This window comes from Melanotaenia boesemani, chromosome 22, assembly GCF_017639745.1.
Source record: "Melanotaenia boesemani isolate fMelBoe1 chromosome 22, fMelBoe1.pri, whole genome shotgun sequence".
NCBI lineage: Eukaryota > Metazoa > Chordata > Actinopteri > Atheriniformes > Melanotaeniidae > Melanotaenia > Melanotaenia boesemani.
The window spans coordinates 5,413,379-5,549,920 of NC_055703.1; the positions used below are offsets into that span (position 1 = coordinate 5,413,379).

The following is a 136,542-nucleotide window of genomic DNA, read 5'->3' on the forward strand; positions in this document are numbered from 1 at the left end:
TCAGAGGGTCTCACAGTTTTGTGTGTAGATGGGACGTTTACGTGCTGATGGAGAGCTGGATCATTGCAATCTTATTTTTATTCCTTTATTATTAAGATTTGTTAAACATCTGAAGAATGCATGTTTAAAGTTCCAGCATGAAAAAGACCAACAGAGCGTGTTAAAATTCTTAATTCTTGTTGTTTTCACATTAGGAGATAGTGTCGCTTGAACTGTTGGAACAGAGCCAAACTGTAAGCCGTGTTCCAGTAAACTGCTCCACAAACCGGTGCTGTCAGTTGTAAGGAATGCAATCACTGTTTTGTGCAGACTTTTTCCTGAAAGGCCTTTTGTTGCGACACTTTGTTGCTCTCCAACGTCATTAAGCTGAGTCTCTGACATAAGAGTTGGGTTTCACATGAAAACAAAAACCTTGCAACCTTCACACCCTGGCATGGGAAACTTAGTGTTACATCAGTATGAAGTACAGATACTACACTGTCCCGCCTGCTGTCCAGAGTTGCCACATACTGTAAAACATAGATACATAGATACAAAAGTAAAACCCATATATATATATATATATATATATATATATATATATATATATATATATATATATATATATATAATTTCTAATCAGATGTTTGATCAGAAGTTTTGATTGACATGGTTCTGCAATGAATTAATTTTATTTTTATAAAAAATAGGGACAGCACACATTAATAAACTCTGACATGTAAATGTGTCAGATTTTAGTCATTGGCTATTTTCCATCTCTTGTCTCTTGGCAGGTTTATGTCATTTGCAACAATAAAAAAGGAAAACATAAATACATAAAATTACACAATGTAAATTTTCTCCCCACTATTGCGCATTCTCCATTATTGTATACTTTATACAGGTAAAATAAATAAATAAAAATTATGAAGTAATCATTATAGTTTATACCTACACAGTTACATTTTCTGCATAATTACACAGACCTAAAGAAAAAATTCAGGTTCCTCTTGAATACAGACAGACTGGAACTTTCTCTGTCTGAAGATGGTGAACTATTCCAAAACAACAGGCTCCCAACACAAAGCGTGTTTGTATTTTCTGAACCACACAGTCGACTCTACTGACTGCTCTTGTAGTATGTGTGGAATGGACTGTAGTTTACTGCCTATTGTACTAGTTAAATAGTGGCTTAATCTGGTATTCTACAGCAGAAAAAGAACTACAAAGGAGTTTCATTATTTTAATTGCTAAAGATATGGTTTTAATTATTTAGAACAAAAAATAACATAAGTATATTGTTAAAGATGAGGAAGATTTATGCAATTAACAGTTATATAAGGCTTTTTCTTTCTTTCTTTTTTTATGCGGTGAAACCGTTTTTACATCTTAATTGCTAGTTGGTTTTCTAATGTTGTTCTACACAGTTTTATCCCAGTCTAAGTAAGAAAGTTTTTACTTTTGTTAATGTTTCTCTATTTTTTCTCCAACTTTTAGTCTTGTCATTAGTGAAGGCAGTACTGTAAATGTCACAAGTGTAATTTGAACAGATTGATTTTATATAGTCAGGTTTTAAAAGATGGCTTCAATATTGTACAATAATCTACCAAATCATTTAATGTTGCTGAAATAAACATTTTATAAATAAAATAAATAAAGCCTGGTGAAATAGCATTATATGATGCCAACAGAGTGACAACAGGTTTATCTGAGTAGGCTGGACCACCTTTTAAGAAACATAAAAACAGGAATAGAAAAAAACAAATAGAAAAATATAAACAGATTTCCAATGTGAGTTGCATGTGCCCCGCGACCCTGAATTGTAATAAGTGGTTTAGAAAATAAATGAATGAGTTTCAAGTGTTTGTGCAGCTCACCAACATCTATAATTAATCTAAATGAAAATCCCATTGAGGACCACTTGGAATGTAGATGTAGCATCACAGCTATCAGTGACTGAACCCTGGTTAGTTTTCAGTTAGAAAGTCCAGAGACAGAGGTATGCCAATGGAATGAACTCAAACAGGAATGGCAAGAGCAACTCATCATACCACTAACCAGGAAGTTAGAATTTCTTTTATCTTTAACTTCTTGGTTGCATTTTCAACATAAACATTGAACCAACACAGTCTTACATAACACCTTCAGTATCAACACTGTTTTTTTTTGTTATTGTACTCTGTACACAGTGTACACTGCACACCTACAATAGTAAATGCGTCATCTAATGTTTTTTATGATGTTTACTCTATTCTCTCTGTAGTCCAGATGGCATTACCAAAGGCAGTGCAGTTTGCTGTTATCATCCTGGTTGTTTGCTACAGTCTGGAGAAGCAGGGATGCAGACAGTCTCTGACGGCCTTCTTTGAGGTAAAAATGAGAATTTAAATTTCATGACATGATTTTGACATTTTTTCCCCATGTTTAATAAACAAAAATGTCATTCCTGATGATCTAAACAAGTTACAAGTGCTTCTGCATAAAATAGTTAGAACCATGAAACCACTGCCATTCGGGCAAATTTGACCAGACTGTGGTGATCAGTGGCAGTCACTTTGTGACATCAGCTCAAGAACACCTGCCAGCTGTGTTGACAGGAAGCAGCTTTGTAGCAGACAGTTTCTAAGTTTCATATAAGATTTACAGATGAACGGTTGTGGTTATGCAGATTGAACTCTCCGGGTTGGAGTTCTTTTCATGGTTCACTTCAGTTCCCGTACGTATTTTCTGTCTTGAAACAACAATTGCATCCAGTATGGTTCTATGTCTTTATTAGCATGTAGAAGAAAATGAAGAAATTATTTGATCAGCCTCTCATCAACTTGATCCATTGGGTGTCGTTTTTAAAAATGGCTACTACTCAAATTCAGTGAGAAGATCCAGAAATCCAACAATGCGTAATCCCAAACTGACCAATCACAAGGGAGTACTTCAGGGTAGCCGTCTGCGTGGCAGGTGTGCACGTCAGGGGCCTCATTTATCAAACTGTGCATAGCAAAGCAGACTACAGGTGGCGTATGTAGGGGGAAAGGAAATGTCGCGCACAAAAACTTTCAGATCTATAAAAGTGTGCGCAAGCACGTCCCACACCTGTTTCTGTTCATAAATCGGAATCAACCCTAAAGTGGGCGCACATGAGGGAGGCATCTTCCCCCGCCCTTGTGGTGGCCATAAAAGGTATAATAAATATTCATCATATAATTTCCATGATGGCTCGGGAGAGGAAATAAAGGAAGAAGAGGATATTTTCAGAATGTGACACTGAGATTCTGATGGGCCCTGCTGAAAAACATAAAAAAGGTTTTATTTGGTGGGCACGGAGTGGTCATCACCAGTGCCAGAAAGGCAGAGAAGAGCAGCAGGTGGCAGATGCTGCCAACACTGTGTCAGAAGGCAAGACAAGCCAGAAGCATTGGACGGTGTGGTTGGATATCTCAGTTGGCAGGGCATCTGTCTGCCATGCGGGAGCCCAAAGTTCAAATCCCACAGGGGTGAATCACTTTGGAGAAAAGCATCTGCTAAATGAGAGTACTGATGCTGGTAATGTAGTCATTGTTTTAATTTATAAGATAAAAATGTACAGATACATCTGAGATTGGTAGAAGTTTATTTCGTGTTACATAATATATAAACTCAGAGGAAGTCCTGCAGGTACAGAGGGAAACAATCACCGCTATTAACCAGTGGCCAAAGAGTTGCGGGAAATAAAGACCGTCTGGACAGAAATTAGGACAACAATAAAAAAGCATTGTGTAAGAATAAATAAAAGGAAATCCATCTCTTGCTTGTTTCATAAATGGTATATCACTTTTAGATCCAGCCTCCAGTCTGCGTCCCGCTCTGCTGGAATGAAGAACTAAAGCTACTTCTGGCATTTTCTTTTACTGACTGGTTCATGTTGGCAGCAGACTGTCCACCTTATTTAGCTGAATGTATTATATAAGATGTCATTTTGTTTCATAACGACAGAACATATTTTAGTGGTTGAGGTTCTTATTAATAGGCAAGGCAAGGCAGTTTATTTGTACAGCACATTTCATGTACAGGACAATTCAAAGTGCTTTACATAAAATAAAGGCATTACAGATATTAAGAAATAGTGAAAGGAATCACAATAAAATAATAAATTACATTAAAATGATTAAAAGCAAGATAAGTTATAAAATTTCTGTGCAGATTTCATGCATAGGCGCATGAGAAAAGAAATGTTTTTAACCTGGATTTAAAAATGTCTACATTTAGTGAAAGATTAATCTCCACTGGCAGTTTGTTCCACTTGTTTGCAGCATAACAGCTAAATGCTGCTTCTCCATGTTTAGTCTGGACTCTGGTCTGGACTAGTTGACCAGAGTCTTTGGATCTAAGAGCTCTGCTAGGTTTATATTCTCTGAACATATCACAGATGGATTCTGGGCCTGAACCATTTTGGGATTTGTAAACAAATAATAATATTATCTCCCTTTTTCTTGAAAATCCAGTTTTTTTCTGAGCATGGACTCTTAGGAGTATTAATATTGAATGTGCCTCTTTATTCATTTCTGCAAACAGCTTTAATATCTAACGTGTGGTGTAAAAGGTAATGTTTAATTTTGCACAAATGACATTTCACATAATTTCCTTGATTTTATTCTGTACCATTGGTGTCGCCATTTCCAGTTTTTCTAGATTTTGTACGTACCGGAGGGTCAGAGTTGCCGTGAAGGAACATTTTCCCATCAAGCTTGTTCTTTATAAATCCCAAACTATGACTATGATTGGTGTACACCGGTTTCCGTTCCTACGCCAGTTTAATAAATCAGGCCCCAGGTCTCGAAGAGGTGCGCGTCGGGCCTCCGTGGAGCTACGCAGCGCTTACGGCGGTAACGCAGACGTCACGCGAGTATGAATCTGCCTTAAGAGTGAAGCTAGATGATACTGTCATGGCAATCTACACTATTTACTGAGACTAAAACAACTATTAGAAAGTCACAGCAGCTCAGCTCATGTCTCTGCTCCTGCAGCAGCATCACTGCACGGCTTTGCCTGCTGACGGTGTCTGAGTTTGAGTTTTTGTCGCTTCCTCCTTTCAGAAGTCTGCAGCTTTGGATAATGCTGTAGTCCTCATTGTTCCACCTGCCTTGCTGGCTGTTTCCCTTCATGAACTCCATTAGATGTTCCTCTGCCATCTGCTGCAGAAACCCTCTGAACTGTTTGGGTTTCAGTGCACTTCTTGATGATAATGTGTACATTTATTCCTACAAGGACCAGTATGATGTAAAACACAGCATGGATCCATCTCTGCATACACCCTTTACAGAAATCTTCCACATAATCTGATCCAGAAGGTCAGGAATCTGAAAATAGAAAGTGCAAAGTGTGTCTAAATCATCACCTTTCGCCGAGACAGGTTTACATACTAAATATTAAAAACAGTTTTAATGAAAAGCCATATGGTTTTGGGAAAAGTCAGGGACCAGAAAGGCTTTATCATTTTATTTGACAATTATTTAATATGCCAATTTCAGAATAGTGAAAATGTCCACCTTGGTCATTCTAGTGTTGAAAATTCTGGTCAGGTTACCAGCAAATGTAGTCACTTAATGTCTATATTATAACAATTAGGCTACAGTAATCTCTTTTTTCATTATTTAGCATTATACCCTTGTCACAGTCTCAGGATAAATATTTGAATTTTAATATAAATACACTACGGGGGTTACCAGCCACTGGTGTGGTGTCCTTTTCAGTGCTGGATATTCATGTGAAAACAAGCAGAACCACCCATATCATCATGTTGTCGTATTGCAAAATTACATAAAGTCTAAATCGTTTCATGAGCACTTCAAACATCAGAAGTTGTGCCACATGATTGTAAAAGTACTGGTGTTTTTGATGTACATAACTGTCTAGTTTTTGGTGGTTACAGTCAGTCTTGTTTAAATAACCTGCACAAATGCACTGATACTACTGTGTTCTGCACTTTCCAGGAACTGATGGGGACAAAAACATCCAGTCACCATATAGGAAAGAGAGCAGGTGAGTCACTGCAAAAGAACTTTGCCTATTCTATACTAAATCTGTCCTGTCATTGTCACTGAAGAAGGAATCGTCAGTTCAACAGTGATGCATTATCTAATAATCTTTGTTTCAATTCCAGCTGCCACAAATGCCACTGATTATGAGCTCCAAGTTGTTGTAAACATCTCAGACCTGGAAAGTCTCCAGATGATTTTGAACACACTCAGCTTCCCCATAGTGATCAACACAACTGGTGAATTAACAAGCGTAAACATCACAACAGGTATTACATTTTTAAATTTTAATAGTGGATATTGAAACTACTTGTGGGCATGTCACTAAACCTTGATAACTGTGTGGTGTTCTTTTTTTTTCTCCATAGTGTGTTCATCAAATATGTCTAGATACCAGTGCAGATGTGAGGAGAACTTTGCTTGGTCTTATAACAGCTGCATTAGCTATGGAGCCTGCGATGCCATTTCTGGTAACACATGTGGATGCATCAATGACCTTCCTGCAGACGACCAGTACTGCCAGCCAAACTCCAGCCAAACAGGTCGGCTGCATTTTATCACATGTGATGCTGAGTACATTTATCCAGATGTTATACCTAAGGTCCATGAAATGAAGGCCCTTAAGTGAACTATTTTAGTTTTGGTTATATGGAGATGATAATGCCAGGATTCACAGGGCTCAGATTGTGAAAGAATGGTTCAGGGAGCATCAGACATCATTTTCACACCACAGAGCTGAAACCCAATGAGAATGGATGGGATGTGCTTAGGAAGGCTTTGTGGTGTGGTCAGACTCTCTCATCATCAATACAAGATGTTGGTGAAAAAATTTATTTAATTTTGGATGGAAATAAATCTTGTGACAAGCAGAAGCCTAATGAATTAAGCCACAGGGAATGCCTTCTTTTAGAGAAGCTCAGTTATGAGATTGGCGACAAGTTCTCAACCAAACGTAGTCTGTTTAATTTTGTGTAACTTACTTCAGCTCTGTAAAACATGAAGGAAACATCCACAGAAGAAAATAACCTAACATACTAAAATACAGTCTGTTAACATGTAATTGTGACTTCGTCCACTTTAAGGACGGCTCAGAGTCGGACTGAGTTTATTACAGCTGCATATGAGAACGAGGAGGAGGGATACATGTACCTGTGGTTGCTGCAGCGTTGCTATCTTATTAGGTCTTGTCACATTGTGGATCATCAGAGCAGCTGGAAGGGGTTGATCCGTGCAGCGTGACATGTGACAAGTTTTTTTCTTCAGCTGTTGTTTTACCACTTTCTGAAATCCATTGTCGAAAAGGATCAGATATACCAGTGTTTCTCAATCCAGGTCCTCAGGACTGACTGCCCTCCATATGGTAGATGTGTTCCTAATCCAACACACCTGATTCAGATTAATAAACTTCCTCATCAAGTTCTTTACAAGTCTGTTAATGAGCCACTCATTTAATTTAGGTGTTTTAAAGTAGAGTTACCTCTAAAATATGTTGGCAGCGGGTCCAGGATTGAAAAACACTGGTCTATAGTAATACTTAACTGAAGCTAGCTGATAACTAAGTGGCAAATCTCATGATAACTTAAAGAACATGAACACAAACTCCCAACTTGCTAATACTGTATGTTGTGAGGCAAGTTTTCTAAAAGCTCACAAAGGAACTTATTCTGATTATGATCATTTAATACCAGGGTAGAAATGTTTTAAAACAAAAAGGCTACTGGAAGGGAAGGTCTTGTGAATGAGTAGACCTTACCTCCTGGATAAGTCCGTAACTTGGGTCTGATTTAGGATGTGAAAGCAAGCAAGCAGTTCTGCAGATGCACCCTACTCAATCATGGTGGATGGTTCTTACACTTTAAAACAGAGAAACAGACAGAAAAATCTAACAAATTCAGAAAAATCAAAAAGAAAATCTGTTTTTTGTTTGTTTGTTTTTGTAAAATGATCTTAAGACAGAAAAGCAGCTTCTCTTTTCTTGTTATTTTAGAAAGAAAAACTACTTTCAAAGACCTGACTAACTTAATGTCCAGAAATCAAGCTTTCAGGACACATCCTGTCATTCTTAAACTGTTACAGCTTTTCCTGATGCTAACATTGCTGTCTTTTTATTTGCAGTGATATTAACGACACCTGCAGCCACAACAAGCATAACCCAACGTCCTACAACAGCAGCTGGTATGAACCATTATATTTTCAGGATAACAGTTTGTGTTTGAGCTCCTAAAGATTGGCATTTGCACAGTAAAATCTAGAGCATAATCTGAAGCAAGATTTTGGATATTTAAGACATCTTTGGAGTTTTTCTTGAGATTTTTCATTGGTCTGAAAATGTATTTACCTCATGGCTCCTGCAACTAACAATAAACCTGTCAAGGCACATAACGTGATGGACATACAGCACATGCCAACCTGTAACCTCGCTGTTAAAGGTTCTGTGAATGTTGTTTTGCACAGACATGAAACAGTTTTAACTAGAGGCACTCATAAAGTGTGTTTCCGTTACCCCTAGAATTGCGCAAAGCCTAAATGTCACAATAACAAACTGGTAATGGAAACACCAAGATTTCGGAAAACCTCTCAAATATCACTGAAAAGTTTTTACACACTCATGAGGTGGTTTTTCAGATGTGTCGATATAGAAATATATCACAAAAGGGTAATAGAAACATTATTTTCATATTTACACTTCCCCGGACATGACGTAGGGGGTCACATGACCGTAAAAGATGGCAAGATATGAGTAGCCACAGGAGGAGATGGAATTTTTTTTACAAATAATTAAAGAAAAAAAAATGACCGCCATCCTTGATAGCAAACAACAGCAAAATTAAACAATTTTCACAAAGAATTAGAAATCTCGTTCCTCCTCAAAGTTGAGTCTCATGAGTTGAGATTTCACGAGAATAACAGCTAATGCGCTAAACACCATTCAATAGAAATGCCTGCAAATCGCAATTGCAGTCTTCATCTCAAGCTGCAACTAGAAGATGGTCTGTTGTGGTGTTAATGAGGTTTTGGACATGGCTGCACTGAATGCAGGGTCCTCTACTGGAGCTGCATCGATGCCAGAATGATGCAGCGTTCGTTCATTACTGAGCCTGCCGCGTGCGATACAATAAATCAATATCAGCTGACATCCAGCGCTCTGTTTCCTTGCTTTAGCTCTATATGATGTTTTTTTCTAATTGTTCCCCTCAAATAACTGATAAAAATGTAAATACATTTTAAGAAAAGCAATTAAATATTTCATATTATCCAATCAATCCTGAAAATTTAATCAAAATGAAGCAGCATGAACCAGTTTAAGAGCAGTACAAACATGGTTTTTACACGATATAGGGAAGAAGAAGGGTGCTGATAGTTATTGCTATATGTTTAAGCTTTGTTTTATGTATATTATGTAAAAATTATCAGTCTGTAAACATGTTAAAACACAGGTGAACTGGTATATCTGCAGACTTTTGATGTAAAATGATCTTAAGTCAGAAAAGCAGCTTCTCTTTTCTTGTTATTTCAGAAAGAAAAACTACTTTCAAAGACCTGACTAACTCAATGTCCAGAAATCAAGCTTTCAGGACACATCCTGTCATTCTTAAACTGTTACAGCTTTTCCTGATGCTAACATTGCTGTCTTTTTATTTGCAGTGATATCAACGACACCTGCAGCCACAACAAGCACAACCCAACGTCCTACAACAGCAGCTGGTATGAACCATTATATTTTCAGGATAACAGTTTGTGTTTGAGCTCCTAAAGATTTGGCATTTGCACAGTAAAATCTAGAGCATAATCTGAAGCAAGATTTTGGACATTTTAGACATCGTTGGAGTTTTTCTTGAGCTTTTTCATTGGTCTCAAAATGTATTTACCTCATGGCTCCTGCAACTAACAATAAACCTGTCAAGGCGCATAACGTGATGGACATACAGCACATGCCAACCTGTAACCTCGCTGTTAAAGGTTCTGTGAATGTTGTTTTGCACAGACATGAAACAGTTTTAACTAGAGGCACTCATAAAGTGTGTTTCCGTTACCCCTAGAATTGCGCAAAGCCTAAATGTCACAATAACAAACTGGTAATGGAAACACCAAGATTTCGAAAAACCTCTCAAATATCACTGAAAAGTTTTTACACACTCATGAGGTGGTTTTTCAGATGTGTCGATATAGAAATATATCACAAAAGTGTAATAGAAACATTATTTTCATATTTACACATCCCCGGACATGACGTAGGGGGTCACATGACCGTAAAAGATGGCAAGATATGAGTAGCCACAGGAGGAGATGGAATTTTTTTTACAAATAATTAAAGAAAAAAAATGACCGCCATCCTTGATAGCAAACAACAGCAAAATTAAACAATTTTCACAAAGAATTAGAAATCTCATTCCTCCTCAAAGTTGAGTCTCATGAGTTGAGATTTCATGAGAATAACGGCTAATGCGCTAAACACCATTCAATAGAAATGCCTGCAAATCGCAATTGCAGCAATTATCTCTAGCTGCAACTAGAAGATGGTCTGTTGTGGTGTTAATGAGGTTTTGGACATGGCTGCACTGAATGCAGGGTCCTCAACTGGAGCTGCATTGATGCCAGAATGATGCAGCGTTCGTTCATTACTGAGCTGTCCACGTGCTGTACAATAAATCAATATCAGCTGACATCCAGCGCTCTGTTTCCTTGCTTTAGCTCTATATGTTTTTTTCTAATTGTTCCCCTCAAATCACTGATGAAAATATAAAAACATTTAAAAAATTATTACATTTTTTCATCTGATAAAATGAATGTTGTAAGCTATTAAGTATTTCACATTATCCAATCAATGCTGAAAACTGAATAAAAATGAAGCAGCATGAACCAGTTCAAGAGCAGTACAAACGTGGCTTTCACACGGTACAGAGAAGAAGAAGGGTGCTGACAGTTATTGCTGTATGCTTAAGCTTTGTTTTATGTATATTATGTAAAAATTATCAGTCTGTAAACATGTTAAAACAGAGGTGAACTGGTATATCTGCAGACTTTTGATGTAAAATGATCTTAAGTCAGAAAAGCAGCTTCTCTTTTCTTGTCATTTCAGAAAGAAAAACTACTTTCAAAGACCTGACTAACTCAATGTCCAGAAATCAAGCTTTCAGGACACATCCTGTCATTCTTAAACTGTTACAGCTTTTCCTGATGCTAACATTGCTGTCTTTTTATTTGCAGTGACATCAACGACACCTGCAGCCACAACAAACACAACCCAACGTCCTACAACAGCAGCTGGTATGAACCATTATATTTTCAGGATGGCAGTTTGTGTTTGAGCTCCTAAAGAATCTCGTTCCTCCTCAAAGTTGAGTCTCACGAGTTGAGATTTCACGAGAATAACGGCTAATGCGCTAAACACCATTCAATAGAAATGTCTGCAAATCGCAATTGCAGCAATTATCTCTAGGTGCAACTAGAAGATGGTCTGTTGTGGTGTTTTATGAGGTTTTGGACATGGCTGCACTGAATGCAGGGTCCTCAACTGGAGCTGCATCGCTGCCAGAATGATGCAGCGTTCGTTCATTACTGAGCTGTCCACGTGCGATACAATTAATCAAAATCAGCTGACATCCAGCGCTCTGTTTCCTTGCTTTAGCTCTATATGATGTTTTTTTCTAATTGTTCCCCTCAAATAACTGATAAAAATGTAAATACATTTTAAGAAAAGCAATTAAATATTTCATATTATCCAATCAATCCTGAAAATTTAATCAAAATGAAGCAGCATGAACCAGTTTAAGAGCAGTACAAACATGGTTTTTACACGATATAGGGAAGAAGAAGGGTGCTGATAGTTATTGCTATATGTTTAAGCTTTGTTTTATGTATATTATGTAAAAATTATCAGTCTGTAAACATGTTAAAACACAGGTGAACTGGTATATCTGCAGACTTTTGATGTAAAATGATCTTAAGTCAGAAAAGCAGCTTCTCTTTTCTTGTTATTTCAGAAAGAAAAACTACTTTCAAAGACCTGACTAACTCAATGTCCAGAAATCAAGCTTTCAGGACACATCCTGTCATTCTTAAACTGTTACAGCTTTTCCTGATGCTAACATTGCTGTCTTTTTATTTGCAGTGATATCAACGACACCTGCAGCCACAACAAGCACAACCCAACGTCCTACAACAGCAGCTGGTATGAACCATTATATTTTCAGGATAACAGTTTGTGTTTGAGCTCCTAAAGATTTGGCATTTGCACAGTAAAATCTAGAGCATAATCTGAAGCAAGATTTTGGACATTTTAGACATCGTTGGAGTTTTTCTTGAGCTTTTTCATTGGTCTCAAAATGTATTTACCTCATGGCTCCTGCAACTAACAATAAACCTGTCAAGGCGCATAACGTGATGGACATACAGCACATGCCAACCTGTAACCTCGCTGTTAAAGGTTCTGTGAATGTTGTTTTGCACAGACATGAAACAGTTTTAACTAGAGGCACTCATAAAGTGTGTTTCCGTTACCCCTAGAATTGCGCAAAGCCTAAATGTCACAATAACAAACTGGTAATGGAAACACCAAGATTTCGAAAAAACCTCTCAAATATCACTGAAAAGTTTTTACACACTCATGAGGTGGTTTTTCAGATGTGTCGATATAGAAATATATCACAAAAGTGTAATAGAAACATTATTTTCATATTTACACATCCCCGGACATGACGTAGGGGGTCACATGACCGTAAAAGATGGCAAGATATGAGTAGCCACAGGAGGAGATGGAATTTTTTTTACAAATAATTAAAGAAAAAAAATGACCGCCATCCTTGATAGCAAACAACAGCAAAATTAAACAATTTTCACAAAGAATTAGAAATCTCATTCCTCCTCAAAGTTGAGTCTCATGAGTTGAGATTTCATGAGAATAACGGCTAATGCGCTAAACACCATTCAATAGAAATGCCTGCAAATCGCAATTGCAGCAATTATCTCTAGCTGCAACTAGAAGATGGTCTGTTGTGGTGTTAATGAGGTTTTGGACATGGCTGCACTGAATGCAGGGTCCTCAACTGGAGCTGCATTGATGCCAGAATGATGCAGCGTTCGTTCATTACTGAGCTGTCCACGTGCTGTACAATAAATCAATATCAGCTGACATCCAGCGCTCTGTTTCCTTGCTTTAGCTCTATATGTTTTTTTCTAATTGTTCCCCTCAAATCACTGATGAAAATATAAAAACATTTAAAAAATTATTACATTTTTTCATCTGATAAAATGAATGTTGTAAGCTATTAAGTATTTCACATTATCCAATCAATGCTGAAAACTGAATAAAAATGAAGCAGCATGAACCAGTTCAAGAGCAGTACAAACGTGGCTTTCACACGGTACAGAGAAGAAGAAGGGTGCTGACAGTTATTGCTGTATGCTTAAGCTTTGTTTTATGTATATTATGTAAAAATTATCAGTCTGTAAACATGTTAAAACAGAGGTGAACTGGTATATCTGCAGACTTTTGATGTAAAATGATCTTAAGTCAGAAAAGCAGCTTCTCTTTTCTTGTCATTTCAGAAAGAAAAACTACTTTCAAAGACCTGACTAACTCAATGTCCAGAAATCAAGCTTTCAGGACACATCCTGTCATTCTTAAACTGTTACAGCTTTTCCTGATGCTAACATTGCTGTCTTTTTATTTGCAGTGACATCAACGACACCTGCAGCCACAACAAACACAACCCAACGTCCTACAACAGCAGCTGGTATGAACCATTATATTTTCAGGATGGCAGTTTGTGTTTGAGCTCCTAAAGAATCTCGTTCCTCCTCAAAGTTGAGTCTCACGAGTTGAGATTTCACGAGAATAACGGCTAATGCGCTAAACACCATTCAATAGAAATGTCTGCAAATCGCAATTGCAGCAATTATCTCTAGGTGCAACTAGAAGATGGTCTGTTGTGGTGTTTTATGAGGTTTTGGACATGGCTGCACTGAATGCAGGGTCCTCAACTGGAGCTGCATCGCTGCCAGAATGATGCAGCGTGCGTTCATTACTGAGCTGTCCACGTGCGATACAATTAATCAAAATCAGCTGACATCCAGCGCTCTGTTTCCTTGCTTTAGCTCTATATGATGATATAACTGTTCCCCTCAAATAACTGATAAAAATGTAAATACATTTTTAAAATTATTTAAGTTTTTTTTTATTATTTATTTTAGCTGATTAAGCAATTTTGTAAGGTATTACGTATTTCACATTTTCTAATCAATCCCACATGCAAATCAGTTATTTATTTATTTATTGACGCTTTGTATACTTCAGAATGATAAAGAAGATTCAAAGAGGGGAAAAAATCCTCTACATTAAATGTAAATGTAAAAAAAAACTTTCCTTGATCCAGATCACCCCCAAAATCTAATCAGATGTTTCTTTATTCTATTTCTGAGATTTCCTGAAAATTAAGTCAAAATGAAGCAGCATGAACCAGTTCAAGGGCAGTACAAACGTGGCTTTCACACGGTACAGAGAAGAAGAAGGGGTTGACAGTTATTGCTATTTGTTTAACCCATTGTTTCATGTTTATTATGTAAATCTTATCATTATGTAAACATGTTAAAACAGAGATTAACTGCAGATTTTTGATGTAAAATGGAATAAGGGGTAGTATTAAGCTCATGCTTCTTCTTTCCTTTTCGAATGTATTGGTTTGGAATATTCCTTGTAATATTTAATAACATGTAATAACACATGTTATAAAACATGTAATATTATAACATGTTTGAAATGAAAGTTCATTCATTCAAAATCTGTCCATTACTTTTTGAGTTATGTTGCAGATAGACAGACAGACACCACTGAAAACATAACCTCTGCCTTAGTGGAGGTAATTAAATCTTTCCTGTTCACCTCCACAGACCCAGTTGAGACTGATTTAATCCTGGACTTGCACATCCCAGTTATCAGTGTGCCATCCAACTTCTTTGAAATGTTCAGAAACACTTTGACAAATGTCCAGTTCCCCGTAACTGTCACATCATCTTTAACAGTTATAGATGTGAACTTCACCACAGGTAAGAACTTTAGTTTAAATATTAACTTTTTTTTTCCTTCAGATTAAATTGATGATTATAAACAATACATCATGTTCTTTTTATTTTTAAAATGTCTTTAAAAGGATGCTATCCAAACTCCTCCACTGGAGGACTGCAGTGTCAGTGTGAAGCTGAGTTTCTGTGGTCATGTGACATGTGTCTCACCTACGGTGAATGCAGTAATGCAAGCAGACAAACCTGTGAGTGTATAAATGGACTTCCTCCTGGTTTACAGTTCTGCCAACCAGTCACAAGTAAGTACTCTCGTGTAGCTGTGGCAATTCACACAAATTAATTTTTCAACAAACAGTATAATCGTATAAAATTGGATAAAAAACATTCTCTGTTCTTTTTATTTCTCCTCAGGTGTACCTCCATGTCCAACTCCAACAACAACAATAACAACAACACCAGACTTAACAACCATAGCAAACACAACAACACCAGAAATTATAAGTACTGCTACACCAACAACAACCACATCAACTACAACAACTACAGCGACCACAACAACTACAGCTACTACAGCAGCCACAACCACAACGACCACAACAACTACAGCAACTACAGCAGCCACAACCACAACAACTACAGCAACTACAGCAGCCACAACCACAACGGCTACAACAACCACAGCAACAGTCATTTCTCGTAGTGCACAATTTACCATGGACATGACTTACCAAAACTTATTCAACAACCCAGATAATGAAGTTTACAAAAATGTGTATAAATCTGTAAGTATTGGTGCATAATAAATGCAGTTTAATAATAATACTGATGCGCTTAATATACCATAATATTCATTTCAACTCAATGTCTCAAACAGATTGAAACAACATGTAAGAGCAGCATCTCCAGTTGTTCAGTAAGAACACTTTCCTTCAAGTGAGTCAAGTTTTAACTTCTTGATTATTCTCTCCCAATTAAGTCTGTTTTGGGGATTTTCTTCTATTCTGGGTCATTTAAACTTTTCATCTGTACCTAGTATTTCCAGCGGCATTAGATGTAGGTAACTGATCCATCCCCCATGCAAATGATTGTGGCTCAGTTGCTGCTTTATGTTGGACCTCAAAGCATTTTAATGAGCAGTATAGTTGAATATCATCAGCATACAGATGATAGGAAACGGCACTATTGGGTCTATTGCTCCTGGTGGTAAGATTTCACGAAGTCTAAATTTGTATTGCAGGAGTGGAAGCACCATCGCTGTGTATACTGTCAGTGCTCCTTCTCTTAGTGACCCAGACATGACCCAAGTACAAAATGGGGTATTTAAGGACCTGGCATCAAAATACCCAATGGTGTTTGACAGTAAGTCAGTCCTTTAAATTTGTGTTTGATTTAACCCATTAAGGCCCGGTCCATGAAAAAAAATGGTAAGAAAAGTCAAATTTTTTAAATATGAGATCTTTATTTGGCCCTTTAACAAAATGTAACAAAAAAATTTACATTTTTGGGGGGCTATCTATTAACATTTGATATATTTAAAATATTATAATGTGGTTTTCGGCTTCTGGGTATCTATTAGTGGACAGAAGACGACTATCAGATTGTGTTCAACAGGATTTTTTATACCATGAATTGAAGCAAAATGTCTCAGAAACTGTATGTGACAAATATGGCACGTCGGGCTCTTATGGGTTAAATTATCAAATTTGTGTTGTTACATTTAGAAATATTTCATCTATATATGGAGATGACTAAACATTATTTGTTTAATCCTGTGAAGATGGACCAAATTTGGTGTTTGAACCAAAAACAATATTTATTGGGAATAGTGTGACTGTGAGATGTGGTCCCCCACCACTGGACATCGTGTTTGGTAGCAACTGGGATGCAGTGTGGACTGTTAATGGCGCAAACATTACAGAAGACGCACAACACAAGTTCACCAAAACTCCGGATGGAGCATCAAAATTGTTTGTGTCAACATTTTTCCGAACTGATGATGGTAAGAAATATTTCCAGTTTTTCACCTTGCATGTGAATTCAAAAAGTTCTTTGTGTTCTGTTTGGTTTAAATGCTGAATCTTGATGGGACTGAGAAAATTTTCTACTCAAAGTGCAAAACTAAATATTCTATAGAAAAAAAAATATATTTAAGTGTAAATGAAAAATTCTGCACATTCTCTGTATCACAAAAATGGACAGATTTATAAATCAGCCATTTTATTTTGTATAATGGAAACAGCATTTTATAAACACGCCACAGAGTTAGGGTGCATTCACCCCAGCCTTTTTAAACTGTATACTATAGTGCTGTCAATAGATTAAAAAAATTGAGAGATTAATTATTTATGATCTGTAATTAATTAATCTAATTAATCTCCTTCTTTAATCTCACCTAAAAATTCCTGAGTAAAGCCCTCACCTTGAGATATTTTCATTAAATTCATTATTCTGGCTAGATCGAAAGATTGATATAACAAAAAAGTGTCTTTATAAAGTCATTTATTGTTTTTATTAGACTTGAACAGATGCAGTCCTAGCAATTTACATTTTGCTGTACTTAACACTAGTCCCAAGTGCTGCCTGCAACCTTTAGTTTCAAACATATTACTGTTTTGTCAATCTCCAAATAACTAGAAAATGAAAATAAAACTAAACATCAGGTCCATATGAAGTGCTGTAGTTAACACATCAAAAAACAAAAATACTTTCTCAGCTATACAAGTATTGAACACTGAATTTTTTTTTTGTTTTCCTTCAGCTTCAGATAAAAATTAAAGACCCATTATTCACAGTGCTGTAAGTTAGCACATCAAAAATAACATTGTTCATCATCCCAAATTAAATTACTCTATTCTATTCTATTTTATTCTACAGTCATTTAACAATATGATAAATATAAGATATAATGTGGAATAATCTGTATTAATCTGGAAAATATCAAAACAAAACCACATCATCACCAGAAGCTACGACATCATTAGGACATCTGATAGGCTACCATAGTCATGTGACACAGAAGACATACACTGTTGCAGGGCTTCACACACAATTTATAAACTCTCAGAAGTGAAAACAAATGTCATGTTTTGTATCAGCAGAGTGGAATCTCAATACTCAGTAACGTACTGAACTTGAGTTTTTGAACTTGAGTATGGACTCCAGAGTATTGATCCACTCATCCCTACCATCATTCTCTCATCTTGCATGTCCTCTTCCATGCTGGATGTTGTGTTTTCTGGTTTCTGCTTCTTCGTTTTTGTTAGATCTCATTTAAATGTGTGAGATTTCTGGCTCGGAGGATTAGTTTCTACATCGGCTGTGGGACAGAGTCGTTATGTGTGTGGTGTTCTGTGTTGATACTGTCGGTACACACCACACAGTGTGTCAAAAAAGTTCAATGCCTGACTTTTTATCTTCATGTGTGGGGTCTCTAACAGATAAAAACTGTCTTCAGATTTAGAAAACCCTTATGTGTGTTCCCTGCTGTAGATAAGTGTGCCAGTTTTTAACACAAATTAAAGTTACAAGATTTCAGGATCCATTTCTGGTTGCAGTATTAGACTACAAATGACTTTTCTAAAGTACTCTGAAGCCCATGTGGCTATACTGATTGTGATGGCATGACAGGTCCTCATCCTGCCTGAGGACAAAAAGATCACAGACATTTAGTAATGACTTCCATCCTTGACATTTACACACCTTTAATCTTGTCACTATATGGCCTGTTTGTTTTAAGTCATATGAATGTCTGTAAATAGAGTTTAACTTGCATTCAAAATGAAATCTTCCATCTTCATGGAGGGAAAACTGACATTATTTTAATAAGCAGATCCAATGCTCTCCTCCTGTCACAACTTATTCTTTATTTATTCTTTTATATCTGTTAAATAACACTGATTACCTTTCATTTCAGGGAATTATGAATGTAGGCTGAAGCAGACAAATGGTTCAATTTTCCGACAGAAAGGATCCTTCACAGCCCAACCACAACCCCTGATCCAAGTGAAACCAGTCTCAGAAATTGTGACTTGTGATGTTAAATCTACAACGCTAAGCTGTAGTGTCAGTGATAACAACATTGTTGAGTTTAAGGAGTTCAATAAAACAGGTAAACATGACACAAACTACAGCAACAGGATGGAAGGATGAAGGAGTTTTATGTAGATTTATTTATGTAGGTTTTAAAGGGATTTTTCCCTCCACATAAAGTTGTGAGATTTTATCTATTTTTTTCATATATGAATTTTTACACTATTAATTTAAATTAAGTTCTGTTCTATAGGCCCAAGTATCACCTATGATTATCCAACCCCTGCCATCTGTCCAAATAAGCCTCCACCAGTCACTTGTCAAACAAAAACAGATCCAGTGTTTAAAAGAAACATCATACTGGAGTTTGTCTCCTTACTAGGTGAGTATTGATCTAGAAATGAAGAGAGCTTTTTTTTATTTTATATAAATACTCAAAGTGTTTTTTTTTAAATCATTAACTCAGACAAAAAAATCTTCTTTTTCTCCAGCTATTAAATGTAAGAGTGACAGATTTGGTGATGGAACTTTAGGTTTTGTGGCCGTAGTGGCTTGCACAGGGAACAAGGTGGGGGAAATAACAGCAGTTTGTCAGGACAATGGTGAATATGGAGATGTCCAAGACAACTGCATCCTACAAGTGGTCAAGGAGCTGCTTGATCAGTCTGAGGTGACCTTGTTCTACATTTTCTAACATAACATTTTAAGATTTAATCATTGTGTTAGTTTTTCCCCATTTTAAATGAGGTTTTGGTCATATTGTATCAGTGTAAATCCTTTTACAGCATTTTACAGCATCAACAGGTTTATGCATGGCCCTGTAAGGTTACCATGGCTGGTAATGAGGAAATACTTTAACGTTCTATAGCTACTGTACAGACTGTCTCATTCTCTTCGGATAACTAGCTGAGTAGCGTGCATCCTTTCAAGAAGACCCAGTAGCCTTGTTTATCAACTTGCACCATCTTCTGTTAGGAGTATTGTATAGCTTACTTCAACAGGTTCAACTGAGTGCCAAGTTTGGCCAGAACAGTTAAGGTCATTACCACGTAACTGCAATATCTCGTAAAGTTTAAACATCAAAAACCACTGGCAGTAAGAAAATAACTTTTTATTGTCAAAGTTTTACATGGAAAAACATGGTCTTAAAAGCAGATATATACAAACACAGAAGAACATCAGTACATTAACACTGCACACAGTGTCATTATTTATCTAACAAAAGTCGAGATGCTGAGGCAGTGTCTGGAAAATCACCAAAAATCAATTATGATTCACCAGTTTGTAGAACCATCATTAGTAGCAATATTTTAGAAGTTATCTTTTTCTGGTTTATGTTATCAGTCTCACATTCTTGTGGAGAAATGTATGACTTCTTTACCATGTGGTTTTAGGTCATTCAGCTATTTTTGGCCTTTCTTACACACAGCTTGCTTAAAGGATTCACTACAACATTACAGTTGGTCTGAGGCCTGGACTTTGATTGGGCTATCAGGCTTCTAGAATCACACATGCGACTGAATAATTTGTTGAGTGTTACTAACTTTTGTTCTTGGTTACCCAGGTCTTTTGCCCAATAGGCAGGGCTTAAAGTATTCCGGTACCGTGCCAGATCTCTGGCTTTTCACTATGATTCAAGAAAAAAAAAAAAAGACTGTTAACTATGGATATAGTGGTTGAGACTCTGAACTGAAAATGTTTTTTATTCTCTGATGTAATTTTTTTTTTCTTTAAATATAAACTGATGAAGACCATTTACAAAATATTGAAAGTGTGTTAAATGTAAATAATTCCTGCTTAAATTTAATTTGATCCTGGAGATAACGCCTAACTAAACTTTTCTCTCTTTATTTTTACAGATCCTGACTGCACAAACTCTTCCGGTATTCTTGGCGCAGCTCAGTAATGTTTCTGTGAACAACAGTAATGAAATAACTGGATCTCCTGCCACCATTAAAGCCATTGTTAATATACTTACAAATGTAGCCAATACATCTTCATCATTGTCTGTCTTAATAAATAGAAATGTAATGACGGTGAGTGAATTAGTCTTGTGAGGTTTACTTATTCTAATCAATATGTTATCTTAGATCTAATTTCTTTTTTCCCTCATTCAGGATGTCCTGATAACTGCAGATGTCCTCACCAGTAATGATGCAATTGATTCATGGAGAACTTTGAACAAAAATGATACTAAAAACATCACGTCATCAAGAAGCAACAACCCTGATGCAAAAAGTTCCAGCTCATCATTTTTACAGTCTCTTGAGACTATAACATCCCATCTTACCAATGACTCTTTCAACATCAGCACATCGCGTATTCTCTTGGACAAAACCACATTCACAGATACTTTTAGCAGTGACTTTAATTCCTCGGTGGTGGTAGACATACCAGAGTCTGATGGAAGAAACAAGTCAATCACTGTGATAACATTTGCCTCCATGAACAACGTCCTTCCTCCAAGAGATAAAGTCAATTCATCAGTTAATGTTATCAATGGAAAGGTTGCACTTATCCAGTCCAATGGTACAAAAAACATTTCTATAACATTTGATACTCTAAATGACACTCTGGGGAATCCGCAGTGTGTTTTTTGGAACTTCAGCCTCTACGATGGTCTGGGAGGATGGGACACTGAGGGCTGCTTCTTGGTGTTCAATGTAAACGAAACTGTCAGCTGTAACTGCAACCATCTCACCTCGTTCTCTATCCTAATGTCACCCAACAGCCCTAAAAACCTCATCTTGGACTACATAACCTACATTGGAGTTGGCATATCCATGGGTTCCTTGGTGATATGTCTCATCATAGAAGGTGTCATATGGAAAAAAATAAGAAGGAACACTACGTCTTACTTGCGCCACGTTTCCATTGTGAACATCGCCGTTTCTCTCCTGATTGCAGACATTTGGTTTATCATTGGAGCGGCTATTTCTGAAAAGAACAACACATCAGCATGCTCTGCAGCAGTTTTTTTTATCCACTTTTTCTACCTTGCTCTGTTCTTCTGGATGCTAGCCTCAGCTCTGCTGTTGCTCTACCGCACCATCAGTGTCTTTGATGGAGGCTTATCTAAGATGTCAATGCTGGCTATTGGATTTTCTCTGGGATATGGTGCACCTCTCATCATTGCAGTCATAACAGTAGCTGTTACTGCACCTAAAAAGACATATATTCGAGAAAATGCAATCTGCTGGCTTAACTGGGACGAGTCCAAAGCTCTGCTGGCATTTGTGATCCCTGCACTGTTGATAGTGGTGATAAACCTCATAATCCTGTTTGTGGTAATATACAAGATGTTAAGGAGGAGGGTGTCCACGACTGCTTCACAAGCAGGTGAGAAGCATGTTCTGCTGGTAATTGTCAGAAGTTTGGCTGTGCTCACCCCATTTTTTGGACTAACTTGGGGTCTGGGAGTTGGAATCATGGTCAACCCAAATAATATCGGAATCCATATTGCATTTGCATTTTTCAATTCACTGCAGGTAAAAATTCAGTTGCTATCAATATTGTTTATTATATCATTGAATTACTTTTTATTACAGAATCCTTCATAACATTTTCTCTTTTTTTAAGGGTTTCTTCATTTTGGTGTTTGGAACACTGTTGGACAAAAAGGTTTGTTTGTCTGTCTCAGTATTCAACATCTTAATGTGATGATAGGAAAGACATCCCCTGTTTTTACCTTTTATAATCTTCAGCTTATATTTAATGCTTAATTCCAGTAGAGTTATCTTCTAGGAATCCAGATGTTGGATTAACCAGTAATTGATTATGTGTATCAACCTGTTCTACTAAAGTTCTGCAACTCAAATCATACTTTAATTTTTAAATTCAGTTCATAGAAGTGTTGACCTAATTATTGATAACTATCTGGGAAACAGTGAAGGGAGGTGAATGACATAAGAACATAAAAAGTTCTTCAGACAGCTGGAACTGGTGGAGTAAGTTCTTGTATGAGTTATTAAAGCAGTGCACTAATTATTGAGAATTAATTTTCAGGTGCGATCTGAAATAGCAGCCATGTCACAATCTTCCCAGAGCGGGACGAGGGTAAGAACAGATCTCCTAGTCATTTCTGTGTTTGTTGTTTTTGTCAGTTCATTTCCTGCTTCTGTGGCGGCCACTCATTCTCTCTTTTGCTCTTGCTATGATTTAGAGCACCAGTGGTGGAATATCGTTCAGTAAACTGGGATTCTTACGGCTTTTGAGACGAGGAAAAGGTATATCAAAAATTTATTTCAGAATGAGCTAATACCAACTTTATAATATTTGGACTTTTGCTGCAATCCAAAACTTTATGAGATACAGAAATCAACCGTTACATTACATTACATCTGCCATCCAAAGTGCTCCAAGAAAGGGTTCTTGGGCTAAATCTTCAAGTGTAACTCTTGATATTGTCTTTAATTGTCCTCAATATGTTGATACAGATGTCAATAATTCAGATAAAATGGTACATAATTTATTAACATTTGAATTTTGAGTTATTTAGTCTTTAACCCAGAACTAATAAATAACAGCTGTTCTTTATCTAATAAGGATTACCAAATTCTAGCATGCTAACAAGCTAAACAAGCTTTTTTCTCTTTTTCCTTGCAGATTCTTCAGGCGGCTACAATGTGTCATCAAATTTATCCAACGACTCATTCAACAACACCTAATAATACACTGCTCAGTTTAAAAAGACAAATCAGACTTTTTGTTCTTAACAGCTTCATAATACATTGGTCTGAACTTTTATATGCCATCCAAAACAAGATTTAATTAGATCTTTCTGGATTTGGTTTGTCAATAATGAAGGAAGCAATAATCACGTCTTCTTGTAAAACTATTACAACTTTATAAAATATTTAATATTGTAGTCCTAACTGCCTGTTATTTTTTCATAAGATTTACTTTCTGATATATACATTTTTTTTTTTCATTTTTCATCATTTATTAAAGTAAAAAGATTTTTGTATCTTATTAGACTAGATTTTTGTATTCTCATGGGCATATTAACATCAGTCTTTTTTATTTGAATTCTAGTCCGTTTGCTCAGAAATTTTGCTTCATTTGGGGTATTGTGAAGGTGCAAATGAACTCTGATTTGGATCTTAGAAGTGGACTCGGTCTGCCTATGAATGTGGTTCTCAGTCTGCTTCAAGTGGACCAAATACAGGAAGCGAACTACAAGCAAAGTGTGGGTTAGCGCATGGCATTATGGGTGAACACACCCAAAACATACGTGCATGTAGGATGATAGGTGGCTCTGGATGGGACAAATCCCTCGTGGTGAGCACAAACCGCATCTAGAAGAACCTCGCACCCCCCAAATGAACCAAGTCCCCAATCGTACTGAGCCTAGCGGACTATCCTGGAGTGTTTTCATCTAAAAATGTTTTTGACATCTACAAGTAATCATTACATCCACCCATCTATCCATGTTTTACCTGCTTATTCCAATCTAGTTGGGGTTAGTCATTACATAGTTTGCTAATTAAAAAACTTTTACAGTAGCTGCATCATCACTCTTCCTTTACAGATCAAATCTGATCTATGAAGCAAAGCCGTCCAACACAGAACAGCATGTTTGTTTACACTAAAGGAATAATGCTAAAAAATTTGCCTCAGTGTTCCAATTATTTAGACAAAGTCTGAGAAATTACTATTTTTAATGTTTTTTTTATGTCATTAATAAATTGGAAACATCTCTGGTATAACAGTGATGCAGTGGTTAGTACGCTCATCTAACAGTTTGGCAGCAGCTTGTAGAGCCGGGATGGATACCTCCGGTCCTCCTTCAGGTTTTTGATGTTTACCTGTTGCAGCACATTTGACGTGATTTGATTTTTAGCTATCCAACATCCTTTTTTGAAGTTCAATACAGCTCTGTTAATTATCCTTCATTTGAATCAGGTGCGTTGGAGTAGGGAAACATTTAAAACCTGCAGGACGCCCTCGAGGACCAAAATTGCTGATTAATGTGTGATGTTCAGGTGCTGCTGTTTTCTGTTTTTATTTTCGATATTTCTACATTGCACAACCTTGAGCAGACCTCCATTAAAACCAAATGTTACTTGATAATTTTTATGTATTTTGTATAATAGTTTTGTGTCTTACAAAACTTAACAGAAGGGAAAACAAACGTGCACTTTAACACCATTTGAAGCTCCAATTCTTTTTATCTGAGTTATAAATTTACTAAATCTGTGTACAAAAATGATATTTTGCGATGTGTTTGTGTCTCCTTTATGTCTGAAAAATGAAAGAAAGTTATCCAAATAATTTAAACCCTATTTATCTGAAGGTTTCTTATCTCTGGAAATGTCTTTTTAAAAGAAACATCTGTGGTGCTTTACAGATGCTAATGAGAAATTTAAATCACTTGTTTTGTTTTTACAAAAAAAGTTGTTTTTGCTCTTTTGTCAGTGATCAGTTGTAAAATCTAATTCAGAATTCATTAAAGCAAGTGATTATACTAACTAATAATAAACATTTTCCACAACCTAACTGGGATTTTGGCTCATTTCTTCTCAGATTGATTACTTTTCATTTTTCTTGTGTTACAGGCCTCAAATGGGTCCTGTATTTTGCAGGAATGAACGGGAGACACGCATGAGCTGTGGTCTGTTGGCAGGCAGGCTCTAGTCTCAGCATTTATTCACAAACAATCATATGCTTTGACATTATGCATTTTGTTAGGTCTCATAAGCCATATTTTAATTAATTTCTGACAGCTACTTCAACTTTGTGGTTCATTCTTGTACAACAGAAATAAAAGTCTTTGCCCACAGTATACTGTTTTCTTTTACAGGTCCTTCTTGGAAGCATCTAACTTGCTCGAACATACATTACAACTTTTAGCACAAACTGTAATTGTGGCACATCTCATGCAGTAATTAACTAACCTGCGCCTCTAGAGCGTTCCCTGAACAGTTTATCCAACCCACATTAAACATCCGTACATATTGTTAATAGAATAGCAGACATATCAACATACACTCTGCATGAACTCCAACTCAAATTGATTAATGCCAGAACAACTTAACAGCATAGGATACTTACATCAAACAGACAAACATCACATCAGTCAAGGAGCTAAACTACGCTAAACTGTGCACGTTACAGTACGCCATTTTTCTCCGTTCCCACGTGAAGGATGTGCAGCTCTACAATACAAGAGCTATCGGTAGTGTAGTATCGTATAAGTATATATACAAAACACGGACACGACTGTAGTTCAGACTTCTGTCTTTCTTTATCTCAACTCTTCTTCTTTAGCCCGATAACAGTGTTACTGTTATCATACTCCACCTAGTGGTATGAGTCATATCCATACATCGCATCTTTCCCCTTAAGATTATACATAGCCCATTTATTCAACATTTTTACTTAAAGACTTAACCTTTAGCAGTTTTAGTCAAAACCTGGATACAAACACATACATCAAAGCACATATCAACTTGAACACTGAATAATTAAATTAACTTAAAGTGCTTCAACTACGCTTCATCAATACTTCAAATAAAGTTAACCAAACTTTTTTTTTTCTCTACCTTAAGTGATTCTCACAACATGATTAATGCTGCTTATCACTGAGAATAACGTTTTGGTGGTCTAATTGGTCTGCCACACCTTGACCTTTTAACTGGTTCTTCTCTGTGCATAGGTGGAGTCATAGTCCCTTTCGGTGGTGAAGTCACTGATGAATGCAGTGTGGACTGCGCAGGTGATGGCACAGGCCTATCAGTCTCTGCAGGTGTACTGGTGACTGGACACAAGTCCTCCATATCTGCATTACATGATTGTGAAAACGTCATTTCCCTAGTCTTCAACAGATCTCGCCGATTTCTCCTGTAAGTGTTTCCATCCGCCGTTTGGACTAACAACGACCTGGGGTTGTTATGTCTTCCCACGACAACTGCTGGCGGCCAGTGATCTTTGACTCTAACTCTCACCTTCTCTCCTTCCATCAGAAGTGGTAACCGTCTTGCTCCTCGGTCAAAGTACTGCTTTTGTCTCAGCTGCCTCTCCTTGATGCTGTCGTGAACGTCCTCATACAGCTGTGGCCTCAGCAGTTGTGCTGATGTTGGCAGTTTTGCCTTCAGTCTCCGACCCATAAGCAGTTGAGCAGGGGACAGTTTCACTCCATCCAAAGGTGAGTTCCTGTATTCCAACAGAGCAATGTATGGATCACTGTGGCTCTCTTTCGCTTTTTTCAGCAACTTCTTTATTGTCTGTATTGCTCGCTCACTTTGTCCATTGGACTGGGGAAATCCTGGGCTTGATATGGTGTGTACAAACTCCCAGCTCTCAGTAAATGTTCTGAACTCAGCACTTGTGAATTGTGGACCATTGTCTGACATGACCTCATCTGGAATCCCATGCCTTGCAAACATCGATTTGAGGGCTGTCACCACATGCCGGCTGGTTGTCTCTGTGAGTTTAGCAATTTCAGGGTATTTTGAGTAATAGTCCACACACAGCAAATATTCACCCGTCTCACAGTGGAACAGATCTACTCCAACCTTTGCCCATGCTCTCTCTGGAATGTCATGGCAGATGAGTGGCTCTTTAGTGTTGTTCCGCCTGAATGTGTTTCAGACAGCACACTTTAACACAACATCTTCAATCTCCTTTGACATGTTAGGCCAGAACATGACGTCTCTAGCCCTTTCTTTACATTTGACAACTCCAAGATGAGCTTTATGGACTCTCGCAAGCATGTCTGCTCTCAGGCTACTTGGAACGACAAGTCGTGCATTTTTGAAGAGCAGGCCATCAACACATGTAAGTTCCTCTTTGAAAGTCCAATATTTTCTGACAACAGCTGGTACGTGTTGTATGTCTGCTGGCCATCCTGTTTGAACCATCTCCATGATCCTCTGCAGTTCTTCATCAGCTGCTGTTTGTGTTCTGAATGTACTCAGTTTCTCTTCTGTGATTGGTAGTTGAGCAGTCAGTTGATGTACCTGTAGTTCATCCTCCAGGGGTTGCTCTGGTTCCTCCTTCAGGTAAGCTCGACTTAGTGTGTCTGCGATGTGGAGCTCCTTTCCAGGCTTGTAACTGACCCTCAAGTCATAAGGTTGGAGACTCATCAGTATCCTCTGCAGTCTTGGTGGAGCCTTCTGGAGTGACTTCTTAAACACAGTCTCCAAGGGTTTGTGGTCTGATTCCACAAGCACTGTCTTGCCATACACATACTGTTTAAATTTCTCACATTCGTACACAATTGCCAAGAGCTCTTTTTCAATCTGTGCATACCTTTTCTGACACTCAGTCAGTGAGTCAGTGCTCTTGAACCATAGGCCACTGGCTGCCCCTCCTGGATTAACACTGCTCCCAGGCCTTCAGAGCTTGCGTCGACAGACAGTGTTATATCCTTTTTCACATCAAAATACCTGAGCACTGGAGCTGCGCTCACAAGCATCTTCAACTTCTCAAAGCTTTTCTGCTGTTCAGCCTCCCAATGCCAAGCTACGTCACCCTCTAGAAGTTTCCGGAGCGGCGCACTCACATCAGAGAGGTTTGGGGCAAACTTTGCCAGATACTGAAGCAGCCCTAAAAACCTCAGCAGACCTGCCTTGTCTTCTGGTTCCGGCATGTCCTGTATGGCTCTGACCTTCTCCTGGTCTGGTTTCACTCCCTCTGCAGACAGAACGTGACCAAGGTATGTGATCTCTGTCCTTCTGAGCTTACATTTGTCTTTGTTTAGCTTTAGGTTGATGCTTCGGATTCTGTCCATCAGCGCTCTCAGTCTCCTGTCATGCTGTTTCTCGTCTTCCCCCCACACTAGGATATCATCCATTATGTTCACCACTCCCTCCAAACCTTCCAGCCTCTGTGCAATGCACTTCTGAAACACTTCTGGAGCCGATGACACTCCAAAGGGAAGTCGCAGGAAGCGGTAACGTCCATACGGGGTATTAAACGTACATAACTTGGAACTCTCCTCATCCAACTGTACTTGCCAAAATCCATGATTTGCATCCACTACAGAGAAAACCTTCGCATTTGGCATCTCTGCGATGATCTCCTCAACCGTGCGTAGTGGATAGTGTCCTCTTTTTATAGCCTTGTTGAGATCTTGGGGATCGATGCAGATTCTCAGTTTGTTGGGCTTTACTACAGTGACCATGCTGTTCACCCAGTCTGTGGGCTCAGTCTGCTTTACAATAACTCCAAGATCCTCCATCCTGTCCAGTTCTGCCTTTATTCTGTCCTTCAGTGCTATTGGCACTTTCCTTGGTGGGTGAATGACCGGAGTGACATCTGGATTGAGCTGGATGTGGTGCAGTCCTGGCACGCACCCTAAACCGGTGAAAACATCTTCGTATTCACTCAGAATGTCAGTATTGTCCCTTTTGTCTAGACTGTACACTCGCCTGATTAGTCCTAGTTTTGTGCAGGATTCTCCTCCAAGGATAGCAGGTGAGTCTCTCCTTATAATCTGGAATTCTAGCTCATATTCTTTGTCTTTGTACTCACACTTGAGCTTTGCCTTGCCCTTTGTTGGAATCATGTGGCCAGAGTAACTAACTAACTTAAATCCTGACTTCTGTAGTACAGCATTTTTGTTTGTGATCCTTTCAAAGTCTCTCATTGACAGCACGTTGCACTCTGAGCCTGTATCAAGCTTTACAGTTAGTACACTGTTGCTTATTTTGAGCTGTTGAATCCACTGCTTGCTGTCCTTGTTCGCTGCTGAAACTGTATCCAGCTGGAACTTTCCATCGGTTTGCTCACTTGCTCTGACATCTATACTCCCCATGAACATGACATCGCTATTTTCTTCTTGTATCTCATGTACTTTTTTCTCATTTTTTCTGGGTTTAAACTGTTGTTTTTGTGACCTGCACATGCGGCTGAAGTGGTTCTTTAATTTGCACTGGTTGCATATTTTTCCATAAGCTGGACACTTCTTTGGTTCGTGGTTGAAGCCACATCTCTTGCATTCTCCCTTTTCTCTATCAGTCTCATGGCGTTTGCTACTCTCTTTGATGGCTCTGGTAACTTTTATTTTATTCACAGCTACATCTGTTTCTTCATGTAGTGCTTTCATGTGACTTTGCGTTACCTCGCTTGCTCAACAGATATCCACAGCCTTTGTCAGGGTTAACTCTGTCTCCCTGAGCAGCCTAGCTCTCACAGTGTCATTACTTATGCCACAGACTACACGGTCTTTTATCAGTTCATCTGTCAGTTGTGCAAATTCACAGTCTTTTGCCTTGTTCTTAAGGTCCGTCACATAGGCGTCAATTGTCTCATTCGGGCCTTGGACTTGGGTAAAGAACACATGTCTCAGGTAAGTGATATTCTTCCGTGGCTCACAGTAGTCTCTAAACAGTTCCTTAAGTCTGTTAAAACCATCCACATCCTCATCAAAATCCATGGTATTAAATACCTTGATTGCTTCATCTCCAGCAACATGAAGAAATGTCGCACACTTCACTTTCTCACTCTTCTCTTCAATTCCCGTCGCGGTGAGATAGAGTTCAAACTTTTGAATCCACGTTCGCCAGTTTTCTGCCAGATTTCCTTTGAAGCAAAGACTGTTCGGAGGCTTTAACTGCTCCATTTGTCTCTCGTTTGCTTTTGTTTTCTTCTGACAACATGTAGTGTCGTATAAGTATACATACAAAACACGGACACGACTGTAGTTCAGACTTCTGTCTCTCTTTATCTCGACTCTTCTTCTTTAGCCCGATAACAGTGTTACTGTTATCATACTCCACCTAGTGGTAGGAGTCATATCCATACATCAAAGGTAGTATTCTCCAGCCCGAACAGCCAAGTTAAGACAGTAATGATACTGCGTTCAATAGAAACAACGTTTATACAACTTTATGAGACTTCTGGGTCTGACACACTCCAATTACTGACCTGTATTTTGCAGGAAAGAACGGGAGACACGCATGAGCTGTGGTCTGTCGGCAGGCAGGCTCTAGTCTGAGCATAGGCTGCCGCCTCCAACAGACCACCACACCCAGCGCTCACCTTGGGAGAAACTCCCTCTGCTGGCGTGCTGCATACTTACACTTACAACAACATAAAATAAATGCACATAAAGAGATGGGGCTCCTCGATTAACCAAAAATCAAACAAAATTGTCTTTAGTTAACTCCAGTGAATCCAAATCAGCTTTATTTCAATCTAATCATGTATTTTCCATGACTGTATCAATCCACCTGCAATTATCAGCAAAGCTGGAAAGTGAATGTAATATTGATACTGACATTGACCTATATATTGGTTCAGATATAACCCCACCATAGCCTGCTATTATCTTCATATAAGCATTTTTTAAACATACACTGTAATAAAATATGTGATCATTTTAAGTAATGCAAACCATACTGTACGTTGGTTACTATTTATAATAGAACATTTAATTATTTAAATGTTGTATGTGATTTCTGTAAGATGGCGGCTAGTAGACTTACACAGCATGCTGCTTTATACAAGCCATAATTCATCAGTATTTCTATGCTTTATTGATGCATCTAAAGCATTTGACAGAATCAATCATGAAAAATTATTTGTAAAATTACTAGATAGAGGTGTTCCTAAATTTTTTGTGAGAGTTTTATTCTTTTGTTATGCCCATCAAACATTTCAGGTCAAATGGGACAATGTTGTTTCTTCTCCATTTCGTGTTAGTAATGGAGTACGTCAAGGAGGAATTTTATCCCCTATTTTATTTAATATTTTTATGGATGACCTATCTTATCAGTTAAATAAGGCAAATACTGGATGTCTTGTGGGGAACGCTGTTGTCAGTCATCTTATGTGTGCTGACGACCTGGTCCTGCTCAGTCCATATAGTGCTGGTTTACAGCAAATGTTGAAGGTGTGTTCTCAGTATGGCATAGATTATGATATAGAATATAATGCTAAGAAAAGCCAAATAATGATAGTTAGAAGCGCTGATAAGAATTCAACCTTTTCTATCTTTTACCTGTCTAATAGTCCTCTGTCTGTATGTAAGGAAACTAAGTACTTATGTTATATCTGATGACAAAGACATCCATCGACAGCGCTGTAAAGTTTATGTTCAAGCTAACACGCTGATAAGGAAATTCTCTATGTGCTCAATTCTGTGAAGTGCTCCCTGTTCAGAACGTATATCACACTGTTTCATATTAGTCAGCTATGGCCAAACCACTTAATTTAAAGGTCCCATATTATACACTTTATTCCCAATCTGAGACCATTCATTAATATCTAAATGAAATATTTCCGCCATGGTATGGACAAATCGACCCTCAGTTTGAGTGCAGCGGCTTCTCTTCACCTCCCTCTTTTTGGCAGCTTCAGAAATGTGCCGTTTATGGTGGGCGGAACCCTGGTGGAGCAGCTCAGCTGTTGGCTCCGCCCATCGCATCGCCCGTCATGAGGTGATTGACAGGTTAATATATTTTCAAGCTATCAGACTAATAAGGCCGAAACGATAAAATAACTGCCAGCTCTTACCTCTCCAGCTGTGTCACGGACAGTTGGTATTGAACCTGGCTTCAGCTTCAAACGGTTGGCGAAGCCTGCTTTCCATGCCCCCATGTTGTGGAAACAGTCCTCTTTGAAATGCTGGCCACAGACATGCAAAACCTTTGGAAGTTTTCCGGGTACATTTCCTCCAAAAATAAAATTAATCCACTCAGTCCTCGTGGGTTCAGTGGATGGAAGTAAAAAAACGTTTTCGTGTTCATTTATGCAGCCACAAACAGAACAGTGCTTCTGTCACTTAGCCATGTCCGCTAACGAGGGTTGCCGAAGAGGGAAAAACACTGGGCGCTAGGTGATTTTTAGAGGGCGGGCTTTGAGAGCCGGTAGACGGGTCCATCGCTCTGTGGGGAGTGGTTATTGTCCCTTATGACGTCATAACGTACACGCTTTCAAACAAGCTCATTTCAGCGCTTACTTCCCTAGAGGTGGAGCAGGGGGGAGAGAGAGCGCCTGAAAGAGTTTCACACTTACGGGTCTCCTACACATGCGGGGGGACCAGTATGACTGTTCCAAAACCATTAAAAAGTGAATTTTGCATAATATGGGACCTTTAAATCAAGACATAGAGTTTTCTTCTTTGATTAAAACTATTTAGGTCCAAACTTTCCTATCTCTCAACAGAATTTATGTGCTCAGAAAAGACTTTGGTAATGCCACTCTGAGCTTCAGGGCCGTAGCACGTTGCGAACCAAACAAGGAGGGAGAAAAGATGGCAGAAAGTTGTCAATATGAAGATTAACAAGACAGCTGTATCCTGCCTGCTCAATCAGTCCGAGGTAACTCTGTTCGCTGCTTGTTTCTGACACAAGATGATGGCAAAGATGGCAATTTAGTGATTTGGACATAGTTAAAGATAGGAGGCTTGTTAGTGTTGGCAATCTTAGAAGAACCTGGGGTTTTACTTCAAAGTAGTTCTGAAAACAAAGACATCTTTGATCAAGTTTTACTTATTTCACTTGAAAGTGGAAATGCTATCATCTTATGCCTGACTTACGTCCTTATCAGTTCTGTACAGACTTAAAAAGCTTTTTTTTTCTTTTTTGTAATAAAATTATGTTAAATAGAATAGCACATATTGTATAGCAGTTATTTCACAAGTAGCTCATAAACCTAGACATTAAATGGAAAATATTACTTTGGTGATGTTGTAGCTTTTTGTGGTTCCAGTTTTTGATATAAATACCAGAAAACTAGAAGATTTATGTAAGCATTTTTGGGCTACCAGACACATGGGCAATATGTAGGCCAAAGTCCAGAAGAGATCTTTAGACCATCACGCTACCCTTTAGGGTCTTCAAATAAAAACAAGAAAAAAAAATAATCAAAACCAGCATTTTTGTTAATAAATCTTTGAGTAACTAAAAACCTAGAAAGAGTCAATATTGTTATGTCATTTGGTTTCCAGCAGAGAGCGCTGTACACATTTAAACTGGACTAAATGTTTACTCCTTACATCAAAGGTTGATGACAGAAAAGCAGGAAGTAAATATGAACTAAGATTAAGAAACAGACAGTAGAAGTAGCAGTGGAAACTGCAGACAATACTTAAATAGTCCCTGATATTTATCTACATAACATGGCACTGTGAAAGAAAGGCTACCCACCCTTTGACAAGCACAAACTCCAGTTTATTCTTTGATGAGTCAAACTTTATTTTTCTAGCTTTTTGGTCATTTGATGTGTTGATGCTTAAAGACAAAGGTTACAAGACAACTCTTAAAATCTTAATCTAAAATCATAAAATTCTACATTTGGCTCCAGCACATTTCAGGATGCTGTGAACATCTGTATCATCAGGACAACTGGATCCTTTTATGCCAAACATTTTGCTCAGAAAGCTAAATTTTATTTAGCCCTTAAAGCATCATCATCATCATAGTGTAAAACCTAATGGAAATCTAATTCATTCAAAGATAACCGTGTCTGTGTAAAAGCACTAATGCAGACCTCCATCTTTTCCAACTGAAAAAACAATAATTCCACAATTTTTCATGAAGCCATACGGTTATTTTGTCTTACACCAATCCATTAAATCCAGGGGCGACAGAGCCTTCTCTGTTGCCGCTCCTAAGCTGTGGAACAGACTTCCCCTTCACATTAGAGCGGCTCAGTCTGTCGCTGGTTTTAAGTCTTTACTCAAAACCTACTTCTTTGCACTGGCATTTGAACAAAACTGAGCTTGACATTCGCGTGTTTTATTATTTAATTTTATTCTAGTTTTTAATTCTAGTTTTGTTGTTTTTATTATTTTATAGATTTTATCTTTTTATCAATTTTTATTTCTGTTTTTATTTTTATTGGTTTTTATTGTTTTATTGTGTAGTGTTTATTTTAACTGTGGAGTGTTTTTGTTCTGCTGTTCAGCACTTTGGGCAACTGCTGTTGCAGAAAATGTGCTATATAAATAAACTTGAACTTGAACTTGAACATTAAGCAATCTATTAAGGTTCTGACTTTTTGTTGAAGGTACATTTAATAAAATGCAACGATAATGCTGCAGAAACCAACTGAATTTTCAGAATTTTAGCCCCACTTAGATAAATCTTTTCAAATTCAAATACAAACCAAAATATATACCTAAAATAAATAAATAAAAATAACAACTGGTCAAAAATTGTGATTTTTTTTAAAAGATTACCACATAAATTTTAATCTACTGCTTCATCTCAGCCAGTTTCCTGTAAGGTTTACGCCTGGGGGCTTTAAACATCAATATGTGTAACTGTCTCTGCTGCTGTTCTGCAGGCTGAACCTTGTTTTCTTCGAATGGCTTTTCTTCTGATGCAGCACACCCTTCACTTATCCTCTCAGGTGTTTAGTTTCTCTTCGGCTTTCTGAGGATTTCTTTATTAATAAACAGAACTGACTTTAATAGCTGATTTAATTACTGGATAAATACTTCTAAATGTTACAACTATGCCACCTGTTGAAGTAAGCTAGTACTTACACTACTTCTGCAGTATAGTAGTATAACTGACTGCTTTTAAGATGTATTATTACTTATGACGATATAACATTGTATATTTGACAATAAGAAACTTTACTTTTACAGCCCACAATCTGGGATTCAAATACCTTCAAGAAATATTTGTGTACACTTATAAATAAATAAATAAATAAATAAATTCTCTGAGTTTAAAACAATAATTTTGGCTTCTAGTTTACAAACTTATTTCAGACCGTGCTGATGTCTGATGGCTGTTTTATTTAACAGCTATTTAGACTGAGACTCTTACTCTGAATTAAAAAAAAAACAAACAAAAATAGATTTTTTTTTTACATGTAATAGTGTACACGAGAATCTCAACTAAACAAAAGTCCACACAGTACATGCAAACTGGGTTTTCTTTGGTCTATTTTGCTAATCAAATAAGCTGGATAAAGCACGTCTGTCTGGCACAGATGAGTGGACTTGTTTGCTCATTCAGTGGCATCACAACTACAAATGAACCAGGACAGTCAAATGTCATCTTAGCCCACACAATTAAATTTTTTGTAATCAGGAAGATCTGTGACTATTTGATTTAAAAAAAATTATAATAAAAAATAAAACTAAAAAAAATCTATTTTGTTAAACTTGATAAGTCATTTACATTCTCCAGAACATATTCCTCCTCTCGAATTCAAAAAGCCAATTTCACTGTAAATATGTGGCATGTAAAAGTTTTCATTTTTCACAAATGTTAACAATCTTATGCCCCTCTATCACTGACAACAACCGGTGTTGTGAAAGAAGCAAAAGACATGACTTCAGTAGACTTATGTAAAGCAGGACTTACACACACCCTCTTCAGCAACATTTACTGGTGCACTTTGATAAGTTAATAACTTTTATAAGAAGCACTCTGGCCATTCTGCTCCTGTACACCAAACATTTAATTAATTGATTGTTTATGACTTCTCTTTCTGTAAGTCATTTATTCATTGTAAAGAAATAAATGGGGACTGCACATGAAACGGTGGTTAGATGTTTGAACCTCAACTGGGGTCTTTTTACCAAATTCTCCCTAGTGTGACTGGTAGCTTGTTTTTCTGTGTAGGCATTGAACAGGCAACCTGTCCAGGATGAAGCCTCTATGCCGGGGTTAGGCTCCAGCCCATCTGTGACTGGAAAAAGTTTGTGTTTAAATGATGGATGTAACAAAATGGAATTTCCTTGGTTTGTTTCTCTGCTATTAAATTTACATAATGCAGCTTTTCACCACATTCTGTTGCCTGTGTTGTTCAATAGATGAAAGTTATTAGTGAGTTAAATTTTAACCCAGTTGAATTGTTTTTTATCAGATATATATTTGATTTAAAAATATATATTAGATATAGTACTTTTTGTATGCTTGTGTCTCCTGCTTTTCCTCGCCATATCTGCTTACTGCATATGAGTGATTTGACGTAAAACCGAAAGCTTAACAAGCTCATCTTTGTCCTTTTTTGGAGCTAATGTCACTTAAATGCTTCAGTTATTAGTGGCTTGCTTTTTTTCAAGTTTTTTGCCTTTAGCGCTCTTTTTTTAATATAGACAGTTACTGCAAAAATGCTGTTTTGTTGGAAAAACTTACATGAATTTCACAGGTGTGTGGGGTTTTCTTTTTTCCTCCTTTCCTATTTTTGTGGGCTTGACAAGTGTTTTACTTATTAGATGCTGGAGTCACCTTTTTTGTGAAGCCCTGCAGGATATTTCCCAACCTTGCCCTCATTGCGAGGAATGTTCCTGCCATCCAGTGCAGCCAGTTAGAGATTTTTCTGCTGCTGGTTGTGTGATTCAGGAATGGAGAACACAGCTGAAACCAGCTGGGGCATGAAATCCTGTTTATGCAACAATATCTGAATCAAATAACAGAGACTATAGGGGGGTAGTCTATAGTGGCTCAGAGCAATATTATGCAGGTTAAAAAAAATGTTAAGATGAAGTTCTGCTTAAAATAAATCTACAAATATATTTGTTGTGTTGTTGTCTTTTCCTTTTTTTAGATTAAATAAAAACAGCACCATCACATTGATAATGACGGTAATCACTCTAACAGGTGCTGGCGGGTGTGGGTTGGTAAAATTGGACTCGTCCAGGACTCACAGTCCCACACACATATTTAAATTTAATACTACTTTATATAGAATAACAATATCTTCACCTTATCGTTGTCAAATTCTGTGACAGTTTCAAACTGAACTAGAACTGGCTTCTATTAAGACAGGGATTTTCTTGTACTCTTTCTGGGTGGTTATTTTGTGTAGCTTTCCATGAAACAACCTGTCAGCTGCTTTGCATTATCAGTAACTTTACATATCTCTGTAGCTATAAAAATGTCACAGGTTGTTGATTTACTGAGATACCCATCACTTCCTAGTTCATAGGAAATAAATGTTTATTTTTATGAACTAGAACGCTCTCTCTACATTTTATTTCACCTACATCAACATATTTCCATTATTATAAAGCAGGTAGTTTCACTGTAGCATGTTCTGCAGATTTTAGATGTTTCCTAGATATTAACAGATTTGAACAGAACTTTTCATTCAATCTAAATCAAATGTGTTGAAGCAGAGAAACATGTAAGACCTGCAGGGCAGTAACTCTCTGGGGTATACTGTGATCAATAACTCTGGGGATCTCCAGAGAACGTTGGTGGGTGCTGGGAGCAATATTTTTAAACGGGGGTGCTGAGGTGTTCTTGGGGGCCACTGGCAATCCATTGGCAAGTAGTTTGATGATTGACAACTAATCAGAGTGAGAAGAAACAATAGCTAGCACCAAAATTCATCTCATTATCACCAATGATGATCCAGAAGGAAGAAAACCCAAACATAGTATATTGTAGGAAGAGGGCATACGCCATCATAAAAAAACACATTTCTAGGTAGTAATTAATCTGGACCTTCATGAGTCATTTCTAATGTACCACAAAGTCAAACTAGTAGACTTGCAAACACACATCACCTACCTTCACACTGCAGGCAAATCTGACTTTTTGTCCAAATGTGACAAATATCTGATTGATTTTAGTACATTCTGGACAGTAAAAATATGATTTGGTCAAATCAGACACAGTCCATTTTCATATTTGGTCTAAAATCAGATTCATTTGCACTGTTTTTCAAAGTGAATTCAGTCTGATTATCATGTGACATTACAGCTAGCTTCAGTTAGGAGAGACGTCACAATCTGTACCAGAGGAGGCAGGACACATCAAAATGTAAACAATGGACCAAACAATATTATAACTTCGACGGCTCTGATTCCACAACAACTTCAAAACTGAGATACACAAACTGACACGTAGCATCCATATTTACTTCCATAAACAAGATCTGCATGTGTGTGTGGTAGTAAGCTGTTTTCCCTGGAGTCTCATGGAGGTCACATTAAATTATAAATTTAAACGACCGTGCAAAAAATCACAGAAAAAGTCAGAGTTGAGTGTAAGACCTGCAGTGTGACTGTAAATGTAGCCTACATTTTAATGGTGGGGGGCAGTTGGGGACCTGGATAATGGATAAGGGGGCACTGGCTCACAAAAGGTTGAGAGTTATTGGGATAAGATTTATATAGCGCTATATCAAGGCACCCAAAGCGCTTTACATTGTGTATCCATTATTCTTTCACACACACATTCACGGCGGAAGCTGCCATGCAAGGCTCAACCACGACCCATCAGGGGCAATTAGGGGCTCGGTGTCTTGCTCAGGGACACCTCGACATGAGCTCGACGGCTGGGGATCGAACCGGCAACCCTTGGGCTGCAGAACGACCTCTCTACCCACTGAGCTATGCCACCCCCAAGTTGCTAACTAAGCTTTAGTTGATCTTTGGAGGTCTTCCAGGTAATAAACCAAGAGGTTTATAATTCAGCCTCAAAATGTAGTGTTTATTCTGAGGCTCTATGGTAAATCCACAATGAGTGATCCATGATAACACCCTTATTTATCACATTTTAATCATAAAAAAATAAAGAACTGATTGCTACTATGTTGCTAAGAGACCTCTGTTTTGGAAATTATGATGAACCCACTTCCTGTCAAACTGTCCACCAATTAGAAAGCTTAAATTAATGGTTATTTCCTATCAGAAGCAGAAAAAGATCAACAATGGGGGCACATTGCAGAGCACACTCGGCAGCTGGTTGGTGCTGTATTTGCACCGACAATGGGCAATAATGCCCTTAAGAGAGGGATGGAAGATGGGGTACAGGTGGTAGTGAGGGCTCTGAATGCCAGCAGACCCAGAGCGCAGCAGTAACAGCCCATCCTGCATAACACAGCAACACAGCTGCATGTTTCAATAATCTTTGCCTCTGGTGTTTTAAAAATATTTACATGAGTGGCTAATACGTGCTCTCTCCGTCCTCTTCTGTGGTGTCTGTCTTCTCGCAAAAATAACTGCAGCCATTTGTGCGTAAAATTGTGCACCTGCCTTTCAGATGTGCTAAATGTTAAATGCTAAATTGTGGATCACCATGCCCAGGAGGTGAAGCGGGGCTGCAGGGCCAGAGTGTTAACCCAACTCTGGAGACAGCCACACAAACCACCGCATCCTAGCATTTTCCTCACAACTGCACGTTCCCTCGCCAACAAGATGGATGATCTGAGGCTCCAGATAGCAACCAACAACATTGTTAAGGACAGTTGCATCATTCTAATTATGGAATCTTGGCTCGGCTATTGAGTTAGCCGGCTATACAGCCCACCAACAGGACAGAGCAAAGTAAGAGCAGAGGAGGGTGTGTGTACATGTACATAAAAAAACAGCGGGTGTACTGACACGGTGACAGCGGACAATCACTTCTCCATGGACTTGGAGTTTGTGGCGGTTAGATGCAGGCCTGTGTACCTTCCAAGGGAACCAACAGTGGTGTTTGTGACCAGCACATCAAATGTGCCACCAGAGGAGCTAACACACTGGGCAACGTATACTCTCACCTATGGTCACGAGCTGTGAGTAGTGACCGAAAGAACGGGGTTGCAAATACAAGTGGCCGAACTGAGTTTTCTTTTCAGGGTGGCCGGGCTCTCCCTTAGAGATAGGGTGAGAAGCTCGGTAATCCGGGAGGGGATAAGAGAAGAGTCCCTGCTCCTCCACATCGAGAGGAGCCAGATGAGGTGGCTCGGGCATCTGGTCAGAATGCCTCCTGGACGCCTCCCTGGTGAGGTGTTCTGGGCACGTTTCATTGTGAGGAGGCCCCTGGATGGACTACATCTATCGACTGGCCTGGGAACCTCCTGGGACATGCTGGTGAATGTGGCCAGGGAGAGGGAAGTTTTAATCCACATGCAAATCTAGCATAGTTCATAGAAATGAATTTATCAATACGAGATGTCAGTTTCTAATGTTCAAACTACAAATTGTCATCTCATAATGCAAAATTTATGAGGAAACAGTTACATTTTGATCAATCTAAATTAAAGTATGTTTTAAAGTAATGTGAATTTGGGGTGGTAACAGATGGTAATGACTTATAAAGAAAAGACAAGAGGAAGCAGCAAAGGGCAATGTTTCCCTATGTAGCTGGATACAAACCAGCAGGTTAAGCATAAAGTAGGTCAAACTTTCATAAGATGAATTTAATATGATAAAATGGTCCTAAAAAAAGAAAATAAATGTGTAATTGGGATGTAATCTATAGACTAAACACTGAAAAGGACTTGTGATGTGTGATTTTGTTACAAACTGTATTGTATTCTGTTCTAATTCCCGACTCCACCAGGATGCATCACATGAAAATACAGTTGATCAAACCATTCTGACTATATTACAATGATGTGCATCTGTGTGTGATAAGTAATTTGAATTGTGGGTAACATGGACAATAGTATCTTTTTTTCTGATTCTATTTCTGATTCACATCCTCATAATATGCATACAACCTGGGAGAGAGGAAAACACCAGAATGCTAATAGATGAGTGTGGCAGTCATATAGAGAAGTGGAAGCGATGGCCAGTGACTTTCTGTAAGCTTTTCTGTTTTTGGGTTGGAAAGGAAGTTCTTTACAAAGTTTGTGCACATTATTGAATAATATGTTTTTCTGTAGTATACAATCACTCAACACTTTTTAATTTTTAGATTTAGCATCATATATTCCAGCACATAATGCATTTCAATCCACTCATATGCTCAGATGGTAATATGATTGCCCAGAAACATGAAATATGAATATAATAAAACAAATTAAACAAAATAAAATATACCAACAAAAACAGTATAAAAGTAGGGAGTATAATTTTCTACAAAATAATTATTTGTAAAAATAAGTAGCATAATACACCTCAATCCATTTTGTCCAGTAGAAAGAGATTAGCTTCAACTTAAAATTGTCTAAATATGTTGTGTTTTCCGTACTGTAAATGTCTATTATGGTGTCCACCCATTCATTAAGGGTCAGGCTTTCCTGTAAGAGTCATTTCCTGGTTAAACCTTTTTTAGTTGCAATCAGCAGAATGTTCATCAGTTATTTGTCTTATTTTGGCCAATTCTGGGATATAAGTCCAAAGTACATGATCTTAATATCAAGAAGAATTACAGTGCCTTGTGTATCCCTTTCCAATAGTCTGCAATGACCGGGAAGTCCCAAAAGACATGATAGTGGCTTGCATTGTCATTATTACAATTTTTCACACTTTGGGCCCCTTAGTACCAACGTGGCCTGGTTTAACCAGCACAGTCTACCTGAGTATTGTTGCTGACCATGTCCATCCCTTTATGACCACAGTGGAGCATCTTCTGATGCTACTTCCAGCAGGATAATGCACCATGTCACAAAGCTCAGATCATCTCCACCTGCTTTCTAGAACATGACAATGAATTCACTGGACTCCAACGGCCTCCACAGCCACCAGATCTCAGTCCAGTAGAGCAGCTTTGGGATGTGGTGGAACGGGAGATTCTCATCATGGATGCAGCCGACAAACCTGCAGCAACTGTGTGATGCTGTCATGTCAATATGGAACAAAACATCTGACACCAAGAATTAAGGCAGTTCTGAAAGAAAAACGGGGGTCTTACTCAGTGTAAATGCCGGTCAGTGAACATAACACAAATAAAAAATTTAAAAAAACAAACAATCAAGACAACAAAATTTTCAAACACCCGAATGAAAAGCAGCAGAAAGAAGAAAATCTTATATAATCTGCCCCTCTCTCACAAAAAATTTAAACCAATAATAAGTCACTTTTATGTAACAATAAAAAACTTAAACAAAACAGCTGCAGGCCAACATGCCGCAGATTTCTGACACACACGGTTCATTTTACACTTTGTTATCTACAAAATACCACAGAACAAAACATAACACAACGAACCTCATTCATTATATGTTCTTATCATAGAGTCTTTAACAATCTTTTTAAACACAATAACTGATTTTGTTTCTTTGGTTTCTTTATAACACTTTATTTCTAAATTTTGTTTTTTTTTAAATATTCCGCATCCTTTTAAATAATAATGACTTTCTCTTAAACCAGCTATAAAATACTGTTGTGGACACTATGCTTGAAAGGCTCAGTTTATTTATTTTTCTGGTCAGTGTCATTCCACCTACAGTCCAAGTTTACCTGCCAGTAACAAAGTTCAAAGTCTACAAAGATCACAGCATCATCTGTGACATGCAAATACTCAGCATGTCCTTGTTTAACATACCTAAAGTGAAGCAGGGAAATATAAAATAGAAGCCAATAAACTGTCTTTATATGTCACAGCTTCCATTTAACACAGGGGTTAGGGTCAGGTGTTGCCAGGATTTACTGCAAACCTCACTTCAAGCTTTGCACTTGTCTATTCCAGCCCTTGACCCAACAGGTGTGGTGCCTTAAGTTGGAACATTTAAATTAGAGGGAAACCAGGGGAAAATGCAAACAGCAAACTTTGCAGGCAATTCTCTTTGTGTGTTTCTCTTACTTTGTGGTCTTCATGTTCTCATTTTGACCCCGTTTGGCAACCCATTTTCTTCCATCTTTCACCAGAATAAAAGTCCTGCAGAAAAAGTGTTTTCTTAATTAAAATTATTAGTAATAAAACGGGCATTATTTTATTATATTTTATTATTTAATTTTAAATTTGTGTAAGCAAAATTATTTACTATGCTACAAAAATGGCAATATTTTTATTTTGCATTATAATATGCTGTGTTGTTTAATTTTAATATTGCAGCTAGTTTCACTTGTTTTAACACCTACTTTAGGTTTCTTTAATAAAGATTTTAGTTTTTGTTTGAAAAAAGTAGTTTAAAAGTATATTATTTTTGCTTTTACTATAATGTGGAGTAAAATGACCAGACAAAATTCAGATGCTGAAGTCTAGCACAGGCACAGGCATGGAGTAAATATACTTTCCAGAAATCATCAAATATGATCTGGATCTGTTTGTTGTCTGTGAGTGAACAGTTAATGGAAAACCTGCTATGTAGTCAAACAAATTTCATAAAAAAGTAGAAGAATTACTAGTTTTGTGGGTAATTATGAGGGACTGTGAGACGATCTTACACAACACACCTGAGACGGTGTCATGAGACAGGCAGCTACTCTGTGACCTCCTGAAGGAGAAAGCTTCATTTGCTAGACAAAGATTCATGAAAAGCTGCCAAGCCTTGCAGGTATGGCAACCAATCCGGCTGGCATGGAGACATGCCATCAATGCAAATAGTTTTTCAAACAAAGCTGGGACATGACTGTACCCGGTGACACCTTCACCCTCCCAAACACATATGCACCATCCTCAACACACCCCAACCAGCCTAACCCAGTCTCTGAGATAGATGCACGCACTTATTTTGACTCTAATGGTATGGGACATCGTCTGTTTTTTGTAGCAGCAGAGATGAAAAGTTAACTTCTTCCTTTTTGTGTGGCAAACTGTACTGGAAAGGTAAGAACTTTTTTTTTTTTTTTTTTTTTTTTAATGTTTTTGTCTTTCTGAAAAAAATTACATCTGAAGGACATCATCACCTAATTGTAATATGGAGTTATGCGCATTTATGCTATCCTGATAGTGACTCAATATGTTCACATGCTAATCTTGTGATTTCCTGAAAATTAGAAAAACCCCTAATTTGTTTGCATGTTTTGCACCTTTCCAAAGACCAGAGAGATAACGGCAGCTGTGACAGCATCAAAGTGGAGTAACTGAGTGACAGCAAGGAATCAGAGGTAAGTGTAAGAGTGATTTACAATGATGAGAATGATGTAAAACCCCAGATGAACGCAACAAAATTTACAATATATCCGATCATGGAGATATTTCTTTGAATATGAAGTGATGTTTCACTACAACTGAAACAGAGCTGGTAGCTAATATTGTGTAGCTGTGCAGCTGGTCAAATTTTGACTACCAGTGTTAACAGTGCCTGGTGGGAAGCCTTGCCCTAAACTAATAAGAAAATATTGTGGGCATGAGGCTTTTGACTACTGGGCATATGTATGTGCATATGTGGAAAAACATTGAGTAATAGACTGCTGCAAAAAGCAGGATATGTTTATTTATGGAGCAGATGCAAAATAGTGCAAACAGTTTTGCTGAGGTAAGTACACAGGTACGCACACAGTATAAGTAAGTAAGTATAATACCTTGAAAGGAAAAACTCATATTAAAGACATTTTCTTTTCAAATGAAATGGTATTTTGGCAAAACAAAGTTAGAATAACAAGTCAGATAAATATCATGAGATCATTTAAAATAAAATCCTTAAGAACAGACTTTAAAATAGACTGTTAAATATTTTTGCCGGCTTTTAGCCCTTAATTTAAATGTGACACATACTCCAACTAAAGAAGCTGATTTCTAATGAATATGTATATTTTTCAAATAATTATTGTTGATAATGTAAATGATTAATGAGAGTAGAGAACATTTAAACAGCATAAAGGGTGAAAAATAGTATTAAAACTAATACATGGCAATCATTCAATATTATTGTTAATTGTATAAATTTACATACAAGTTCACTCAACTATTTTTCCAATTTTAATTGGAGGAAAAACCAAAAGGTTCACCCAGTGTTTGTTAATTTACATATTCATCTTTCCTCAGTTTTCACCGTCTACACACACCGCTTTTGATTTAAAGAAAAAGGAAAGTAAATTTGTTTTTACATTTGCTTACAAGTGATTGTTTTTTTATTTAATGGTTCCTCTGCAGCTAAAGCTAGTATTGGACATGCATTCCTGTCCAATGTACTATATCTTGTTACAGCTTTGAGTTTGTCATGGTACCTGAGAGAGGTGAATTGAATATACCGTGACCAATCCAGCCCCCGTTTGTGTGACGTGACCTGCACAAGCAGTGCTCAAGCCTTCTCCAGCCATGGTTATGAAGCTGGCAGGAACATCTATATTGTCCAATATTGCCTCCCTCAAAATGTACCGAGTGTTTGAGCTGCACTGGAGGCTGTTCTGCTTGACTTCTATGGGATGAAAAAATATCAGCCGTTGTTGATGATACAAGATGTTAAACACCAGTCACATAATAAGCCACATTCCTCGCACGGCGGTGTGGTGGTTAGTGCTGCAGTCTCACAGGAAGGTCGCTGGTTCGAACCTTGGCTGGGGGAGGCTGGAATCCTTTCTGTGTGGAGTTTCCATGATGGGTTGTTTGTTCACTCTAAATTCTCCCTACATGTGAGTGATAATGGTTTTTGTTTCTCTATGATGGTCTGGTTACCTGTCCATAGTGTACCCTGCCTCTTACCTGCTAATTCCTAGGCTCCAGCTTCCCCTCGACCGTGAATTGGACTAAGCATTATCGATAGATAATGATGATAATTCAGGGGAAAATAGGGAAATAATTTAGAGGATTGACAATCATTCTTCTAAATGTAGAAATATCTGTCAATTTTTATGAGAAGCCAACAACTTATGGCGCAAATGAAGCACAAACAAAAACTTTACTGACCAATAATTTAAACTGGGAAAGTTGTTCATGGTAAGGCAGGTATTTATAAAGCACATTTCATACATAAAAGCAATTCAATGTGCTTTACAGAATAGAATAAATAAAGAGAAATAGAAGCAATGAATAAACATTTCTAATCATGTTAAGACAGATTTAAAGGAGCATGCAAAAATCATAATTAATATGAAATCATATTAAATTAAAATGACTGAAAGCAACCAACATTCTCGATAAGTTAAAAGTTATTGTGCAGATTTTATGCATAGGTGTGTGAGAAAAGAAACGTTTTTAACCTGGATTTAAAGGCTCTACATTTGGAGAAACTTTAATGTCATCTAGCAGCTTGTTCCACTAAAAGCTGCTTTTCCATATTTAGTCTGGACTCTGACCTGGACTGCAGTCTGACTCTGGCCTGGACTGCAGTCTGGACTCTGACCTGGACTATAGTCTGGACTCTGGCCTGGATTGTAGTCTGGACTCTGGCCTGGATTGTAGTCTGGGCTCTGACCTGGACTGCAGTCTGGGCTCTGACCTGGACTGCAGTCTGACTCTGGCCTGGACTGCAGTCTGGACTCTGACCTGGACTGTAGTCCGGACTCTGGCCTGGATTGTAGTCTGGACTCTGACCTGGACTGTAGTCCAGACTCTGGCCTGGATTGTAGGCTGGACTCTGGCCTGGACTGTAGTCCGGACTCTGGCCTGGACTGCAGTCTGGACTCTGACCTGGACTGTAGTCCGGACTCTGGCCTGGATTGTAGGCTGGACTCTGGCCTGGACTGCAGTCTGACTCTGGCCTGGACTGCAGTCTGGACTCTGGCCTGGACTCTGGCCTGGACTGCAGTCTGGGCTCTGACCTGGAATGCAGTCTGACTCTGGCCTGGACTGCAGTCTGGACTCTGACCTGGACTGTAGTCCGGACTCTGGCCTGGATTGTAGTCTGGACTCTGACCTGGACTGTAGTCCGGACTCTGGCCTGGATTGTAGTCTGGACTCTGGCCTGGACTGTAGTCCGGACTCTGGCCTGGACTGCAGTCTGGACTCTGACCTGGACTGTAGTCCGGACTCTGGCCTGGATTGTAGTCTGGACTCTGGCCTGGACTGCAGTCTGACTCTGGCCTGGACTGCAGTCTGGACTCTGACCTGGACTGCAGTCTGGGCTCTGACCTGGACTCTGGCCTGGACTGCCGTCTGGGCTCTGACCTGGACTGCAGTCTGGGCTCTGACCTGGACTGTAGTCCGGACTCTGGCCTGGATTGTAGTCTGGACTCTGGCCTGGACTGCAGTCTGACTCTGGCCTGGACTGCAGTCTGGACTCTGACCTGGACTGCAGTCTGGGCTCTGACCTGGACTGCAGTCTGGGCTCTGACCTGGACTGCAGGCTGTACTCTGACCTGGACTAGCTGACCTGAATCCTTGGATCTAAGAGCCCTGCTTTATATTCTTTGAACATATTACAGACGGATTCTGGGTCTAAACTGTTCTTTGATTTGAAGAAATAAATGAGATTAGTCCGTGTGATTGCACTTTTGCTGATATTTTTCCATAAATATTTCTACTGTTCTGTGTTCTTTCAACCAGAGTAAGAATGTGGACGAGGGCCTTTATTTTTCTGATAGGAGTTCTTTTCATGTATGAGGTAAATATTTCTTCTTTTCTTCAGTGTGTATATTCTTGTTGAATTTATATTATTATATAGTTTTTAGTTCACATTATGTGCTATGTATTCTGTTACCTGCTTTATTCAATTCCTTATAATTAAAAAGATAAATCAGTAAAAAATAAGTTGTTGCTTTGACAAATGACTAATTCTCGTATTTCCTTACATTGCAGGCTATTTCAGAAGGTAAGACAGTGACATAATGAAGTTAAAGAAAAAAATGTGGCAAATATTTAAAAATGTCTAATTGTTATAATTGGGCAAAGTACAACTGTGCTTTCCAACCAAGTGAAGCTGCAACCTCATAGCGTTTGTTGCTGCTGCTGCAGATATCTATGTTTCTGAGCTGATGGTGGAAAGCAACGTCACGCTGGATGCTGAGACTGTCCTGTCAAGCTGGGCTACACCACAAGATCTCATACTGACTGTTAGTGGACAACCACAGACGGTGACGCTTGTAAGCAGAAAACTGATCGCAGGTATTTTTCTATTTCAAACCATCTCTTCTGTCTCAGGTTATTAATCCAAACACCTGTCTTGGAATGTGATTAGAAGTTAAACATTTCTTATTTCTGTGAATATTTAGTCAAAATAATATATCAGCTGTTTGGTGATGCTCTCATTCTGTTATTTTTTTATAATTTGGACTCGTTTCTCTCCGTAGAATGTCTGGTTATCGGGGACGACTACAACTGCAGCTGCTCTTCGAATTATCATTGGAGCAACGAAGTTTGCTACAATTTCAAGTGCTGCAGTGATGCTCCATGTGCAACAAACGTGTCCTTCGTCACACCAATCTGTGTTCCTAAATCCAACGGTAACATTGCTGATGGTTACTATTGCTACTATGCTGATGGGTGTTTCTATTCTTTAGTTTCTGATAGAGAAGAAACTAATGCTAATGTTTGTAATCAACAGTTACCATCAATGGATCAATATACACATCAAGCAGCTGGATTAGTTCAGACGACGAGCTCACGGTAAAGCACACTCTCCTATGATAATTAAACTACACTATACTTATTCAAATGTCATCATCCCATGTATGTAAAACTAATCTTGTTTTTTTTCTTTTTTTTTCTTTTTGTTTTTTTAAAGACCTTTGCCACTCTGAATGGCGTGACTGTCAATGCCACTATAACTAGTAAAAGGTACTGTACATTACAAATACATCAACTTATTAATGCGCTTTTTTTTCTTTTGTTTGTTTTTTAAGTGTCTTTGCAATCAGTGGTGTCACATACCATATGCCAAAAAAGCAATACATCTTTATTCAACCTTTATTTATACATTGAGACACACAATCTCATTTACAAGAGAGACCTGTTTTGGACAGGCTAAACAACATTTAGTTACAGTTGCAGATAGCTGTAACAATACAGAATATAAATTAGAGTTCATTTAAAGGCCAAAAGCAGGTAACATACTAGAAAAAAAAAATCCACTAAAAACAAGAGATATTCAAAAATACTTTGTCCAGTTCCCCAAGAGTAACTTTAAATTCCCCTAATTCCCCTAGGTAGTTTTCTGAACCAGCTGCTGAAGGACTCCTTCCACTGACTGTGTGGACTGAAACTGGATTAAACTGATAATAATACGAATATCACCACTGACCAAAAGCATGTATCTCTGGCTGTGTCGGAATGTGCACCCTACTCCCTACATAGTACCATTTATAGGGGTCACGCCATTTTGTCGGAGTGTCTGACTGTCCAGAGAGAAAATGTAGGGCACTCAAAATTACCCACAATTCATCTTAAAAAATAGTGAGCATCGATGGTCATTAGACGGGTCAACATAGACCACAATGCATTGTGGGCAGAAGCTCAACATGGCGCAAGGAGGCAAAAAAATTGAGCTGCACGAAATTACCCTTAAGCAAAGAAACAAAGAATAAAATACAACATGAGGAATAAAAATAAAAATATTTACACACACCTTTGGATTGGTTTTGGAATGACATCTTGACTCGAGTTGTGGTTGCCGTGGTGACGGCGGTAGTCACGTGGCGAGAAAAGAATAGGCAACTTCGTGTCCGAATCCAAGAGAATGAGTCACTATGTAGTGTGCTATGTAGTGCAGCCCTATGTAGTGAAGAAGGGGTTAGGGAGTAGGGTGGACATTCAAACACAGCCCCTTACTCTCCAGCTTCATTTTTCTTTCTCTTTAATTTGTGCACAATCAGCTACGTCACGCAAATCGATCTCAATGGTAATGTGCCCAGGCAAGCACACACGTAGGCTGCAGCATGAGCGTACCACTTAAAACAGGTCAGAATACCACGTTACTGTAGTGCAGTAAAGTAATTCCATTACCGATATTTTAAGTGTAACACACTATTTTATGTCGTTACCCAAAAAAGTAATATCGTTACTGTAACGCTTTACTCACAACACTGGATATAACACACAAAAACTCAGTTGTCTCATCTGACTTTCTGCTCCAGACTTCTTACCAGTTGGTGGTGTTGTGCTGGTGGCCGGTGCATGTTTGCTTGCTCGTTTACCTGTGCAGCTGAGTCACCTGACTGACAGTACAACATCAAATTTCAATACGGGGTGGAGCAGCAGCATGTGACGGAGAGGAACTTTAGATAGACAAGGACAACCAGATGTCTTCTTTGATGAAATGCAGCAGTACAAACTGCACAGAGGAGAGGAACTGAGACTAAAATATCAACATTATGATATTTGTATCGAGAAATATTGATATTATTGATTTTAGTTGTAATAGCTGGTTAAAATTCTGTGAGCAAATTAACTTAGTACTGTGTTTAAGTATGGTATATAAGATGGTACTTTTTAAAATTGTTAATTTTATTACACAAATTGTTTGAGTTGGGCAGATAGTATGCAGTTTAAAGACTGCTCAAACAGCAACTGTGTGCTATGATACTGTATATAGCACCAATGTAGCACCAATTTGATATATACAAACATGCACTTTCCATATCATTATAGATTTAGCAAACATACTTTTTATTTAATATTGATTATTTTCATGATCTTCTCCAGAACCTCTCCAGACAATTCCTACATCACTGAATTTGAGGCAGCTGTCAATGTCAGATTAAACACCTCTAAACTTCAAGAGATCATTGATAATCTGAAGGCTACTCTGGGTGCAGGTGCCATTTATGTTGATACTCGAGGTCAGTAAAATTGCTACTGTTTAATTTACAATTTATTTTCATATTCACTGTAATAATTTTTTAAATGTTCTATATACTGGGAATACACCATTTAGGCCTAATCCCATTTCTCCTTTATATCCCTCCCACTTTCCCTACCCCTCATCCCTTAAAACAACGTGGTAAAGGGGGTAGGGATGAAAACATTCCCATAGGAGATGAGATACCCCTACTTTACCATTATACATTGTTGTTGTCACTACTTCAGACAAAGCAATAAGTATCTTTGACAACCAAATGGTAACAAGCTGATGACAACAAAGATGGCTTCTACAGTTTAACTCATTTTAATTGCTGGGCTGTGGGCATATTTTTGTGTTTGTCTTCAATAAAACAAAAAACCAAAAGGAGACGTTATGTTATAATGTTATTATACACACTTCGAGAGCTATGCTGACTAACATTAGCAACATTACCAAACTAGCTACCATTACTGAAAGTTACCGATTAGCGGTTTGCCATGAGTTAGCGCTTTTGACAACAGCCCTATAATAAACAGTGCTGTAAAGAAATAGCCAGAAGGTAGAACAACATTTAAAAATGATTTTTATATCTTTATTAACCGTGTATATGTATTTATGGGTGTCCTGTCTTCCTTCTGTCGCCATCGTTGCAAATGTATGTTGGGAAATTCTTTATACCCCTTCATTTGAAGTGTGGTTCTGGGCTGTCTTCGTTTGGAGTGTTCTGTGGCCCTCACCCTTAAGGCCCATTTATGCTCAACGCAGCAGACTGATGAGCAGATGAATGGACAGTTTTGTCCGTTTCCTGCATCGGTTACGTGGCTAAGTTGATTAAGCTATGACACTTGACAAAGATGGTGCGTTACTACCTGAAATTGCGGGGGCAGTGCTGAGTGGAATAGTTGACATGTGACCAGAAAAGATGAAGACAGGGAGAAGACATATAACGACGACATATATATAAAAAACTATACTAATACATTAGTATTCCAGTTTTTTCTTTTTCCTTAGTGTGGTCCTCCACACTAGGGGCTATGGCTGCTCAGTCTGCAGGTTTGCTGCCACCCTGCACTGCATCATAAAGGTTGTGGTGTGTGGTAGCGGCCCCTGTGGGTGGGGGAAGCCCACTGGTCCCCAAGATATCACTTCTTCATATCAGCAATAAGCCAGATGTTGGGGATTGGGGTTTGTTTGTGGGGTTCGGGAAATAATGGTTGCGTAGGTATGTGGGGTTGCTTTTGTGTGCTGTGAGCATGTAAAAGATTGGATGTGTGTTTTTGTTTTTTGAGGTTTAAGCTTGGGTATGTGAAGGCTCGTCTTTGATGTTGTTTGTTTTTCTTTGTTGATATTTAGTTATTGTTTAGTTATTGTTGTGTAAAGCACTTTCTGCTATTCTTTTGTTATTTAAATAAAAGTTTGATGGATGGATGGATGGATGGATGGAACCAAGGGTTCACCATGAGGGTGATGTTGGCTTGCGGGAGTGAACTCTGAACCTAGCATTGCCCACTTGTGGAGGAACTGACAATGCAAAAGATTCATGGAAGTATGAAAACGGCGACATATGACAACGGATGAAACATATGTCCCTATTTCCGTACGTAAGGGAGCATAAATACACCTTCAGCCCTTCCCCCTGCATAAACACACAAAACAGAGGAGGAGGGCTAAGGGGTAGAAATGGGATTCAGCCTTAGTTACTTTGCTCAATGAACTCTTCAAAGTCATTAACAAATATATTGTCTATGCTGTCTGCTCAGACATCTGGGCAAAGGTTTTGGATTTTCAGCAATCTCGCTGTAGTAGGAAATAACTAAATACGCTCTGTGGAAAATACAGTATCAAATCTAACATCTTAAACTTTAAATTTGCTTTTTAAGGTTTTTGGGGTATTGCTTCAATTATTTAGGAAAATTAATTCTTTAAAAATATTTCCCAAAGAAAAATAAATGTCCTTATGAGTGTTTTGTTGTGCTAGAAGACACTGAGGTATGTTGCTCCAAGCTAACAAGTTATAATCATATCACCCTTTTTACACAGGAATGGTCACTCTATGGGGTCCTAATGGTACTGTAAATTATGGGTCTGAGCAAAAACTTAATTGCACATTTGAAGAGGCCACAGGCAGCGCTGGCTGGAACCTGAGCACAGAGTATCAACGCTATGAGCTCAACAATGGTTTGCTGGTTGCACTCGACACTAATTGTGCCACAGAGGAATTCGAATCTTGTGTTGGAGTTACACTCCGTAAGGTGACGGGCATCTGGGAAGGCAAGTATGAATGATTCACCTTGACAATATTTGGTTGAATTAAAGATTTAATGTATAGTTATGTTGTGTTTCTTTTTGTTTTATTTGTTCTTTTTCTGAGTTATTGGCATATGCTTAATGGATATTAGGAGCCATTCACACTGGCACTGTTTGTTCTGCTTTAATCAAACCCTGGATATCTTGCTGCCTCTCTTGTGGCCTCATTATAAAACTGTGCATAGCAAAGAGCTAACAAGTACAGGTGGTGAACACAGGGGAAAAAGGAAATGTGGCGCTTCCTCACAGAGGAAGTCCTGCAAGTGCAGAGGGACAACAATCAACAATCAACAAGGTGGCCAAGGAGTTGAGGGAAATAAAGACCGTCTTGCCAGAAATTGTGACAATACTAAAAAATGTAAAAAAAAGCATTGTAAAGAAAAAAAACTCCACCTCCTGCATTTCTCATAACCGTTTAAGGAAAGTTAATGTAACATTGTTACAAACCAATGATGTCGTTTAACACGTCTGGGATAACACAGCTGAAGGTTGGCTGTGATATCCCTGACCTGTCAGCCGGTTCCATCTGGAAGGTGCCAGTTGCAGGAAAACACAGTGTTGTCAGCACTTGCGGAGGGACTGGCACGGCAGCCGGCCATTATCCTGCTGATCTACGAAAATCTGCTCACTCCAGAGTCTTGCACCATATTGTCCAGCAGTGCCAAAAAAAATATTGTGCATCATTACTCACTAGGGCAGGGGTGTCCAGCTCTGGTCCTCAACGGCCACAATCATGCAGGTTTTTGATGTTTCCCTGCTCCAAAACCACCTGACTCAAATTGGTGAGTCATTGTGCAAAACTTTATAGGCTGTTGGATCTATTTCATTTGAGTCAGGTGTAAATGTAAATGCAGGAAACTTTGGAAAATCTGTAGGACAGCGGCCCTCGAGGACCGACTTTGGGCAGCCCTGCACTAGGGTGCCTTTTATCCAACTATCAGCTTTCTGAATAGCTTCAGGTGGGAAATACCATGATTGTAGCCTGACCAATGAGCACCTGTGCACAGTGACCATGTCATTGTAATTATTATAAATTTTTCTGTCACATGTTGGCAGCAGGCTGTCCACCTTATTTAGCGTGAATTTATTTTATAACATGTGAGTTTTGTTTAACAATAACAGAAGGGCCGGTTGTTTTTACCATTTCTCCAGATTTTGTGTGCATGGCAGTCAGAGTTGCCGTGAAAGTGCCTACAGACAATAGATGCAGCTTCACTTTCTAAACCTTCTCCATCCATTTTCACTGCTTAAATGTTTTCTCAGTGTTAAGCACTTTGGTCTGCTGTTTTTACAACGCTTTATTATTAAAGTTGGCTTGGCTTGCCCAGCATCTCAGATAAAACCGCTGCATTACTGCATGCATGTTTAGTGGTTTAGCAGTGAAAAAGGTCCCCCTCAAACAGCTTCCCGCTGCCCCATGTTCCCAAGGTTGTTCAGGCTATTTAAACCTGTGCTGCAATATCATAAAACATTATATAAAATGTTTGCAGTATGAACCAGTATGCTTCCCAGCAATACTTTAAAAGCCGTTAATACAATCATTGTGAAAACCACCATCTGGTGTATGTTATACTGGTCTAATAATAAGCAAATCTATATTGTTGCTTCTTTTAAATGTTTTATGAGTGTGATGTCTTAGTAGTGGAGTGACCAAAAAAACATGGAAATGAAGTTTACTTCATAATGTCGAAGTTTGTTTAGTTTTGTTGTTGTTTTTGTTTTTTTACAATAGATCCTGACAGCTCATCTATCTCCATTCTCCTCAGATCTTAACTGTCTTTAACTGTGTTTTATTTCAGTACAATGACACTTTTGATTAATTTGTGAAAGAGCTTTTTAAAGAATAACTTACTTGCATATTTCCAACAGGCACATATGAGTGTGGGTTTACTGTTGGGACTGTCAGACATACAGCTCGAACTGAGCTGCATGTGGCTCTCCTACCAGATCAAATCAACATTATCGTCAACCCTTTCACTGTGGACTGTTCTACAAAGAATTCAGCCCCCACTGTACGTGCCACTGCACAAATCCCAAACACCAATCGGATCTATACGTATTGGTGGACCTACAATCAGAAATCTAAATTAACAGGTGATGTAAACTCCATATCTTCCAACATCATATTGGTTAAAACAACTTAGCTTATATTCTCATTTACACAAATTCACTCAATATCTGCAAATCACACATACAGTGGAGTTAAGTTTTCAGACACTCATAAAATTTTTTACAATCTCAAATATTATGAAGTATTTTCAAATTTAAAATGTTAAGTTTTTAATGGCTTTTTTAAGGATTTCTTTTAAGTATTTAGGTGGTGCCGGCACTAAAAGAAATTGCACTTGAAGACCTAAGAGTGATTTTTAATGCAATGTTTCATCTTTTTGTTACAGTAAACGGTACCTCTGAATACACGGAGATTATTCCAGTTAATTGCAGCAACAACCAACAACCATACAAAGTAGGCATCGTTTTTAAGAATGAAGTGGGACAGGAGAAAAATGCAAGTGTGGACATTCCAGTGATCTATGGTAGCTATTTCTTTTTTCATCAGACTCACAGTAACTTTTAAGTTCTTTTTAACTCTACTGTACTGTGATATTCTCTGGAATATTTCCACTGACATGCCTCATATCTATCACTGACTCTTTGTTCTCTCTCTTCTTTTTCAAGCTGGTGCAAAATTTTGTCCAGAAGAAATTGTAGATGGACAAATGTGGCCAAAAACCCCAGCTGAAGCAACAGTGGTTAATCAATCATGTCCAATGGACAGAGTTGGGTATACGTCACGCACTTGTTTGAAAAACTTCACTTGGCTGCCCGTGTTCCCAAACTGCGTCAGCAGTGACCTGAAGAATGTTACAAATGCAGCTGGTGTGAGTTTTACTTTACTTGTCGCAGTACAGTGTTTTATTTTAATGTGTTTTGATAAAAAAAAAAAAAAAAAGAGCAAACATAATTTGAAGAATGAAAATTTAAGATTAAAAATTCTGGATACAGAATGTGTGTTATCTTTAACTCTAAGAAAATCAATCAAATCAAACTTTATTTATATACCACTTTTCACGGAGCATTGCAGCACAAAGTGCCCAACATATTAAAAACTGCCATTTTTAAGGGTAGCTCCCATCTTAAAAACACCAGTAGTCACACACCAAAGTACACATGCTTTAAATGGACCTAGAACCCCACCCCCTAAAAAACAAGCTGTTAAAAAATAACTGTATAAACAGACATGTCTTGGCACCAGGTGTGGAAATGATAACCGTCCACACCAAGAGCCACCCTACCCATGACGACCATAGGAACCACCCAAGCCCAGGCACACCTTGCCCACACCACAACCATAGTGCTGCAGTGCAGGGCCCTGATCACCCAGACAGGGACACTCACCATGGCAACATGGTCGAAGTAGGGGTAGCTCCCAAAGTTGAAGACATCCATGAGGAAAACAATGGAGTTAAAAAAATTACAAAAGAAAATTACAAAATATTGTCGGTCTGTGAGATAGGAGTAAAACCATTTTAAAACACAATTGTTTAAAGAAATGTTTACCAAGTTGATAAATGTTGACCTGAAAGTAACGATGTGCAATAATGTGTATTGTTCTGGTTGTTTTCTAGTACTTCTTGAACGGACTTGGAGCAACCAACTCAGTGGCTAAAGACATATTTCAAGGAATTACAAACAGCTCTCTATCAAGTACAGGTTCCGATCAAAATGTAGCTGATATTGGTGCTTCCATTTCGATTATAGACACGATGGCCATGGCATCAGAAAATATTACCTTGCAAGAGGAAGTCTTTCCTGTAAGTTCATGCACTTTTACTGTAATGAATGCAGTTTTAAGCTTCAGGTTGCAGACCCCTGCACTAAACACATAAACAGGTTTAGCAGCAATTTTCAGATAAAATATTTCTTCATATATATTTATAAAATCAAATATTTATGACAAAGAAGGATGAAATGTTCAGGATTTACTAACTAAAAGGTAAAAAGTCAGCAGGATGAATTTAAAGCTGTGAAGCTGCTTCCTTCTAAACACAGAAGGAACAATATGTGATGAATATCAGCATCAGGTGAACAGACAGAAAGCAGGATTAGAATCTCACAGCTTCTAGATGGTGAGGAGAGAGAAATATTCACAATATGCACAATAACTTCCAGCCATGCACCTTCAGTGTTTCATTATCCAGGTTTCTGGCCTATAATTTCTCTAAACTTTAATTTTCAGCCTCAGCTACCAGGAGTTAAGGGGTTAACATCTCGTTCCGGGTGTAGCGTCTGTAGATGTAACTCTAAACATGTGTGGTATCCACAGAAAGTCCAGAATCTCAGCTACCAGCTCAGTAAAACCATTTCTATCACCAACAAACACAGAGACAAAGACAACAAATTATTTAAAGAGCAGCTACACAAAGTCCGAAAAATATGTAAACACAAATTATATCTCCCCGTGTCCACCCCACGGCATGAACACGAACAAACGGCTCCTCTACTGAAAGCTCACGTCACAGATTCCACAGCTGGAAGTTTCATCTCGCTATGACCAAGATTCACTGAACCAGAGGCAGAAGAAGACCCGATTTATGCTGCACGTTTGTAAAAGTCAGAAAGCATATCTTACCTTTAATTAAAACCTGTCATCAAAGCCAGCGGCCAGCAAAAAAAAAAAAAAAATTAACTCACGATTAAAAAAATTAACGCCTTTAATTAAGCGTTGAGTTACACGTTAGTGTATATATATGCATGCGTGTTGCTTGGGAATGTGAGGTGCACGCTAGAAAAAAGGCTCCCCCAAAGGCCCCCATGGAACTTGTTACTGTGTTTCCAGATGGAAACAAAAGGTGACATCCCGATGGAATCTCTGTCTAGCATTGTTGGCTAATAAATTTAGAGTTTTCATGTTGCAGGGAATCATCAGTAACATAAAGTAATTTTCACTTGAAAATATAAGTGGAAAGGAATTAATATTCTACATCTATAGCCATTTTTTAAAATAGATGTGATGATATGAACCTCTCATCCCATAAAAATCCACAACAGAATTTCAATGCTTGTAAGTCCACATCGTAACAACTAAACCATCAACATTAGATTTCAACAGGTGGCTGAAAGCATTGCAAGTTCTTTAGAAGTCATCTAGCGGAGTTCATACAAATATGTAGTTTTCCTCTGACAAGTTGTCCTGCAAAATTCTGTTTGGCTTTAGGCAATCTTTAGATGTGATTATTCTCCAGCTAGTGACTGCTGACTAGGAGTACAAATCAGTTTAGTTGCCTTTTCTTGCACTATTTCAACTTTAATCCCTTTTTTATTCTTTTCAAAATCTATTTCAGCAATTTGTTGACGCTGCAAGCAACATGTTGAACTCAAACTGGACTGGAGTTAATGACACAATTCTTCACAAAATGTCCTCAACATACCTCAGTTCTGTGGAAAATCTAGTGAAGAACATAAACAACAACCAGAGCAGTGGATTCAACAGCACCAACTTAGACCTCAGATTCTGCTCAAGCGTTTCCTGTAATGTGTCTGCATTCAACATCAGTGTGAATCTAAACATGACCAGCGGAACAATGAAAGTCGTTGCTGTGAAAAATCTGATGAATAAACTAAACAACGAATTCCTTCAAACACAGTCCACCAGCCTCTTACTGTCAGCCACACTGGTGAACAGCACTGATTCAGAGATTGGGATTAAGCTGGCCTTCCCCAAAGAGGAGCTAAGTACCAGTAAACGTTACTGTGTCTTCTGGGACACAGAAAAAGGAGACTGGTCAGATATAGGGTGCATTGTCAACACCACTGATGAAAACAACACCGTTTGCGAATGCAACCACATGACTTCATTCTCTGTCCTCATGGCCAAGACAAATATGATAAATGATATATCGACTCCTGACCTAGACATACTTACCAAGGTGGGCCTATACTTGTCCGTTTGCTCCTTGATCATTTTTCTTTTCATCGAATTTCTTGTGTGGCCAGCTGTGATTAAGACCAACCTGTCACATTTCCGTCACACAGCTGTAGTGAACATTGCTGTGTTCCGCTTGCTCGCCGACTGTAGTTTCTTGGCTTCCTCCTCTCCTGAGCAACTCTCCAACAGCATGTGCCTTACATTTACTGTATGTAAACACCTGTTTTACTTGGCCATGTTCACCTGGATGTTGTGCCTAAGTGTTATGCTTGTCCACCAGCTCATCTTTGTTTTCAGCCCCCTGAGGAAAAGAGTGTTCATGTTTCTGTCCAGCATTTTAGGCTATATTTGCCCACTCGTGCTTGTGGCAACAAGCTATGTGTATTACAAATACACAGAGATGGACTATTATGATAGGACCTCCTGCTGGCTAACATATAAAAGCCTCTTGGTGGGCTCCATTCACGCTTTTCTTCTCCCTGTGGGAACCATTGTCTTGATAAATCTCTTTTCCATGGTGGTTGTTATCATAACCTTGATGAAGACCTCAGTACCTGACAGCAGCAAGGCCAATGACAAAGAAGCAGCCAAAAGCATCCTCAAAGTGGTGATCCTTCTAACCCCGGTCTTTGGAGTAACATGGATTATCGGCTTCTTTCTTCTCTTGTTGGATAAAAACAACCCTATGTTCATGGTCGCCAACTACAGTTTCACCATCCTCAATTCCTTCCAGGTAAACTGAAAACACATTTCAAGCAAACCACAAGTTGGTGCTCAAACAAATACACTTAGACCCAATCCAAAACACTAACTAAACACCTTTCACATATCACGCTGTCCATTGATCTAATGGTACCTGAATCTGTCAGCCAACAGTGAACCATAAAACAGCATCAGATTTGAGCATTTAAACTATGCATTAGGTGTTGAGCTCAGTGTGATCTTGCAGATCTCAGAAGCCCACCTGTAAACATACAGGAATCTCAGAGTGAGCCTGTGTGGATGATCAGTCCCTCCAAGACTTCGCTACATTTCTTTGTGATTGTTGCAAACCTAAAATTCCTGATTTTGCAAAAGCTTTGATGAAAAATTGACAAAAGTTGTGTTTTTTAATCTATTTCTCTTGTAAACCACATGAATCCTAAGAGCTTAAATCAAAGCAAGTAGACTTTTTTTAGTCTCTTGAAAATCTTTCACCTCTCATCCAAAAGCCTTCTTCAGTTCTAAACTGGCTGGTGAGGAGTTCCAGGCTTAAGCTGGATTTATACTTGCTCTGCATGCCTACGGTTGGTTACAGCATCAGAGCCATAAGCTCTGCGTAGGTCCGCTGAGGCTTGACGCAGTTACACGGAAGTACTACCTTGTGATTGGTTGGTTTGTCATTACGTGTTTCTGGATTTCTGGAGTTTTTTGCTGAATTTGTGTGGTTACAGCAGAAAAGAAACTGCAACACAATGCCATAACCCTACGCTCAAGTGCGAGAGAACAATTCATCAGCATCGGTTGCGCCGACCCTTAAGTACAAAGTAGATGAAACCTGGGGACACCACCTCAAGAGCCTATAAGCCTGGAACTCCTCACCACAAGCTATTTGGATGAGAGTCAATACACATTTTCAAGAGCTGCAAACAAGTTTGTAGCCCACAGATGGGCTGCAAATAATATTAATTCATTACAACAAAAGTTAACAACTTTTGTAATTTTACGAGAATAAAGTCTTAATTGTACCAGTATCAGCCACTTCCCCCTTCACAAAGCATTGATTTCCTCCAAGTCTGCCTCCTTCTTTCTTGCAAATTCTTTTCATGGTCCTGATACATGATCATAATGTAATACTGATGTACCAAAACATCAATTATTTCCTGGTTTGTGAAGCCTAACCTAATATACAACTTCAAAACCAACTCTTTAAAATATTACAGCTTTGTTCTTGTAATATTACAACTTTTGTCTAATAAAATTATGGCTTTATTCTAGAACTCTGTGAAAAAATATTTGTATTAATGTGGCTCTAAGTGCAAGACTTTTATTTATTTATTTATTTTTTTTTTTTTTAATTGGAACTTTGTTTTACCAGAAAAAGTACAATGAAGACTGAAATCTCTTTCCAATAAGTTCTGGTCTAAAGAACAGCAGAAGTTAATTTATTTGCAGAGAAGTGCAGATTAAACTGGCAGGTTCAAATTCTTCCTCGAGGACAGTTAAAAAGTTAAAACCTTTTTATTGTGGATTAGTGATGCATTCTACCTCCCTGTCATTTTGCATCAACAAAGTCCATGCACCGTATTTATGTCACTTCACAACCAAACCTACATACCTGTACTTAGTATATACTGTCTCATTTTGTAAGTACATAAAATCAACTACAGTCAGAGCAGAAAATGTTATGAAAAAGACAATTTTGGTTAAATAGAAATAGAATTCATAGGAAAAAAATTAAGAAAATGTTGTTAACATTAATCTAAGCAAAGGATGAGATTTAATTGTATACACCATGCTTATGTTTCACCTCTTTTCTTGCAGGGTGTTTTCATTTTGATAACAGGATGTTTAGCAGAGCAAAAGGTAGGTCTGAGAGCAGATATCATTGCAAGCCTAAAAAATTATTTATTGGAAATAATAAAGAATAGTATCAAAAACATGGGTATAGAAAATTTATAGATGGTTTGATGTGTGCATTGCATTTAGATGTTTACATGTACTATTGTTAATTTCCATTATGTTATCAGGTGAGAGATGAGCTAATTAGGATCATCAAGGTAAGTATTCCAATGAGAGGTCTTCCTGATTAAATTATAAAATGATGGATACATGAATAATTATTATTTGTGTATACCTTCAGGAAAAATCGGGACGAGGCGATGACTCCACAAATAAATCGGTTTCAACAGCTTACACAAAATACAAATGATGATGGTCAGTCCTATTAAATGCCAGAAATAATCTCTAATCTATATCTGTGCTCAGGTTTGTTGCATCTCATCACCAGTGTTGGACATTTAAAATGAAAACGCTGCTTAAGTCATCTTGTTTGCAGAAAGCTGCCATTGCTTTTACATCAAAGTTAATCCCTAATAAGAATGTATTTATAGTTATGTAGATTGCTGTGGAAATTAAAACGCTAGTGTTGTTTGCTCATGATTATCAATGTAATCTTTAACAAGTACCTCATTTATAATATTAACCATTGTAACTGAGTTTGTTAGCATGCTAACACCAAGCACTAATACTTGTATCACAAGTATTCCCGTGATACATGTTAACTTAGCATTTTGCAGGCATTGGCTTAACCAATGCATTAAGGGGTTAAGTGAGGACACTTAACCCCTTAATGCCAGAATATATATACAATTATATAAATACTATAAAAATTAAATAAAAAATCTGGAATAAAATACAATTAAGAATCAAATTAATTAATGCAAATCAATAAATATGGATAAATAATAAATACATAATATAAAATTTACATAAATATGAGTAAATAAAAGCAAATAAATTAATAATATAAATTACATCAAAATGAAAAAAGGTAGAAGTGGTTTGTTGCAAACAGCCGCCAAGGGGTTAATGATCTCATATCAATACTGCACATTATAAATGTGTTAAGGTTTGTTAACCCTTTAACAGCTGACCCAAGAAGTTGTGGACTATACTAAATGTAATATAGCAAATTGTACATATACGTGAGCAAAGTTTTTATACTTGTGGTGATGCAGTAGGTCTTAGAAACTATGACAAATATGATACGGATCTTAGGGGTTAAATGGTGCATCCTTGTTATTTAAATGTGAAATAAGAAAATCTGCATTAATTTAACGGCTTTCATTCAACATTAAGAAATTCTGTTGTTTAATTTTTTCCTGATGTTTCAACTTAATATAATATAAAATATATTCCAAACATAATTTATTAGGGTTAATTAAATGTGTTTATTATGGATTGATCTAAACTTTATTAGGCTGATTAAACACATTAAACACTGTCAGATTAACTCACTGTTGACCAAATTGAGACAACAGAGTTGCTTAATGCTGAGAGAAAGCCATATAATTGTGTGGATAAAATTATCTTAAGTGATTGTCCAGCCTCTAAATCTTTAAAAACTTTGTCCTTTCTACTTTTCAGAGGGCAGAGACTGGAACAGCAACCGACAAGTGTGCAGCTCTGCTTGCATCCCACTTCTTAGAGTTGGATTAGTGTTTGATTGGAAACCTTAGACTATCACAAACATCTTCAGCAAAAAAAAAAGTTAGATATTAACTAAAGCTTGTCAAACAGAGAGATTATGTTAATGAATACTAGTGAGGTTTGGTATGCAGTACAGGCACTGATCAGAACTAAAGCTAGCAATGAAAATAAATTATTTTTAGATTATACATGTGCTTTACTTTTCCTTTGATTTAAATTATAATGTGAAATGCACATAGGAATCCATCACTGTAGAGCTTTAAAGAGAACTTTTAAATCCATATTGAGAATTACAATTAATGGATGCTTACATTCAATACTGTGCTGTCTGTATATGCTGTAGAATAAAACATATTTATTTAAGTTTATGTTGTTTGATATTAACCATAGACTGTAAGCTTTATTTAACCTGTAATTTAACTCTGATAAGTAGTGAAATAAAGATGCGTTGTAAGTATTTAATTTTGTCTTCTCTTCAACAACTTGCAAACAATTATTTTTATCATGAGAAAAAAACGTTTATGCAAAGCCGCTGTGGCCACAAGGTCCATTTTGGGTTTTGGTCTTGGTTTTCTGTCCAATACAAACATAATTGATACTTTAGATCACAGGTGTCACACTTCAGCTCTCAAAGGACACTATTCTTCAGGTTTTTGTTGTTGCCCTGCTCCAACACACCTGACTAAAATTAATGAGTGATTGTGAAGAAATTGGCAAGAAGCTGTTGGATCTATTTAATTTGAATCAGGTGTGTTGTAGCAGGGAAACAACAAAAACCTGCAAGACAGCAGCCCTCCAGAAGTAGAGCCCCCACCAGGGCTTTTATTTTGTGATCATTATGACCTAAATGTGCCTGGTTGTGTTAGTTTTAAGTGTTTGTTGTTGTTTTTTATTTTCTTGCTAAATCACTCACATTTAATATAAATATTACTTATTATGTTTGTTATACTATGAATGAATTAAAATTAACTTCTCTTCTTCTCTGGGTTGAGCAGGTTAAATATATCTTGCTCTCATCTGCTGTCCTCCAGATCACATTTGTCTTGCTTCCATCAGCATTTTCAAACGCTGAAGTAAAGCTGATGATATTCATATATTGTGTAACATGGTATTTTCAAAGTTGAATTAAAGTTGTGGTGATTGGACAAAATTGAAAATATGTGTATGATTCATGAAAATTGTGTGAATTTGCGTTCATAGTTGAATCAAAGCGTTGCAAATTCCTTGAGGGATTGACTACTTTTTAAATCATATTTTCAAAAATCTGTGTTTTCATTCATTTAAATAAGTAGCCAGCAATTTGAAAAGCAGTTATAATCCCTTTAATGAATTGCCACTCCCATGCTAGCAGCATGTTTGACTCAAAATGCAGATGACATTTTAATCTTTTAAAATGTGTTTGCTTGCGCTCTCCTGATGACAGTGAAAATAGCCAGTGTCAGGACTACAGTTCCTGTTGCTCCACCAATCAGAGCTCCCAGGATGCCTCGGTCTATCTTCACTTTTTCACACCACTGACCTGCGTAGTAGGTGGCCTGGCTTGTTGCACACCTGAAAAGAACAGAAATCAGAAGAGTACATGCTCTTATTATCACCTGATAAATAAATACAAGACCAGCTAGCTAACAGCAGGTATGAAACACAAATATAAGGGTTTTTGATTGAAAATTGTCCTGTACATAAATACCAGTTCACTTTTTAATATTCTGTTTACAGTTTAAACATTTTATCTAAACATGCTGGAAAGACTAAGGCCCTGATCTATTAACGCTTTGCGTGTACTAAAACAGGTGCAGACGGCTTTGCTCCGCTAAAATCGGCCCAAGCTTATCTATCAAAGCCGCAAACATGGAACTGCGTCAGTTATCCTGGCAAAACTGCGCCGCTCTCCACTTTGCGTTTCTGAAGCTACTGCATATGCATTATGGGCGTTCCGGCCAGAAAGTGCACATTAGTGGGAGGAGACTATGCAAATAAATCTGGTTTGCGCAGCAGTGGGATTCATGTAGCCCGCAAATAGTTTGCGGTGTTTATGTTTGCTCTAAAAATAGCGTTTCTGAAAAGCAGGTGCTAATTGGCACAACAGTATACGCGCAATGGCTGCAGTAATAATTTTAACGAGGAGGCACAGACACCATGAAAGGCGACTAAGATAATGCATTTTTTTCTATTATATTAATATATTTAGAATGCCAGAGAAGAGGATTGTGGAGACGATCCAGCGTTGCAATATTAGAATTGCTGGATAAGTTTAAAGACTTTATCATGCCTGTCTTTTATTATTATTATTATTATTATTATTATTATTATTATTATTATTATTATTATTATTTCTTTATAGCTTTTAAACCTTTATTATTTCTTATTTGTTCCTTGCATGTTTTTATATGTACAATACCTTGGTTCCTAAAGGTTGTTGTTAGTGTGCCTTATAAATAAATTGAACTTGAATATGAAACTATATTGCAGCATTTCTGGTGACATTTAGATTTTTTTCCTCGACTTCCGCAATATTTTTATTTGTCTCCTTTATTTGTCTCAACTTCTATCGGATAAAAGTTCATTTTGCGTTTGCGGTTTCCTTGCTCTCCAGAACCTTACATGACAGAGCAAACAGCGCCGCTAAATCCTCATTTAAATACTGCTGATTGCTCCGCAAATGATAACAGGAGCAGTCTTAATAGATCAGGCGCTAATCGTAGAAACATAACCAGAGCAAAACTGCGCAGCAAATGTTAAATAGCGCAGCAGTTTTGCCCTCGTCATAACTCAGCCCCTAAGAGTTTTAGCTGCATCTAAAAGTCCCCAATAAAATCATGAGATTTTCAGTTTGTGAAAATTTTAACGTGGATAATTAAAATGCGACAAAAAGTATGTCGTCTTTACTTGTAAGGTTTTACACCTCAGGACACCCAAAAATATTATCCATACTCAAGTTTCAAGTTGTGTTACATGCACTTACAAGATGGTAGTGAATGCAGCCATACGTGCATATGAGGCTGTGCGCACCCATTGACCACCAGTAACAAAAGAACACAGTAATAAAAAGACTAAACTAAACAAAAAGACCCAATAAATATAAATATAATAAGCCCCAGTGTAATGACTGTGCAGTGATGTGCATGCTATACACAGACTGACAGTATGTATACATCTATACAATATTTACAATGTACATGGTGTGCAAAATATAAACTATATAAAATATAGTTCAAGTTAGTGACATAAGTAAATGACAGTGTTTTTCAGCAGAAGGTAGAACACTGGCCAGTGCCACTGGGTGATGTTAACAGTTAGAACACTCTCCACCACTCCAGTGCAGAACATCCTCATGGTTTTCCAGGAGAATCTGAACTTCTTCAGTTTTCTGAGGTGAAAAAGGTGTTGCCTTGCATTCTTCACCTGGCTGTCTATATGCAGAGTCCAGGATAGATCCTCAGTGATGTGCACACCCCGGTATTTGAAACTGCACACCCTCTCCACCAGAGTCCCATTAATCAGAGGGGTGTGGTTCCTCTGCTGTCTCCTCCCATAGTCAATCATCTCTTTGGTTTTATCTACATTTAACAGGAGGTTGTTTGCATGGCATCACTGTGCCAGTTTCTCTACCTCCTCTCTATACACCCGCTCATCATTGTTGTTGATGCAGCAAACCACCACAGTGTCATCCGCCAACTTTACTATGGTGTGGGAGCTGGCCATGGCTAAGATATGAGAAATACAGTACTCATGATCTTTAAATCTAATAATGTAAATAAGGTAAATGCAACCTCAGATAATCAACAAGAATTAAACTGACATTATTGGCTAAAAAGCCAAATAAAGGCAAAATACCTCTACTTTGTTCTTTTCTGTCCAAAGGGCATTAATCCAAAGGTATTCTGGTTTGTTTATATGCAAATCTGCAAACGCTGTGGTGCCATGTTCCTTTTAGAGCCCTTATACACCAAGCCGGCAACAGCCATCTGTTATGTCTGGAGCATCAATGAATTACTGTCTTCCTCATATTTTCAGTGCTTAATGCACCATTGGTATTTTTGGACTCCATTAATGTTTTTTGTTTTATTTTATTTTATTTATTTTACACCTAGCTAAATGTGTTAAATCAGTAAGGAGGAGGAAGGTGGTCTTGACACCACAAAGTTAACTGTTCAGATAGCTTCTCGCTGTCACAACAACATGACTTGTACTGAGAAAAAAAAAAGTTTTATTTATACTTATTTATTTATTTATACTTGATAGATAGATAGATAGATAGATAGATAGATAGATAGATAGATAGATAGATAGATAGATAGATAGATAGATAGATAGATAGATAGATAGATAGATAGATCAGAGACACTGGTATAAATTTCCCATAATCTAGAGGATGCAGATGTGACTTAATGATGTTTTTTTTTTTCATTTAAAGTCTATTTAAAGAACAGCTGAGGAACAAAACTCAGTTCAGAGTTGTAAAAAATAGTCTAATAATGAATAGTAATCCCGTACATGCATATTCAACGCTAATACAAACCTGCATAAGGCTTTCCCCTCACTCTCCACACATACACCTCCGTTAAGACACGGGTTATGGAGGCAGGGGTTGGCAGAACGTGGTTCTCTGTGCTTCTGAGACTCTTGTCTCATTTCCACATTTTCATCTGTGATGTCGCTGCTATGAACTGTCTGTTTAACAGGCACCTCGGTCTTGATCAGATGGGTCAAATCTAAAGAATAATCATTTCAATTAACATCAACAATAGAATAAAATAAGTAGCACAATAAAGATGTTTATATTTCCGATCCTAACCATTGAAATCAGCAGTAAGGATGAGGTCATCATTCTTCAGGAAGCTTCTTCTCTTCAGATGGTTGTGAGATATGAACGTGCTCCAGCCATAGTCTTCACTGCGGTAACAGCGGCAGCTTTCATCCCACACTGCTCCTGATGTGGCTGTTGGTTTGTTCCACTGGGGATTATTGTCTAGAAAGAAAAACAATGTCAATTAAATCCATCCCTTATGGCCAAACAGGCTTTTGTTTGAAAATAATTCTGCAGAAATTGCAGCAACCTGTTGTCTGGAAAAAAAATAATGTGGCTTTTATGTTATAGTCCTGAATCAGAACTGCAAACCTTTCCATTTATTTTCATGTCAAGAATAAATTTAACATCTTGTGACATAATGAGATTTCCATTTGTTGTTGCAATTGGTCATAAATACCTGATTTCTAAACCTTTACCTTGGAGCAAAAAGTTTGTTTGAGTTCCTCAGCCAGGAAATAATTTTTCATTAATTGGCTTTATATAAACATAATTTTAACTTTTACTAATGTGGATTATATGGTGAATTTGTTTTAACTAGATGATGATTGTGCTACAATTTATTGGACTGAAGTGGACTGTATCAGTAAAAGTGTTTTGAGGTAACTTGCCTGTCAAATAGAGGTGAACTTAACTAAATTAATAGACAAATTAAAGTGTTTTTCAAACAGCAGATTATTTTGTGGACATTTTGAAACTCAGTAACAAGCAACAAACCAACCAGGAAAACATCCCTTTTTTGTTGTTATTTGTTTGTTTTTTTTCTGTTTGTTTTGTTTTGTTTTTTTCAGTTGCTAGGCCCAAAGAGCACGTGAAGTAAAGCGTTTTCTGTTTTGCATCTATTTTGCAAATCATGACAGAAGCTTCTTGGAACACAATATAAACAGGAACCTGTCAAAGACACCAGTCAGAGCCTTGCAATGTAAACAAGGCCAACAAACAAACAAAAAAACAGCACAGGGAAGCAGGTTTCTGCAACAATGAACATAATAGCATGAAGAGGAAGATGAGGGGCAAAGCTGGAGAAAGCTAGGAGGAAGATAGGGGAATGTGTTTTACATCTAATGTTATGATCATGGCTTTACAATGAGAGGCTGCATAATCAAACAATCTGTTACATCTGTCGTCTCCAAATTCAAGCGCAGATGCTGTAACTTGACAATTGTTCATTTGTTGTGGCCTATAAACATAAACACTACAAATAAAGCCAATTATCTGCTTTAAATAGGACTAACATCTGAATCTGTGTGGTAAACTCTTATCCTGTTTTAGCCTACCTGTGGTGAAGCTTCTTGTAGAAGACATCCTTATTGTAACATCTGGATCCTGGTCCATGGCAACAACGGTTACCTGCCTGTTTTCAACTGGCCACTGCAACACAGCATCATTTTCCCCACTGCAGAGGTGAAACATAATGCCAACATAGTCAGGGTCAGCACTTTCTCTTCTGTTTGGGTAAACACTGATGCCAAAGGAGTAACCCTCAGAGTTATAGAAGCATCTGCTTTTAAGCGAAGTGCCAGTGGGAGTGGTGGCGAGTACACCAGTGAAGTTGTGGATATGCCATACAGCATTGGGGCAAACGGTCTCAGTAACAGTGACGTCATCAATTAAGATGGCGCCAGAGGAGCTGGATGATCCTCTGATTCCTTGGAAGATGTAGCGGAACTTTTCTGTCATCTTAAGCGACACATGGGCTATTTTCCAGGCATCATCCCCATCACCTGAAAAAATATAAACCCAGTGGTTAAAAAGCATAATTTGGCACCATTTGAGTTGTTTTTTTGTTCTTTTTTTAATCAAACATGTATGAGCGAATGACAAAATGTGAAAGATTAAAAAAGTAATATTTTCCACTTTATTGTAAGTATTTCTGCATTGCAGTGCAAAATACCAGTAATGGTGTGGATCTTTTTGACACTCTGTAGATTCCCCGTCCCATCATCAGTCTTAATCCATATCACCAGCTTGTCACCAGCTGCTCCAGTCATCTTATAAAAGAACTCCAGGCACTGTTCATCTCTTTTCGGGTAGAGGATACGTGACTCCAGCAAGGCGCTGCTGCCAACTGTGCCGGCAGATGTGTCAAACTTCATGAAGTAACCAGCATCTAAAAACAGACGGACGTAAAACATAACCTACTTCATATTCTGTAGCCGCCCTGAAACAAAGAAGTAGTTACTCTGTGTAAAAGTAATGTTTGTTCATATATGAGAACAGAAAATCAAATATTCAAAGTGAGACATTTCACTACTTCATGTAAAATATTTGTTCTACTTGAATGTGACGACAGAAAAGTGTCTCAGAAAAGTTGGGATTAAGCAACAAAACACTGGAAAAGTAAGTGGTAGTAAAATAAAAAAAAAAAAAAACATTGAAATGAGTTTCAGCTGCTGGTCTCCTCTAACACACATGGATCGCTGTTAAAAGATGAGGAGAAGAGAGAGGCCCAGATCCAACCATGTGAGATGTGTTGCTGCTGTAAAATTCAAGATGAGCTAATCCTGAATTGACTAAAGAGCTGACTGTAGATTTAGATGATTAACAGATTTTTGCTCAGTACCTCTGCATCGCCCTGCCAGTGTGTGATCTACATCCACTGGACTGCTGAGCGTCTGGATCCAGTCTGCATTGTCCCCCTCATTCTGAATCATTCCACAGATGTTTACCAGCTCAAAGGAGCACTGATCCAGGAGAATGTGTGTGTTTGCTAGAACAGGTTGAAGAAGAAACAACAATGTGTAAGAAAGTATTTTCAAATTAGCATTAGCTTCAGCTGCACCCTTGCAAAGCACTTTTTTTTTCATTGTGACATTTTATATTCCATTAATGGTACTTACTTATATTGATTACTAAAATATACCATAATTAAATTAGGTGAATTCTATAAACTAAAAAAACCTTAACACCCTTGCATGAATAAATGATGTTTACATGGACAAATATTTCATATATCCCATTTAGATGAATCAGATCAGAGATTCCAGCTGGCGTGTTTACATGGACGTTAGATAAAATGATCTGATCAGCTGTATTTATATGAAGGACAGATTTAATATGATTTTTATGCATTTGATATGTGCAACGCCTACTAGTTCAGAAGGTTTTCTTTTTATTTGAACCATTTGACCATCAAAATGCTCAATAATTGTTCACTCAGTGTGAACAAACAAACATTGTGTCCTCCACACAGTGTCATGCATGAACCGGTTCACATGAACGACATCAGGATATTTAAAGGAAACTGTGACAAGGTTTAAACCACTTCTACTCGATCTGATTGAAAATGCTTTACGATCGTAATTGATCAGATAAGCTGAGGTGTTTCCATGACGCATTTTTATTCTGCTTGATCATTCAATTGGGTCAAAAGTGCTCTGTGTAAACGCAGTTAATGTAATCACAATACGTATTCAAATCTATCTTAGTTTGTTTTCACCATATTTGTCACCAATAAACCCTTAAAATCGTAACATATAACCTATATACTACACCAATATACAATGACTATAAGGTAGCAGCTAACAGGTATTTAATTATTTACAGTGAACGCATTTAAAAGCTGTTTTGTAGTGTATCCATGGTTGAAGATGGGATATTTGTAAACTCACTGTAGAATGAATATATTTATTTTATAATATATATATATATATATATACACAGTGACTTAAGCAGATTAAAGCAGACTTTTGTAGCTACATTAAATTATTTTTCTATTCAGGGCTTGTTCATTTCCAGATGTAAAAATCTTGAGAAGTTAAATTTTAACATGAGACTAACAAATCAGCTCCTGTTACAGTTAAACTACTTTAAATAATACTAAAAGGAATTTAACATTCACCCATCCCGTGAAGTTAAATTGATTTTATCCTCTGTCATAAGGGTAACAAACATCAGGGTTCATTATATCATTTTTTGTGGAAATGTGACAAGATTAAGAACTTTTGGAACTCTGTTAAAATGTGTTTCTGAGATTACATCTTCCCCAATATCTTTGTGTCCTAAATTGTGTAAATTAGGCTTGTAACCTGACACCTGCCTTTTGTCAGTTAAAGAGAGAAAGATGGTGGATGAACTACAGGCCAAACGTTCTATTGCTTTATGTTGGAAGAACATTGGTTGCCCTGACTTCTGGTAAACTAATTTAACCTCAAGTTTGGCTCTTAAGAAACTTAAGAAACATCCGCTGTTAGAAAGACAGCTTCAGAATTCTACATTTGGAAGATGTTTCTAGAATTAATAAAGAATGGTGATATTGAAGGGGTAGTGAATGACTAACTGGGATAAGATTTCATTTACTGAGGGAATGTACACTTACAGTTTTATTTATTTATTTATTTATTTATCTTTCAAACTAACTAGTTTCAGCACAATAACTGTGACTTTGTACGCAGGTTTATTTGACCTCCTTTCATTTACCGTATTTATTTATTTTCCCCTTCTTATGTTTTTTTTTTATTATTGATTTAATGTCTGTCATGTTCAAGATGTCCACAGTGCTTGATGTTTTTGTATAAATGAAAACCAATAAATACAGATTTTAAAAAAAGAAAAAAAGGTAGGTCAGATCAAGAAACACATTCCTTACCGACCAACCACATTAGAAATTCCAACAGGAATTTCTAACTCACCACAGTCATACATGCGGTTGAGCCTGGTGATGTCTATTGCACTGAAGTCCAGCCGCTGGCCTATAACATCATTGAAGAACGGTATAGTGGTGGTGATTGTGGGGATGCTTTCATTCTTGTTAAAGGAGAACGGTCTGTAGTGCATGATGGACTCATAATCATATGGTGTGTTCAGGTCAGTGATGAAGTCATCCTCATATTTGTTGAAATTATGCTCCTTCCCTGTGGGAACAGATTATCTCTGTCACTCTGAGCTTTGTGACCTAACACAACCCAAGCTCCACCTGTAGAAACTTTAAGATTACTGGATATTGTCTGAATATGTTGTGATAGTTTGCTTTGGATTTCAGAGACAACCTGACATTAATGTTAAAATACATGCCCAGTTCCAAACTGTATATGAGATTTGTTTTCTGATTATTTTGGTATTTGTTGCATGATTAGAAAAGTAATTACACTCAAATCCACCGTTTTTAGCAAAATGTTTGCTCTTAATGGTGAAGTTGTTGTTAGCTTAAAGATTTTGCTTGTCATGTTTCCATTAACTCAACTTAAGTAAATATAGAGATGGTTTAGGAGGAAAAATTAATAATGATGAACTGTTATTGTTGAAGTTCATTGTTCTTAAGAAAAAGCCTTTTTACCACAGTATTTCTACTACAACGACTTTGAATAGAGTAAAAAGTAATTGCAACCCACCTTCTTCAATTTGGTCCCACCAGATTTGAACATAGTCATCTCTGTCTGAACGAGACTGCTCATGGTAGAAGCCCAAAGCGTGGAGGAGCTCATGCTCCACAATAGCCTTGGTGTCACACCTGGCTCCAATGGACACATTCTGGCCTATTTTATCATCGCCAACATATGACCAGCATCTAAACAAATAAAAAGCTTCTGTTATTATCAATCTCAGTTTTAAACAGTGTTTCATCACATCTGCATTTTCTAATCATTGACTTCTAACGATTCCAAACTGATTACTTGACAACATGGCTCATAAAGTTGAGCAATGAACAGCTGAGCTGATCTCAGCTCACCCAGAGAGCTTAGTGAAAGAAATGTAGCTGGTCTCTCCTTCATAGGGCTTGAAGTCCACACAGGATCTCAAGCGGTACTCCTCAAAGGCCTGGAGGATCACACCCTTAGCATTCAGCTCTAAAATAATAGAAATTCATTTCCAAATCAGTACAATTTCACCCAAATATGTGTGTAGAAATGAGCTAACTGTGCACAGGTTACCTAAAGAATCAGTTAAAATGTAGGGTATGGGAAACTTCCATCTTCTTGTTTCATCAAGGATTGCATTTCTGTTTGGCTGCATGACACACAGATGAATTTCAACGTACACATTTGAGTAATTTGTAGTTTCTACACACTCTTTATGCACTTACATTTCCAGCGATGTCGCCCTCAAACAGGTGATTTAATCCTAAATGACAGAAAGTGGCTGATCAACAACCAGTTAGGCTGCTGTGTATACATTAATATGAGAAAAAATATTTTACCTCTGTTGATCTCAAGTATGTCATCTCTCAATTCGCCTGCATCAGCATCATCTGAAGAGTAAATTCATTGTTAGAAAACTGTATAACATAAAAACAGCATGTTTTATGTGAGAAATATTTCATAGAGACTAACCGTGAGGTGTTGGAGCAGCTTGCACCTAACGCGAAGGAAGAGACCCACAACATTTAAAACTTAAGATTACTTTTCCATTCCTGCTTTTTAGATGGTCTATATCATACCTTCAAAACCACAAAGACTCCAATCAGCACGGCAGTTTTCCGCAAAGCGCCTCCAGAACCCATGTTCTTCAGACACATTTCTATGGTTCCTGTGTAAACATGCCCATAAAGGCCACAGCTGAAGGAACTTTGATCGGGATGATGCTTTTTAATGAGTAACAGATTTTACACATGTCCTCAAGCTGCTAAACCTGACATGCTGTCAGGTGTTATGGAATGTACAGATAACAACAGTAAACTGTGGACTTATCTGTAAGTCCAACAACATGGAAATTATATCGTTAATTAAAGTACCTCAAAGAAGAGATGGGAAGTACCAGAACTCCCAGTCCAGTGAGTGCAAGATGAGCAAATGAAAGCATTATTTTTCATGCTGTAGAATTCGTGTGCATTAGATTAAAGTTGGTTCTTGAGGGCCCCTGTCCTGCAGGATGTTTCCTGCTGCAGCGCACCTGAATCAGATTAATGGGTCAACATGCTTGGGCAGAACTTGACAAAGAGGCATTTAATTTGAATCAGGTGTATTGGAGCAGGGAAACATCTAAAACCTACAGGAATCTGGCCCTCAAAGACCAGAGTTAGACACCCCTGCATTAGATTTTTGTGCATATTGATGTAATATTAATTATTATTTCTATCAGTAACATAATTTAGTAGCCTTTAGCATTTACCAGAAAATGACTAAATTAATAAGGAAATTCACAGTTATGCTAATTACAAAAAAATAAATATAAACCTGTTAGATTAATCTTTTACAGTTTTCTTACCTTACCACTGCTGTTCCATATTAACTGTTAGCACAAGTAATACTGGAGTTGATGGTTGACGAGGTATTTTGCTATTTATTACTGGGCTTTCATTAAGTGCAGGGATGAACGTTGCAGCTTTTAAAAACAGTGGTTGCACGTGAAGCTGCAGTCAAAGCTTAAACAAAATTTTTACAGAAATGTAGATAAGATAAACAGCTGGGTGTGCTGAAATATGATGTCTTACTGTAACTGTATTTACTAAGCTCTGATTGGCCATTTGATTTAAATCTGCAGGGAAAAAAAGAGGAGCAGATCTATCAGATTGAACTTTTCATCAGCTTATAGAAATATCAGCTATATGCAATGATCTTTGCAATGCTTGAACATTCCATGTATTGTCCACTACATAGCACAGAGGTTCATCACAAAGTTTAAAATCCTTACAAATAATTGCACATTACATGTTCTGTTAGTAGCTGCCATTGCTTATTCTTATTTGCAAAGCAATAATAAGTCTTCACTCACATGTCTTAAAAGCTGTCACATGTCTCACACTCTAAAATTGTAAAAAGCTATTTAAATATACTGCTATACACATTCCAGACAGCAGTGGTTACAGAGTAAACACCATATTCAGACAATATATAAATCATGTTTATTTTGAATTACAATGTGGGGGAAAAATCAAATAAAACAGAAAAATTATTTAATTAAATTTAATTAAATTGAAGTAAAAAAGAAAGAAAAATTGCATAATCAAAGGGGAAAATATATATCTTCAGTATAATCTCTGGCCCCTTCATTACATCCACCTGTTCAGTTGCTTGTTTACCCCAAATAACTAATCAGCCAATCACATCGCAGCAATTCAACATATTTAGTCATGCAGACATGGTCAAGATGACTTCCTAAAGTTCAAACTCAGCATCAGAATTAGAAAAAAAAGGAGCTTTAAGTGACTATGAACAAGAATGGGCAGAATGGTTGGAGATGATAGAAAGACAACAGGAAGTCAAATAAGCACTGGTTCCAACCAAGGTCTGCAGAACAGCATCTCAACACGTCCAACCTTAAAGCAGATGGGCTACAGCAGCAGAAGACCACACCGGGTGCCTCCTGGCAGCTATGAACAGGAAACTGAGGCTACAATTCACACACACTCACCAACACTGGACAATAGAAGATGGAGTGACATTGCTGGTCTCCATTCAGCTCCACATTCAGATGGTAGGCTCAGAATCTGGTGGAAACAACGTGAATCGTGGAACCATCCTGCCTATCAATGCTTCAGGCTGCTGCTGGTGTAATGGTGTGGGGGGCATTTTCTTAGCCCACTTTGGGCCCCTTAGTACCAACATGGCCTGGTTTAACCAGCACAGCCTACCCGAGTATTGTTGCTGACCATCATCCCTTTATGACCACAGTGTAGCATCTTCTGATGCTACTTCCAGCAGGATAATGCACCATGTCACAAAGCTCAGATCATCTCCACCTGCTTTCTAGAACATGACAATGAGTTCACTGGACTTCAACGGCCTCCACAGTCACCAGGTCTCAGATCAACAGAGCAGCTTTGGGATGTGGTGGAAAGGGATATTCTCATCTGTATGAAGCCAAAAAATCTGCACAAATCTGGAGCAACACCTCTGAGGAATGTTTCCACCACCTTGTTGAATCTATGAAAGAAAAAGGGTCCAACCCAGTACTAGCATGGACCAGATAAATTGCCCTATGCCCTACTGTATTTAAGGATGCAAAGAATGAAAAGAATGAAAAAATCTAGTTTATGTTGATTTTAGGCTGTGGATGTTGGAACAGGAAACACATGCACTTACACAAAAAGAACAGATCATTTTTTAAAAGATTATTTAAATATCTTCAATCAAGACTAAACTTGATAATGCCTTTAAAAGTTTATCATGTATAATACTTTTCAGATTATAAACCAAATATGACTTTCAATGTTGTAGATTAAGTGCTTAGTTGTTTTTGAACAGTCATCTTCACAGGTGTTTCTTCACAGCCTCACAGAATGCATCAATTAGGCCTGTTTCAAATGAAAAAAGGACATCACAGGATGATGTTAAATGATTGCAAGTTGAAATGGAAACATTTACATTGCATTATAGAAGCAATATCAATTACCTTATTCATTTGGCATAATGGGAACTTCTGTTTTGATGAGTGATGTTATATCTGTGAACAAAGAAGCAGTTCAGAGCCATGCCTGTTAAATCGCTAGCCTTAATTTCACCTTCCACAAAACTACCAAACAAAGACCACAAACCCTCAAAATCAATGAAGATGATGAGGTCATCATTCTTCAGGTAATTGCGCCGTCTGAGGTCAAAGTGTTTGACAAAGTTCCTCCAACCCCATGATTCACCTCTGTAGCAATCACAAGAGGGGTCATACTTTCCCACCTTGGATGGATTGTCCCAGAGCAACTTGCCTTCTGAAGCTAAAAGCAACAAAATAACAGAACTGTCACATGAAAAGTCATCCCATAGCTCAGACACTGCTGGAGAAAAACTTTTACATGCACTTAAAGTTGAAAATGTTACGATTCAGGTGTTTGGTGCAAAGGAGCATTTGTTCAGGTCAAGTCAATATGAGTTAAAAAGGTTTTAAAATTCCTTTAATCTCATAACTATTTAATTATAAATATAAAGATTATCAATAAAGTTTAAGAATAAACACAGAAGCATAAATATAGACAGAACTGGACTTATTGTGTATGTATTGTGTCATCACTGTGCCTGGAAACTATCTATTTGAACAGAGAAACTACTTACTTGTACTCATGTCAGTTGTGAGACTGCGAGCAGTAGACATCCTCAACAAAATGTCTGGGTCTTGGTCCATCACCACTAGGGTGGCCTGTCTGTTTACAGCTGGCCACTGCATCACTATGTCATTATCCCCACTGGCTAGGTGGAAGTACAGCCCTGTGTAGTTTCCTGTGTAGTCCACGTAACCTGACAAAGGCTTGACGCGAACACCGTAAGCGTAGCCTTCAGGACTGTAGAAACGAGGGCTGTCAATAACTGTATTGACGTTGGCCGTTTCCATGATCTTGGAGAAATTATGGACTGTCCACACAGAATTGGGGCATCTCGTTTCGGTCAGGCTGATGTCATCTATGTAAATGCCACCAGCTGAGGCAGAGGGGTCACCACGCATGGCTTGGAAAGCATAGCGGAATTTAACCCCTACTTCCATTGGGACATGGGCAATTTTCCATGTGTGGTCAGAATCAGCTGGGTAAAAAGGTAGAGGGACAAGACGATAAATGTGTGTAAAATTATGTTAATATTTAAGTAAAAGCAGTAGTATCTTTCTTAATTATGAAGTTGCCATGACGTTAACTTGAATAAAGCTATATCACACTTTTAACTGTCACACAAGTATGACTCATGAACCAGGAGGTGATTAGCTAGCATAGCACACAGAGGCAGAGGGGAAAGCATGTTTAGCCTTGTCCAAAGTTAGTAAGGTAAGGTTAACAGGCAGTGCAAAGGCTTTGTTACAGTAATTAAATCCTTATACTAATACAGCATGTCATTTTTACATTGATATCTGCACTTTCTGAAGCTAAACCAAGCTATTAGCTTAGCATAAAAAAAAAATGGAGTGTTAGCCCCAGGTTCAATAAGCTAATCACCTGTTAGATGTTGAAGCAGCTTCACATTTTCATAGCAGGCCAGTTGACAACTATGGGGCTATTTCCCTATCTTCAATCAAGAGCGTTATTGTTGGATTTGAAAGCAAAGTTTCATGTTTTCAAATATCATCTTGCTCTCTCTCAAAACTCTGCTCTCACATTCAAAAAGTCCCGTCTTGCTCTCAGATATATTGTTCTTCCTTTCAAAACTCTGCTCCTCCTCTCAGGTTTAGTGTTGCAGGTTCAAACCTCCTGCACTCAAGCTTGGTCTCTTTACCTCATACTCAGCCACATTATCTGCTCTCTCAAAACTTCTGCTCTTGGATATTTTTTCCTCTCTCTTGGGTTGCTAAATAAGCTCTCTGTCAAATGTCCTCCAGCCATTAGATTACTAGATAAATGCTGTTGGAGCACTATCTTCTTCGTGGTGCCCTCTTGGTTACAGATAGGAAAATGTCCCCATAGACAACTGTCTGTTTGCAAATAACTAAAAACAACAAGATTTGAATGCCATATTTTTAAATTCATGAGCATCTGCAGCAACATTCAAAACAATATTGGCTTAATGCAAATCTGTAGGCTTACACAAATTTTACTGTATTGTTTTGGGTAGCTGCTGGAAAACACATGTACTCCAGCAACAGTGTAAATACCATAAAATGTGTGTATTTTCTTCATCCTGCGGACAGTGCCAGTGCCATCGTCCATTTTGACCCATATCACTAGCCTGTCCTTGGTGCTTCCAGTCATTTTATAGAAGAACTGCAAACACTGAAGCTTCCTCTTGGGGTAAAGTGTTCTGGATTCCAGCAAAGCAGATTCCTGAGGCTTTCCAGTCTTAGTGTCGAAGTACATATAGTACCCTGCGTCTAGAAAGTGCAACAAAGTAAGACCATCTTTTCAAATATGGGGCTTAATTTTTGCTAATTGCTTTGTATGCTGCCTTGATCATCAGTTAACAGTAATTGGATTTTATGAGTTACATACCTCTGCACTTTCCCAGGAGTGTGTGATCCTCTGCACCCACACTGCTTTTTAAATGGACCCAGTCGGCATCATCCGAATACCCTTGGATCATCCCACAGATGCTTGCATACTCAAAAGAACACTGATCCAACAGAGTTAGAGGGCCAGCTGGGGTACAAGGGAGTGGCAGTTTAAATGTTTAGCAGAATCTTGCTATTTTGCAGCGAATCTGTTTCTAAGAAACTGAGATATACATACAACAATTATACATCCGGTTGAGCCTAAGGGTGTCCATCTTGCTGAAATCGAGGTACTGGCCAATTATGTTGTAGAACTCTGGGATTTTGGTGGTAATAGTTGGGATGGATTCATTTTTATTGAAGGAAAAAGGCCTGTAATGCATGACGGACTCATAGTCATACGCTGTGTTTTGATCCGTGATGTAGTCATCATTATATTTGTTGAAGTTGTGTTCAAGTCCTGTAGGGAATTTTGTCTTTTTTGTTACTTTTACCAAAATACTCCATGTACATTTATATTTAAATATTCAGCTAAAGCTTAAATTTCCCTTGATGATAGCTAAAAATTCAATCATTTCAATCAGAGTAAAACTGTTCAAAGAAAGAAAGTTTTGAATCACAAATGTTCTGTGTCTACCTGGTGTAACCTGGTCCAGCCAAATGTCCACATAGTCATCCCTGTCTGTGCGGGACTGCTCATGGTAAAACCCCAGAGCATGAAGTAGTTCATGCTCAATTACAGCTTTGTGGTCACAGCCTGGTCCCAAAGACAGGATCTGACCAGTCTGCTGGTCACCAACACTGGAGAAGCACCTATAATAATATAAATGGTTTGTTAAAATTGTGACTCAAAATTAAAAACAATGAAAACTCTACCTCAAACCAAAAGAAGAAATGTGTAATAACAGCTAAAGTTCATTAAAGACCACAAGGGTTAAAAGGGTAAGTTATATTAACTCAGAGTTAATTTAGTTCATATTAATATGGTAGCAGCAAGTATGCTGTTTGTAGCATATTTGGTAAATGAAGTGTTAACACTTATGCCATACCCCCCTCTCTTTTCAAACTTGATATAGGTCTTCTCTCCCTCATAAGGCTTGAAGTCAACACAAGACTTGAGTCGATACATTTCGAAAGCCTGGTGGACGCAGCCTTTGGCATTTAGGTCTGAGGAGTGAAGTTACAACAAAGAACAAAAATGTATTGATTTCATCAAGGTCTTCAGATAAGTTTCTAACTCTATAAGTTTAATTTTTAAAATGATCCAGTTTCATAGTCCTGATCAGAATTAGAATCAAGAACATAATTCTTTACATCTGCTAAATAAAAGCAAATAAATGTATTTCTTGTCATGGCTCAGTGGGTAGAGTGGTCGTCCTGCAGCCCAAGGGTTGCTGGTTCGATCCTCGGCCATCGAGCTCATATTGAGGTGTCCCTGAGCAAGACACCGAACCCCTAATTGCTCCTGATGGGTCGTAGTTAAGCACCTTGCATGGCAGCTTCCATCATCAGTGAATGAAGAAAAAAAGTTTGGTCTGCACGTTGGTGTGGTGGTTAGCACCGCAGCCTCACAGTAAGAAGGTCGCTGGTTTGAGCCTCGGCTGAGGGGAGGTTCGAACTTCGGGGTGTGGTGGCCTTTCTGTGTGGAGTTCGCATGTTCTCCCCGTGTATGTGTGGGTTCTTACTATCCAAAGACATGCATGATAGGTTAATTGGTCACTCTAAAATTCTCCCTAGGAGTGAATGCGCATGTGAATGGTTGTTTGTTCCTATCTGTGTTGGCCCTGCAATGGACTGGTGACCTGCCCAGGGTGTACCCTGCCTCTCACCTGTTAAATACTGGGATAGGCTCCAGCTTCCCCGCAACCCTTAATGGAATAAGTTGTAGATAATGAATGAATGAATTTCGTATCATGAGAATATTTTCATTAAATGTTCAAGATCATTTATCAATTATACATATAAAAAAAAAACAAATTACTCAAACCCTACATCTTTTGCAGTATTAATCACCTTGAAATGTTTTATTTAGCTGCCTAGAAGCTTCTTGCACAAGTCAGCAGCCACATGTCAAAGGAAAGAACACAAACTGCTGCATGTCCACCATTCTCATCCTCTGTTTCTGTGTTGCGCTTTTCTTTGTTGTAATTCAAAGGAAGGTGTTGTGTTACACTATTATGTAGCTGACAGATCTATTGCAGTATGGCTTTTACTTTAACTACCAGTCAAGGTACAGTTGGCTGTGGAACTTTTTACTAGATCAGGGTTTACTGAACCAACTAACTGTCCTGTCCTGAGCTGGACCCCTTGGCAGTCTCTGGTTCACCTAAATACATTGGTCTTGGTTGCAGGCTGCAACTTACGTTTTTTGGTTCATTGTTTTGTCTTTTTCTTAAATAGTCTTGATGAAAATATTACGTTATTGATTGAGTTGAGTTAAGTACAGTGTGAAAGCAAACTCGAGCCAGCTGAAAGCTGCAACCCCAAATGGAACTGAATTCCCAATCGAACCAAGTCTAGTGGACTGTTGGGTGTAAATATAACTTTTACCTTTTTCCACCCATCTAATTTCTTTCTGTAGAATTTCTAAGGGACTAATGTCAAGACGATGTATTTGACAACTTGGACCAATTGTAGGTCACAAAGCATTCATAAAAAAATTTTGAGTTATGTAAGATATATGTTAAGGTCAATACACTGTTAAAACACCCAAGAATGCCAACTCAAACCTATTATTACATGTTATAAAACACATTTTTAAAAACAAAATGTTTGATTTTGTAATTTCATTATTCCTTTAATACCGCCAACATCAGCATCAGTGGAGAAGCCTCACAGAATGACAGAACCTCCACCATGTTTTATTTTTATTAAGATCTTTTATTAACTTATGGGCTTTGTTTCATTAATTACAATCTAACTGATGCACTGTGTTGCAGTAGAGCGCTGCATGGGTTTTATATGTACACAACTGTCCTCACCCAACTCAGAAACAGCTGTGCCAGTGTGGAATATTTTATTATCCCAGGTAAAATAAGGTAAAATACTGAGTGCGGGAACCTTTGGACTTATTCAGATTGTCAGTGTGTTTATCTAGTTGTAAATGATGTGATTGCAGATTTTTAAATTGCTGGTTAAATGTTTGATGGTTTTTGTTAACAGCTCCATATGTGGTGTGTGTTTCTGGACCTGATTTTTTTTTTCACGTGATTTTTCTTATTTTACTGAATGAAATATTTGTTGGGCACTGCCTGACCAGACATACCTCCACAGGTGGGTTGCAGCATGAAAAAGTTTGGGAACCCCTCTGAAAGTTGGACAGTGTTTGATCTATCTTGGCTAAGATAAAGAGAAGTTGCTATTGACCACTTCTTGTTTTTACTGTAATAGTAAATATTAGCATTGGTATATCATATTTACTGTGTTACACTGGCATCTAACTGGTTATGTTCAGTTCAGGCCTTGGGTTCATCCAACACCCCACACAGCTAGAAGTGCTGTTTTAAAACTAAGCTGTTGGTCCTCAGCCACATCAGGATGCAAATTAGGTGTTTACGATGTGAGCTCCTCTTTAACTGTCAGCAAATAACCAGATGGAAATGAGTTTAAGTAAAAGAAAGGAAACTTGAAAAACTAGTTCAACAAACCTACATTAATATAGATAAAAGTTTTTTTGTTGTTGTTGTTATCTGCAATAACACAGGAAAGTGGACTGTAAGAATTAATACAGAGAGGTACAGGAGAAAATACAAACTATTTCATAATAATCTGATATCCATGGATGTTTTAAACTGATTCTCTTGTAAAATAAAAGTAAAAGATTTGTAAAAGAACTAAAGAGAAAAAGCTGCTTGAGCAAAATTTGGCTGATGATGGACACATAAATAACAGAAATTCAAATTGGTTTAATGTCCATATCATCTTGGAGTTTAATAAATTGATTAAGAAAACTCCAGCAGACTTCATGTCTTTCCAAAACGATGCCATAATGGCCTTTATGGATCCTCCTACATGCAGGGAAAATCTACCTGCTCTGATTTGGCTTTTCTGCAGAACGAGAACCGTTCTAAGAACCGGACGGTAAGCTGGTTTTGGACGTGTCTCGGGTTGCTGACCTTGGCAGGCACCATTACTTCTGTCTGTCTCACTCTGCCGTCTCTCGCTCGACGTCTCCCTACTTCTCCTCCTCGCTCCCTCTCTCCTCTGCCCCTCCCTTCACATTCTCTGCTTTGCATGCTGACAGCTCTCTACCTCCTCCTGACCTGCATGAGGATGTGTAACCGGACAAGGTTGAACCTCAGTCCATTTTAGGTTCTCTCTAGCAGGCCTCCTGGTCTTGGAATTGAGCTGGCCCTACCTGGAATAGTCATTGGTGAGGATTCAGTGTTGGTTACTGCAAAACCTTTTCCTTGTGCTTTCTGAGGCTTTACAGGTGGTGACAGCAGCTCTCCCAAAACCAGCTGAGGACGGGTTTCACACACACTCATGCAGGGTGGCTGGATTGCAGGTGAGGACCTCAGAAGGAGCATTGGACGGCTCAGAGGTTCACGGGTCCTTACCAGGTGCCCCTGTGGGAGGTTGTCATGATCTGTGGTATAAGGCTCAGGTTTCTCAGCCACCCTGAAGGCATCATCTCCTCCAGCTCATGATTAGGGCTGATGCGCTCCACCTGTTCCAAGCACTACATATACTGGGCTGTGCCATCCCTTCAGTGCCAGATCGTCTTGGTTCTTCCCTGCACGTATCCAGCCTTTATAATCCTGCCTGCCTGCCCGCCTGTCATTGACTTCGTACTTTGGACCTGGCTCTTTGACCTCTGGCTTGTTTAACAGGATTGGATTTCGGATCACGGACAAACCTATCTGCCCCCAACGGGAACCCTCGGATACTGCCTCTGCGGTCTCCCTCTTATGGTGCTCCCGCCTGCAACCTGTACTCCTCCACTAACCTCTCCTCTGTTCAGCAGTTTTCCTCCCGTACCCCAGCAGTCTCTCTCCCGGCGGCCTTTCTCCAGCCACTGGATCCTACACTCGGCTGGATTACCATCTGCTGGTACGTGAAATCTTAAACCCTCTCAATATCCTCATCTGCTGACTGCTTCTTAATGCCTGTCTCGTGTGTCCACAGACAGCTGATCGGAGAGAGACCGGAATGCACAATCATATTATTCACTCTGTACAATAAAGATCTTATACCTATCCCTGGGATACTCAGTTTTTCTGAGTCCACGTGTGGCCTCTAATTTAACTATTGCTCTATTCCTGCAGGCGTCACTCTGGCCTCCATAAGAGGGAGAGGTCGGCTCCATGGTATAAGTTTCTAGGTGGTATAATCACTCTTATGGTGCTGGTCATAATGCTTTTCACATAGATCAGTTGGCTATTGAACTTGAGAATCTCTTTGTACCAGTTTCATCTGGTTTTGAGTCCCTGACCCCTGAGCTTAAGGCTCTATGTGTCGACCCTGGAGAATGGGATGGCTCTGGATTCCTCCTGGCTGACCTGGGCAGAGCCTGTCATTTAATAGGTGCTGAGTGTTGTATTTGGATTCCTGATGCTTCTAACTACATTTCAGCTGTTTTACATTATTTACGGGACCTCATGCAGGTGATGACTTGTACTTATGATGACATTGGTTTACTGGTTTTAACAGCGATAATGATTTCTGAACCTCAGTGTAATGTTATGGTGTGTCAGTGTATATTTTCTAAACTTTTGCTTTTACTACAACCTAGGGGTGTCTATCCTCATGTAGGATCAGCAGCACTTATCCATCCTTCATTTCTCACTTGTGTTTTTTTTTTTTATTAATCTGGGTGCATTTTGACCCTTGATGTGGTTATAACAGTGGCATTCTGTTGTGTGAAGGTGTTATGGTAAATTTCTTTGCGTTTTGTGTGATTAATAGTAAAACAAGGTTTTCCTTTAATCAAAAGAGGGGGATTGTGAAAGAAATTTTGCTGCATATGGTAATCACTCGTATATACTCATATAATAATCACATGTATATTCAGTTTTCTTTATTCATTTATTATTGTTAATCCATTCACTATTACGTTTTCATATTGTGTGTTCTCATTTTACAGAATACTGAAGTTACAGTTTTCATTGTGTATGTGTGTGTGAGGTCAGGCTGACCACTTTCCTCCCAGAGCTCTGATATGACAGAGTTGAGACTGGTTTTTGCACCTGCTAGATAGCAATAGTTGTTTGGGATATCAGCTTGTTGTGGTATGTGGGCTTTGTCTGAAAACTGGAAGAAAGTGGCGCCACTCAGTCTTCTATTCCTCATTTATTATTTTGCTGTTTGACCTTCAGCTGGGGACCAGCTGAATAAAGCTGTTTTTCTCTGATGAATCCCCAGAGTCTCTCCTGACTTCATGCGAGTCGGAACGACCATTCTCATTACTTGCAAGTAATTCTTTATTCAATACTTCTCCTGTAAATAAACCTAATATACTTTTATTCATTCCAGACTCTTGGCAAGTTTTCTTCAACGACGATAACTTTGAGCTCCTCGTACGATACTTTAACATCTCCAATCTGGCAACAGTGATGGTTTGTGTGCAGAGACCAACAGAGGCCAGACCAAGAGGAGAAAAAATAACTAACAGAATCCAAAATTATCAACAAAAATAAATAATAACGATGTGCACTGAAACCTGTTTGTCCTCATTTTTCAATTTCAACATGTGGTTATAAGTAATCACGCAGTGAGACTAAAATCATAAAAGCAGTTTTATGTACAAATGGGTCATTAAGTACTTCAGAACTTAGCAGCCTGCAGTCTGGTCCCATGAACATGTCAGGAAGAACACCCACATGGTGAAGTGGCTAAAAGAAGTGATACACTGTATAATTAATGTTTATTTTTTCTTTACATACTCTACCTTCTGCAGTTTCTAAAGCAAATTAAGTCCTGCAGTATCCAAACACATCCAGCATCCTTTTAAGTTGTAGTGCACTGATGGAGCGAGTGGTGGATTCGATTAAGTAAATAGTAAATTGTTACTATTATCAACTAGTTGTGTAATGACCTACTGGTCAGGATGATCTTAGCTATATATGTTGTAAGTAGTATGGATTACATGGTTTTCTGTATAATGTTTTAAGTCCCCACCCGCACTCCCCACACCCTTTCTGTCCCTCTCTCTCCCCTCCCTCTTCTCTCTACTTTCTTTTCTATCTCTCTCTCTCTCTGTCCCCTCCGGTCGAGTCCAGCATTAAGAGTCTGATTTAATAAAGTTTTTCATGTCATCAAGAGGGACTTTATACATGTAGTATAAATCCCTGCTTGATAGAGTAAAATTGCCCAGCACCAGACAGCAGCCAGACAATCATTCTGTTTGCAACGATGCTGGACAAGACAGGTTAAGAAAAAAAAAAAAAAAAGATTAAGTAAATCCTCCATTTAAGTCTGACAGGTGATCAGGCCATAACCTCCATCTCCTAATAAAACTGTTTACAATAAAACAGTCAGTTTTAATTATGAAAACCAAATTCAGTAGGTGGTTCTGAGAGTCACTGCTGGACATTTATAGAAAGATATTCTTTAAATTAAGGGAAAAGATCTGATAATAGTGCTTCATTGCAGGGATCCCCCACCCCAGTCCCCAAGGCCCACAGTCCTGAACTTTGATGTTTCCTGCTGTAACACACCTGACTCAAATTATTGGCTCAGTAGCATACTTGTGCAGAGCTTGTTAGGGATCTATTTAATTTGAATCAGGTGTGTAGTAGCAGGGAAACAGCTGATTCCTGCAGGATAGCAGGCATAAGGACCAGTGTTGGAATCATCGCTTTAATGCACATATGTGCAGTTTACAGCTCTGATTTTAAGAAGACCAGCAACTGAATTAAATCCTGTCTTGACTGTCACTTGTTCTTGAATAAACTAACATTTTAAAAAATAAAAAAATGTGACAAAAACATGTAGTTTTATTATTGTATTTTCATTAACTGAACAGCAGGAGACAAATGATTTTGTTCAAACATGTCAGCACAAGTGTTGCTAAGAGTACTCCTGAGTATTTTTAGAATAAGTTCTTGGATAAGAACAAATCCAAGAAAAGAAGATTTTCATGAATGTCTTTATTTCTGTAAAAAGTTTGGAAGTAGAACTTGAACAAATTTGCGGCTGGTGAATGAGGACCATTAGCCTGCAGCATGTAGTGTGGGATAAGTTAAAGATGCTGAAATGTCTTTATTCCACTCAAGAATTAGGATAGACCTTTACAGATGTCTCCAAACAGGTTGTTTTTAGAGCAACACATGCTAGTATGGCTGAGAAACTTTCTGATATATTGCACAAGTTATCTTAAGAATTATTAAAACAAATCTTGATTTAATTAACCTGTTGAGTGGATTGGTGATTTTAAATAGACTCTTGTTTTTGTGTTAAGGTAGCAAGGCATAGTACTCAGAGAAAATGTGGATGCACAGGCATTACATGCTGATGCTAAGATTTTCACCAGGAGCCTTCTTGCTGTGAAATGATACTGAGGATACTCTCAATTTTATAATTAGAAAGTGAAGGTTGTTTCTAACCCTGATCAGGACTCTATTCTGCAAAATCAAGTACTTCAAAATTCAGATTTGACATATTTACAATCAAATTGTAGTTAAGACAATAAAAACTTACCCAAATCATCACCAAGGATGTAAGGGATTGGAAATTTCCATCTGTATCGTTTGTCAGTCATGGCATTCCTCCCCTCCTGCAGCATTGAAGAAAGATTTTTATAGACAAAGAACCAACAGCTGGCAATAAAACAATTAATATTTTATTGAAATGGCATTTCATTAGTAAAATAAGAGAATATGTCCAGCTGTTACAACTTACAGGAATCAAAATGTCCCCCTCAAAGAGTTTGGCATCTGAATCTGCAGCACGTGAGGAACATTATTTCTGTCAGTATAGCAATTTCCTAAAGTAGACATTATAAAACACTGAGACATTTCTTACCCAAGTTGAGGATAGGGTTCTCATCCTCACCATACTCATACACCTCTGTATTAACACACACAAATGGCTCAGAGTTCATATATCTGACAATTCCAGTCCCTTAAATATTTAGTCTTTTTTCGTTTTTTTTTTTTCTACGTACCATGCACATTGAGAGACACTGGTATCTGTATAAAAATTAAGACTGTTATAGGACTCGATGGTAATAACATTTACTATAAATCCTAAATCCATACTGTACTTACAGTGTAGGATGTGGCCAGAAGCACTAGTCCAAACAAGAAGAAAAATCTCTCCATTTCCAAACAGCGTGTCACTAAGTAAATGCTGCTGTTTAGTTTACATGTGCACACTGGAGAGTGGAGACCTTTTGAACTAGATGAGGTTTATTGCAGCTATAAAGAGGAACTAAAGGACTTTGACTCAAAACTGTTACTAATTAGTGAATGTTACATGCAGGTCAGTCTACCACACAGCTTTATGATTCCACTTTGTTATCTGGCTGGCCCAATCAAAAAAAAAGAAACATAAAAAAAAACACCAAAAAAGAAAAAAAAGAAACAAAAAGGTCACAAACTCTAATATTTTGTTGCAATGTGGCATTGTTTCAATAAGTTTCTGCAACGTCACAAGATTTATTTCCATCCAGTGTCGCAATGCCTCCAGAGTCCAGTTCTTATGCTCCTGTAGTGGACTACTTGAAGCAGATGATACATGGAGGTAAAACCACTTTTGGACCTCATGTTGATGTGTAAATAAAAAATGGTTTATTATAAAAAGTGACCTCTTAAACAGATTCTGCAGCATTTGTGTGATTTCTGGGCCAATGTAGAAAACCCAAAGACTATACATAGCAGCGGCCTTATGTATGGTTCACAAACAATGGACATTCTTTTCTCCCATCATTCTAATTATTGTAGTTTTAAATAAGGACAAGGAATATACATATATATATATATATATATATATATATATATATTCCATTTTTTTCAAGAAATGTTCTGTAATCAATAATAAAAAAATTATTAACATAAGTGGAAATAAAACTTTGTAAAGCAACACATAAATCATAAACTAATTGGACTTTACATACTAAAAATAAACAAGCATAAGGCAAACACATGAAGCCTAAACAGTGAAGCAACATCCTGCCTGAATATCGTTTCTGATTACAGCACCTCTCCATCTGCAGCTGTGATTAATCCCTTAAAGCACTCGCAAAAGCTGCGTTCTTTGCTAACATGGACATACTGTCCCTTGCATTGCAGGAGTAAGAGATCTGAACACATCACACCAGTTCTGAAATCTTTACACTGGCTTCCAGTCAGTCACAAAAGAGATTTTAAACCCTTTTTACAAATTCCAAAACGTGTAGGCACAGAAAACATCTCTGATATATTCAGAGAGTTCAACAAGTCCAGACCAGAGTCCAGACTAAACATGGAGCAGCAGCATTTAGCTGTAATGCTGCAAACAAGTGGAACAAACTGCCAGTGGAGATTAAACTTTCACCAAATATAGATTTTTTTTCATGTGCCTATCCATAAAATCTTCACGCTAACTTTTTAACTTATCTTGCTTTGAATCATTTTAATGCAATTTGTGATTTTATTGCCATCTTTATTTTTTCCTGCCTTTTACTATTTCTTAATATGCTTTTAATGTTTCATGTAAAACACTGAGTTGTCCTGTACATGAAATGTGCTATAGAAATCAACTGCCTTGTCTTGATATGTCGGTTTTATACCAAGAGGAACAGCAACACGGGAGTAACCATAGATGCGTATACCGGTGAAATCAGTGTTAGGTTGGTTATTCGAAGGATATGCGCGCTGGAGCTTTAGGGACCACCAACAAATGACCGACTTTCCGTAAAACGGAAATGATCATATAGGAGGTAAAACCATTATTTCAATAAACTGTCCATATTACCTAGTGTCTCAAAAGAAAAGCGGAATTCTAACGTAAACAGAGATAAATAACCCTAAACACACACACACACACACACACACACACATAATATATATATATGTATATATATATATATATATTATATATATATAGATTGTGTAAGCAATCTTTTGGATTGCTAACACAACTCTTCCTGATTTTGTTCATCTCTTGTCATATTTTATGTAAATGTTTTTATTTTATAAAATCAATAATCGCAATTTTGAGGCCTATTTTCTTAAATCTTTTCTAAACCATGTGACCCAGTCACCTCAAACCAGAGTGGAATTGAAGCAGACCATCCCAACAAGACATAAGTCTTCCTGATTTTGTTCACCTTGTCATATTTTACATGAATATTTTATTAAAATAATCAATAATCGCTATAGGTAGTCTATTCATTGAGTAGTTTCTAGCTGTGTTTTTCCAGGGACATAAAAAGACGTCTTTTTGCCCTTATTGAATCCTTGTTATATTTTATATCAATAACTTTGTGAGAATTTTTATTTAATTTTTATAATACAGCATTTCAAAATAATATAAATGTCTGTTACACATGAAATTGATTCCAACACTCTTAATTTATAAGACATGAAAACAATAAAATCTTTTGTACTTAATTTGCACATTTTCTATAGTGATTTTGTGGACGCCTTCTGTGTTTCAGCATCAGATTGCCTTGGCTTACCTTAACAGCCACAATTGGATAGTTTGTAATTCTAATGCCACTCAAATGTATATATATATATATATATATATATATATATATATATAAATATACATATATATATATATAAACTCTTCCCTCACTTAACCTACCATCTCCCCTGGGAAGGCCGGGTGGCTGTTCATCTCAAACTCAGGTCCTCTACCAGAGTTCTGGGAGCTTGAGGGTCCTAAACAGTACCTTAGCTGTTCCTAGGACTGCACTCTTCTGGATAGAGATATCTGATGTTTCTCCAGGCATCTGTTGGAGCCACTTCTCCAGTGTAGTACTACTGGTACTACTGTCACCTTCACTACAGCTTTCCTTTGCTGCTTATCCATGATCACAATGTCCAGGTGGTTGGCCACCACCATTTTGTTGGTCTGTATCTAGAAGTCCCACAGGACCTTAGCCCTCTCATTCTCCACCATTTTGGGAGGTGTTTTCCACTGTGACCTAGGGGTTTCCATTCCATATTCTTGTTGTTCTAGTTGTTTCTGTACACTATGCCGGCTACTTGGTTATGGTGTTCCATGCTTTCTTTGCCTGCCAGTATCTTGCACCCCGCTGTGAGATGCTGGAATGTTTCATGGGCTTCTTTGCACAGCCTGCACCTGGAGTCCTGCCTGGTGTGGTAGATCTGGGCTTTGATTATCCTGGTACTCAAGGCTTGCTCCTGCACTGCCATGATTTGCGCCACTGTGCTGTCCTTCAGACCAGCCCTCTCTTGCCATTGGTAGGTCTTGTTCATATCCACCACTTCAGTTATCTGTTGGTGGTACATCCAATGCAGGAGCTTGTCCTCCCATGAAAGTTCCTCCATTTGATTTTCCTCCAGGTTCCATTGCCTGAGGCATTTACTCAGTGCTTCATCCTTTGGGGCAATCCTGATGTATTAATGGAGCTTGAATGTTTTATCTTGGATAGTGGCCATGATGCTCACTAGTCCTCATCTTCCCTCTTCAGACATTAGCATTATACCAAATGCAAAACAAACTAAGAAAAAAACTGTTTTATAGTAATCCACTTTAGTGAGGTCTTGCATAGTAAAAATCAAAGAAAGTTCAGTAATGTTAAATACCTGCGTCAAGTAAGACTGGTGTCTTATTTGGAAGGTCTGCTTCAATTCAACTCTGGTTTGAAGTGACTGGGTCACATGGTTTAGAAACTATTAAAGAAAATAGGCTTCCAATAGCGATTATTGAATATTTTAATATGAAATAGTCATATAAAATATGACATTTCTGGCAGACAATCACTTTATGGCACACACCTCCAGGATCACAGAAAATTGTTTTCTGGTACTTTCTATGGTGAATGCCTCATATCGTATCAAATCTCCCTGTTTATCAATTGAATGCAAGATTGATCAGATACCTTTCTCTATCCAATCAAGAGAGAGTTTTCCCTTTATACAAAACACACTAGTTCCAAGTTAGTAAGTTATGAGGAGCAAAGTCATGCTCATTTTCCAATATAACAGAACCTGTTGACAAAGGATCAAAATGACATCCCTGTACATGCATGTTTTTTAGCTTCTGAAGCCATGCGGGGCTCCACTCCCCTGGATGTTGCAGCATCTAATGTACAACAACGGCTTGGCTCTGGCTTTGGAGGAGCCTGATCTGGAAAAGGTTTATCACTTTCAGAGGATAATAAATAATACATTAATAAAACAACACTGCTTTGTTTTTTGGGGTTTTTTTTAAAGCACATAAGCTTTTTCATTAATTATCTGTACCCGACTTATTAAAAAGATGATCAGTACTGACTCATGGTGATTTTAAGTCAGATTTGGAAAACTCATACCATCCATAATTTTTCTGTAATAATGGTATTCTGACAATAAATTTGCTCAGCAGCTTCTCAATGAGGCAGTGTGTTCCGCTGAAGCACCCAGGAGTGAAGCAGAGTTGTTGGGAGTGACATACCTGGCAGGATCTGGTCTTCAGCTGTGCCATGCTGGTTGCCAAGGGTTACCCAGACGTTGGCTGGAACCCATTAGATGGAGAGCCTCTATATCCCATAGTGAGATACAGAAACAAATGTTGAAAGAGAACTTTAGGTTAAGAAATGAATTCCGGTTCTCTGAAACATGAGTGAGGTATCTCATCAGAACACCCTCTTCACCTGTAGTGAGGAAGAGGTGTGCTTACCTTGAGTAGAGAGAGATGGTCATGTCAGGCTCTTATAGTGGGAGGAAACCCCTCCTTTACGGAGCAGACTGCGTCTACCAGTCATGACTGGTCTAATGTAACAGGGCTTCTGGGGACAGCGTCTGGGGGCGTTTTCCATAGTGAGATACCTCATTCATGTTTCAGAGAACTAGGATTAATTTCTTAACTTTAAGTTCTTCCACAGAAGATTGCCTTCCCCAAGATGGTGGCCAGCTGCTGTCATTTCCCCTCTTATTTCTGCCGTATTAGCCACCAGAATCAGAAAGACATGTTTGACCACCTCAGCTATGTCCTGAAAAACAGCAGCATCGTTAATCAGCGACGTTAATCTGTTTAATATGGCAGGAAATGTTTAAAATAAGATCAAGTCAACAGTTTCTATTGGGTGTGGTTTTGTTTTTTTGTTTTGCAACACAAGGTTAAACCACATGCCTTTGTTGTGTGTTTTCACTAATTGGATACTCCACTAATCCTTCTTCTTGGGCTGAATAATTTCTGATCTTTTCCAGTTCATTTAAAGCAGGGATGCCCAGTTCCGGTCCTCAAGGTGCTCGGGACTGTTCGGGTAAAATTGAACGAGAGCACCACCTATTTATGATAAGTTGGTGATGTTATCCGGTGAAAACTGTTGCTATACGCTGCAGGACGAGACTGTGGTGCAATGGCGAACGTCGATATGACGCCATGATTGTTGGAAAATGGCGGCGCACATCGTCACCATTGTTTACATCTCACCGGGTGCTAATGCTAACGAAGCGCTACAGGAGCTACATGACACGATCAGCTCACTGCAGACTGCGCACCCGGAGGCACTTTACGTGGTTGCGGGAGACTTCAACCACGTGAAACTGACGGACACTCTGCCCAGGTTTTACCAGCACGTCACCATTCCCACACGAGGGGACAACACTCTGGACTGTGTGTACACAAACATACGTGGTGCATACAGAGCTCTTCCTCGCCCCCATCTTGGCCTCTCTGACCACATCTCCATCCTGCTGGCGCCAGCTTACCGCCCCCTGCTGAGACGGATCAGGCCAACAAAGAAGACTGTCACTGTGTGGCCCAGTGATGCAGCCTCTGTTCTCCAGGACTGCTTCCAGTGCACAGACTGGCAGGTCTTCAGAGAGGCAGCTATGTGTGAGGGAGAGGTGGACCTGGAGGACTACACCTCCTCCGTCCTCGGCTTCATCTCCAAGTGTACTGATGATGTCACCACCACCAGGACAGTTACCTGCTATCCAAACCAGAAACCCTGGTTGAATGCTGAGGTGAGAGCTCTGCTGAAAACCAGGGATGCTGCGTTCAGGGCAGGTGAGGCATCAGCACTAAGAACGGCGAGAAAAGATCTGACGGTGGGTGTCAAGAGGGCCAAAGCCGCATACGCTCAGAAGATTCAGGGTCACCTCACCTCCAACGACCCCCGGAGCATGTGGATGGGCATAAAGTGCATCACAGACTACAACACCAAGGATGCACAATGTCCAAAGGACCCCTCCCTGCCAGACGAACTAAACAGGTTTTACGCTCGCTTTGAGGACCCTGACTCCCCCCCTCCCTGCAATAGACTAACACCACCACCTGGTGACACGCCCCTCTGTGTGTCCACTGCTGATGTGAAGAAGACTCTTAAAGGAATCAACCCCCGCAAAGCTGCTGGCCCAGACAACATCCCAGGGCGTGTACTGAAAGACTGCGCACACCAGCTGGCTGAGGTGCTGACGGACATCTTCAACACCTCACTGTCGCTGGCATCCATTCCCACCTGTCTAAAGACTGCAACCATTGTCCCCGTCCCAAAGTGTCCCACAGTGACATGCCTGAATGACTACCGACCCATAGCCCTGACCCCGGTAGTCATGAAGTGCTTCGAGAGGCTGGTTATGGCCCACATCAAAGACTCCATCAACGTCACCGTGGACCCACATCAGTATGCATACAGAAAGAACCGCTCCACTGATGACGCCATCTCATCAGTGGTCCACACAACCCTCACCCACCTGGAGAGCAGAAACTCATACGCCCGCCTGCTCTTCCTGGACTTCTCCTCTGCCTTCAACACCATCATCCCACAGACACTGGTCCAGAAGCTCTCCACCCTTGGTCTGAGTAACACACTGGGGAACTGGGTCCTGGACTTTCTGACCAACAGACCTCAGACTGTCAGGATCCATAACTCCACCTCCTCCTCCATCACCCTCAGCACTGGCTCTCCTCAGGGCTGTGTGCTGAGCCCCCTCCTGTTCACTCTGCTGACATATGACTGCTCGGCGAGACATCCCAGCTGTCATATAGTGAAGTTTGCAGATGATACAGCGGTTGTGGGACGCATCAACAACAACGATGAGTCGGAATACAGAGAGGAGGTGGAACACCTGGTGCAGTGGTGCAGAGAAAACAACCTCTGCATCAATGTGAAGAAGACCAAGGAGATGGTGGTGGACTTCAGGAAGGATAAGCGCCCTACTCCTCCCCTGCACATCGGAGGAGTAGCTGTGGAGGTGGTCTCCAGCTACAGGTACCTGGGTGTGCACATAACCGAGGACCTCACCTGGAACACCAACACTTCCCAGCTGATCAGGAAAGCACACCAGCGCCTCTACTTCCTTAGGAAGCTGCGGCGAGCCGGACTAGGGAGCGCTGTCCTGAGGAGCTTCTACCGCTGCGCGGTGGAGAGCGTCCTCAGCACCTGCATCACTGTGTGGCACGGCAACTGCACCGCCGCTGAGAGGAGGGCTCTGCAGAGGGTGGTAAAGGCTGCACAGAGGATTATGGGGAGCAGCCTTCCCACCACCTCAGACCTCTACACAGCACGATGCAGGGGGAGGGCCCTCCGCATCATGAAGGACTCCACCCATCCAGCACATGGACTTTTCCAACCCCTCCCCTCAGGCAGGCGGCTGAGATGCATAAGGAGCAAGACCACCAGGTTCAGGAACAGCTTCTTCCCTGAAGCTGTCAGACTGCTGAACTCTTGCCATGCCCTGTAGACCCCACCCTACTTCCCCACCTCTGAACACCAGCCCAAACCCTGCTGCCCTGCCCCCACCCCCCCCATCCCCACCCCAACTGAATCCACCCCCCCCCCCCCCCCCCCCCCCACCCCACCCCCCCTCCGACAAACAGACCTGCACTGCAAACACTTTACTCCCCCCAGGGGAGTTCCTGTCCACATGTTTACATGTTTACCTGCTGTCCATATAAGTGCAATATCATTAATATTAATATCAGAAATGTTATACTTTGGACTACCACTACCTCATGCACATACATACTTGCACATATTTATCTAGGCTGCACATGCAAACTGGGCTCTTTAGTGTTTACTGTTATTTTTATTTAAAAAATTTTGCTGTTTATATTCTATTGTATTTAGCTTATATTCTATTTATATTTAGCCTATATTTCTATTTTTCTTCATGTCTTATTTTATTTCACTTATTGCCCTCCTTCTTATGGCTCAAACCGGGACCTCAGTTCTAATTTCGTACCATAAACATGTAAATGTGAGCTGGTATGACAATAAAGTTCCTTGAATCCTTGAATCCTTGAATGATATAAATCAATATAAATCCCTCAATTCTCATCCAATCCCCATCAGCTTTGCAGGGATTAATCAGTGTCTGGCCCTGAACAGATAGATATGACCAATTCCGGTCTAGCCCTAACCCCCGTCCACTTTCAATAGGAAGTGCTTTTTTTTCATGCTGGAAAAATTGCAATATGGCTCTATAGCGCCCCCTACAAATATTTAATTGCTCATAACCGCCCACTACATTGACCAATATGGCTGAAATCCAGCATATTGATAGAACTTGGAAGGATGTACAAAAAAGCCTCTTGGAGCTATATGCTAACTTCCACAGGAAGTCGACCACTTTGAGAAAAGTGTCATTTTTGGGGTCATTTTTGCATCTTTCTTTGCCTCGCGTTTAAACTGTCTCCTCCCAGAGATTTGATCATGGTTGCCTCAAAATCGGTCTCAACACTCCAGAGGTATGTGGGATGAAAAGTTATCAAAAACATTTTCAAAGGAGTTAGAGTACAGCAGCGGTGCCTCATCAAGTTTTTAATCATGGAATCCACTATTTCTGACATACAACACTCAATCTGCACCAAACTTTATTTCCATGTCGACCACATCTACATATCCAGATGTTATCTAGACATTGCTCAACGATGCATGGCAAGACTGTGGCGCAGTAACAAGCTTGGATAAGACGCCATAACATCATTAATCAGTATAAATCCCTCAATTTTCATCCAATCACCATCACACTTACAGTGATTAATCAGGGTCTGCTCTTGAACAGATACATATAACTACTTCTGGTCTCAGCCTAAGCCCCGCCCACTTACAACAGGAAGTGCCTTTTTCAGACACCGGGGTTGTACTCCTCAGTAATGAACCTCACACACTCAAAAGTGCTTCAGATCAGGTCAAACCCTTTCATTATACTACAGGGAAAAAAAACCTCAAGTTCCTTCGTCAAGCAAAACCATGGCGAATGGCGTCCACCGCCATGAAACAGGAAGTACTTGTAACTGACACGATATTCTCCTGATCTCCACCAAACTCGGCAGGGAGGGCAGTGGTCGGGCCTGGAACTGATTCAAATAGACATATGCTGGAAATATGACTCTATAGCGCCCCATATAATTATTTAATCTATCAGCCCCAACCACGGCATTGACTGAAATTGATGGATGAAATGTGGCATATTGATATAACATGCCAGGACACACAAAAAGCCTCTTCATGTCCAGATGTTGTCAACGCCATAGTCCCACCCCCTGGAAACAGGGAGACATAATTTTAACCCTTTAATAACTGAAAAACTAAACTAATTAAAACTCATTAATATCCTCCTTCATGAACTCATGGCTGAAAATATGACTGACTTGTTACAGCATTATGATTAAAATGGCTTCCTGTGATGGTTATATCATTCGCCATGAAACAGGAAGTGGCTCTAACCCTGCCATCATTTGACCAATGGAGATGATATTTTCCTGTTCTCATTAGAGTTCCAACCTAAACATGGTTCTACTTTTAAAATGACTATAGCGCCACCCAGTGGCCACCTGGAATTTTCCTCTTGATAAAATCATGCTCCGGTTTGTAAGAATTCATCAGTTTGTAAGAAACAAACTCATGAACGCTTCAGATGTCATCAGTGGTCAGACTGAGATGCAAGTTGATCCTCTCATTTATTTACAGGAGTAGTATTGAATAAAGAATTACTTGCAAGTAATTCTTTATTCACTCGCGTGAAGTCAGGAGAGACTTTGGGGATTCATCAGAGAAAAACAGTTTTATTCAGCTGGTCCCCAGCTGAAGGTCAAACAGCAAAATAATAAAGGAGGAATAGAAGACTGAGTGGTGTCACTTTCTTCCAGTTTTCAGACAAAGCCCACATACCACAACAAGCTGATATCCCAAACAACTATTGCTATCTAGCAGGTGCAAAAACCAGTCTCAACTCTGCCATATCAGAGCTCTGGGAAGAAAGTGGTCAGTCTGACCTCACACACGACCTCACACACGCAGACACAATGAAAACTATAACTTCAGTATTCTGTAAAATGAGAACACACAATATGAAAACGTAATAGTGAATGGATTAACAATAAATTAATATAGAAAACTAAATGTACATGTGATTATTTTATGAGTATATATGAGTGATTACCATATGCAGCAAAATTTCTTTCACAGGCTGCAGGTGAGAGCGGCCGTGCTGTAGGAGGGAGGTTGCCGGCTGATGGGGCGGTGCAATAGGCCGGAGTGGCGCCGTAGGTGCGAGGGCCTTCATCACTGCTTGCAGCTTTAATTCTGTTTTGTTTTTTTACTTAATCATTTGGGCTGAATATTGTACTTTTATTAACCAGTGTCTAAAACTTTTTTTGAACAAGCAAGTCAGAAAAAAATACATTACAAAAAAATTGAAAAGTAACTTAATTTTTGCAACACCTTTAGGTAAAGTCTGTGACTAAACCTTTAAATCTGATAAAGGTTATTTGAATGCTGGGCCACAGCCAAAGGGGAATGGATTGAATTATAAAGGAAACTTATTGTAACCCAAATCTGGGCGAAGACATTTCATTTTGATACAGCAGCTCTTCTAAACACAAAATAACAGTATGTGTGTTTCTGGAGTAAACCAGTCCACTATAGTGAGTACCAAAATACCAAAAATGGACCTTGAACTTATCTTTTGGACTTTTTTTTAAAATAAAATGCACAATGTGTAAAACACATTAACAGAAATAGACTTTTTCAAACTTTGTATTATATAATACAAATACATAAATAAAATACTCTTCAAAAAAAGAAAAGTGCTTGAAATCTACTAAATAATGATAATTGTAAAAGAGAGACAACCCTGCCTATAATAGAATGTATGCAATGTATGTTATCTTTGTATGTATACTGCAGATTATTCCTTCTACTTTAACTTGTTGCATCATTGGCAAATCTGTCGTTTATTTTTGCTGTTCAACTCTCTCCTCTTACCTGCTTCTTCCTGACCTTGCAATCTCTCCTCTCCTTCCCCTTTTTTATCTTTCCCTCTTTGGAGTGACAATCATACACAAATAGATTTTATTTAGGTAGATAAAAAATTACATGAAGATAAAAATAATTTATTGAGAATACTAATAAATAAAGTCCTCTCTCAGCTCCTCTCTTGCTTTGTACTGTCAACCAAAAGGCAAATACCCAAACAACATGTTTTTTTACACCCTCTCCTGGTCCAGCCTTGCTCCACAGCAATTAATCTGGATTACTCATTCATCACACCTGCTCCAGTCAGTCCTTCCCCAATCAGTCACACCTGGTCCCAGTTCAGTCACCGGGCTTTATATGCACCAGCCTCACAGTCACTCCTTGTCTGACTTTGTTTGCACCAGCATGGACTAGTGATGTGTCGGTCACGAACGATTCGTTCAGTATGAACTAATCCTTTATATAACTCGGGAGTAACGGGTCCTCTCAGTGAGCGATTCGTTCATTTTCATGCGGTACCTCCTCTCGCCACATGGCAGGCAGCTGCATAAACTCAGTCAGTAGGTCAGGACAGGAAACAGAAATGATTCGTTCAGGACTCGCTCAGGTCTGTCCTCAGGTCCTCGTTCTTTTGTCACATGACAGCCAGGCTGCTCAGGCATTTGTGACAGACAGCTCGGGCTACACGGTCTCGGTCTCGTTCTCGGTCTCGTTCATCATTCAGGCTGCTTGGCGAGCAGTACGTTCGCTCTCGGATTGGTCTCTCTAGTGCTTCTCTCTGTCACGTGACAGGCAACTCGGTCTCTGAACGGGTCTTCCTTCGTTCGTTCACAGCACCAGCTCAGCAGTACGTTCGCTCTCGGCTCGGTCTCTTGTTCATTTGTCACGTGATAGCTACCGAGTCACTGTTGTGCTGTTAAACAATGGCAGGGAGGATGTAGAACACAAATCACTTTATTGTGGTGTGTATTTGCTTCCCTACGTTTTCACATGGTTTGAATTTCTTGTGGCATTACCAGTAGTTTTGTTGCCTTCAGTGTTTACTGCTTGAGAATCGCGGACTTTTTTACAACGCCACCTGCTGTAAAAATGAACAACATGATTCGTTCAAGATTCGTTCACTTTACTGTTTGAGAGTAAAAGACCTGAGTTAGTGAAAAGAGTCGAACTTGGCATCACTAGCATGGACCAGTCTCCTCTCCTTTTCAGGTCCATGGTTTAAGGATACCCAGTCAGCTCTCCCGCTGCCTGCCTGAGTAAGATAATTCTTTTGTGTTCGTGGTTATAATAAAGTTCTGTTAACCCTTCTCCTGTCTCCGTGAGGTCCATCTGTGACAGTTTTATAGCATCTTTTATATCTAATAATTATATATATATATATATATTATTCTCAGCATTTTATAGTTAGACTTAATTAAAATTACATAGATTAGGATAATTCTGGGATACAGTTTAAGCAGACTGCAACTTGCTAAGAGTAGTGAATTTTAGACTCCATGTATAGACAGGCTGATGTAAAGCACACAGAGGTTTTACCATTTAAGGTAATTAGGGTCTTAGGTGCCCTGAAGACTGCACTTGGCACAACATCATGTGTATAAACATGTGTGTTTTCACAGGATTGGTCACTTCAGGACTTCAGGAATGTCACTGTCTGAAACGTATATAAGGATGCCTTACACATGTTTTCAGGGGATTCTCAAAATTGGCCAGAGACCTCACAGAGATGCATATCTGTTTAAGATGTCACTTTTTGTAATAAACCATCATTTTCTTATACATCAAGCTGATGTCCGGAGCTCTTCTTTTTACCTGAAAGTATTTTTGTCACATCACCTGCGTCCACAAAATAAACAACACTTGCGCTCCTAAAAATTTAAGTTAGGGGCCACTGTGCTCCTCGGAAAAAAAAAAGTTACCCTGCTCTTCTGTTTCCTGGACTGTTCTTTGGAGGATTTAAACATCTCTTGAAGATGTTAAATAATCTTTGGTGAACGGTTTGCTTTACCGTAGTCTTCTGAGCCATTTCCAACTCCTTCTTCAGCTCTTTATTTTCACAGCGTAACGAGAAACATGTTTCTACCATATCATTATATTCCTTATGTGTCTTGTCATTGTAATAACCAGCATCAACATAATCTTTTGTGTGCCTTCAGTGCTTTATTTCATATTTGTGCGCTGTGTGGATCCGGTCTATACGATCTCTTGTTTGCTTATCATTTCTGTGAAATGCTGAGACACTTCTGTGTATTCTGAAACATCAGCTCTGTTTGAGTATTTCTCCACTAACTGACCGAATGCTTTAGGAAATTTCTTTGGATTACCGTAAACATTGCGGCATTGCTGCACGTCTCGTTGGAAAATCAGGGCTTTGTGAGACATACTGTCCATGGCAGCTTTGAACTCTTTAACCTTGGTCTGACAGACGAGTTCAGTTTACTTTAGACGTTCATTTTTCTCAGTGAGATCTGAATTAATATTCAATAAATATTTGATCGCTTCGACCATTGATTTATTTTGATCTTCCAAAGTTTTGCACGTTATCTTCCATTTTTTTTTTTAGTTCTTTATCAGCAGCGTTTTGCATTTGGAGAAAATCTATTATATGTAAATGTTGTGCTTCATCTGCTTTCAGAGACTTCATCTTTCGTTCCACGAGCTTTATTTCTTTAACCAAATCTGCGTTTTTACTTCTTAATGAATTCGCTAGTATTGTAAGATCATTCCTCTTCAGAATTTTATATTCCTTTACCAGCTGTTCTATCATGTCAGACTGTTCAGAGTTTTTATTTACCAGGAATTTTAAGTTGTCATTCTGTTCATTTATCCTTCCGTCCAGTTCCTCTGTCCGTGTTTCCAGACTTTGGATCTTTTTTTCAGCTTCACTGGCATTTGATTTAAATTTCTCCATTTCTTCGAGATATTTCTTGTTAATTTCAGTTCATTTCTCACATCTCTGTTTTTCCTCTGCCAGTGAGTTTGAGAAGAATTCCTCTAATCTTCTGTTCTTTTCCTTTTCCAAGCTGATTTCTGCTTCCAGGTAGGGCTGAACGATTTTGGAAAATAATCTAGTTGCGATTTTTCCCCGCAATATTGCAATTGCGATTTCATTTGTGATTACTTTTCAATGTCCTCTTATGTACTTTTCAAAAATACTATATTCATTCAGTAACATCAGCAAGCACACATGAGTGGCACAGTCAGCCAGAAAGATTCTTCTGTGTAGTTCTAAGTAGATCACAGATTTTGAGTGAGGAAAACCAGCATGTCAACTTTTGCTGGTTTCAAAGATGAGCGAGTGCAACTTACTATATTCCCCTCAGCACTAAAAAGACGCTCTGAGGGAGCACTCGTAGCAGGGACACAGAGATACTTGCAGGCCATCTTGCACAATTGTGGAAAATTGATTTTGTACACTTTCCACCACTCCAAGGGGTCATCTTCTCCATCAATGGAGGGCTCATGAGGTGACTATTTAACTCTGCCTCAGTGACATCTTTAAGTTCTCTGCTATTTTTTTCTTTTCTTTCTTGTACACTGTACTGGTCTAAGTACCATAATCAATCTATCTATCTATCTGTCACTCACACACAGACACACTGCCTCTCTCTGCTCACACACAATCACACACACGCATGCATTCAGTATATAAGTCACAATACTAATTTATGTACCAATGGCAAGATGTAATCGGTGCCCAAAACACTGGAGTCTTATCCATTCATTTACAGTAGTAGCGGTTTAAAAGTTCCCATCCAAGCTGAAAGCCAGCCGAATACCTGCCGGCTTCCAGCCCAGTTCCATTCCAGTTCCAGCCAGCTGCCTTCCAACTTCCAGCCGCCAGAGAGGCCCCCTCCTTCTCCTGGGAGTGTCGATGTTTTAATCAAACTCCACCCATTCCTTGTAATATAGGGTAGACCCAGAAGATGGCGCTTCTCTCACAGACTTCTCATCGCCCGTAGTCTGTCAGATTTTATCTGAATTTACACTGACCGGCAGAGGCGCCACTCAAAGCACCTCTGATGGCCAGTCACAATTCATAAAAATGCATAAAACTTAATACATAATCATCGTTTGACGTGGAATGTGAAATTGTAACATGCTTGTGCGCTGCCAATTGTTTTATTCAGAAATGAATGCTAGTAGGTTAATAAAACCTTTCAAATACTGGATCACAGCCCCTAGCTCTATTCTCAATAGGATGTATTTATCATACTGATTAATCTTTTAATATTAGCATTATTAACATAGACAAATCAGATTTGGATCAAGCAACACGGAATCTGTTTGAGGTAGCTAGGAAGGGTTATTTTATTCTCATATTATTTATTTCACCTCCATAAGAAGACAGGGCAACAGATAAAAGCCCCACGCAGGATCGGAGATAATTTCTTCCACTTCAATGTGTCTAATCGCGGGGGGACATCCAACACTCGCTGTGCTGCGACTTCCTGCTCGCCGGGAATCCCGATTACGTCACCCCTCCAGGTGGGCTATTCCCCGACACGCTCTGATTACCATTCCAAAAGGTACTGTATGCAGCCCCCAACTTGAACATGCGCCTTCTTCAACATTCGCACTTGCTCCAGAAAATTACCATCTCTTAGGCTCCTCCACCACCACTTTGACTGTGGATTGATACGTAAATGAGCCGCAATGAGGCAGCTGAACAAGTGACCCAGTTTTGTGATTGTTGCACATTGGGTAAGAGTGGTCAAACGAGTCCAGTTTGTGTTGTCATGCTACCAGAAATGAGTCTTCACTCTGAAATGGTTCAGTCAGAGGAATATAAAGCTGTTTTAAAAATGTTGAGCAAGCTTAAAATAAACATTCATAGGCTATCTATGTGTTTTAGATTAACACAATGATAAAACAACAATAGGCTTTAATAATGGAAAAGAATAAAAATATTAAATGGAATAAATACATTGGTGACGAGTCGGGTTCGGGAGTCATTCTAACGGGTTAGAGCAGGTATGCGTAGCAAAACGGAACCGTGCAGGACTCTGCTCTAAGCAGTTCGGACTTGGTTGACCTGGAACCATTTGACAATAAAATCTGGAGCCATCCTGCAACGCGCTCGCTTAGGCGTCCAGTTAAACCGTGTTTATTCAACCAGTCCCTACTTCATTGCATTCATTCTTTCCTCATAGCCTACGTGCACATTTTTTTCAAGATTGTTTATGTCAGTTTTGTTTTGGAAAATGAAAAAGGAGTCTTTGCGCAGAACTTATAACATTATTCTAATCTTGCCACTTGCCTATTTTATTATTGTGTATTTTTGTAATAACATGTAAATTCACTGCATAGGAACCAACTAGTCTACTGAATTTTGTGTGACAACACTAACAGAACTGTTTTGACAATGCAACAATTACAAAACTGCGGCTCATTTACTTATCAATCCATAGTCAAAGTGGTGGTGGAGGAGCCTTGGAGATGGTAATTTTATGGAGCAAGTGCGAATGTTGAGGAATTTAGCCTTTGTTCAAGTTGTGGGCTGCATATATGCAGCCCACAACTTGGTATACCTTTCAGAATGATAATAAACAGAACAAGACACACCAAACCAGGAGCTAAGACCACGAAGTTCAGCATCATGCTTATCTATCTTTGGCGTTTTTACACCAACATTTTTATACACTGGATAATGATAATAATTATCGATTAAAGTCACGGATAAAACTGCTGTTGTTAAAACACCCATCTCTTACAAAATCTAAAATGTAAAACAAAAAAAAACAACAAACAAAAAATCTGGATCACTGTAGAAATATCTTTATTCATTGCTGATCATCTGGCCATTGAAGCGTTTTTATTTGGAATTGGGAACAAATATTTTCCACCCTGTTATATTCTGTTCCACTGTGTTATGTTCCATTCCACCCTGTTAGTAAGGTGTTTTTTAATTTTTTTTTTTTTTACTAAAAACATTGAGGACTGTGAACCTTGTTGCACCATATTAGGAAGTGAGGAACATTAAATTGATTTTGCTTTTCTGTTCCCAGGTCAAAAGGAATGTAATTATCTCTCATTTGAAATACTTGATTATGCTTTCCTTCTTGCCTTTGTGGAAATAGAAACGTGATAATCTCTCACTTGAAAGCAAGCTGGGCGTACAATAGTGTGATGACGATGAAAACTCACATGACCAATGCTCAATAAAGGGTACATGAAAATGTGAGAAATGGTCAAAAGCACAAATACCGTTTGTGGTGAGTGAAACTATACAGCACAGTCCACAAGGCTCTTTTCAAGCACACTCCTCCCCCCAAGGAGTATGCTTGAACAGCTAACGGCAGGTAATGGCTGTGTTTACAAATGTAAAGGTGCTAATTGTTGGCCATTGAATTGTTAATTTCAAACCGGGCAGCCTTTTGGTTGTACTCTGGGCATGGTAGAGGGATAAGAAATCTCTGGGTTTTCCAGTGTTAAACACTGGAAGCGCCGCCAGCGGTCTTTTGATGACCGCCAGTCATGCTATCATGCTTATAGTGTATTAAAAACTAAACGGCTGAACCTGGTATTTTAGGACTTTTATTATATAGTTGTTGTCTATAGTTTTACCTGCTTACTTGTTTGGAAAAGTAAACACATCAATATTTACGAGCAGTTTAGCACGTCTAAACTTCCACAGAGCCGCTCAGGGAGACTCTTTCTCAGCCAAACTGTCGTATATCACGGCTATGGAGTTGTAATAAATGGCCGCCCTACTCTGCTTCTGATTGGCTGTAAGATCACAAACCCTGTGTGATGATAGGCTGCTGGTTCCTGTCATTCCTACCAGCCTTTGCGCATGTGCCTGCTTCAGACAGCGGGCAGGCAGCTGTCCCACCGCAGAGACACAGTTGTATGACGTTTTATCACGTTTTATCACTAGATCGCTATGAATAAAATCCAGGGACACTTCATTTCACAGTATAAACCATTTATTTACTTATCTACTTAGGATAATAGCACTTTGAGGCCTAATTCAGAATATAGGTTGGGCTGGGTCCGGACTTTTGTGATCCCTGCTTTACACATTATCAGTATTATGTTATTTTTACCTGCCGATATTACGTTATGATTTTGTCAATATTCAGTTATGCAGCAGCTGTATCAACCCCCACTGTGAATAACTTACGTTGCAGTCAAATGACCGCTGGCAGCGCTCCTCGGGATGTTTAGAAAGCTCGCTGCTAGTGACATTCACCACTTACCCGACTTGAGGAGGTTGTGCTTTGCCTCATAACACCATTAGCTACACATGTCGGCTTTTTTGATACATTTATTTGACGCCATTTTCAAATCAAATCATTTTTTAAATGTTGGCAAAAATGCAACAAATGAGCGACACAGCTCATTATAAACTGTTTAGAGAGCAGCAAGATCAAATCACTGCTCCTCCCCGTGGACAAAAGAGGGATTGCAGCTGTTTTTTTACTTGGGCTGCTTAGGGGCAGAGCCTCGCTGACGACGTCATTGCGGGGGATTACATTACCCCCACAGACCTGTGAAGGATCGGCCAAGGATCAGTCAAGGACCAGTCAAGGACCAGTCAAGAACCAGTCAAGGACCCATCATGGAAACAGGGGAACTTTTAAACCGCTACTACTGTAGCTGTGCTGCCATCACCAAATTCGATGTGTTGTCCGTCGTTATGCATAATGTGGTTTTCTTCCTGTAGATCCCAGCTAGCAAGTCCATTTCTCAGGCCGGCTGCAATGTTTTCCCTCGTGTGGTCGTCTGGGAAGTAGGATGCTTGAAGGCAACAAGCTCTGAGATTTAAGTCTTCGTAAATGTAAGGCACTGTTAGACACTGGTATGGCTCCGCTGTGCGGCTTGACCACAGATCAGTTGAAAACTCTACTATTTTCAGTTCCGCTGCAACTTTCTGTCTGCATTTCTTATATAGCTCAGGTATAGCAACCTGGCTAAAATGTGTGTGTGACGGAATTCTGTACCACTTATCCATTGTGTTGATCAAAGCCGTAAACCCAGGCTTGGTCAACGTACTAATGGGCATCATGTCTTTAGCTATAAACTCCGTTATTACCAGAGTTATTTCCTCGTGCCGCTTTGAATTATGTTCGTAAGAAGTAAAACTTTCGAGCCTAAGGCCATTGTACAACAGGTTGCAGCGTTGCCTTCTCTCTCTGCCTACACGGCGTGTAGTACACGCTGCTCTCCTCTCGCAAGTCACGTGACCAGATCTCCTGACCATTTTAATCGCAGCTTTTGCGATTAGAAAATCTCATTTTGTCTTATCGCAATATTATCTCAAATGTAATTTATCGTTCAGCCCTACTTCCAGGTGTAACACAGTTTGTTTGTGTTGTTTTGATTTAGTCACAGTTTCTTTCAAATCATCTTGTTGTTGATTCTTTGAGCCACATCATCACTTTTGGGACTCTCGGAGATGGAATAAAGGTAAAGGTTGATGAACCATGTCAGGGAGTACTGGTACATTGGCTCAATGTTGGCCATGTCCGAGATACAGAAAAACAAGATGGATGAGTGCTCAGCTACGGGACGGTAGCCCATGCGAGTGTCATCGATCTCTTTCTCTGTAATAATGGCAATTTGTTGCTTCTCAGAGATCCCCTAGGAGAGTATTTTGGAAGATGACAAGATCTTGATACCAGTCTCATCTTCCAGGATGTTTCCCTCAGAAGAGGAGAGCACCTCTAAGATCTTATCCTCAATTTCCTTTAGCTACTTGCTGTTGGCAGCACTCTCCAGGATAAGCTGGTTCTTCTTCTCTTCCAGTTCTGGTTTCTCTTTAGCTGCTACCAGCCCCAAAAGCTGGTCCTGTAAACCTTGTGGAGTGATCGTAAAATTTAGCAGACAGACTTTAACAGCCAAATCAGGGGGGTAATGAGGGTTCGTAAGACTGGTGGTCATGTAAAACAAAAAGTCCTTAGAATATTCTACAATATTCTCTCCTATCTTTATGTACTCCACACCCTGCTGTTTGAAGGTCTGTTTCAGCAAGACAGGTTCTAGTACTGGATCAAGTTCCTCTCCAACTTGTTCCAAAAGAACTGGGGTCCCAAACTGGATGCAGTTTTCTAAGATTCTCACATAGTTTCCATCAGACTGATGACAACAAGCTTATTAGCCTTCTCCATGTTCTTGATCCACTTATTTGCTTGGCCTTGTGAATCAATCATTAGTGGCCATCGTCGTGAATTGAAAACAATGATGCCATTTTCTGTGGAGAAAGAGTCAACTGGAAGTCCAGCAATCTGCCATGTCCTGATGGCCACCTGGTTACCCAGAGTGTTACTGAGGGTAAAGTCCTTAGAGCAAGGGATTTTCTTCTCTTGGCACAGGATTTGCCATTGCTCCTGGCACTTTATACGGTAATCTACAGGGAAAGCTCCGAGGTAAGACACAATTCCAGAAGAGAGGAGAATGTCACCTATCAGGTTGGTGTATCTGTGGACAGGAAATATCATGTGATTAATATTAAACCTACACATCATAACTCACAGTATAGGTTAATATGCAGCAGATTTATATTTTGTTTTACCTAAGTTTTTATTTACCAGGAATTTCAAGTAATCATTCTGTTCATTTAGCCTTCCTTTCAGTTCCTTTGTTTGTGTCTCCAGACCTTGGATCTTTTTTTCAGCTTCACTGGCATTTCATGTAAATTTATCTATTTCTTCGAGATATTTCTTGTTAATTTCAGTTCATTTCTTTTTTTCCTCTGCCAGTGAGTTTGAGGAGAATTTTTCTCATCTTCTGTACTTTTCCTTTTCCAAGCTGATTTCTGCTTCCAGGTGTAACACAGTTTGTGTTGTTTTGATTTAGTCACAGTTTCTTTCAAATCATCTTGACTTTGTTTTAATTGATCTTTCAATTTGATTCTCTCAGAATCAGCATTTTCAAATTTCTTAAGTAAAGAATTGTTTTTATTCTCATAATTTTTATTTTGACGCTTTATTTCTTTAACCTCATCATTTAGGTTTGATTTGTTTGCAGTAGAAATTTGTTAGTTCGATCTAATTTGTCTGCATGTTCTTCGAACTTTTTTTAGTTCTTTCCAAAGACTCAATTTTTTTGCTTTAAGCTTCCCATTTTCTTCCACCAGTAAGCAATTTTGTTGTTTATAAATTGATATTTGCTCCGCTACATCAACTTTCATGTTTCTTTTTACAAACTCATCATAAGTTTCGAATTCTCTCTGTTTTACCTTGTAGTCCATGATGCAATAAATCAAATCCAAGTGTACGAGAATTAAGAACTTGTTCAATGCTCAGCTGCTTGTAACTAAATTCTGAATTTGCTGTCTGACTGACTAAATTACGTCCATGATAAGGCTGTCTGTATATATGTACACACATGCACACAAAACGCCTATGGTTCAGCACATTTTCTATTAAGATATGGTGAGTCAAAATGTGCTCTAAAAGGTTGAGCAGTACTTTTTTTTTTTTTTTTTTTTTTTTGATGACAAGACACTTTATTCAGACATCCTAAATGTAGAAATAGTAATAATAAACAAAGTCACCATATAAATGTCTGAAAAGGAGTAGGAGAGAAGCCTAAGCTTATTTAGCCCACCCCCAGTACATTAACTTAACAGAAGAATAGTTCCAACACTATAGATCACATCTCTTATAATACGAGTAATACACATCACATTCCACAGGATGCAATATACATTGTCATATTAATTAAAAAATTTTTTAATCATTTTAATTGAAGTTCAGTTTACTTTGGACGTTCATTTTTCTCAGTGAGATCTGAATTAATCTTCAATAAATATCTGATCGCTTCGACCATTGATTTATTTTGATCTTCCAAAGTTTTTTTTTTCTTTCTCAAGTTTTTGCACGTTATCTTCCGTTCTTTTCTTTGGTTCTTTATCAGCGGCGTTTTAAATATTGAGAAAATCTATTATATGTAAATGTTGTTCTTCATCTGCTTTCTGAGATTGTTTTTCATAAATTTATAAAATTGATATTTGATTACTCATTGATCACACCTGCTCCAGTCAGTCCTTCCCCAATCTCCAGATCAGTCACACCTGGTCCCAGTTCAGTCACCGGGCTTAATATGCACCAGCCTCACAGTCACTCCTTGTCTGACTTTGTTTGCACCAGCACGGACCAGTTTTCGCTCCCTTTTCAGGTCCATGGTTTAAGGATACCCAGTCAGCTCTCCCACTGCCTGCCTGAGTAAGATGATTCCGTTGTGTTCGTGGTTATAATAAAGTTCTGTTAACCCTTCTCCTGTCTCCGCGAGGTCCATCCCTGACAGTTTTATATCATCTTTTATATCTAATAATTACATATATATTACATATATATATATATATATATATATATATATATATATATAATTATTCTCAGCATTTTATAGTTAGACTTAATTAAAATTACATAGATTAGGATAATTCTGGGATACAGTTTAAGCAGACTGCAACTTGCTAAGAGTAGTGAATTTTAGACTCCATGTATAGACAGGCTGATGTAAAGCACACAGAGGTTTTACCATATAAGGTAATTAGGGTCTTAGGTGCCCTGAAGACTGCACTTGGCACAACACCATGTGTATAGACATGTGTGTGTTTTCACAGGATTGGTCACTTCGGGACTTCAGGAATGTCTTTGTCTGAAACATATATAAGGATGCCTTACACATGTTTTCAGAGGATTCTCAAAATTGGCCAGAGACCTCACAGAGATGCATATCTGTTTAAGATGTCACTTTTTGTAATAAACCATCATTTTCTTATACATCAAGCTGATGTCCGGAGCTCTTCTTTTTACCTGAAAGTATTTTTGTCACATCACCTGCGTCCACAAAATAAACAACACTTGCGCTCCTAAAAATTTAAGTTAGGGGCCACTGTGCTCCTCGTAAAAAAAAAGTTACCCTGCTCTTCTGTTTCCTATGGAAGCCCATTTCCGCCACTTGAAATAAAAAAGATCTCAAAGAGAATCTCATAATTATGAGATACAAAGTCATAATTATGAGATTAAAAGTCATTATTATGAGATAAAAAGTCATTATTATGAGATAAAAACTCATAAATATTGAGATACAAAGTCATTATTATGAGATAAAAAGTCATAATTATGAGATTAAAAAGTCATTATTATGAGATAAAAAGTCATAATAATGAGATACAAAGTCATTATCATGAGATAAAAAGTCATTATTATGAGATAAAAACTCATAATAATGTGATACAAAGTCATTATTATGAGATAAAAAATCATTATTATGAAATAAAAAGTCATTATTATGAGATAAAAAGTCATAATTATGAAATAAAAAGTCATTATTATGAGATAAAAAGTCATAATTATGAGATAAAAAGTCATAATAATGAGATACACAGTCATTATTATGAGATACAAAGTCATTATTATGAGATAAAAAGTCATAATTATGAGATAAAAAGTCATTATTATGAGATAAAAAGTCATTATTATGAGATACAAAGTCATTATTATGAGATAAAAAGTCCTAATTATGAGATAAAAAGTCATAATAATGAGATACAAAGTCATTATTATGAGATAAAAAGTCATAATTATGAGATAAAAAGTCATAATAATGAGATAAAAAGTCATTATTATGAGATAAAAAGTCATAATAATGAGATACAAAGTCATAGTTATGGGATACCATAGAAGTTAGACATAGTCGTCTTGAGAGACCCAGTTTGCAGTAGGTCTTGTACAGTTATGGGGTTTTTTTGGAAAAGGTAAGCATTATAATGCAACGTGTAATAATATCCTTGCAGAAATGATGATGATTCAGCGATTTAGTTTGTCACAGAAGTACTGCTTCTCAATTCGGCTTCCGTACAATTGTGGAACAGTCAAGTTGTGCTACCGCTAATGTTCGCTAACTAGCATCGTCAATTAACATGTGACTTGTGAGTATAAAAATCTAGCGGCTGAAGGTTTACAGGCTGTTAGTTTTCATGTTCATGTTGTAAAGTTAATGCAGTGCTTTGTAGAGGCTATAATGGTAACGTATGCATGCTTGTCATCAAGCCCGTTTCATTGTTGTAGAAACCGCAGATCATTGGTCTAACTGGCTCTATCAAGTACCGGTATAAAGCCTTTGTTTTTCTAAACCAGTTTGCCTCGACAATCACCGCTAGAGAATGTCATTGCTGGTGTTTTTGGATCAGTATGAATAGCTGCTGAAATCAACATTAACTGCAGTTTAAACCACAAAATATATTTTTAAGATAATCTGATCTAGGGTTTCTCCTAAAAAGCAGTGGAACTGCCTTTCATGCAAAACACAAACCAGAAGCTGTGAAAGGAAAGGAAATTCTTGTCCACAATTTCCTACTTTTACCTTTGTAATCCACAGAAGTTTCACTTCTTGCCAATTTGTGAGTTTTTACTCAAAATTCTAAACAAAAGTGAAAAAAGACCTAGTCTGATGATGAGGATTACCTAATAAATCTTAAGCTGATCAAAATTATTTTTAACAAAATTTGTAGTTTTCAACTTGTATTTACATTAAGTAATCACTCACTACATATACTGTTTTAATGTTCAATATTTAACTTTGTTCAATTTTCAGAACAGCACCCAAAGAAATGCACATAAAGATGAGGGGAAGAATCCTTTAGCCTGCATCTAATCAGAGGTACATTTTGAGGAATGTCCTCATTGCATAATCCCATGTTTGCATGTTACTTTGTATGTTACATTGGTTTATGGTCATTTATTCTTCAAATAATTTTAAGAATAGATTCAACTGCAGCTAAGTGATAACTCAAACCATTTTTGATAAGTGTTTGGCATGATATTAGTGAAATTTTACAAGATATGACTTGAATTTTGAGTTGACTACATATTATAAAAGCCTATATCTCAACAGCCAATATTTATTAAACATTTGTGTTGAATTGTCACAGGATGGATGAGCTATATGACTTCTTAAAGTCAAGGCGTGTTTCAGAGGAAGTCATACAGCGACTGGAAAAGGATAAGGTAGTTAGCATGTTAAGGGAATTGCCAAATTTGATTTTCATTATTATTACAATATTTGTATATAAAGCTAAAACAACATATCTAATCTCTTGTTTTTCCACATTCAGCACTATCTTTTTATGATCATTTGCACTGACTGAACTGAACCTTATATAAAAATATTAATTTCCTTTTTCTCCATGTGTAGATTGATTCCAGTGTCATACTGCTCATGACTGATGAGCAGCTCAAAGGGTATCTGCCATCATACGGTGACCGTCTGGCTGTTCTTGGATATTGCAGACGGAAGGGAGATAATGCTGTTGGCCGCAAATCAAAACTTTTTGAGCGACTGAGAGCCAAGATATCAAGAAACAAAAGTGACAATCGTGAGCATGTTTCAGAGAAGGAACCCCCTAAGAATGCACAAAAGACTGTAAGAAAAGTTGAGATAGGGTGGCTAAATTTTCATGATGGACAGTTTTTGCAAGTAAGGACCAAGAGAGGTGGAGGAACAAGAAAAATCAGTGTATCAAAGGACATCTGCAAAAATGAGCTGATTGAAATTGGAGTGGAGCTGTTTTTTCCTTGTCAAAAAAATTCAGAGGGTTGCATCACAGATTATGTGGTTGACTTAACTGATTTTAAGGAGCACTCTCTAGATGAGCACACTACTGTTGGAGAACTGTATGAACAGACAAAACTACCTCTTCTGCGTTTTTACTTAACAACAAGAAAAAAGGACAGTACCAGCGACTCACAGCCAGAGAACAGCAGTGGAACAGTTCCACAAAAAGTTTTAAGTACACCAGATACATCCTGCTCCAGTCACTCTAGTCCAAGCACATGCCTGTCTGAGTCTCAAGCAACAAATGCCATAGACGTCATATACGTGGGAACCAGCAGCATTTTTTCAGACACAAGCAGGGATAATGTTCCTTTAGTTTACTCCACTGTTGACATGACTGATCTGTGCAGTGTGCAAGAACTTGATGCTGCCATTGGTGTGGATGTTTCAGAGGATAGTGGCACTGTTAGCTTCTTCACAGGACACATCTCTGGAGTTGATCATTTCAGTCTGGATGATACCCTACCACTTTCACCACAGTCAGCTAGCCCCGTGTCTTCTTCCCCACTTCTTAATGCCCTACAGGAACCCACCTTTCAAAGGGAAAGAATGACGAAACTTCTCATTCTTCACCGTGGCCAGATGCTCAAAGAACTAATTTCACATTTTTTGTGATGAAAGTGTCATGCAGGATGACGTATCTATCCAAGTTATATCTCCTGATGGAAGGTTGGAAAAAGCTGTTGATGCTGGGGGAGTTTTGAGGGATGTGCTCTCAGAGTTTTGGCAGGACTTTTATGAGCAGTGCACAATGGGGAATGACTTTAAGGTGCCTTACCTACGCCATGATTTTGGTCAGCAACAGTGGGAAAGCATTGGTCGAATCATTGCCCTTGGTTGGCAGAAAGAGAAGTACCTGCCTATAAAACTTGCTCCTGTAATACTGGAGCAAGTTATAATGGGCTGTGTTAGGAGTCCTCTTGTTAACAGCTTTCTCAGGTATGTTTCACAGTCAGATCGAATGATCTTTGAATCTTGCTGTTCAGATTTTGCAAGTGTGGACCATGAAGAACTGCTGGAAGTTATGGATCTTCACAGCTGCAGAAGAGTTCCAACAGCTGATAACTTCAAACAACTCTTGGAAGAGCTTGCTCATCAAAAGCTGATTCAGGAACCTGCCTTTGTCATTGAGCAGTGGAGCAACATTCTTGCACCCCTGAGGTCAGAGCTGGAAGGTATTACAGCTGTATATGAAAATCTACAACCAACTTTAAGAAAGGTCCTAAAATCATTTGTATACCCCACTGCTATGAATGACCAGCAGAAAAACATTAGCAAGTATCTCAGCTCATATCTCAGGGAATCAGACACACACCACCTGTCCCTTTTCCTCCGGTTTTGCACTGGATCTGATTTGTTTCTTGGAAAGAGCATCAGTGTCAGCTTCACACAACTGCAAGGTATCCAGAGACGCCCAGTTGCCCATACATGTGGCTGCTACTTGGAGTTGCCAGTTAATTATGAAAACTACCCAGACTTTCGACATGAAATGAACAAAGTGTTGGAAAGCAGTGTATGGGTCATGGACATAGTGTAGCAGACTTTGTTTCCAACAAGAGAGCATGTGAGTTTCAGGTTTACAGAGAAAAATCTAAAGTGTAAATCTAAAGTCTAAAGGACCCAGTGTTTTTTGTCTAAATACTAGCTCTTAGATAATTTTTATTTGACACACTAGACGTGTCCCCACATTTTTTTTCTACATTGGTACTATATTACTTTCTTGTGTTCTTGGACTGGGCAACATATGGGTCTGTACACCCTCAGCAGCAAGTGTGCTGTGGCTCCTGTTTTCTACAAACAAACATGCAGAGAAAACCCATTCAACAAAATATGAATAAAGTGTTAAAGTTTAAAGTTTCTGGAGTTAAAGAAGAAATTTTAGATAACTATGTCATTATCTCTGATAAATCTTAAATCTCTTAAATCTTGGCTTTGATTTTGTTCTAGGATTTGTCATACAGTTGTCAATTTAAAGCAATGCAGCTCAAATCTGATCACTGTGCCTCTGATATTAGTTATACAAACTTTTAGTTTTGCCAATAGATCCTACAGTTAATTTTATTTGGGCACTACAACTGCTTAAAAATATTCAGCAGTGTTAGTAAACAAAATCAACACACAAAGATTGTAACTTGATCTAAATTATATGTGAGAACAGTTGTAAAACTACTCATATAATTATGATTTGGACTGCTGTTACCTTGATCTTAGAAAAGACTTCAAGTATTTTTGTTTTTCTTTCTTTGTTCACCAAGCACTTCATTATTGTGCTGTTTTGTATTATTGTTCACAACTTATAAGATTGTTCTTTTATTATGGTTTTACATTACTTTGATTGGGAAACTACTTGGAAAAACCATTATTTTTATTTCCTATGTACATTTGTCCCACAGCAATTTAAGTTATTTGATGACTTCACTGAAGCACTTTGTTTCTTATGGTTTTAGAAATATGTTTTTGAAAGACTTGTGTTGAGTCTTCTCATATGATGACCATGCATTCAAATCAAATAATAAAATACCTGTTGAATTAATCTGTGATTTTCTTTCCTTATAGGCCATAAGACATTATACTGCACTCATGACTATGTATAGTTACAGAGGTGTTGTTACTTACTACTAAAGTTTCAACTTGGTGTTGTAATTACACAACACACCAAGCAACATGCCCATCTACACACCAAATGGAAAAGGACAAACCAAAACATAGCTTTTTGTATTTTTATTGGTCTAACATAACTGAGTTTAATACATAATACTCCAATACAAGATACAGTACAGTACACAATTTGTACAAGTTTATCAAAAAGGTATATGTCATGTTGTTTCCTTAAAGATGAGATTTTTTATTTTCTCTATTTAACATTGTTTTGTTTCTTCTACCAGTATGACTCTGGCTCTACCTCAAGTTTAAAATTAAATCAGTCAGTTTGTAGAAAAGATGCAAAGATCAGTTTCAGTGAAACATATCCGTTCTTCCAACCCCTCACTGTAAAATACAAATAGCAAAATGACAGTCTGACAGCCACAACAATGGTTCACTTTTAAGGCTCCAGCTCCAACTCACTGCTAATAAGATGTCTAAGTCTTATGTACAGATCCACCTTTGCAAACACATCATCTGTTACCTCTAGATCATAGGTGTCAAACTCTGGCCCGCGGGCCAAATTTGGCCCGCAGTGTAATTATATTTGGCCCGCGAGGCTATACCAAATGACTACTCGAGCTGGCCCACTGGTATTATACAGCGCATTCATTTATCGCTAATACTACAAATCCCATAATGCCTTGCTGTTGTTTTGGCCGTCAATCAGGACAGGTCCCAGAAACGCTCTCTCCTCTATGACAGTAGTTATAGCGATCTACGACTGTCACTGTGGAACCCCTTCGCAAAAATGACGAAAAGAAAGGCAGACAACAGGAGCTTTCTGGACAGGTGGGAGACAGAATACCTGTTTACATTTGTAAAAAACAGACCTGTTTGTCTGATTTGTGGATTCAACGTGGCTATAACGAAGGAGTACAATATTAGAAGACACTATGAAACAAAACACCATGACAAGTACAAGGACCTGGACATGACTCAAAGGAGCAAGAAAGTAGAGGAGATGAAAAGAAGTTTGGTTTCACAACAGAATAAGTTAAAAAAAGCCACATCACAAAGTGAGGCTGCTGTAAAGGCCAGTTATATTGTGGCAGCAGAGATCGCTAAATCAGCCCGGTGTCGTGCCAAGGCGCTTATCCCCGTCAGAATTTGTATCCCCTGACGCGGGAGCGCGCACAGTCGTTCAATAGCGTATGAGCGCCTTTCAGAGATGGATTACACCACGTAAATTGACAAAACAATATACAAGTTGCTGTTTTTGGTCGCTGAGATTATGCTAGTTTTGTTGTTGTTGTTGTTTTGAGCTCAATGTTTGCCTCAAGTTGGCCGTAATTTGGCTATTTCTCTGTCCAATTTATTAGAGATCTGGTGGCGGCCAAAAATTCGGTTCACCTACGTAACGACAACGGGAAAACAACCACTGTATTCCCCCAATCATTTCCTTTCAAAATCACGGTTTTCATAACTATAACAATATCTTTATGTCGCTGAAGCTACATACCTATATATCAGTTCTACCCCTGCCTATATGACATATGGTAAATATAATCAGCACAAGATTTTGTCTGTTTGCTCTGTGGATCATTCCTGATATCTGCAGTAAATAAGATCAATATGTGTCTTCAAATAAAGACGTTAGACATGGGGTACAGATTTTCACAGACAGCATGCTTCAGCCTGTGAGAATCTGTACCCCCTGCCTATATGACATGTGGTAAATATAATCAGCACAAGATTTTGTCTATTTGCTCTGTGGATCATTCCTGATATCTGCAGTCAATAAGATCAATATGTGTCTTCAAATAAAGACGTTAGACATGGGGTACAGATTTTCACAGATACCATGCTTCAGCCTGTGAGAATCTGTACCCCCTGCCTATATGACATGTGGTAAATATAATCAGCACAAGATTTTGTCTATTTGCTCTGTGGATCATTCCTGACATCTGCAGTAAACAATCTAATCATCATTTAAGTTGGTCTATGTACACTTTAATGTCAGCACAAATACACTGTTTTTCATGCAAAATCTCCATTCACAACCTATAACAATGTCTTTTCAAGGCTGTTTTTTTTATTTAGAAACGCAAGTGGGACAGTGAAAAGCCTCGTCCACTGGTGGGTTTCCCACACACTTCTGGTGGAACCATCGGAGACAATCATCACACTGTATCTATAAAAAAAAAGAATCTTGGTTAACAGAATCTCCTCAGCTGGAGACTTGACATTTCTTAATTCCTGCAGTTATCTTTGTCACTCTTTAACTATAAATTAAAATAGTAAATTTCCCAAATATCACCATCAACATTTAAAAAAAACTACCAAATATATACAAAATATATTTTCTATGACAATTTTATTCAAATGCTGTGCAGACAAGTTACCCAGTCCACATTTGTCTCGTGTTCCTCTTCCCCACAGTGATGGCAAACATCGGTGAGGTCATCTGATAAAAAAATCAAGAGTGGAATCTTTCATCGCATTTTGAACTGTTATTTGGCTGTCAGAAGATACCTTGATAGAACGTTACTCACCAGTCTGTTGAAGGAGTGTAAGTGCAATTGTGAATCTGAGACTGTTCACAGCTTGTGTGTTTGTATCAAATTCAATGCTCTCCCCTTTCAGCATCTTCTCAGCAAACTGATATTTAATGAAACAAAAGCAATAAAATACATACAATTTTTATGTTATGTAGAAAGAAGATATTGTGCAATTTATAATTTTATCGTAATCAACATTTATTTGAGCTTGTCATTGAACTGGGATTTTTGAAAAATTATACATACTGTCAAAGCAAACACTCCACATGAGGTCCCATCGACTTGTTTGGGATGTGGAACAGTGTCACAAGACCACCTGGACACACTGATCCCTTTCGCTCTCATGAAACCCCTACGAAAAAGAAATTGTCACTGAAAGTTTCATACTTTTGCATTTTAAATGGTAAAATGACTCTGGTTTAGTGATGAAAACTGCTGTGGAGTCTTCATAAAAAGACTTGTCATTAAGTGTAATCCTGAGAAAATTTTTGACATTTTTCAACTTGCTTGGGAGTTACAAGTTTGGCTTCTGGATCAAATGGAAAAGATTATATAGTTACAGCAGTCCTTACTGCCATCTTTCTGAGTGATAGCATGACTTGGGCAAGAAGAGTTGGGTATGAGGAGCCCCTTGCATCATGCCAAGTGAACTGCACAATTCTTTGGATCAAAAAGTGAAACTTAGAAATCCTATTAGCTCATTTAATCCACATGCATCCATATGCTTCAATCCAATAGGCACAGATAGAACTCATAATTACTTAAACGACTGGAAATATGTTAAAAACTTGTTTGCTCTCTTTCTAAAGCAACACATATGGTGCCCTCAATTAACTCTAGAGGGATACCTATGGACTAATTAAAAACTGCATAAATATTTTAATAGATCATGATATATAATTTTTACCTTGTTATCTCCAAGCACTTCTTGATGTCAGTTTTAGATTCTCCCAATGGATCCAGGAAAAGAGATTTTTTTTCTCTAGGATAAATCACCTGTAGTTTCATGGAATTAAAGGGAAAAACCCAATACTTGGATTATTGATATGTATAAAGCCTTAATTTCCAGGCTGTAAGGCAACACTTTTGCAGAAAATCTAAATCCTTCAGCCCAAAGAATGATGCAGTAAATTTATGAATTGGTTTAGATCAACAAGTTTCTTTTTTAGCTTCATGCACAAAATCTTATTGTGGAAACCGCAGGTCAAAACATGTATATGATACAGGCTTCAAATTAAAGGCAACTGATATGGCTGTTAAAGAAGGATATAGAACTTCTGAATGCAGGTGCAAGGTTGGCTTATATTCAAGTGTTCAATAGCCTGGAAAGTACAAAAATCCACCTCCACAATTACACAATTATTAGACATTTGAAATTTTATTTACCACTAATGTCCAGTGGTGATGCTCATTGACAATCCCCATAATCACTTCATACTCCATGGGTTGGATCTACACCAAACACACACATTTGAATAAAGTTGAGTTCCTCATAATATCAGAACAAGTGTGATAAGAAAAATCCTAGACATGAATTTAAAAGGGTAGGAAAAAAGGACTTGGACACAAAATTTTGTCACAACATATGAGATTTATAAAGCCTTTGTTTTGAAAAGGTATGTGAGTTGCATAGATTTGGCACTACATATTTCAAGTTTATAGTGACAGCACATACCTTAAGTCTTGGTGTTTTTCCAGTCCACATTGAGCTCATGGCATAGGAATCGATGGATGCAGCCTTTTCCTTGTTCTGGTGGTTGTAGCTGCGCACCAGAATGGCCAAAAAGGCATTAATAGACTGTGGAGAAATAGTAAAAAGTTATTTTGCAGAAAATAAAGAAAAATAAAAATTAATTTACAGGTGACTTTTGGGATAGTTAAATCATAATCAATATAATACCTCACTTTCCAGCTCCATGTGGGGCCCTGTCTGTTTGATGTCCCAGTAGAAGAGCTTATAGGCCCCCACTTTTGAAAGGAGTACATGGGCGGTCTGTCCAGCCCAAGCATCTTTAACATCTGCAAAATATATATTCAAGTTTTTTTTTGGAGAAAATATAACTTAAAGGGCAAGTTGACATTAACAATAAAATAATGCCCCGTTGCTGTATATACTTTCGAAACTAAAATGGAGTCATGCTTTGAAGTCATTGTGTGTGCAATATGATAGGCTACATCTACTTTGTGATTGAAATCCAAGATAGTTTTCGTGGACAATAAAAAGTGTTGGTGAAGGTTTCAAAATGCAAATCTAGTTTCTTTTAATGAACAGAAAACATTTCTTCTTCTGCAGTCCCTGACAGCAAATTTAAAACTAAGCTACAGTGGGAAAGTATGAGGGGTCAATGTCTGTTTTTATTATAATTGAATGGTAACAATTAATAACATAAAACAGCTCTCACATTTCTCAGCTACAGCTTGTGGCTTAGATGCTGAGGGTGATGGTGGACATGCTGGTACTGATGCTGGAGCTCTTGGGACATCTAGCAGTTGGCTCTCAGGGTCTGGAGAGAATGTGGGCAGCTGGGATACAGGAGGTGGTGGGCTTGGTGGTGGAATAGTTGTAGTGTCCGGTGGGCTTACTGGTGGGTGGGTAACAGGCTCTGGTGGGCTTACTGGTGGGTGGGTAACAGGCTCTGATGGGCTTACTGGTGGGTGGGTTGTAGAAGCCAACGGTACTGTTTTTTTAGGAGCTCTGTTTAAACCCCTGTGTGGCACTCTGGGTACACTGTCAATGGCAGGTTTGAGCGGGTCAATGTTGATTTTTCGAATTATTGTACCCTTTGCATCCTGGAGATCAACATTCTTTCCTCCAATAGCTATTATGGTGAATGGTCACAAATAGCTGGCCTCCAACTTCCCACCTTTCCTTTGTTGGCTGCGCTTGTTTTCTCTCCACACTTTATCCCCTACTTTAAATGATGAAGTTTTGTCATCAGGCTTATTTTTGGCCTTGGTTTTTTTGTGTCCCTTCTCCAGGTTTTGACTGACGATTTCCATTATTTTTTTTTGTCTCTCCACATCTTGAGACAACTCTTCAGTGGCCACGACATCTTCAAGAGCTTTGTCAATCTTTGAGCAGAAAAAATTTGTTATCTAAAGTTGCAACATGAAGGTTATGTTTGTATGTTTATGATTTATACAGAGATAAGACCAACAGGCCAAGTGAATGATAATAAACCAACCGGGAAGACTTCTGGGACTTCTGTAGGGTAACGGGCCTCTCTCCCAAACATAAGAAAATATGGGGAGTACTTTGTGGTTACTTGCTTCTTTGTCCGAAGCCCGAACATCACAGCATCAAGGAGGCTGTCCCATATTTCTGGGTTGTCCCCAACCACTTTACTGAGGGCTCTGACAACAAGGAGATTTAGAATTTGTAATACTGAATGTAAAAAAGCCTTATTTTTCTGTTATAGTTATTTTCTTGTCTTTGGCAAAAAGATAAAATCAAATCAAAATTTATTTATAAAGCGCTTTTCATGCGAAGGCAACACAAAGTGCTTTACATAGTATAAATGAATGCATATTAAAATAAAAAAAGAAAAACACTGAACAAAAACAACAAGCCATTCACACATGCAGTTATTTGACACATTAAACACCCCCACTTACACACACACACACACCCTCCTAATTTTTGTCTCTGGCTACCTCTCTAAGATACCTACAAATTGTTTAAAAAGTCAATATATTTGTGTGTAGAGGAACTCACCTCTGAATTGTGCCATTCATCCTCTCCACTAAACCATTTGTTTGTGGATGGTAGGGAGAACAGAGGCTTCTTTTTATATTCAGCAGCTGACATACTTCATTGTTGATCTGAAGTTTGAATATTTTAAGAAAAACTGTCAACATAGGCACAATAACATTCCAAAATATATCATGTGTGTGTATAATATATATATATATATATATATATATATATATATATATATATATATATATATATATACATATTACTTACTGAATTAACAAATTCTCTCCCCTGATCTGTCAGGATTCTCTTTGGTGCTTCAAACTGATGCACAAACTTTATTATGCATTCAGTCACTTCACTGGCAGACTTTGTTTTCAGCGGGTATGCCTGGGTCCATTTGGTAAAGTAGTCTACCATTACACAAATATACTGATTCCCTTTTTTGGTTTCTGTCAGCTTTCCAATGAGGTCCATCCCTACCAGTTCAAATGGCTGAGAAACCTTAAACAACAGCATATTTATCACATTAAAACTGTGTTTTTCTCACACAGCTTAATTCATACTGCCATGTTACAAAAGCAGGAATAATTGTAATAACAAGAAAATTCCAAAATCCTGCATTATAAAAGTGAACTGTGACTAACCTTTATTGGGGTGTATTCAGGAGGCTTTTTAATAACTTGGGCACTTGCCTGGCAAGCTTGGCACTGCGAAACCTGATAGCATGTTGCATAAAATGGGGAAATAATAAATCAACAGGCAATGTTTTTACTGGGTCAAGGTTTCTACTTATCTTAATTTTTCCTGGTAACAGTGATGAAGTAAATAGTTCCTTTAATTTCAAAGCAGATGAAGCATACCCATTTTTGAATATCTACAGACATGCCAGGCCAGTAGAACCTCCTGGATATGGCTTCTCTCGTTTTGTTTTGGCCACAGTGGGCCCCTGTAGGGCTTCCATGAAAATCGGTGAAGATGGAGTTGGCCTCTTCTGCACCACGGACCACTTTCACCTTGAGGGCTTTGTCGGTGCTTTTGTTGCGCACATAAAACAGATCTTCTCCTAAATTGAGGCGATTGACACCACAAAAGAGCTTAAACAATGTAGAAATTTGTATTCATTGCAAATATTTTTATAACATTTTTCATGGAACCTGCTCAAAATGCACTATATGATAAAGCAAAACCACCAAGTCCTTAAAAAATACAATACTAACATTAATCTTGTCTTTGCTTGTTATACTTCTTGCTAAATCCTTGGGCAATAATTTTTTTATAGATCACTTAATCCAACTTTTTAAAATACTTAAGATTTTTTAAAATGCTTGGAGTTGAGAGTATGGTTTAGAACAGGATTAGTTCTGCACAATAAGCAACTGTAGTTTACAGCTGTTGATTCCAACTTTCATTGTGAAGAGACAGACTAGAGAAAAAAGGGTTGAGTAGCTTAATCCACAAAATCTAATCAAGGATACCAGATAAATAGTAGAAACTTTTAACAACAAACTATATCTAATCTCTTTGGAGAAATAAAAAAATAAGGCCCACATTATTCTCAACTAAACTGTGACATGTAAATTGACCTCAACAGGGTCAGGCTCAAATCGTGGCAGCGGTCGACACTTGCAGCAGCGGCCACAGGCTGACAAGGTGCTATTGCAGTCTCCACACGCTGCCATAACGCGCTAGCTGTTGCCACATCAAAAACAACTGTTTATTGTGGAAAATGTGTTGATCAAAACAAATAAAATGAAGAATACTTTATCATACACATTCATCTGTGACTGAATTTACATTTTCTCTCTTACATCAGCTGATGGACCACCAGTGGCCCAATGCTTTTTAGCACTTCAAATTGAAGCACAAATTTAACAATGCAATCAGGAGTAAATAAAAATTAAAACAATTCAAACAACTCAAAGTACCCACTGGGACATTTAAAAATGAAAACTTAATTGTGCGCAGCCTAATTAAAGGTATACGCTAGTAATTATCCTAATGATTAGCCAACTATTGGAAGTGGCAGTCATGTAAAATTTATGACATTATTTTTAATTTAATTTGATTATCACCAGTTTCGGCAAACAGTAGTATGTTGGCACAGATAGGCCTACAGTTTGTGCTCACTCATTTAACGCTCCTGGATTTTAAAGCTTGAAATGGCTCATTGCCCATCTTACCTTCAATGTCATAAAGCCCTGCTTTTCTTCGGAGAAGTAATTTCTCCCTTTTGTCGAAGAAAGAGGGATACTCTCTTTTAAGCTTATATGCAATTATTCTTGCATATTCGGTCTCCTCCATTTTTCAGCAATACCTTGCGGCTTGATCAACTAAAGCTCTGCCTGTTACTTCGTAAAAATATTTAAGCGGCTATTATAACTAATTTGCATAATTGATTGGAACCTCGCGGCTTGAACCAAAAGTGAGCAAAAGTTCAATTTCAGCCGTTTACTGCAATGCTATATTTTAGCATAAAATCAAACATTAGGCTCCAGCGTTTGCCAAAGTAAAAAAATGACATTTTGAAAAATTTAACAAAGCATAGGTGAAGGCTAAGAAGGTGTAGGACTAAGAGTATGATGGTTCACAATCTCCTCACCCCCATCCTAGGTAAATTTGGTATATAACTGCTGTAATAATTTGTCTGTAAATTAAATCCTTAAAAATATATTTGATATGTCATATTGGCAGGGGACAGGTACCTGTGATAATCTGCACCCCATGTCTAACGTCTTTATTTGAAGACACATATTGATCTTATTTACTGCAGATATCAGGAATGATCCACAGAGCAAATAGACAAAATCTTGTGCTGATTATATTTACCACATGTCATATAGGCAGGGGGTACAGATTCTCACAGGCTGAAGCATGCTGTCTGTGAAAATCTGTACCCCATGTCTAACGTCTTTATTTGAAGACACATATTGATCTTATTTACTGCAGATATCAGGAATGATCCACAGAGCAAACAGACAAAATCTTGTGCTGATTATATTTACCATATGTCATATAGGCAGGGGTAGAACTGATATATAGGTATGTAGCTTCAGCGACATAAAGATATTGTTATAGTTATGAAAACCGTGATTTTGAAAGGAAATGATTGGGGAAATACAGTGGTTGTTTTCCCGTTGTCGTTACGTAGGTGAACCGAATTTTTGGCCGCCACCAGATCTCTAATAAATTGGACAGAGAAATAGCCAAATTACGGCCAACTTGAGGCAAACATTGAGCTCAAAACAACAACAACAACAAAACTAGCATAATCTCAGCGACCAAAAACAGCAACTTGTATATTGTTTTGTCAATTTACGTGGTGTAATCCATCTCTGAAAGGCGCTCATACGCTATTGAACGACTGTGCGCGCTCCCGCGTCAGGGGATACAAATTCTGACGGGGATAAGCGCCTTGGCACGACACCTGCCCTTTAATGAGGGAGAGTTTGTGAAAAAGTGCATGTTGAAAGTTTGTGACTTCGTGTGCCCAGAGAAAAAGCAAGCCTTTTCAAACGTGAGCCTGAGCAGAAACACAGTAGCTGAGCGCACATGTGATCTGGCCACCAATCTATATAACCAGCTTATGGAAAAAGGAAAAGATTTCGTTGCATTCTCCCTTGCTGTGGATGAGAGCACCGACGCATCGGATACTGCTCAGCTGTCAGTCTTCATCCGTGGAGTGGACTCAAACATGTGTGTTACGGAGGAGCTATTGGGATTCAAATCAATGCATGGCACAACCACAGGAAAGGAAATCTTTGAGGAAGTTTCCAAATGTGTAACTGAAATAAAGCTGCCGTGGAATAAACTCGTGGGATTAACGACAGATGGTGCGCCAGCGATGTGCGGTAAAACAAGTGGACTGGTGGGCAGGGTCCGGGAGAAGATGCAGGGAGAGAACTGTGCAGGTGAACTAACTGTTTATCACTGCATCATACATCAGGAATCACTGTGTGGCAAAGCCCTAAAGATGGAAAATGTTATGACCACAGTAACACAAGTAGTTAACTTTATAAGAGCCAAAGGTCTGAATCACCGTCAGTTACGAGGCTGAAGTTAGCTTCCGATTCGCAGCTTCCGATTCGCCAAAGGCGTAAAGGGCAATTCCACTTAATTTTTTAGACTTAACCCGTTTTAAACATGGTCCTATTAAAAAACTACAATACTTAACCTATCCAAATCTGGACTCAAATCTTCTAATCAGGATGTAGATTGATAAAAACACAGTTTGTGATTTGTGAAACCTTTATTCTATTTGTGAAAATGCAAAATAGCCTCATTTTATCTCATTTTTTGCATCTGGACCACATTAGACCTGGTCCTGTCGGAAAACTACAGCACTTAGACTCTTCAAACCTGGACTCAAATGTTCTACACAGCCCATTGATTCATAAACACTCAGTCTCTGATTTGTGAAACCTTTATTCTATTTGTGAAAATGCAAATTACCCCCATTTTATCACATTTTTTCCATCTGGACCACATTAGACCTGGTCCTGTTGGAAAACTACAGTACTTAGACTCTTCAAACCTGGACTCAAATGTCCTTCAGAGTCCATAGATTCATAAAAACCAAGTCTCTGATTTGTGAAACCTTTATTCTATTTGTGAAAAGGCAAATGAGCCTCGTTTTGTCACATTTTTGGCATCTGGACCACATTAGACCAGGTCCTGTTGGAAAACTACAGCACTTAGACTCTTCAAACCTGGACTCAAATGTTCTTCACAGCCCATAGATTCATAAAAAAGAAGTCTCTGATTTGTGAAACCTCTATTCTATTTGTGAAAATGCAAATGAGCCTAGTTTATTCACATTTTTGGCACCTGGACCACATTAGACCTGGTCCTGTTGGAAAACTACAGTACTTAGACTCTTCAAACCTGGACTCAAATGTTCTACACAGCCCATTGATTCATAAAAACTCGGTCTCTGATTTGTGAAACCTTTATTCTATTTGTGAAAATGCAAATTACCCCCATTTTATCACATTTTTTCCATCTGGACCACATTAGACCTGGTCCTGTTTGAAAACTACAGCACGTAGACTCTTCAAACCTGGACTCAAATGTCCTTCAGAGTCCATAGATTCATAAAAACCAAGTCTCTGATTTGTGAAACCTTTATTCTATTTGTGAAAATGCAAATTAGCCTCGTTTTGTCACATTTTTGGCATCTGGACCACATTAGACCAGGTCCTGTTGGAAAACTACAGCACTTAGACTCTTCAAACCTGGACTCAAATGTTCTTCACAGCCCATAGATTCATAAAAAAGAAGTCTCTGATTTGTGAAACCTTTATTCTATTTGTGAAAATGCAAATGAGCCTAGTTTATTCACATTTTTGGCACCTGGACCACATTAGACCTGGTCCTGTTGGAAAACTACAGTACTTAGACTCTTCAAACCTGGACTCAAATGTCCTTCAGAGTCCATAGATTCATAAAAACCAAGTCTCTGATTTGTGAAACCTTTATTCTATTTGTGAAAATGCAAATGAGCCTCGTTTTGTCACATTTTTGGCATCTGGACCACATTAGACCAGGTCCTGTTGAAAAACTACAGTACTTAGACTCTTCAAACCTGGACTCAAATGTCCTTCAGAGTCCATAGATTCATAAAAACCAAGTCTCTGATTTGTGAAACCTTTATTCTATTTGTGAAAATGCAAATTAGCCTCATTTATTCACATTTTTGGCATCTGGACCACATTAGACCTGGTCCTGTTTGAAAACCTTGACTTTGAAATCCCTACTCAAGTATACTAATCAGATTTGAGAGCCATAAAAACACACAATCACAAAACCCACAATCACAAAACAAAATTTGTGATTTTTTTATTTTACATTTGAAAATGAAAATGATGGAAATCAGGAATCTTTTGCGGAAACATTACCCAGGTCAGATCCATCGTTTTCTCTGCAACCTAGAAATCCCAGAAAAACATATCACAACTCTTGAGACTAAACAATACACACAAAATGTTAATCAAAAAATTAACTGATTTTCTTTGAACTGGCTCAAAATACCCAGATGCCATGTTTCAATAAAAAACATGGCGATGATACAAATAAGGAAGTGAACTTTCAAACCTTTCTTTGGCTTTCTTTTTTTAAGGAAGGCCCCGCTTCTCCATTTCTATCTTTATTTGCATGAGTAGGGCTTGCCTCTCACTTGAAAAAAACATAGATCAACAAATTATCAACCCTATTAATATTACTATCTTATTGTATGCTCTTTTCAGAAATAGTGACTGTGTGTACTCTAACCTTTCCTCCATCTGCCCCTGGTCAACTTCTGCCACAGCCTCAGTCTGTGTCATGCTCCTTTTTTCTATCAGAGCCTGTAGTGTTGCCTGTATTACAAAAATATTTTTTAATTTACATTCCTTAATATATACTGGATTAAGCATTTTATGAAGATGTTTTTGTCAGTACATTATTGTCATTAGCCAATTTGGAAGTTTAATTTTGCCATCTAATTTATCTTTCTATTTATTTATGCCATTATTTTAGACCCTGCTCTTCCTCTCTTGATCATATCTGGCCTCCTATCTGTGTTCACACAGGACCTTCTTCACCCTACTTCAATAGTTTCTCTTGTTTAAATGAGGATCTACAAATTGGATTAACAGGTCTTTTTACCTATACATTTTGTATCCCTTCAATTTGATAACCTGTAGTTTCCTTTTAGACAATAAAAAATGTCATATTTGTTCCAAGTTTGTTTCTGGGTGATTTAATGCATTATTTTGAAAACCTTCTTGTCCTTGCTGCTAAAGGTAAGCTTCATACATTTGATTTGCAGGAAGTTTTATTTACCATTTGGGTCAAATGTATCCTTGCTCAGTTGACCTTTTGACCTACCTCTGAAAGCAGCACATGCAGGATGAATTTAATCCTATCCCTGGCGATCATGGAGCACACTTCAGGAGACAGGTGTTTACAGCCAGCAAGAAAGTATGAAAGTATGAAACAACTTTGTCAAGCTGTGCATCATCATCAAAGATGATAGGAACCCACCTTTCCTCAAACGAATAATGAGACCTCTCATCACCAGACGCAATGGCCTGAAAAATAGAAATGAAAAGAACAGAAAAACGTCCTATTTTGATAAATCCTAGCTATTTTCTATTGACAGGCTTGGTACATCCTGGCCATCTTAATGAGAATGTCATAAAGGATTTCAGCTTCATAAAACTTAATGAAATACATGCTCACCCTTAACCTGTCCTCAGCACCTCTGTCTTCCACAATGAATTTTACCAGTTCTGCATTTTTCTTTTGCCTTTGGTCGACACTTTCAGCTGCTTTGTCCTATTACAAAACAAAACAAATGAAACATATTTATTTAATAACATGGTTTAGGATTAATTATTAATGTTATCTGATAAGCAGTCCCTGAACTACTGACCCTCACTAAATAGCTCCCCATACTTACCCTGACCATGAGCACGTGGCCAACATGTGGTTTTTTCCCAAGTTTTTTCAGCATGTTTGTGTTTGTAATGGGCACATCCCCACTTCCTGGTTTCTTCATTTCTTTTAGGCCATCATAAAAGTGCCAGTTTTTTTGTAGGCCCAGCCTGTGGAAAGCCACAAAGTGGTTTGCAGTCCCCAGGTGATAGGTGATGGCAACTGGTTCATACCTGTATGAAAAAAGTAGTGTTCCAAGTAAAATTCTCAAAAAGTTGATAATAAAAAAAAATAATAATAATAGTCGCTTGACTTGTAAATTTAACTTACTTTCCACCAAGGATTGAAATGAGTTCTGGCAAGTCTGTAGGAAGCAGCTTCTTTGCAGCAAAGCCTCTGTGCACAACTGTAACCAATAAAAGACATGGCAGTCCATGCACAAAGGTGCGTTGCTGTGTTGCTTGGTTTTCAGTGCATGGATTTGGGCCACTAGAGACAGGAGTTAAAACAGAATAAGACAGAATAAAACAGTTAGTCAATGCCTGAAAACTTGACAACTAAAGCATTTAGATAAGTGAATTATGATAATAACTCAATAATATACCTTTTCAAATGTACTGTTCTGCAGTAAACCTAATCTTTAATTACTAAACATGAAATGGTGGTGATCTTATGTTTACATATTCCTATTATGATTCCAACAACCTAAACATGTGAATCCTTCCCGAACAAGGCAGTAATAATAAATAAAATTAAGGTATACTTCATAAATACCTTTTACATGGCAGAGATTTGATACTTTCACTGGCCCACTTGTCTATTTTAGCCTGAAAGTCACCAAAATCCTCACAACTTTGGGGAGAGATGGAGGGAAAAAAGAAAACAAAATTGATAGATTATGCCAATATTATGCTACAAATATGTTTTAAATGTCAAATAAAAAGCAGATTTTTAAAAATAATCAAAGAATACTCACAATATGTCAATGGAGCCTGAGATCCTTTTTACAACAGGGCAGTCTGGACTTTGACACTTTCCAGCAAGCTCTGTGTTTAGAAGGAATCCCAGTCTGTAAGTAACCATGTCCTCCTCTGTACCGAAGGCATTCCACAGTTGCCCTTTGAACCTTCCAATCTGGTTCAGCCACAGTAACTTTCCTTGGCCCCATTCCTTTTTGTTGAAATGGTCATGCACCTGCAGTAAGGTTGCTATCCATGGGTCAACATGTGAATGTTTCTGTAAGTCACTTTCTATGCCGGATCGTCTTTTAATTGCCAAGTGGATTGTGTACAGGAGGTTGTCAACTGTACATGTGTTTGTTAACTTGATTGTTTGATCGCCAATGGTCCCCTCCCCTCCCCACGGTGGACAGCATCCTTTTGTTTGTTGTGGTGCAGACAGTTTAACTTTCTTTCTTGTAGGTGGGGCACTGTAGTACCTGGATTTTCTCTTTTGGGTTGTGCGCTTGTGCCATTGCTCCTCTTGTGTCAGCGGAAGGGCCTCTGGGCCATCAGTGTCCTGTGCTTCTTTAGCACTTGATTTCATGGGGAGCCCCCTTTTCTTCCCCAGTGAAACTCCCTTCAGTCGTCCCACCACAAACTCATGCTGAACTTGGAGAAAATCCCCGGCTCTTCTGTGCAATTTAGAGGTGAGGATGACTGTCTTTGTGGTCCGAAACCAGTTCTCAACAGCAGCATTGCTGTCTCTTGTTTTCCCAAGAGCTGTTAGCATAATACCTGTCCAGAGAGGAACAACCCCTGCATAATGTAGTAATATATCAGTTATGGACTCACAGCAGTAAGGATTTGGCTCTCCATTTTTCTCTGTGTCATCCTCCTCCTCAGCTTCATGTTCTGTTTGCCTGACGATCCTTTCAATGGGGCCAAAGAATGGTGAAGACTTGGAGAAGGATTTTCCAAACTTTTCTGAATCATCAGGATCTTCCTCACCATCTTCCATTTCAACTTTGATTTGATCTGCATTCTGCTTGTTGATTGCATCCTTGAGAGCTGACAGATGTTTCTGACACCCATTTGTGTTCTTTCTTGCAGAAAAAACAAACACCACACTCTTCATCACTGATAAAATGTGGTTGAATGTTGACGTGTTTTGTAAGAGGGCAAAACAGTACAAGAAAAAGCGTTTTATATCTTTTTTGCACTGCATCTTGGCTAACTTCATGCTTACCAGCTTCAGCATGTGAGCAGCACAGAGGTGTAGGACTGTCATCTCCACTTTTCCATTTTCCTGGCACAGCTGGAAGCAAATCTTTAGATACTCTTGAACAGTGATGGTGTTGAATGCCTGAATTACGGCATGAATCATCGCCCAGCTGAAATCAGTTTCAACTTTTTGTGGTTTTAAGTGCTTCTGAAAAAGCTTAAAGAAGTCACGACGCAAGCAAGTTAGCCAGTGCAGAATTGTTGCCGTTGTTTGATCAGCTGAAATCATTTCAGCCACAGGAACCACTGTTTTGGTAGTAGACTGACACTCAATGCAAACTGCATAATAAAGAACAGATTGGCTGGCTGGATGAGGTTTGCCAACCACACTACCTGTGGCATCAAGATATAGCAAACAGCTGTTGCTCCTCTGTATGTCTTGAAGAATCTCCAACTGGGACTCAGAATAGGAGTGTACAACAAAAGGTGATATGGCAATATATTGGATACTGCTGTGCTTGACTTTTGTGCTTGGTTCCTCTGCATCTAGTTTCTGCTGGAGTTCAAAACAGTCAATGAAAATATCTCGATCCAGGCGATTACCAAGATTTTTTTCACTGCTGATCTTCTGCAGAACTTGTACGGATTTCACATCATTGAAGTTTCCTGATAAAAGTTTATCTTCATCAGCACTGGCAAGTTGTTTTGTGTGGAGAAGCATGGGAGTCAATTCTCCAAGTTTATCTTTGATTTTTTGACGCTCAGGCTCTGTACAGTGACGTGCATGTTGTTCCTCACAACTGTGTATGACCCGTCCCTGGACACTGACATTTACAATTATGTCACCTTCAGTCATATCCGGATCTTTTTCTATCGAAAGAGAGTAATTTGCACAGCCAGTGAATTTGCAAACAGCCTTTCCTCTCCAGTAACACTTTTTAGCCTTTCGGCTCTTGTTGCTTTTTACTTTGTTGACTTTGAATGACAGCACACAATATTTGTTTACTCTTGCAATTTTCTCTGTCATATAATCAGTCCATCCTTTCTTTAACACTCTGTATCCTTCTCTTTCATCTGGTTTTATTGCAGACCACTCTTCTCTTGTTAGACTGACAGAAAAGTTTGGAGGACAAGATGGAACTTCACTTTCAAAGGCTAGGCTTCTTTTTATGCCCTCCATCTGTCCGGAGTTTGTTTTTTGTGGATTTTTGCTGCAGGAAGGACAGTACCAAGGGGATATAACTGAAATGTCATCCACACTTTGGTAACCCACACAAAGAGGATGAAACCAATCCTGACAGAGACTGCACTGAGCATATGGCTCATTTGGATCGTTTGGCTGTTTACAGACACAAAATAAAGTATCTTTTGAATACTCTATGTTAAGATCTTCACTTCTATTGGCCATTTCCGCTCCCTCATGGGTCAGAATCAAATGTTTTTCCTGCTCAGCTTTTTGATCTTTAGCCTTAGTCTGGTTATCACCATCAGAGATAATGCTCAGAGTGCTTTCTGCTTTAACAAGATTCTGAGATATTTCAGTATGATCATCAGCTTCCTTTTGAGAAAATGATTGTTTTCTGTCAGGAAGGGGCTCAGCTGTGGTCTCCTCTCGAACTACATTTGTTCCTTCTTTTTCTTTAAATGTCTGCATTTTCTTTTCCACTGTATCTCTATCACTCTTGGTCATAGAGATGTTTTCCTGAAACACTATTTTCTCAGTGTTTTTTTCTCTTCTGTCAGACTCATTTATGTTCTCATGACGTTGAAAAGAGCTTACATTCTTGGTTTTCTCCCTCAACAGTGTTCTTGTTCTAACAGACTTTCTGTCCTTGTGCCATATCGTGTACAGCCATTTCTTTTTTTTTACTGACTTGTCATTGAATATCATCCCTGCCACATCACCCCACATGGGACTGTTCCAAGAGATTCTCTTTTTCAGATTTGCAAATACTGTGAATCCAGCAACCAGCTTGTCCTCTCCTCCTGACTCTGACCATAAATCTGGATACCCACGTCTTTGCCCTCTTTTTAACTTTGCCATTTTTTAATCCTGATGAGTGAAGGAAAAAATAATCCTGCTAAGTCCTGGGAAAGTAATAAAAAACACATTATTGTATATATATATATATATATATATATATATATATATATACATATATATATATATACACACACACACACACACACACACACACAGGTGCTACCCGGAAAATTAGAATATGCTGGAAAAGTTGTTATATTCATACAACATAAACCAGTACTAAATGAAGATCCAAGAGTTAACTTTCAGAGGCCTGACATCTTTTTTATTTAAAATCCGTTTTTTATTGGTTTCAAGAAATATGCTAATTTTCTAATTTGAGGTTTTCTACAAGTCGGAAAATTAGGATATCCTGAATAACGGCATGAATTTCTGTAACTTAATTTCACAGATGAAATGTATGTATATGTTAATTTCATCTGAGAAAGTACGGTAAAAATAAAATGCATGCAGTTATACAGGATATTCTAATATTCCGACTAGTACCTGTAACTTAACTTCAAAGATTAAATGTACACATGTTGACAAATAGTATGCAAATCTATATATTTACGCTTTTATTTGTATATATTTTGCCAATCATGATTTGCAGCTTCAGAAAAACTCAAATTAAAAAACTCTGAAAATCTGCATATGAAATCAATAAAAAACGGATTTTAAATAAAAAAAAGTCAGGCCTCTTAAAGTAAACTCTCGGATCTGTATTTAGTACTGGTTTATGTTTAATTGCCTGAATATAACAACTTTTCCCACATATTCAAATTTTCCAGGTACCTGTATGTATGTATGTAGGCCTATGTATGTATTAATTCGCATTGGCAATTAAGTCACAGGGCCTTGGGTTGGAATTGGACAATATGGGCATATTAGCACAGATATAGACAAACAATCTATAAAGAATTGTAATTACACGTTTGTTCGTGTTTATTACTAGGTACGTAGTAAGCTATCATGCACCATCCTTAAAAAACTAAAAATCGTCGCAATT

The 136,542-nt window shown here is 38.4% G+C and overlaps 3 protein-coding genes and 2 long non-coding RNA genes across 10 annotated transcripts in view; 2 read left to right on the plus strand and 3 right to left on the minus strand.

The window, feature by feature from the left end:
• LOC121634036 (adhesion G protein-coupled receptor F5-like) overlaps positions 1 to 25,532 on the plus strand; it is a 253,610-nt gene extending 228,078 nt beyond the window's left edge. Inside the window, exons 2-25 of one of the 4 annotated variants that reach the window (XM_041976431.1) lie at positions 2,243 to 2,349; positions 5,946 to 5,994; positions 6,116 to 6,259; positions 6,359 to 6,532; positions 8,106 to 8,165; positions 9,636 to 9,695; positions 11,199 to 11,258; positions 12,103 to 12,162; positions 13,667 to 13,726; positions 14,880 to 15,035; positions 15,140 to 15,310; positions 15,423 to 15,793; positions 15,886 to 15,944; positions 16,249 to 16,370; positions 16,789 to 17,010; positions 18,925 to 19,119; positions 19,294 to 19,422; positions 19,532 to 19,710; positions 20,900 to 21,076; positions 21,158 to 22,528; positions 22,620 to 22,661; positions 23,046 to 23,096; positions 23,203 to 23,266; positions 23,646 to 25,532. In XM_041976431.1, coding sequence (XP_041832365.1) covers positions 2,248 to 2,349; positions 5,946 to 5,994; positions 6,116 to 6,259; positions 6,359 to 6,532; positions 8,106 to 8,165; positions 9,636 to 9,695; positions 11,199 to 11,258; positions 12,103 to 12,162; positions 13,667 to 13,726; positions 14,880 to 15,035; positions 15,140 to 15,310; positions 15,423 to 15,793; positions 15,886 to 15,944; positions 16,249 to 16,370; positions 16,789 to 17,010; positions 18,925 to 19,119; positions 19,294 to 19,422; positions 19,532 to 19,710; positions 20,900 to 21,076; positions 21,158 to 22,528; positions 22,620 to 22,661; positions 23,046 to 23,096; positions 23,203 to 23,266; positions 23,646 to 23,707 — 4,140 coding nt within the window. In that variant the 5' untranslated portion in view covers positions 2,243 to 2,247 and the 3' untranslated portion in view covers positions 23,708 to 25,532. The remainder of the gene's footprint in view (positions 1 to 2,242; positions 2,350 to 5,945; positions 5,995 to 6,115; positions 6,260 to 6,358; positions 6,533 to 8,105; positions 8,166 to 9,635; positions 9,696 to 11,198; positions 11,259 to 12,102; positions 12,163 to 13,666; positions 13,727 to 14,879; positions 15,036 to 15,139; positions 15,311 to 15,422; positions 15,794 to 15,885; positions 15,945 to 16,248; positions 16,371 to 16,788; positions 17,011 to 18,924; positions 19,120 to 19,293; positions 19,423 to 19,531; positions 19,711 to 20,899; positions 21,077 to 21,157; positions 22,529 to 22,619; positions 22,662 to 23,045; positions 23,097 to 23,202; positions 23,267 to 23,645) is intronic. The other 3 variants (XM_041976432.1, XM_041976434.1, XM_041976430.1) reach the window with 3 other exon arrangements.
• An 18,706-nt stretch (positions 25,533 to 44,238) lies between these two features.
• adgrf3b (adhesion G protein-coupled receptor F3b) lies at positions 44,239 to 63,731 on the plus strand. Of its 3 annotated transcripts, none has more exons than XM_041975077.1 (19): positions 44,239 to 44,380; positions 44,594 to 44,661; positions 47,981 to 48,038; positions 48,233 to 48,245; positions 48,389 to 48,538; positions 48,724 to 48,876; positions 48,978 to 49,048; positions 49,158 to 49,210; positions 51,074 to 51,210; positions 53,253 to 53,483; positions 55,389 to 55,613; positions 55,916 to 56,053; positions 56,196 to 56,398; positions 57,146 to 57,331; positions 58,862 to 60,178; positions 61,969 to 62,010; positions 62,175 to 62,204; positions 62,288 to 62,361; positions 63,574 to 63,731. In XM_041975077.1, exons 3-18 carry the CDS (start codon positions 47,988 to 47,990, stop codon positions 62,354 to 62,356), a joined length of 3,069 nt encoding a protein of 1,022 aa, XP_041831011.1. In that variant the 5' UTR covers positions 44,239 to 44,380; positions 44,594 to 44,661; positions 47,981 to 47,987; the 3' UTR covers positions 62,357 to 62,361; positions 63,574 to 63,731. The 3 variants fall into 3 exon arrangements, with proteins under 3 accessions (XP_041831011.1, XP_041831013.1, XP_041831012.1); XM_041975079.1 differs by having other exon boundaries at positions 48,978 to 49,039; XM_041975078.1 differs by having other exon boundaries at positions 44,260 to 44,380; positions 44,599 to 44,661.
• Positions 63,732 to 65,024: 1,293 nt separating this feature from the next.
• On the minus strand, positions 65,025 to 89,535 carry LOC121634214 (meprin A subunit alpha-like). The gene is made up of 29 exons (XM_041976726.1): positions 89,428 to 89,535; positions 89,325 to 89,349; positions 89,183 to 89,227; positions 89,060 to 89,100; positions 88,859 to 88,934; positions 81,268 to 81,385; positions 80,856 to 81,031; positions 80,457 to 80,678; positions 80,220 to 80,366; positions 79,886 to 80,101; positions 78,364 to 78,828; positions 77,856 to 78,029; positions 77,721 to 77,764; positions 76,953 to 76,971; positions 74,820 to 74,908; positions 74,713 to 74,737; positions 74,580 to 74,630; positions 74,466 to 74,503; positions 74,314 to 74,389; positions 74,112 to 74,229; positions 73,774 to 73,949; positions 73,075 to 73,296; positions 71,007 to 71,153; positions 70,338 to 70,553; positions 69,721 to 70,167; positions 68,432 to 68,605; positions 68,178 to 68,348; positions 67,229 to 67,340; positions 65,025 to 65,187 (listed from the first exon to the last, which is right to left on the minus strand). Exons 1-29 carry the CDS (start codon positions 89,479 to 89,481, stop codon positions 65,025 to 65,027), a joined length of 4,047 nt encoding a protein of 1,348 aa, XP_041832660.1. The 5' UTR covers positions 89,482 to 89,535.
• Positions 89,536 to 119,836: 30,301 nt separating this feature from the next.
• On the minus strand, positions 119,837 to 120,318 carry LOC121633747. The gene is made up of 3 exons (XR_006009121.1): positions 120,230 to 120,318; positions 120,080 to 120,141; positions 119,837 to 119,868 (listed from the first exon to the last, which is right to left on the minus strand). It is a non-coding gene; the product is annotated as an uncharacterized LOC121633747 (long non-coding RNA).
• A 9,455-nt stretch (positions 120,319 to 129,773) lies between these two features.
• On the minus strand, positions 129,774 to 130,886 carry LOC121633746. Its single transcript, XR_006009120.1, has 3 exons — positions 130,800 to 130,886; positions 130,026 to 130,288; positions 129,774 to 129,859 (listed from the first exon to the last, which is right to left on the minus strand). It is a non-coding gene; the product is annotated as an uncharacterized LOC121633746 (long non-coding RNA).
• Between the last annotated feature and the right edge of the window lie 5,656 nt (positions 130,887 to 136,542).

Excerpts from the sequence above, each read along its gene's own strand:
- adgrf3b (XM_041975077.1), top strand. The coding sequence starts at position 47,988 with ATGTGGACGAGGGCCTTTATTTTTCTGATAGGAGTTCTTTTCATGTAT. Across the intron at positions 48,539-48,723 it reads AAGCAGAAAACTGATCGCAG|AATGTCTGGTTATCGGGGAC; the intron begins GTATTTTTCTAT and ends TTCTCTCCGTAG. Across the intron at positions 51,211-53,252 it reads CATTTATGTTGATACTCGAG|GAATGGTCACTCTATGGGGT; the intron begins GTCAGTAAAATT and ends CTTTTTACACAG.
- LOC121634214 (XM_041976726.1), bottom strand. The coding sequence starts at position 89,481 with ATGGAGAGATTTTTCTTCTTGTTTGGACTAGTGCTTCTGGCCACATCC. Across the intron at positions 74,504-74,579 it reads CATACTTGAGATCAACAGAG|GATTAAATCACCTGTTTGAG; the intron begins GTAAAATATTTT and ends TCTGTCATTTAG. Across the intron at positions 67,341-68,177 it reads CGGAGGTGTATGTGTGGAGA|CCATGGCCAGCTCCCACACC; the intron begins GTGAGGGGAAAG and ends CTCATATCTTAG.